Source organism: Dermacentor albipictus, chromosome 4, assembly GCF_038994185.2.
Source record: "Dermacentor albipictus isolate Rhodes 1998 colony chromosome 4, USDA_Dalb.pri_finalv2, whole genome shotgun sequence".
NCBI classification, from domain to species: Eukaryota; Metazoa; Arthropoda; class Arachnida; order Ixodida; family Ixodidae; genus Dermacentor; species Dermacentor albipictus.
Window position 1 is genome coordinate 139,050,585 of NC_091824.1, and position 118,378 is coordinate 139,168,962.

General features: G+C 47.2%; 7 protein-coding genes across 9 annotated transcripts; 3 read left to right on the forward strand and 4 right to left on the reverse strand.

The window, feature by feature from the left end:
- The first annotated feature begins 677 nt into the window (after positions 1-677).
- Positions 678-12,248, forward strand: LOC135895787 (organic cation/carnitine transporter 2-like). The gene is made up of 7 exons (XM_065423953.1): positions 678-816; positions 3,044-3,212; positions 3,721-3,847; positions 4,580-4,680; positions 7,600-7,814; positions 9,541-9,722; positions 11,654-12,248. The coding sequence occupies exons 1-7, from the start codon at positions 783-785 to the stop codon at positions 11,882-11,884; spliced, it is 1,059 nt and encodes a 352-aa protein (XP_065280025.1). The 5' UTR covers positions 678-782; the 3' UTR covers positions 11,885-12,248.
- A 793-nt stretch (positions 12,249-13,041) lies between these two features.
- On the forward strand, positions 13,042-24,413 carry LOC135895785 (uncharacterized). Its single transcript, XM_065423951.2, has 11 exons — positions 13,042-13,544; positions 14,395-14,749; positions 16,121-16,164; positions 16,568-16,650; positions 17,676-17,834; positions 18,394-18,456; positions 19,319-19,398; positions 20,269-20,348; positions 20,885-21,119; positions 22,399-22,477; positions 24,090-24,413. The coding sequence occupies exons 1-11, from the start codon at positions 13,167-13,169 to the stop codon at positions 24,286-24,288; spliced, it is 1,755 nt and encodes a 584-aa protein (XP_065280023.1). The 5' UTR covers positions 13,042-13,166; the 3' UTR covers positions 24,289-24,413.
- A 3,345-nt stretch (positions 24,414-27,758) lies between these two features.
- Positions 27,759-48,107, reverse strand: LOC135895776 (uncharacterized). Of its 2 annotated transcripts, none has more exons than XM_065423937.1 (11): positions 47,633-48,107; positions 44,213-44,594; positions 41,713-41,756; positions 40,681-40,763; positions 39,620-39,778; positions 38,358-38,420; positions 37,156-37,265; positions 34,064-34,143; positions 31,849-32,083; positions 30,159-30,225; positions 27,759-28,023 (listed from the first exon to the last, which is right to left on the reverse strand). In XM_065423937.1, the coding sequence occupies exons 1-11, from the start codon at positions 47,999-48,001 to the stop codon at positions 27,822-27,824; spliced, it is 1,794 nt and encodes a 597-aa protein (XP_065280009.1). In that variant the 5' UTR covers positions 48,002-48,107; the 3' UTR covers positions 27,759-27,821. The 2 variants fall into 2 exon arrangements, with proteins under 2 accessions (XP_065280009.1, XP_065280008.1); XM_065423936.1 differs by having other exon boundaries at positions 37,099-37,265.
- Positions 39,712-77,955, forward strand: LOC135895775 (sodium-dependent proline transporter-like). 2 transcript variants are annotated; one of them, XM_065423935.1, is made up of 4 exons: positions 39,712-39,800; positions 74,616-75,092; positions 75,995-76,612; positions 77,302-77,955. In XM_065423935.1, the coding sequence occupies exons 1-4, from the start codon at positions 39,792-39,794 to the stop codon at positions 77,878-77,880; spliced, it is 1,683 nt and encodes a 560-aa protein (XP_065280007.1). In that variant the 5' UTR covers positions 39,712-39,791; the 3' UTR covers positions 77,881-77,955. The 2 variants fall into 2 exon arrangements, with proteins under 2 accessions (XP_065280007.1, XP_065280006.1); XM_065423934.1 differs by lacking the exon at positions 39,712-39,800 and adding an exon at positions 72,133-72,555.
- LOC135895772 ((3R)-3-hydroxyacyl-CoA dehydrogenase-like) lies at positions 49,796-70,580 on the reverse strand. The gene is made up of 3 exons (XM_065423932.1): positions 70,329-70,580; positions 67,904-68,097; positions 49,796-50,442 (listed from the first exon to the last, which is right to left on the reverse strand). Exons 1-3 carry the CDS (start codon positions 70,477-70,479, stop codon positions 50,026-50,028), a joined length of 762 nt encoding a protein of 253 aa, XP_065280004.1. The 5' UTR covers positions 70,480-70,580; the 3' UTR covers positions 49,796-50,025.
- Positions 77,956-84,584: 6,629 nt separating the features above from the next.
- Positions 84,585-91,647, reverse strand: LOC135895805 ((3R)-3-hydroxyacyl-CoA dehydrogenase-like). Its single transcript, XM_065423981.1, has 3 exons — positions 91,482-91,647; positions 86,830-87,023; positions 84,585-85,001 (listed from the first exon to the last, which is right to left on the reverse strand). Exons 1-3 carry the CDS (start codon positions 91,645-91,647, stop codon positions 84,585-84,587), a joined length of 777 nt encoding a protein of 258 aa, XP_065280053.1.
- A 9,321-nt stretch (positions 91,648-100,968) lies between these two features.
- On the reverse strand, positions 100,969-106,799 carry LOC135895780 ((3R)-3-hydroxyacyl-CoA dehydrogenase-like). Its single transcript, XM_065423942.1, has 3 exons — positions 106,510-106,799; positions 102,998-103,191; positions 100,969-101,760 (listed from the first exon to the last, which is right to left on the reverse strand). The coding sequence occupies exons 1-3, from the start codon at positions 106,673-106,675 to the stop codon at positions 101,344-101,346; spliced, it is 777 nt and encodes a 258-aa protein (XP_065280014.1). The 5' UTR covers positions 106,676-106,799; the 3' UTR covers positions 100,969-101,343.
- Positions 106,800-118,378: the final 11,579 nt, after the last annotated feature.

Below are 118,378 nucleotides of genomic sequence, written 5' to 3' on the forward strand. Positions count from 1 at the left end.
GCTCACATATCTATATATAGCTGAAATGATCTTCCCAATTTACTTTTTACAATGTGATACAAGAGGTAACCGTGTATTGGAGGCAATCCAGCACTCGTGCTATTTAAAATATATATAAACTTGTCTTTCACTTTCCTTTGCATATGCTTGCATATGCGTTTTCGTAGGTTTGCAGCACAAAGCACCTTGTAGCAAAACAAAAATAAATAACAATAAGAAAAAAACATACATTGAGCTTTGTCAAATAAACAGCAATAAGGGGTCTCACATGACAGCCCGCAACCCGTACAACCCCTCATTTAAGTCACCGCTACGCGTGACATTTTCTCCGTATTGTATATACGAAGTATCATATACTGTCGATCTGATATGCGGGCTTTCAGCAAACAGGATGTCCCTTACGTTCGTGTCATCCGGACACTTTACCGAGTGTGTTGATTGTAACTTTTCGCTTCAAAGAAAAAAGGCAGGTATTGTTTCTTTCTGGGCTTTTCGAACTCTGTCGAAAATTTCAAGATTGATTGATTGGTTGATCGTTGCTGAGGACACACAAGTGACTCTCTGCAGCACGCAGCTTGTATCATGTGCAGTTGCTGTCAATGGCTTTACGTGACAAGAGCAAGTTTTTTTTTCCAACCGTGAACGTATTTCTGTGATGCAGGGTTGGTCGTGTTCCGGTGATCGCCGCTGTGAACTTGCTGTGTGGGGTAGCCGGCCTGTACACTTTCTTCACGACGGGCTTCGCGCACTTCCTCGTCAGTCGAGTATGCTTAGGTCTCGTCATGCTTACCCTCAGCATCACACCTTTCGTGCTCGGTGAGCGCTATGCCGTTTATACTGTAACTAATCGATTTTAAACGAATGTCTTAAAGGTAAAAGCTATTCTGATCCTTTGGTCTGTTTGGGAATTCAGGGTCACTCACAGTATCGCAAATACTGTCCTCGTCTTTTTTCCTTAGTTGGGGCTGTAATCGTACCCTGTTGCCATTTAGTTCAATTTGTTCGTTTGATTATAGAGGGTAAAATTCCGCCGATCTGTATTCATGGAATAAGAAATTTGGGGAAAAAATTCATGCAGAAACTCCTCTGGGAGTTGTCTAAGTATGCGCAGGCATTGTGTCACTCATCCCCACGCAGCCCGTTGTCATTATCAATGCTATGAAACTTGATCAAGCCAGTACTGACGACAGCGTAGTAGCGACACAAACTGGTGCCGATGGCGGTTCAAGGAGCATTGATGACGCAAGCAAAGTGTGGCGGCACCAGGTGCGCTGATGGCGTTCCGATTATTACAAGCCGTTATCGCTCTTTCGCGCCGTATCCATCCGCGCCGAACCATTACGCACCGTAACCGAACGTACTCAGGCGGCGGCTTCGCATGGCACCGCCGCCCGAGCCGCACCTTGAAAGCGATCTGCGATGCCGACAAACAGTGCCGACCACTCATAGCTTCGCGCGCTGTGTTCTCACCGCTTACTTAGCGCTGAAAATAGGCGCACGGGCCTGTAACTTGGAAGCGATCTGCGAAAATGGCAGAGGGAGGCGTGTGCTGAGAGCTCCGTGAGCTCTGTATTACACGGTGTTTTCGCCGCTTCGTTGGCGTTGAAGCGAGAGGAAGCGCAAAGGCGAATTCGCTCGCTGCTGCGGACGCTATCTCGAAAGCGATCGTCTTACGGGACGGACGGACGGACGGTTTTCTCATTGGGTAAGCACAGAAATGCTTAAGCATTTAAAATTATTTATTTGGCAGCTTGGTTTAAGTGAAGAGGGTAAATATTAGTTCGAGTGATTATGTTGCTAACAAATCAGTTGTAGAAATAAAACATACACGCTTTTTGGACGTGTCGGCGAGATTGGATGATAATGTACTCCGAGATCTCTGAAGCATTGTTGCAAGTTGTTGCCTTCTGGTAAACCTATATGAACATCGAGCCTTGACAACGGTGGTCTACCCACTCCCATGCATAGACGCATATGTCGAGCTCTACTTTCTCCACAGCCCATCTAATACACTTCCACACTGCTGGTTTGGCTGTCCTCTTATGAGCGTAAGCATGAACTCTATGTGCAGTAGGCGCGCCCTCTAAGCCTTGGGGTCACACTTGCCTCGGTAACGCAGTGCCGCTGAGTGTGCTGAGGTTTGTAAGGTTACGATGAACCTATCGAGGCGACGGTCACCAGGTTCCGAAAGACATTGGTTACTGGAAACATGGCGTCAACCAATTAGGAATGAACGAGGTGTTAATCCTGTGTCCGATGGAAATGTGTGTTTATGGGATCTACTTTCGCACTGGGTCATATTCTTTGAAATAAATCAATTTATGAGTGACCTGGAAAGAATCTTCAATGGATGTGTCATCAGATGATTACTTCCAAAGGCCCAACAGTCAAACAGCCTGGATCTAACCCCATCTCTTATCGTTCATTCTTATATAATCGCCCAAGATTGCCGAGCTACTCATGCTGCTATACCATTACGAGTCTTGGCGCAACGGCTACGTTCCATATGAATGTAAATGCAGCCGCTTAGTTCCACTTCTTAAAAATGGTAAATCACCATTAGATTTGCCATCGTAACGCCTCATCGCGCTGGCCAGTTGCATAGGAAAAATAACGGAAATAATTCTTTTGGCGCGCCTGGAATGGTACCTGGAAAATTACAACGTGACCCATATGGTATGGCTGTCTTCCGGTGTGGGCACTCATCCATAGATAATGTCATCATGTGTCAGACATGTCATCAAGATAATGTCAGACATATGTGACAAGTTGCGTAAAGTTGTGACTGTGCACTGTGTGACGTAAAATGTATCAGTGGGACGTTGACACTCTGTAACATCAGGTAACGCCTTCGCGGGTTGTGTTATACAGCGCCCACAGAAACAATTCTGAATTGGGTGTATTTATTTTTATTTTCATATTCTTTTTCTCTCATCTATCTCATCGCTTTCCCCCTCCCCGGTACAGGGTAGCCAACCGGAGATGTTTTCCGGTTAACCTCCCTATATTTTCTTGTCTTTCTCTCTCTCTTCATCAACCACAGTGGTGGAGTTCGTGGCCCCCAAGCGTCGTATGATGGTGCTGACCGGCTTTCAGCTGTCCTACCCGATTGTCGGCGCGGCGTTTCCATGGTTGGCCGTTCTTCTCTTTCACTGGCGTACTATGACAGTTGCCTCGGCTGCTGCGCCCCTTTTCGCCATGGTTTGTTGCCTGTAAGCTTGCACATTTCTGAATCCACGTTTTATTACAGGCTTGTTTTCGAAGAAACGCAAATGAACAGTTTAAAGAAGCGACAGCCTCAGTCGGCTACAGAAGTTTCAGGATTTGGAGCGCCAACCCTGATCTTTGCTCATAGATGCCACCTGCGAAGAGGTGCAGCGGAGTTTCATTCCGGGTACCTCTTATCTGTGGGCGGTTGTTAAATTGCATTAAACTGCGTTGTGAGAACCTGGTAATAAACTTTAGAATGTAGTTCCTTACTGCAGCTAACTTCTTTGAGATCATCTTGCGACTTTAATATAATCTTGTGAGATTGCGACAACGATGACGAGACTGAATGCACCCGACATCGTTCCGCGGACGATGATTCTCGAGTTGCTCCAGGTGAACTCAGGACTTCCACTTCATTGCGGTTTTGCTCTCATGAAGTTTGTAGAGTTTGAAGAAAACAACAAACCTATTTCACATAAGACATCCCAGCACGTCGTTTTCTTCTCGCAGATTCCTACCCGAATCCATACGCTGGCTAGTGTCCCACGGCAAACAGGATCGAGCCAAGAAAATCGTTCTCATGGTTGCCGAGGTGAATGGTAAGGTTCTGTCAGAGGAATTCCTCCAAAAATTTCAGGTACGTGAGCTCTGTCTATCCTGAGTATAGATTGTAAGTTCAGGGTTGTATGCTTTAAGAGGAATAACTTCGCTTTATTGTTATGTCCGGCACAAAACCGGCCCCTGAAGTACTTAATCGCAATCAAGTGTCTGTTGGGCCGGAAAAGTGCTGTATCATCACGCTGATATAAACAAAAGATTAACGTGCAAGAGTTCCTGCAAACTTAAGGAGCCGCAAGATATGAGACATTATTTGTCATAGGTGGGGATACGTCAGAGTTGTTTGCTCGAAGTTCCTCATCCGATGTACCATTTCTTCTAGGGGAAACCCGATGGTACCTTTGTTTCAGATTAGTCAACGTAACATTCTTATAATTTGTTTCTTTCGCAATTTCGTTGTACATACATGCATACCTGAAAACACTGAAAACTCTGTGCAACTTTCCATCTCCTAAGCAGATCGGATAGAGAAAGAGATAGAGAACAACTTTATCAGAAAAAAAAGTAGGGGGACATCGCAAAATTGACGAGACATAAGACGAAGAAAGGAAGAACGCAGTGCTGACTTGCAAGTGATTTTTAAAATTTTTTGACACGTGGCCACACATATACCTTGAGAGCCGAGTCCGTCAATTTTGCGCTGTTCCCCTACTTTCGCGCCATGAACCAACTAGCGTAAGCCACAACCTTAACAAGCTTTATCAGGTACTTTCAGATGGTCATCCGAATCGCTTACTTTGTTTGTTTGCAGTTCTCGGATTTGCAGCAAACGGAAAAGAGCAAGCATTCCGTGATGGAAATGTTGAAGACCAGCAACCTTCGCAAAAACTTCATCCTCACACTGGCCTGCTGGTGAGTAGTAACGACATCTGCGACGCGTCGACAGCTACGTCAACTGTGCGCGTGGACACAGCTGCTACGAAAAAGTGAGGGAGAGGGAGAACATTCATTATGATAGAAAAGCCGAGAGGTCGGCCTGAATCGAAGTTCTGACTCGACACGCGGCACTGGAGAAGGAAAATGGGCGTAAAATGAGAGAGACAGAAAAGTGTTGGTGACGGTAAATCCTCTGTGATTACATAGGTGACTTGTGCTCGACAGCTGGGGTTGCCAACCGTTGCAAATTTAGCTGTACAGCCACCACTTCTGAATAATTGTCCGGAGTTCCGACTTGACCTTGTATAGACGGCCAAATGTCCCGACTGCTGCTTTTTTTTCCTACTGAAAAACAATAAATAAATCAAATTTCCTTTATATAACGTGCGACAGCTCGCTTGCACACTGTTATTTTTTGGCTGCTGTTGCATTGCCATGAACGTAAACGCGATTTAGATTTTGTCGTAGTTCTAGTTCTGTTGTAAACCCTTACAGTTCGCAATGCCTGTACCTGTTTTATTGGTAGCTGGGCCATCAGGCAAGTATACTGCACCTCGTTTTAAATCGCGATACAGTAAGAATGAAAAACAATTATGAAAATTCCTTAGACGTACAGATTGCGGGCTCCTGACAATGACATGGTCGGTCGTTGCCAGCCACCTACTTCCTTTTCTCCAACCACCCTTGGTCCCACCTGTACCCACACGAGAGTTGGCAACCTTATCACCACCAGTGGCGCTGCAGCTCTTGGAGAATTCCTTGAGTTTCTTAAAACCAATTTCTTAAAAGATATCTATAAATGTAACCGGGTGGTTATACAATGAGAAAAGCAGGTTTAGGAGCCTGTAATGATTCGGTAAGGACTTAGGCAGGGGTGTCCATTGTCACCTCTGTTGTTTATGCTGTACCTACAAGGATTAGAGGCCAAAATGCTACCAAGCGGACTCGGCTTCAACCTATCATTTTTAAAGCAAGGAAACTTGGTTGAACAGTCATTACCAGGACTAATGTATGCGGATGATATGGTATTAATGGCTGAGAATACAAAAGATCTGCAGGGATTGATGGACATATGCGGTACAGAAGGAGACATATTAGGCTTGGAAGTTTAGCAAAGAAAAATCTGCAGTCATGATTTTTAATGAGAACATTTGCGACAAACATAGGACACAGGAGGCCACACTTGAGATAGTTGATACGTACAAGTATCTTGGGGTGTGAATAAATAGTGGAATTGAGTATCTGACAGAGTACGAAAAATATGTAACTACTAAAGTTAACAGAAGTGCAGCGAATATGAAGAGTAGGACACTGTGGAGCAACACTAAGTAAGAGGTGGTACGAGGGATATAGAAGGGGGTAATGGTTTCGGGCGTGACTTTTGCCAATGCCGTTCTATGTATGAGAGCAGAGACCCGGGCACAGTTGGAAACTAGGCAACGGGGTGTGGGTAGGCTCGCTCTGGGAGAACATGGCAAGACACCAAATCTTGGAGTGCAGGGGGATCTGGGATGGTCTTTTTTCGAGGGTAGAGAAACTAGTAGCAAGATAGCATTTGAGGAGCGATTGAGAAAAATGGGAGAAATGTGGTGGGCTAGGAAGGTTTTCAGTTACTTACACACGAGGAATGTTGACACAAGGTGGAGGAAGCGAACTAGAAAATTGTCAAGCAAGTACTTGCGCAGCAGTGGGCGGACAGGTAACGAATCATCTGTCAAGAAAAAGGTTAAAGAGACAGAGAAGGGTAGGTGGAAAACAGAGATGCAAACCAAATTAGCATTAGAGCCATACAGGACGTTTAAGCAAGAAATAGACAAAGAAAATATTTACGATAACTCTAAGCTCATTGTTGTTTGAGGCCAGGACGGGTGTACTGCGGACTAAAACGTGCCTTAAAACGTAAACGGACTAAAACGTAAACATCCATCCGTCCATCCGTCCGTCCGTCCCGTCCGTCCATCCATCCGTCCACCCATCCATCCATCCACCCACCCATCCATCCATCCATCCATCCATCCATCCATCCATCCATCCATCCATCCATCCATCCATCCATCCATCCATCCATCCATCCATCCATCCATCCATCCATCCATCCATCCATCCATCCATCCATCCATCCATCCATCCATCCATCCATCCGTCCATCCGTCCGTCTGTCCGTCCGTCTGTCCGTCCGTCCGTCCGTCCGTCCATCCGTCCGTCCATCCATCCATCCATCCATCCATCCATCCATCCATCCATCCATCCATCCATCCATCCATCCATCCATCCACCCACCCACCCACCCACCCACCCACCCATCCATCCATCCATCCATCCATCCACCCGTCCACCCACCCATCCATCCATCCATCCATCCATCCATCCATCCATCCATCCATCCATCCATCCATCCATCCATCCATCCATCCATCCATCCATCCATCCATCCATCCATCCATCCATCCATCCATCCATCCAATCTCCGTCGTTTATGGAGATACAGAATACCATGACTCATAAGTATACGTGCAGACTTAGCTCACACTACGTTGCAAGACTGCGGCCATGAAGGTGCATATATTTATTTGTATTTTAAGATCTTATTGTACGAAATGATCATATGTATGATTTCACGTGCATGCCATTGTGCTTCCTGCTACTCCAGGCATCTAATTTTCCTGCTATCATATACTCGTGCTACAATTTCCGTGCCGGTAAATATTCATGGCCGCGGGAACAAAATACCTTTCTACAGAACCATAAGAATTAGGCTGTATATGAAGGTCTTAAAGAGGCGTAGTTGGCACTGTGAACAAGAAAAAGGATTACACCGTTACTTACAAAACAATGAATTTTTGTTCTCCTTCCGTAAATAAAATTTTTCTCTTCTCTGTCCATCGATCATTGCAGGACCTTGGCCTGCCTGGTGTACACGGCTGGTCAACTATATGCAGCCAATGCAAGCCAAGATCCGTTCGTCATGACCACCGCCGTGAATCTGGTGGATGTCGTATCAACGGTGACAGCTCTTCCTTTGGCTGATCGCTGGGGCCGCAGGCCGGTGATGATGACCGCCTGTATTGGCGCCGCGTTGGGTTACTTCTGCGCCGTTGCAGTACCTTGGGGTATGCACCACTATTATTTTAACGCCATCCTTTCCCGAGCATCGGTTACCCTGACGACAGACATAACTTGGCGTATTGCTTTCAGTTGCGTGTCGCAGTCAGCCAGTTGTCATCCAGTCTTTGTAAAATGATTTCGGTCGTCTTGAATAAATAAATAAATAAATAAATAAATAAATAAATAAATAAATAAATAAATAAATAAATAAATAATTACTTTATTGTAAAATAAACTGCATTCATGGTGATGAACAAAAAGTGGACTGGCGTGACTGTCTAAAGCTTGCACACATCACAGCAACTAGTATATACAACAACCTACTAGGTTTAATGCGTAAGCATTACGAGCGTGCAAGCGAAAAAAAATGTCCGCCAATTACGATGCGCCCTCATGCGAAATTTGAGCGCAGCTGTATACGCGTTTTCATGTCGCGATATACTGATGCAAATAATTTGAGACCGAAATCAGTGTACCGACGAGCAGTGGGCCAATTCCGTCAGCGCCTCTACAGAGGGAGGGGGAATTTGGGAACGTCGGCATGATGAATGGCATCGGAGCCAGCTGTGGAAGAAGACGACGACGAACACGCGAGCGCGCGTTCGGGCGGTTACGCCGAGGGACGCCAACGCTCAACCCAGGAAAGGGCGCCTAAGACCTGCGCTCTAAAATGTGTATTCTGTGTACCTAGGAGAGTGTGTTGTATATATATATATATATATATATATATATATATATACAACATGGTATAAACAACAGCTGGCGGTGGTATGCCACTGAACAACACCTTGCATTGTTGCGAACGCAGAATAAATTATGGATCCGGAACCTCCAACAGATGCGACATATAGGCTAACGTATTATGCGAAGCATATTACGAGGGCTCAACCCAGCTCCTCAGGCGCGGCGGTGTCGCCTTGAATACCACGTGACACCGTGACGTCACGACAGAGAAGTGGCTTTGGCTCAACTCTTGCAAGATGGGCTGGGTGGGAATCGAACCAGGGTCTCCGGAGTGTGAGACGGAGACGCTACCACTGAGCTACGAGTACGACGCTTCAAAGCGGTACAAAAGCGCCTCTAGTGAATGCGGTGTTGCCTTAGAAACGAGCTGTTTCTAAGGCTCAGGCGTGCGTCGCTTGCTCAGGCGCACATTTCGTTGCCGCGCCGAACGCTGCGTTGCTCGACGCTCACCGCGTCCAATGCAGGGCGTCCAAGGCGAAGCAGAGTAACGCATGAGTTGTTTCTTCGTCTAGCCGAACCAAATATAGCCAAGCAACAGCAGTTCACCAAGCTAAACAGTGGTTCAACAACTAAAATAAAGGCTAGTATGCTTCGCATCCTGGGCTTAACCTTACCTAAGCCACAGTCATTTTTTATTCTTGCATTTACTGCTAAATCACCACTGAATTTTTAGTCGCATCGTCGTAAATTCTATTACGATGACAATACGTCGAAAACGCCCTATGATTATTCACTGTAAGCGTGGCCTGTCGAAGGTTATGCAGAAGTAATTCGTTCGAACTTTCCCAATTCGCGAGTGTTGAAAAACACCAGCCTTGCACCGCAGATGCACCCACATAGCTATGGGCCCAACAGTTGTTTGCTTATGTTGATGTACAAATTCATGATGAAATAAATAATGTCTAAATAAAAAAAATGTCTAGCTTTCAGCTTCATGAAAGTTCACGCTGCTCAGTGCGGACTCACAGCCAACTTGCCGTGTCGCAGACGCCGTCCTTTGCGCCACTGTGGTGTCCATGGTGGCCAGACTAGCACTGACCATGGCATACGACGTGGCGTATCTGCACGCAGCCGAGGTGTATCCGACCGTGGTGCGGTCGCAGGCCATGGCCATCAGGCAGGCATTCGGCTCGGTCGGAAGGTTCCTCAGCTCGCAGGTCATGCAGCTGGTAAGTGCGGGCACTTTGCGCGTTTGACCCTAAAAGGTCGCTCACAAGATTGGGGCATTTCAGTGATTCAAACGCGGTGCGTAGATTGCATGGTAGCGATCGTGTGCGCAAAGTATTACACTGATGTACGTCATGTAGACAAAAATTGAAACAAAAGCCCATAGGCCCTTATCGGATGAATCCCTATTCCCCGGCAGTGGAGATGACGTCAGGCCCACGGAGTTTCCGCACCACAGGCGTACCGCGTGTAGAGTAGAAATAGCCAGTAGCCGCGCTAGCAATCGGGGAATCCCTGTAAAACCCTGAGCGTGCTAAGCTTCCACAGGATATATGGTGCGCAGCAAGACAGGAAGATAGAGTGACAGAAAAGTCGACGGTCACTTTAGAACACGTCATAGAGCATGTATGCGAAGGCCTGCGCGCTCTCGAGATAGTCACTAAATTACTTGAAATTCTCATTCGAATGAGTTGTTACTTCCTATTGTTTTATCCCATCAACAGCCGTGGGTTCGGGAGCATTAATTAACCATACATTAATAAACTGTGTCCGAACTTCGCCTTAACTAACACCAAAGGTCGTGGATTGGATTCGAGTGCCTTAATTAACTGTATCATAATGAGGTGTGCCCTAATTCACTTTGCCGTAATTAACATCAAAGTCCGGGGGTTCGACTCCCACCAAGAGTCCAAAACGGTAGTGTGCCTTCTTTTGCGATTGCCGGAAATGTGGCTCTCAACGCTGAGGGCACGTGCAATATAAGCCACACAATAATATTTAACTAAAATTTTCTTTTCACGAATCTTGACGCGCTTCACTTCACGAAATGGAGCTCTGTATGGGATCGTATATTGTATAAGATCAACTGCACCAGCCAGTACAAGGCACACCGACTTATGGCTAAGGCTAAAGCTCCAAATGACCGGTTGCATATCTTAAAACAAAATAATTACCGCTTAAGTGTCCTTAAGCTAAGGAGTAAGGCATATTGACTAGAAATATTTATAAATATGTATTGGTACTTTTTTTCTTTCAAAGTTGCGTATGTAAGCGATACTTCGTGGTATATATGCGAGCCTCTGTAGCGTTTTTCTCCCATCAACGCCTAGTTCCGTATAGTACGAGTTCTTTCACCTTACAATGCGAGGTGGTGCTGAGCGCCTTGTTAAGTTTGTCGTAGCGACAAAAACTTTGGTGTGGAAAGCAGTGCACTGACAAGGACAAGGCGAAGACACAAGAATACACGGCAGTGTGTGTATTCGACACTGTGTGAGTGTGTTTGCACTGTCCCTGTGAGTGCTCTGCTTCACCACCAAAGTATGATGATTAATCACCCACTAGCTCAACTTTCCACATTACTGGGCAAACACTGCCTTCATGTTTCAGCCAGTTCTGGCAGGATTGAAAAGTATCCATGCGCTCTTTAATCATTTCGTTTGAAAACAAACTTTTTGAGAGCAAAGAGTTGATGTGCCGACAATAATGCTGCTCACTGCCATGAATTCGCGGCTCATGAGCGATGGCCGAGTTAGTTCCCAATGTTGTAGAGCTTGCCTTTATTTCAGGTTTGTATCGGAAGGCTGCGGGTCCTAAAGGCGCGCAGATTGGCCGCGTTAACCGAACGGTTTGTTGAAACAGTATTTTTTTCAAAAGCAACGAAGTATGATTACTGTTATAACGTTGAGCAAGAATTAGCTCATTCTTTTTTAAGCTTCGATAAAAGTTTATAATGCTAGTGGCTGACTGGAGCGCATTCGCAGTACGGTCTTATATATGTCCTAAGCTCGCTTCCGTATTCTCATCACGCGGGCGTGTTGCTATATACGGTTATTTTTGTCATGTTTCCGCACTCTTGCATTCATGCAGTTATTGCCTTTAAATATCTTATTTCTCACTGATTTGAGCGTTGCGTACATGCGTACTTCCCCACCAGACGTATTTTGGACGGTCCCTGCCACTCGTGGTTATGGGAACGATGTCCTTCCTGCTGGCTATGCTGACGTTTCCGCTACCGGAAACCCTGAACCAGGAACTGCCGGAAGAACTCGCGGACGGAGAGAAGCTCGTCCTCGGACAGAACACCTGCTGCTTTTCGGCGTCGGCGAAGCCCATAACTTCACCAGGTTCTCCACGTCCTCGAAGTCGAACCCACTCTGTTCTTTAGAAACAATTCAATGTAAAAAAGCTTTAATGTGATACTCGAACTGAGATGGTGTACAAATTCGGTGGTCAGCTCGATTGACCAATTAAACGTGCCACCATCTGCAGCATGTAATGACACAAAATCCTGCCTGAGTTTATGGCAGCGCTTGTCATACTAAGTCGTCTGAGGAAAAGAAAAATGTATTCAAAGCAGTCAACTTTCTGACCATCTCTGGGTACATCCCCGGTTGCACTAACTGGTTTAAGTTTTACTGGAGTAAGGGTTACACTGACCGCGTAATAAAAGTTGCACAGAAGCTTAGCCGGCGAAGTGGTGTAGTTGGCGCGGTGAACTGCTAGAGGTACATATTTAGGTATTTTTTTCTTTGAGTGATGCGAAAGCCAAGTCTAATGCCAAACCTAGTGTCACCTGTCTTAAATAAAGTTTTGTCTGTTTAATAAAGTTTCTAGTAGTTGTTTGGCTGAGCGATACTCACCGATGTTTTGGATCTGAACTCACAACGCATGTGCAAGGTAGATTTCGTATACCATAAGCAGCATTGATATATGCAAGAAGTTAGTTCTCGCTCAATGTAGGAAACTTAAGTGCCTTCGTTTATGCGTTGCCTGCTTGATCCTGCTTGCAGCAGTGACCTGCTGCAAGCAAGATCAGCTCAGAAACACTTACTTCGCAGGTAACGGCATCACCTCATTTTTGCTAAAAACAGTAAACATTTGATGCAGATATTGACATGCGTTCATTTTGCACTGCACCTGTGTAAAGGAGTTTCGAGCTCTATAGCGTCCCCAATCCTTTAGCATTACGCTTACCATCAAACTGCGCTCGAAAGCAAAGATAGTATATTAACGAAATTGGCTGTCAAGGCCATCAAGGCATTACTGAACTTTTTTAAAAATTACGGGCCTGGACTGCAGATTTTGAGCATGCCAAATTGCTTGCCATATGTTCTACATCTTCCTTCTATCGTCATCGTCACCCATCATGCACCTCTTTCTTCCCTCTTTCTTTCCCTCTTCCCCTTCCCCCAATGCCGAGTAGCTGACTAGAGGAATATACCTCAGGCCGACCTCTCGGCATTTCGTGTCATTAAACTTCTTTCTCTCTCTCTTGTGTGCTGTCAGCATCATCAGCATCATTACTTCGAACAAGTGCGAGCCATTAACAGAGGAAGAAGCAGAAGAAGCACCTTTCGCTTGCGGCTGTGGTTCCGGCCACCGTTTGGCCCAGCCGTTGACTTTCAAATCCCGGATTTTCCAGTGCCACACCTCTCGCGCAAGTCGAAATGTCCCCGGTGGTCGCGATGCTGCCGCTGATCTATCTGGTGGCCCTGAGCTCAGCCCGTGCGCCTTTACCGCGTACGCACAGGACAACGATGCCGCCTTTCACGAGGCAGTTCTCGGATCTACCAGACTACGACACCTACCGCTTCGTGGAGCGCCTGAGATCCGAGCAAGCTCGTCAACTTCGTGCGGGCGGCGGCAGAACCAATGAAACTAGCCGCAGTCTCTTGCCGTCTCGAATGCGACCGCTAAAGCCGGTCTGGTTGCTTCTTGGTAACAGAAGCGTACGACAGGACCGTGGGGCTGATAGCCGCCGTGCCGCCGATGATTCTAGTTCGGACGTTCGTGTCAAGGTGCTCCAGTTTATGCAGGATCACCAGGTATTGGAGACGAACCGCTCTCTGGGCTTGTTGGCGCTCTTACCTGCGGGCTGCTATGATTATGTGCTACATAGCTTACACGTAATCATTGACTATGTGCAAGGTCTGTAGCAATATGTTTCATCTATACTTGACGTCAGGGTGACCGGCTGAAGTTGTGTCAATCACACATTGCCCCATTTCGACATCATCGAAATGTGGCCTCGCCGGCCGGTATCGAACAGCGCAACATCAATAGCCACTGGAATGCCGCGGCGAGGTGGCGAGAAAGTAAAATGCATAGGTAAATAGAAGTATGATTGGTGAAACAGGTGGTGTCAAAGTGCGGGTGGATAGAGGGGGGGGGGGAGATGTACGTGAATGCTGTCATAAATGAGAGCTGCAGCTTAAAACTGCCAGTGTTAATACCGAAGCCTAAAACGCGAGAAAGGCATGCCCACTTATGTGCACAACAAGATTAACTACTTCTGACTGGCTAGTTCGCATTAGTTGCTTGTAGGTTAAATTTGGAGTCAGGGCAGCTTAAGAAACATCGACATGTGGCGTTTCCTTCTCGACGTCACTTTGCCTACTCTGAATCATCCAGTTCGGATTCCTTCCTACTCGGCAAAAGAGGCGCGGCCGTGGAAGAGTACAGCATTGATGAAAAGGAAACGGCCAATGACGGCAACAACATTGACGCGTTCGCCCACTGTGGCTTGATTACTAGCTTAAGCTATACACCTACCGCACATTTCAGCAATTATAGATCACGTGTATCTTGACGTTAGCGAGCATGCAAGCCTTGCCTCGTTGTTCCATAAAGCTCCTCCCTTAAAACCATTCCTCCCTTCTCCTCTGTCTCTTACAGCTCATTTTTTATGTAGCGTGCTCTTGCGTGCTGACGGGCGTAGTCGTACTGGTTACCCTCATGGTCCTCTACGGCGGCCATCGCGGCTCCGAGGCCAGGAGCGGGATGTACGGTGAGTCGTACGCTCTGCTCGACCGGCGACCGCTACTCGGCAAAAGAGGATCGGCCATCGAGGAGTACAGCGATGAGGAAGAGGAGACGGCCATTGACGGCAACAACGCACGCGGCACTGGAGCGGGACGACGACGTCCACTCGAACGCTCTGCTGGTTCTGTGCACGACATCGCCTTCGAGATCAGCACTTTATCCGAGATCGGTGTCGAAGGAAGGGCAACCGGCTGCTCGGAGCTGGAGGGTATTAGAGCGCCATTTTATTTTTGCTCTCTTATAGTCCCCTTTTGTATACAATTCAGGTGTTATAATAGTTATGCTAAGCGATAACATTGAGTTCTTTCTGGCGCCTTCGGCAATATTGCTTGAGAAAGTGTCACTTGTTTGTACGGGGAACCTTCCTGGCTAGCGAAAAGAGGCCTGCTCGGTGTGTGTTCGTTAACTTATTTTTTTATTTATTTGAGAAATACTGCCAGCCTTCAGAGAAGGCCGTAGCTTGTAGCTACGCATGTAGCTAATGCATGTAGCTTCCAGTGATTTTCCGTCCATTCCGAGTAATATCAATGTGAGTATATTTGATCTCTTGCATATTACTCGGGCTTAGAAAGGGAGAAACAACTGTAGCCGCTCCAAACTCTCTTCACACGCTCGCTTATTCCACGCTTTACCAACATTCACCTTTTTCCTTTGCTTTCCTGGGACAATCTGCACTTTATCTTACTCTGTTGCTTCTTTCGAAAGTACATGTTGCTCGAGCGAAGTGCATGTTTTAAACCGGCTTCAAAGTGCTCAACAGCTTCAGAAGATTTTTTTAGACTCGACAGTATCGCAATTTGTTGATTTTCACAGGGAATTGCTACGTCGCCGTTCTAGCGTAGAAAAACTCCGTTGACAATACATGTGCACTTTTTCACAATAGTCTGGTCTGCGAAACCTCTTTAACTGAAACGGTGCCGTTACGATGATGCGATGTAAGAAACAAAAGAAAGCGTATTTGTGAAAGTCACTTCATCCTTGCCCTGATAACATTATAGTAACCTGTACGTGGTCACCAAAAGTGTGCATATACAGGGTATTGCACGTAACTTGTGCCCAAGGATTAAAAGAAAGTGGTCAGCCGCTGCTGAATGAAACCAAGGGCATATGGTTTGCTGTCATGTGGCGCTTCCTACAGTATGTTCTTTATATTCCGCTTAATTAGTTAATTAACTGAGATGCGTCGTGCAAAATTTTTAATATTCACTTTAGGGCCAAGTACGTTTCATTTCAATTTTTTGTGGCAACGTACATGCTGCGTGGCGATTTTTTTTTTGCGTTTAAAGAAAGCCCGCGAAATATGAAATAAAACCACTTGATTGCGCTCATACGCTATCGTATTGCAGTGTTCCTCTCCACCTTGCGGGTTTCCGCAGAACTAATACGTCACACTCTATGGATACATGTTCTCACGCTGGCAATAACTCAGGATTTATTTTCTGAACAAACCTTTCTTTCTTAAACACAGAGTAAAAATCGTATTTTGTTCTTGTTAATTAAATTCATCACGAAAGCTTCGCTTCACACAGAGTGCAGCGTGTGCTCTGAACCTGCATGCACAATTTGTATTCGTTTTCAGAGCCAGCAGAAGGAGACTGCAAGAGCGAACAGGCTCTACAACGAGTAAGTATAACTTGGGTAGTACCCTGAATCGACGCAGATAATGATTTGTATTGCTATTTGAAAGCAACGATGCGACAATCTGGCGTCTTTCGGTCTTATCCTGTAGTGTGCATGCATTTGTGCCACGTGAATGCACATTTGCGTATTTGCGCCAAAGAAAGGTAACGCGACAATAAGTGCCGATAGCATAGTGACGTACAAATATCCTTGTACTGACTCTGGGATCCCTTATCCTTAATGCTTTGTACTTTGTGGTAGTTTTTTCTCGTTGACTGCAACGTGTAATGTAGAAAGTTCACTGTCCTCAGATTTCATCTAAAGTAGATGAAACTTTTGGGGCCGTGTTTAAGGGCAACATGCTGCATTTATTTCTTTCGTCGACGGCGCCGCATCTTTTGTACAGCCCATGGATGTGTTCCCTAGCCGGCTGTTGGATCTGTGCAACCAGGACGCACCCCTCACCTTTCTTGCTTTCCTGCCCAACGGGTAAGTGCAGCATGGAGGACGATGCCGAGAGAGCTTCGCTTTATTGTGTCGACATAACGGAAAACTAAAATGAAATGAGGAATTTTAGAAGGAAAGAAACCGTCGAACCTAATATGTTCTCTTCCTCTGCTTCAAGAATGCTACTGCGGGTGCCAGTAAGCTCGCAAAATTTGTCACTTTTCTTTCGCAAGCAACGCAAATTGTTTTGATTTTCTCAACATGATTTCAATTAAGTTAAACGCTCAGGCAGATTTTGATTTGCGTCATATCGGCGTTATCTTGCGAGTCCAATTTTATGGGCGCACCTCGCGAAATCACACCGTCGACGTTGATGTCGGCCTCGGCGTTGAAGGGTTGGTCCGTATGAATTTGTTCGATATATGCCAGACGTATGCTATAATATTGAAATGTCAATGTTGCTATGATCACGTTTTATGGTCTTGACTGACTTATTCATCAGAATTTTGCCAATGCAGCTGAGCGCAAATAGCAGCCTTCAAACATTTCATTTTCAGTGTCTATGCTTTTTATCCCAAATCTTTCAAAATGTTTATACAATATTGCGGCTCAAGATCTCAAAGTGATGCAATTTCCCCAATACCGGGTCCAGTGCTCTCTGTGGATACTAATATTTCACTGTGCGCTGACCAAGGAGGTTTCTCGCTGACTAATACCTAAGGTTTCCCGTCAGTCTCATCTCGAGCAGCTTGGAAGTGCTACACCTGCAACGCCACTAGCGGCGCTCATGACTCTAGCATTCTGAGACGCCTTCCTACTGCCATAAAGTAGTCACCTTGCGTGCTGCTTCGAGCCATGTTGCACCCACACACAGTTGCTACACCGTCCGAGGAGTTTAAGTGCAACGCTAAACCTCGCTATCACGGCCAATGCTTCACTCTTCCGGCCAAACCGCCATTTTTTTTTTCAAATCTGGTCCGATCGGTAAGTGCTTTTACGAGCAGAAGCATTGGCATGCTTTGAGGAAAGCGAGCTGCATGCTATCAACTCTGCCGTTTGTAACGCAGATGTCAGGATCGATCCAAGTGGCTTGCCCATGGTCACCACAGCGAGGTCTTCCATGTGGCGTCCCCGCGAAAGCGGGCAGTCCTCAAGGTGATTCCCGTGACGGGGGATTTCACAGAGCAACGGATCGACGCCATCGCAGCAGCCATCGAGTGCTGCGTGTGAGTTGGCTTCAGAAATTAAAGTTCACGTATTGCTTGGGCTCAAGTTGTAATCAGCTAGCGCAAGACAGGGGTAACTGGGGATCGCAGGGAGTGGCCTCGCTCCTGCAGTCGACTTGAATATAGGCTGCTTCTGCTGGTGCTGGTGCTGCTGCTGCTGATTATGATGACGATCATTGCTTGGGTGCATAGACATTGAATTAAATGCCCGCCTACTGCTTCAATTCCTCAATAGCAGCATGTGCCCGAGATAAATTATTTTGAACATTATGCGCTGCAGCTCTTCTTAATAAGCGATCATCCCGAGTCAGCGATCATCCCTCCGTTACAGATGTCCCTGCCGCTAATTCGTTGCCTCGCTCTCCCCCTCTCCCCCTACCAAAAAAAAAAAGAGATATTTACTGCACTGTCTTTAACAATATTAGCTATTCTTGCTTGAAGGAGCTGCACGCAAGAAAATTAAAATTGCGCACAATATTCCTTGTCGAGGACGCGCATAAAAATAGCACCTGAGACGCGCCAGTGATGATATTCTATCTTCTTTTGTTCTACTTTTCAGCAAACTTAGCATGCTGAGACATGGAGTGCGCTACAGAACGCCCAACTTTGTCGAAACGCAAAGGTTGGTGATTGATCTTCTTGTTTTGGTGTTCATGTTTCCATCAGCTAATGCAACGGATATGCTCTAACTTAGAGCCATGTGTATCTGTGTCCTATAAGGTCACCACACAACGTCTTTTTGCTCGCCCATTTATTATATCCGCGGGGGTATATTGCTGCATCAAGCACTACCTAAAAGAATGAACCTTGCCACTAGAGGCTATGCACCATAGAATCAACGTACGAATATTTAAATCTACTTGTCGACCGCAGTCACGTGGCAGATGAAGAGCTAATGACCTAGTCATGTGGCTTCGTTGAACGAAAACACAGTTCTTGCTTTTGCTAGAATTTGTATTTTCATAAGGTACATGTTCTGGGAGATCATTAATTTTCAAAGAAGAAAGGTTTCGAAATCAGTCAAAACGAATAGTTACCGTTGAGTTTAATGCCATACATCGCTAGCCATACAAGCAATGAAGGCTGTAATTTCGGGGTTGGTCATTTCGATTACGGTCGCTGTTGCACGTCTAAGCAAATGCTCCACGTCGGACCACTTGAAAGTTTGACAATGCAAAATGACTCATGAGTGCCAGAACACGTAATAAAATTCCCGCTTTCTAAATAAAATCACCTCGTACGCCAACAAGATCCAGAAGCCGCGTCAGGTGACCGAAGAACTGCGCATGTTGCTCCGTGAAGCCGGCAAGCTTTACGTAAACCCTTGAGTCGAACTGGTCACTTTCATGACGTGGCATCAGCCTTGGGAACACTATAAGCGGGTAGGAGGCTTTCCTCTCAAAAGTTGAACAAAATTCTTGCACGCGTTGCTGGACACATGACGGCATATTCGTTATCATTTATGCGATACCTATCCACCGCAGGATCGCATGCGTGTTTGACCAGTTCCCGAAGTGGCTGCTGCGTGGCGACCATGGCCTCGGATCCAGGGACTTCCAGGCAGGTGCGATCACTGACGTCTCCTCTGTCCATGTAAACTCTTGCTCGCGAGCTTATGCATTATTTTAAGTACACAGTCGTCCTACTGCTTCGCACAACCCTTAGCATCTGCCCGAGTGGGCGATTGCACATTCCATAAGGACTCGTAGGCTTGGTAACAACAACGAAAGCTACCGCTCCATAGATACTCTGCAAAGCGAAGAACTAGCCGATACGAAGCGTTGAATGAGGTCGAGTGTTTAATTATCGAGTACGGATCATTAATGCGTTTAAGGGACAGGTTCCGTGCTCTCAGACGTCACCCATAGCCTCTTGTTCCAGAAAGTTATCTGGCGCAGTAAATGCAAGCTTAGACAAATACCTTTCGTTTGTCATACAGTATATCATACGACAAATCGGCAACGTTAGTAAAAAAAAGAAAGAAAAGGAAAAATAGTTACCATGAATGCTCAACCTCCTCTCCCTCTCGAACAAGGAGATGTTAGAATGGTTAGCAGCAGCCGACTTTAGATGCTATGCTGTTTTTATACCAGTTTGGTAAGATGTTTCACGTGCAAATCGACTGCCTTTCATTATTGCCTGTTTGGTTGAGAATCGGTAAAAGCGATGAAAAAATATATTCTCGTCTGTCTGCATAGGAAATTAAGCCTTTGTTTTCACAATAACAGCCCTGAATACATGCACGGCTGCAATTACTTGTGCCTTCCTATGCGTCGGAACGCTCTATGGCATGCTAAGCTTGCGTATAGCTGTTCAAGTTCAAGTTCAAGTTTGCAAAATATGTTCAGCTAGACTTATAGCAGTGAAGATTTTGTATGCGCTGGGGCAAAGACAGCAGTCTGTTTACTAATCCAGCGATTTCTTAATTTTTCAGGCCAGAACCAATGTTTTCTGACGCGACATTTCATCGTGTTGGAGCTATGCTACGCTGGAAAACCACTCTCACGGATAACGGTGAGCTTCGTAAACATACGCCGACCTTGTGTGACGGTCCTTGACAATGGACCTTCGGCTCCGCCTTTCTCTCTCGTGTCGATGTTAAACGGCGTATAATTGTCGCAACATAAATGTTATCTTGTCACGAGGACGTTTTTATTGAGACGTGTATTGAATATAATGAATCTGGCAATGCGCAACACTACATAGCTGCACGACTTCCGTCTTGTATTAAAAAAAGAAATGCGTCATGTCCCAGCATCACCGAGGCACAAGAAATGGCCATACGAAGAAGAAAAATATTTGCTGGGCGCATTGCGCATCTACGACTACAATGAATGAGCTAATTTCCTCTTCCGTGCTGTACTGCTTATTGGACTCGAGTAGCCGGCCCTGGAAGCAGTGTTGTGCAAAGTGCAGTCACGCGAGAGCTGCAGGTGCTTGACCTGGTCGATATCTTCCTCCTCACTATGGCTTAACTTTGATGCGTTCGCTTTTATTGTTACTCGTCAATTGCAAAGCATTCAGGCGATTCCTTGCACGTCTACGCACAGCTGCGCAGTGCCGTGCAAGGCCGCAGCCTTGTGCTGCAGGCGTCGTGCTGCATGGCGGTGGCTGAGCGCGCTCTGGGGCTCCGGCACCTTGGCGCGAACCCCGACAAGCTGCTGGTGACGACGACCGATGCGGCCAGCCTCGAGTACCACCTGCCGGGCAGGTCTCCGCTGACCATCGACAGCGCAGGCCTCAGGGTGCACGTTGCCGGTTGCTTGTCCTTTGCGCTTGGACCAGGCAAGAAATTGCAACTTTGCATGTGTACTGTTTTGCGCCGATAACCGTTGTTCGAGCTCCGCTGTGCTAGAATATCTTTGCGTTTGCGATGGGCGTTGTCACCTAAGCTTGATGCTGTAGTGCTGCAGCGTATTATATTGTTATGAGCCAGTTGGTCCTGCGCAGATGTAGGTGTAGAGTATGTAGAGAGGTGGTATGTAGAGAGGTAGGTATGTAGAGAGGTAGAGGTGTAGAGGTGTCATGTGGGTGTAGAGTCTGAGGTGTAGAGTGGACAAGAGGAGGACGACGTGATGCCTATCGTCCGCCATCTTTGTTATTGCTGTCCCATTTTTAGCCTTCTTGCATATAGGGTAAATAAACTCCCCTTTCGGTAGATCACCCCGTAACAATAAATATGCTACGCTGCTTTGATACCTTGAAATGCTTATTTAATCACTGGAAACCTAATGCAGAAATCATATGTGTACAGTAGCGTTTTTAATGAGCTGAGGAGTTTCCAGGTGTGGGGCGTTCAGAAAATGATTTATATATAATTGTTATTGTTGTAATAAGCTAAATTTTAATAACATTTTTGTTTCTTCTATAAGTATACTCTTTATGATATTAAATGACGGAGAACAAATTGTTCTAAGGCATCTTCCGTGTGGCACATTAACATTGCAATTGTCGTTGTCACTGCGTCATCGTAGTAAACGCCATGTTATCCTTGCCGTTAGAAGCATAAGAATAATCCTTGCAGTCATCATCATTGCCGTCCCCCTCGTCGAAAATACACCGTGTATGCACAAGTTCGGTGACCTTAAGCAGTGTACGAGTATGTCCACTTAATTGCTTCTCCAGTCTGAGTTCATCGCTGGTCATAAAAAAAATTCCAATCCCGCACTTTATGCACATTTACTGACACCCGCGTGCTTCTGCTTCTCAGTTACACAAAGATAACCAGGGAAAATAAGGACCTGATCGAAACACCTAATCGCTTCGGCACTTCTATTTTCTTTGCTTCAAGTCCATAGGCTATTCCAAAAACTGTTGGATCTATCTGTCGGCAGACATAATAAAGGAACATTACAGTATATGGCGGTCTTCGCATAGAATTTGCCAAGCCATAACTGTCATTGAAAGTTATTTGCTGCTGGCATGTGTGAGCCTTTGCGCGTGTTTTCGTCTACGTAAATGCCTTTGTTTCTGTGTGTAAGCATAATACGAGTCTAAACCTCTATACTATAAAGGCCTACGGACCTCGAATTCCTTTCCATGTTTCAAACTGCGTTCTCTGCAGAAGCCAAAGAAGAAGACGACACGCCAACTTCGCCACCGCGCGTCAAGAGCGCTCTCAGCAACGCCCCTTCTCACCACAGGTGCGCCGTCTGACAAACCAGCGAGCTCCACACATTGTAAAATAATTTACACCCTTAAACGTGAAAAAGGGTGTAAATGTGTCTATAACTCACACCCTTGGGGTGTTGGTTATACAAGTCACACCCTAAGGGTGTGAGTTGTAGACACATTTACACCCTTTTTCGCTTTTAAGGGTGTAAATTATTTTACAGTGCAGGCAGAGGCGAGGGTGCCCTTGCATGCAATTTTTGCATGAAACAACACTGCAGGTTCAACGGATCGTGGCGATGCGCTGCCCATCGCTGTGTTCACGGTGCTCGCCGAGACCGCTTCCTAAGTTAACTTATGATAGTTCACTGTCGCCATCGCAGCAGAAAATCTGTGATAAAAAAATTGGCAGTCTCTCTCGACGGGCGAAGTACCGACTGCGATAGCAAGGTTTAGCTTCAACTCATCGGACGATGTTCTAACTATAAGCGGGTCCGACTAACGCGGACGCTATATAAGCCTTGGGTGCGCCAACATTTCTTCTTAGGAACTTTAACGCGCCATGCATGAAAGGCGTGTAACGACGTGGCACAACTTCGCTGCCCGTAAAAAAGTCACGCCATTAATATGACGTCACTTTCATGTTTGAGCACTGATATGGTTTTGTTCTTTTAATATTTAATGGTGCGAGCAGATTTAAGATAAGATCCATGCGAGGTGAATGTTATTGTATCGTGACATTTGGTTGCGGGCCGCCATTTTCAAAGATCTGTAGCATAATTTAGCCAAGAACGTAATACCTGGTTTTAAGCAACTTTGGCGGTTGAATAGTGTAGCAGCCTAAGCCTACCTTGCATATACGGCATGCATATGCTTATAACATATATACCTTAATACATGGTCAGCTTCAAGACAACGCCGACGGCGAAAGTTCGCCTCGAGTGTCCATATAATTGCTATCCCAATAAAAGGACAACTTTCATGCACAAGGAATGTTGATGTCATTTTATTGCGACAGCGATAAATATCTCTTCTATGGCTATAGGTAAGGCTATTGTAAACACCCGTAACAAATAGTACTAAAAAGATTTTGCGCCAAAACAACACACCAGATCACCAACTAGCCCAGCAGTTAACTCTTCAAATAGTACTCGCCCACACGCAGAAAATGATCACTTGAACATTTCCGCTGTTTCATGATTTTAAACGTAGCAGTTATGTTTAAACGACGGGCGCGCCAGTGTCCTCTCTGTCGCACTCACTGACAAGGAGGTCAGATACCTTGGGCCGTCACCACGTTGAATTTTGTGTGGTTTCGTGGCGGCGTTCTGCGCACGGGTGGTGTGCTAGTGTGCGACTTTGGAACTAGCGATAAACTGTTGGAAGCGAACGCTCTGTTCTCTCTTCTCTCCCCACTGTTGTCCTTGTTAAAGCATGTTTCACCAACAAGCCCAATCTTACACCTCGCTGTTTCATGTCATTCAGCGCCATTAGATAATTTCCTTCAGGTTCACTGCACAGTAGACAGCGATTATACGGCAGTGCAATGCACCTCGAATAGGTTCAATTAGCCAGTACGAAAGCAGATGAACAGAAGGACCTCGCACAGTCTTCACTTTGTTGCCTTACGCTGTGGAACTGCAGCAGCGAGGCGCAACGCTTCAGAGGCAACGTGGCGTGGCTTGGTGCCGTGGTGGACAGCGTGGTGCGCAAACTGCGTTCCGAGGTACCCGAGCACCGTGCCCGAGCAGAACGCGGTCTCGTCGAGGAGCTGTTGATGTTGCAGAGGCGCCTGCAGCAGTGCGACTCTCTCGGCGAGTTCTTCGACACGCTGAGCATCTGAAGATGGCACTGCACGCGCCCTCTTCTTGCATCACCTTATCGATCTCGTTTCATTTTGCTTTTTCTCGTTAATACCGAGTGGCCCTCGGCGTTTCATGCTGAAATAAACGAGGGCGTGAGCGTGCTCTTGCTGAAGTTCATTCGCAGAGCCTCGGGACACTGGCAACACTGGTGATCTGCACATGCTATGTCATTATATTATACTGCTGCATAAGTCGTCATCCTCCTCCTCCTCCTCCTCCTCCTCCTCCTCCTCCTCCTCCTCCTCCTCCTCCTCCTCCTCCTCCTCCTCCTCATCATCATCATCATCATCATCATCATCATCATCATCATCATCATCATCATCACCATCAGCAGCAGCAGCAGCAGCCTGGCTACGCCCACTGCAGGGCAAAGGCCTCACCCGTACTTATGTGTGTAAGGCTCGTTCATTCTCAGTGATTCAGTAGGCGTGAATAAGACGACTCAGTTTCGAAAACACTTCGAGTCGTCGCTTCTCTCGCTGTGGCATCCGAGTGGACCATGCTTTCGGAAACGTGAGGCTTTTTTTCTTCATTTTGAAGCATGATTGGTATTGATCCGCTGCGTTTTTCTTAGGACGTAGGCCGGGTAGCGTGCGTTAACTGACCTACAAAGTAGTGCCAGGGCGCGCACGTCTGTTCTGCTTAACAAAGAAAGAAATCGCAGAATCGAACCTTTTTCTTTTACGTCGTATCATAGCTATCTATAAAGCACACGTAACTCCTAATTCAATGGGTGATCGGAATAGAATGACAAGTAAAGGATAGAACACAGGAACGGAGCTCGGAGCACTGCGTCTTCGTTGGGCGGTTTATTCCGCATCAAGGACAAAGGCAAGAAGTTGACTTTAGCATGCGATAAAGAGGATGAACGCGAAAGCCTGCGCACTCACGAGACGTTCCTTAAATTACTTTGACATTCTCATTCGAATGCGTTGTTACTTTCTATTGCTTGTTTTCACATTACTTTCTCTTTGCTTGTTTTTCTATTGTTCTCTTTTTCTGCCGCCTAGACATCGCCACTGGTTCTGCGTGGGTTAGAACGTTAGAACGTTCGTGGCAAGTCCATGATGACCGTTAGCGCTTATACGTAGGTTTACTGTAATATTTTTGTTTATTTTGACACTTTAATGGAAGAGGGTAGCTACATTGGCTCGTATATGGGGTGCCTTCTACTTTCTTATAGCGCAGGCATAATGAGAGGGACTTGGGAAGGCAAATTGGACCAACACGAAGCGCTAACTTTCAACAACAGATTTATTTCCTTTTCTCGCAGGCGTACTTGTACTCCTCAAAACGTTATAGGACACGTACGTGTATACAACAAAACCGAGAAAACCACACGCAGAAACTTTTGTGGCCACACTGATCGTTTAGACGGTCGTCCGTTCAACGCGAACAGAGATATTCGCGCTTTTTTTTTTCAGTTATAAACACTAGAGCATGCGCTTGAATTTTGATGCCCTAACGCGGGAGCCGTCTATGGTTTTTGCCTTAATGCGTGCCACGCGCTCTCGTCAGCAGCACTTCGTTTACCTTTCTGTAGACGCGTGTTTTAGTGCTGAAGTCGAAATTGCGGCATTAGAAATTGATCTAGCACTTTGAAGAGGGTGAAGCCAACGTATTGGCATCTACTCGACACTGTAAATTCGGGCGTAATATCAACAGCACGTCCGCAAGGCGCCATTGATCATGTGGTCGCAAGAGGAGTGACTTCGGTAATCGTAAGCTGCTACTTGGCCTTCTTTATGTGGCACCCATCGCACCCATCGTGCCACCGTCTACCAGAATATCTCGACATAAACGCGTCAAATACGTGACTTAAACACGTCGACACGTTTATAAAGGCTGTTTCAATACAGCCAGCGTGTGCTTGTTGAATGCATCAACCCTTGCAATTCTCCCGTTTTGCACAGTTCCGGCATTATTTCGTATCTACGTGATAAGAATTCAATAAGCATTTGTTCACATGCGTTCTGCGGGCAAATGTTTTACATTGACATAAACATCTACAATGCTTGGAATCTGCGAATGTTTCATTTAGTGATGTACAATGTGCACATGCAAGCAAAACTCAGGGCAGTTAAGTCTAGCAGAACTTAATTCCCCCGCTTGTCTCTTTTTTTCTACATTATACATCGCATGTGCATGTGTTAGCACCCTTCAGTCTTTCATTCTGAGCAATTAAACTTTGCGTGGTCATTTGTTCATTTCACCTCTAACCACACACCTCACGAAGTCCTCTCAACGCTGCCTATATCATGGAAAGCAACATATACGCTGCCGTTGAGAAATGCGGGGACGTCGCGGCTCCGAGTATGCATTTCGTTCGCGCCACGCCATAAAGCAACATTGAGTGTACTTATTGGTATCCTTGGTGCACATCCATGCATCACATAGTGTGAGTGTGTTATGCTACCATCGTGGCTTGACTTGACAGCATTTTGTTCTCGAGAACTCGCGAACATATCTCGAGAACATATCGCGAAAAACAGCTGCTTATTAAACAAAGACACATACTTAGTTACCTTAAATGCGGCCTGACCCCCACAGAAATCAATCTTCCCAGCGTTAGCGCGTTGTCCTGCCGGCGATGGTGACACACAGCGAAAATAACGACTAATGTTACCTTAGTCAAGCGTAATGTTACCGCACTCAACGGTTTGAAATAAGGTGTAATCTTACTGAAATTAGACTTCCTAGAGCGGGTACAATAGAGCGAAAGAACTCCGCACAGGCAGCTTGCACGACACGCAGTTAATTGCGTCACGTGGTCATGCTGCAATTGCCAGCCTGCTAAGATAGACACGGGCCCTGCAGGCAAAGATCAACGCCAGAATAAAACAAAGAAAAATGATGTAATACAAGGGCGTCTAAATATCCGATTAAGTAAATACTTCTGAGGCAGTTGCGTAGCTGGGCGGGCGGGGGGGGGGGGGGGGGAAGCACCGGGCTTTAGCCCCCTCCCCCCCTGAAATTTTTCGCCGGCGCCCTGCTCCCTTTTATACCTGCCACGTCACCTACGTACACAGGGGCATATCCTTCGAACGCTCGCCCCAGAGAAGTGCAGGATGGAACAAGCCTTCAGGCAGAACAAGGGCTTGTTCAAGGCAATACTTGTATTATTATGCACCAAGCATGGGAAACTTAAAGGAATAATGGAAAAATAGCCCCACCCGCAATGCAACCTTAGCGCCCCACCCCCACCCCCTCCCCCTGGAAAAGAATCTTAACCACGTGCCTGTTCTGAGGCCACAAACAACGTCGCTTTTAGCTGTGGAGCATCCTCAATTAAACTGCCACGCCACTTATGCACTACAACAAATGCGTTGCAAAGGAATACAGCGTGCTTGTGTCTTGCAGCTGGGCTAGTTTCGTGCCTGCGCTGCTGCTGCTGTTGTTGCTAAGCGAACTGCGCTACGCGTAAAAGCGGCGGCGGTGGCACCAGAACTGAAAAATACAAAAACACGAAGCGTTTAATGCGGCCAACGAGGGTGGAGTGTCGTGGCGTCCTTTAGAGGCCCATTGCGGAGACGAACTCTCGCGCGCAGTTGCACTGCTGCAGCCGAGCTTGCCACGAGACCAACTCGTCGAGGACGGCGCGCTCGGCGCGGGCGCGGGTCTCCGGCACTTCCGAGCGCAGCTTCTGCAGCACGCAATCCACGACCGCGCCCAGCCACATCACGTTGCCGTAGAAGTGGGGAGCGTCGCGGTCGCTGCGTGACGTGCACAGAGGGAACGGGCGTTTTTAGGAAACCACTTTGCCGTGGTGCTGTACAAAATGTGCACACATTTATACCTTTCTCTTGTTTTTAATATGTAGACTTTTTAAACAGTCTACACACTATATGCATGAGGAGTCTCGCATAAAGTTATAGGGTTATATTTGCCAATACATAGCCCATCAGCATATCCTTACACTCTTATACAGGGTGTCCCAGCTAACTTTAGCCAGAGCTTAAAGATATGCCAATGCACTCTAAGACGGCGCGACTAAGTGCATATTGCTGGCTATTGTATGGAGTAGGTCAAACTATTTTTTTGTATTCTGCTTAATTGCATAATTAGTCAAGATTAATTAGCCAACTTCTGAAGAAACGAAGTTAGGAAAAAAATTCAAATTGGAAAGTTGTAGAGTGCTTTGCAAAACGTCCGATTAAACAGTTTGTAACTTTCTATTAGATATTAGTGTTTTTCCGGTTACCTCAGATGCCAGCGAAGTACAAAAAAATACCACATGACTTGCCAGATTGCGCATCGTGATTGCAGCGCTCCCAAACACTTCTCGTACAAACGAACATAGTATCTAGCAGGGTTTGCTGCCGCTTCAAAAGCGACAGGGCAGTGAAGCAGGCGTTGGCTGTGCGATTTACGCCACCGATGTGCTTCCCTGCTTCCCTCGCGGAGGTTCATGATAGTGATAAGCAGGCGCAGCGAGCACACCCGGCTAAATGATATGTTCGGTTGTACGCGGAGCGCTTGGGAGCGCTGAAATGACGGCGCGGAAGCGAGCATGTCACGCGCTATATTTATTTTTTGTTTTGCGGGCATCGGCATTAATCGTAAGAACACTAATGCCTAATAGATATAAAGTTGGAAACTGTTGAATCGGACGTTTCGCAAAGCGCTCTACAACTTTCTAATCGGAATTTTCTTGCCTAACTTAGTTGCTAACGAAGTGGGTAATTGGTCTTGACTAATTATGCAATGAAGCATTATACAAAAAATAGTCTGACTTACTCCATGCGACAGTCAGCAACATGCATTTGGTCGCGTCGCCTTAGAGTACATTGGCATAGTTTTGAACTCTGCCTTAAGTTATCTGGGACACCCTGTATAGCGCAAAGTAGTTGGGTTTTGCGTCACGCTGATAAGCATCCTTGTGCCTCGACCGCGTGGATACGCTTATAGGGCATCCACACGACCGAACCAACGCTCCGATTCTTCGTGATGGACGGCACATTACGTGATTACACGCCACAAATTGCTGTACGGGCATTATCCGTGACCCACACGGACAGAAAATGCTGGCTTCTTTCTCACATCCGGATTCTGGGGGCTGAGCAGTTCGGATTTAGCCTTCTCAGCCTGGCAACAAATGGTGCTCTTGTCTCTCTCTTTTTTAACTTTAACGAGACCCTTTTTTAGCGAACAAATACCCGTCCTCATTAAATTCAAACAAAACAGCAGCCGTCGCGGCTACCGTCGTTTCTTCGCTCCCTCATTCTGACGCTGTTCTCACACCAGTTTTGGTGCAAGCATGCGCGGAGAGTGCGGGTATAGAGTGTATTAGAAAATACTCGTATCCGTAGTACACTCTAGTGCGCGATATAGAGTAGTAATACTTTTACGGCTTCGTGGTCTGCTGACCTCGTTCGTCATGTGAATGCTCTTCGCAGCCGGATGGGCTCCGAAAAAAATTGGGCACGCCACCGTCCGTAGTGTGAACGCATGATAAAGACACGATCGGACGGAGATGCAATAATGTTTACAGGAGTCACGCTATACGCAATTACTTGAAATTTGACTACAGCGTCTCACGATTCATTAGCGACCATGCAACGAACGTGCTTTCTAACGTCATTCGTGAAATTATTCATATGTTTAGGACAAAAAGATCCATTGACAGCAACACGGCAAAAGTAAACGCTGGTAAATTTCCGCGTAGAACTTCCTGTACGCAATAAGGTTTTTTGTTTTTTGTTTGATCTAGTTACGCATGGCTTACGTACTGTCGCCGCTCCGTTTTACTTTTCAGGCGTCTTATGGAGGCAAAAAACACAGAAAAGCAGACACTTTGCCGCTGGTACCATATGAATCCAATGTAATTATACATGAGGTATTCCCGTACCTGCAGTCTGAACGAGGGCTGCCTGCTGCGTTATCTTTGAACGCAGAGTCGCCGTTGTCTTGGCCCTCTGCGAATGAAAAAAACATTTAGGAAAAGAAACATACAAATTTCGCTGGATTTCAATGAGTGTGAGCGCCTGTACGTCAGTGTGAAAAGAAACGTTCGAAAAACCAGAAATGAGATTCTACATTGCACGTTCTTGCAAACTAAATTAGGCAAGGCTGTCCCGCAGGCTCACGCCACACGCACACATCACTATACATTACTCGGTTCTTCTTGATAAACGCAATCGGTATTGTGTACTTTTGTGCTGAATTTCTACGAAGCCCTATTACCTAAAATGCATAAAATTGAACTATATCCGTGACGATTTTCAGCTGAATAGTATTAGGTCCTTGGCTTTCGCGCCAGTAAACCCCATATATCATCATCATGCTACAAAGGGGGGGGGGGGGGGGGGAGGGGGAGCGTAGGGTGATGACTGGCTAAATATTTGAGGTTATGTATTTTCTTCCTGGACCCGCCTTGGGCACAAAGGTGAAAATATCACCGACGAAAATCGCTCAGCTGAGGTTCCAGGCATAACAAGCTTGCGTGCTCGGCATGCTCTTCATAGTTTACGCAAAATGTTGCAGCCTTGACGTCGTGTGAAATGCACTTTTAACCCATGCTGCTCGAGCTCTGTGCTCCGATAGTGGTCCTGTCATGACAGCGGCAAACCAATTGCGCTGGTCACACAGGCTTCGTCTTAACAAGGACGAGGTAGCTGAGTGTGATGAGTTGTTTTTTTTTCGATAGCAATTATCTGGACACTCCAAGCAACTTCTCGCCGCCGCCGTCGGCGTCGCCGTCGGGATCCGCGTATATTTAGGTGTACGTGTACTATGTGCTTATCCATACCATATATGAAGGTTATATTCATAGACTATTCAATCGCTAAAGTTGCTCATACGAGGTCTTACGCTCTTGGCTAAATTATTCCTCAGAATTTTGACAATGGCAGCCCACAAACAAATGCCACGAAACACAACATTCACAGCGCAAGCTTTTATCTTAAATCTTTGAACACTATTAATAAGTGCATGCGAAAAAGAAATATATGCTCATAATCTGAAAGATGTTTTTTCGCTGGGGTGCTCTTTATGGAGAGCGCAGTGGTGCCTGTGCGATGTCATTTGAGGTGCTATCCGGGGTGTTAAGAAAGCTTTTAAGGGTGCCAGAAATTTTGGTGCACCGACGTATGTCGCGTTCACGTTAGTCGGACCCGCGTACAAGGGGGGGGGGGGGGGGAGGCACCGTCCGCGAAGTTCAAGCGCAGCGCTAAACATCGCTGTTGCACTCAATGCGGTTGCTGTCGCACTCACAGATTGCTCTCACTCAAGCATTGCTGTCGCACTCAATACAGTTGCTGTCGCAATCACACATTGCTCACACTCAAACGTTGCTGTCGCACTCAATGCAGTTGGCAAAAGTTGGCAGTTTCACCCTCCAACTTTTTTTGGGAGCCTACAAACCTACCTGTGCTCACGTGCCTTAATCTATTGAGCTTGACAAGGGCGTTTACTCCCGATTCTTTCAGTGGATGGTAGACAGAAAACCGATCTAGTGGACGACGCAACTACATTGAAACAGGCGTAGAATTTACAGTTTTGATTCGAGTAAAAGTCGTGCGCAAATTGCACAGACGTGCCTGGGTCGACAGCGAACGACAGGCAGCCGGCCAAGTGCGCCTTCAGACCAGCGCTCTCGACCGAGATGGGCGTCCTGTCCGGCAGCCGGTACTCGAGGCAGGCGGCATCGGTCACGGCCACCAGCAGCTTGTCGGCGTCCACGCCCGTGTGCCGGAAACCCAGGGCGCACTCGGCTACGGCGACGCAGCACGCGGCCTGCTGCATCAGGCTGCGGCCTTGTAACGCGCTGCGAAGCTGCCGTGGAGACAAAGGCGTGGTCACGAGGCAGAAGCGATCGTCTTGGTGGTCATGCGTTTGCGTTGGGACACCATAGTTTCTTACGAAAATTATTAGAGGGAGCTATGGTGCTAGTGTCGACGAGAACTTCGTCTTTGTAACTTCAGGGGGCTTTGCGACTGATAAATGATTCAATTGCAACAAAATGTTGTGTTATAAATGCAACAACTCTCATTGAGTGTACACGTGCAGGGCGTCCTCTTGCAAAGAAATAAATCGACTGCGCGGAAGTAAGGACAAGGACGGTAGTTAGAGACACGGACAAGCGGGTGTCCCGCGTTTCTTACTACGTCCTTGTCTTGAATTCCGCGCAGTCCATCCGTTTGCTCACGGTATGGACCAGCTCGCCCAACAAGTCCTGTAGAGTCTTCTCGCTTTCTGCCTTTAGAATCATCGAAGACTGTTTCAAAATTTAGACCAGTAAAGGCTGATAGGCCGCATTCTATGAATCCACAATAACGCCAGAAGTCACAGGCACGCAAGTTAGACAAATCCGTGTACTAACCATCAGTCGCGTGGTAGCTAACGGCCGCAGCGCCAGAACTTGTAATAGCTTTAGTAGAAAACTATCTTACGCAAAAATTTTAGCTTGATTCTAAGTGCTGTTCTAGATGATCCTTTGCTAAGGACATGTCCGCTATCATGATGGGCTGGCACCTTATCTTACCAACGCTTCTATCGTGAGCACTTTTTGCGAATGCGCATCCGTACGACAAGCGCTGCAATTGCAACACATACGTATGCACACGTGCACCCCGAAGTAATTGTGAGAAACAACCCACCGTGGTTGCTCAGTGGCTATGGTGTTGGGCTGCTGAGCACGAGGTTGCGGGATCGAATCCCGGCCACGGCGGCCGCATTTCGATGGGGGCGAAATGCGAAAGCACCCGTGTGCTTAGATTTTGGTGCACGTTAAAGAACCCCAGGTGGTCGAAATTTCCGGAGTCCTCCACTACGGCGTGCCTCATAATCAGAAAGTGGTTTTGGCACGTAAAGCGCCATAACTTAAAAACAACAAGACATAGCCCTCCTTAACCACAAGCAAACACTGTCACCAGGGAGTACAATGTAAATGCCCGTAAAAGCCCATTTTCGGAGCACAGATGGATAAAAAAAGAAAAATAGGCGGTACCTCTCTGAATGTCAATTGTTGCAGACATATGCGTAACATTCTATTCGGTAGCGGCAATGCGGAATGCGTTATGCGTGATAATGATGTTTTTGCGGGTTACGCTGATGTAGCACGGGTTATTTATTTATATACGCACGAGGCTTGGCCAGAAACGTCCAAGCCTATATGAAAAGGGAATAAATAGTAAACAGTATGGGACGCCATGATAAACACACGCCCATGAAAGACGGACGGTGACTAAAAGGCACCCAACGCGACAAGATGCGCCACTCGTGCATTAATTACACATGCACGCGACGCCATTCCCCCTCCGCTGCGTATGACGGCATTAACGTGTCGGTTATGCCGCGCCAGGCATCGAACAAGCAAACTAACCAGAACGTCCCTGAACGGTAACTGTCAAAGATATGCGTAACATTAGGTCGCGGTAGACAAGGTGCGGAATGCATATGTTCGGCAATGTAATTATTTGCATCTATGTGCTCCTATCTTTAACGCCTCCTTTTTGCGCATGGTGTATGGGGAACGGTGAAAGCGGGCAGGCTCGTACATTTTTCTTTTTTTTGGGCCCGGGCACCCATTAATATTGCGGACAATGGGCCTTTTTGTCACTGTGCTCCAGATGCCAGCTATCAACCGCGCGCACTATGGGCTCAAACTACACATTATCCCCCTGTATTGGGAAAGTGGTGATCTGGCTTCACACGGAATTTTTCTACCGATTGACCATATAATGCTACGCATTAAAAAAAGAAAAAAAAGCAGCTACCCTTTCGCAAGCACCGCTTATAGGGCTTTGCACTCACCGTTATCCGCGAGAGCGGCTTTCCTGCGTAACTTAGCTCGAACACAATGAAGTGCTGTGTTATGCAACATTGATTTGTGCCTGAAACAAGAAGGGTGCAACATATGAAGAGTAACTGAAGGTACTACAACATTTTGTCTGCATATAACCCACTACGTGGGATTTAGGCGAGAATAGTGAAAAAAAAAGGCAAAACAAAAATCATAGGGGATAGCTAGCGTAAATGACAGCAAGAGTACAGTGTTTCCCAAGAAGCACAAGTAAGAGCGTGCCGGTGGGCAAATGACCAATCAGAAGTACGAACGCAAATGAGGTTAACTGATTGGTATTGTAGTCATTTAGCATAGCATGTGATGTTAGAGCAAATCAATTTAGTATTCAATGTCACGACAATATTAAGGCCACCGACGAAGATTCGACAAGTGATGCACGTCGCCGACAGAGAAACTAGTCATTTTATTATCAATATGCTTCAAAATTGCCACGTGACGTGATTTATATATATATATAAATATATATATATATATATATATATATATATATATATATATATATATATATATATATATATATATATATATATATAGAGAGAGAGAGAGAGAGAGAGAGAGAGAGAGAATGGACAATGGCAAACTGCAAACAAAATTTATCTCCTATGCCCGGAATAACCAAGACAACTGGGACACGAATCCGCAGTTGTTTCTCAACAAATCACTGGTAGCGATCAAGGTAACATTCCTGTTTCTCGAAACCCTCTAGTACTATTCGTGACGAATCACTTGCCTTGATCACGGATCACAAGATCACAGGAAAATATTGGTCTTTCTTCAGCCTAATATAATATTTTAACTGTTTTATGCGGCACGGTTGAGATAGTCTTGCAGTGGATCCTGGTTTACGTAGCTGGATTCTAGCTATCTCTCTTTAGACTAACTGTTGGCCGTATACTTCGAAAATGTGCATAAAGTCTGATTAGAATTTGTTACGTGCGTATATGAGGGTATATACCGCCGCTTCTTGGCATGCAATATATATATTAGTTGCTTTATAACACTTATGTTATGCACCGGCTGAACCTTTACGCCTCAGTAAGACATTTCTGTTTCTACTCTTGACGTTGTTATTGTCAAACTCTTTCCTGCAACAAAGCAAAATAGTGTGCAGTAAACACTTCCTGTAACCAAGCAGAAGGGGGAGCCATACTTCATTAGAATGGTTTCTCTCCCTTTCAGCCGCCGACTCGGAAGAGAAGACGGTTTGGTGCATTGCCTGGTAAACGAATGCAAGAGAGAGTTTTGAACTGTTCCATCAAACGAGTTACAATGTATAATATCTAACGCTGCGCGCCAGCGGATTAGGTCCTAATTGGCATGAAATTATCAGTAAAGTTTCAATCTTAAGGGAAAAAAAGCTGGTATATCCATTTAAGAAAGTTCTCACGTTGTTAAAACGGGATTGTAATATGCACGTGTTTGTGTGAACTTCTAGTGCAATGACGATTACTTCATTCCATTCTTTATACAGGCTGTCCCAGTTAAGAGGAAGCTTTAGCTCTGGTGCTCCTATCCAAATACACGTAAAAGCAGAATTCATTTTTCTCGTCAACCACCGCACCAAATTTGAAAAGGTTTGTTGCATTTAAAAGAAAAGCCTAAAATCTAGTGACTGTTGGTTCAGGATTTTTTATTTAGGCTATCAATTTTTTATTAAAAATTGAATATTTTCAGAAAACTAAACTATCGAGTTTACAACTCCGTAACTCAGCAACGCAAACTGATAATACAATTCCGTGAATTGCATATAATAGTACATCTAAAGTGTACAAAACTGATATGTTACACATGAATGTCCAAAAATTTAGTAATATGAAAATATAGCTTTTGCAGAACCCTTGTAAACAACGTAACAAATTCACGTAAGATATAAAATGATGTATCGAATTTGTCCGCTTTCAATGATCTAATGGATCCCGTTTACAGAACCGAGATATCTGTTTTTTATGAAGAGCTATGAATCTGTAAACTTCATGCTTCTATTTTTTTGAAACTTTCGAATTTTTGAAAATCTTTTTAACAAAATTCAGGACCTAAATAGAAATTCCGTGACCAACAGTCACTAGAATTTAACTTGATCTCTCAAATGCAACAAATTTCATTAAAATCGGTCCTGGGGTTATCTCAGAAAAATGTTTTTTGCGTTTTTACATGTATTTGAATAGGCCGCGTTGGAGTTGGGCCCGAGCTAAAGCTTCCTCTTAACTTTAGCCAGGGTTTCAAAATAGGCGAAAGCCACGTAGCTGGACACAACCAAGGTAATGTTGTTTGCCGTCGCTTGGAGATACTCAGATTATTTTTTATCTTCTACCTAATTGCATAATTAGTTATAATTAATTATTCAGCTTCTCTAATATTATATTTAAATGAGAAGTGTCAATGAGAAAATTGTAGAGCAACCTGAAAAACTTCCGATACAGCTTTCTGTTGCTCAACACGGGCTACATAGAAGTGTTTTTCGGAGCGTAAAAAAAGCCGGCGAATACACGCAAAGTGCCTCAAGCGGCCAGTCGCGCGGCAATTTTGCGTGCATTTGCGGGCTTCTTTCACGCTCGGAAAAAAACATTATGTAGCACGTACTGAGCAACAGAAAGCTGTGTCAGGAGTTTTTCATGTCGTTTTACAATATTTTCATTGGCACTGTTCATGTAATTATAACATTTAAGTTGATTAAATAAGTAATACTAATTATCTAATTAGGCGGAATGAAAAAAAAAATTTAGTATCTCCAAGCGACGGCAAACAACATTACCTTTGTTCCGCCCAGCTACGTGGCATCAGCTTATTTTTAAACTCTGGCTAAGCTTAGCTGGGACACCCTGTATAGTTACAACTCGTTGCACTATAACGAAGCTTGACTGCAATCTTATTTAGAATTTCGTACCATTCCGTTGGATTATGCACGATTTCTCGAAAAAATAAAACGTGTACGAGGGAACATAGTATTTTATCTCTAGTCAAGGAAAGTCCCTAGCATGTGTACCCTTCCATCGGCGGAAGGCCGCGAGCAAATCGGAGGCGTCGGGGCTGCCGCCCGTACCGGCCATCTGGGAGGCGAGGCTTTCGGCCAGGGACTCGCTCGAGGAGTCGAGGCCCCTGCTGCCGCTGCGCAGAAGCCACTCCGGGAACTGGTCGAACACGCACGCGATCCTGCGCACGCGCGCAGCACGCGCACGCTGCAGCAAAGCCACTGCAAATATTCCACGAGGTTGAAAGCTAAGCTTGAGTTCGCGAGGTCCTTCAAAAGGCGAAGCGCCAGCGAGCTGCATGCGATATCTGTGGTCGCCTCTTAGGAAATCTAACCGCTGTCATTGTACGTGAGTGAAGCAACACGTATATATATATATACGCTGCTAAATACTGGGCCTAGTTTCCGGCTCGCCATGCGCACTTACTACTTCTGTAGCCACGTACGGGAAACTGCAGTAATCTAGCGCTGTTACTGACATCTGTGCCATGTCTGCGTTGCGCCTGCAGAATATTCAGGAGCACCGTATAGGCGATTTCAACAATTTCCCATAGCGCTCCCAAAGCTACAAGGTGATGCGTAACGACTCTGCACCAGCTGCGTTTTGGGTCAGCGTTGCAGGGGCGACCGTGCCAAAAGATGCCTGCATGTCTCCAGCTATGACATGGTCATTCATAGAAACTATGTCAGATAGATATCAGTGCCCCGAATAAACAGTGTTTAGGCTTATTTTATTTATAGAGATGAGAGACCGGGCTAGAACCAAGAAAGAAAATGCATGTGTTTTCTACATCTGCGGAAAGGCAAGCAAAGCGGGGCTCCGCTTGTCATTTTTACAAATCTGTTTTATGAAAAAAAAAAGATAGGCTATTTCCGTGATGTCGAACAAGAAAAGAAAAGTCCAGTTCTGTTGGTGCTTCGACAGTAGAATGGTGTCATTCATACCTGAGCGAAATGAAAGAATGTAAGAGCCTTTTTATAACATGGCACTTCCAGTTCAATGCATCTGCGATTAGTTATCTTCAAGTAGATCTCGAACCGATTTGTAGCATCGCCGCCGATAGCGTCGCCAATACTTGATGTCTAGAATTTCTTTCCTTGCGAACATTTTATCAAAAGTGGGCACCTCACTAAAGGGTCGGGACAATTATCAACCAACGGAACTATCGAGAATATGCATGCGCCACAGGCCAGGTTCCTCCATTTAATAATTTGGCTGAATTTAAGTGGCTGATGGCTCTTTGGCAAAGAGAAAATCAGCAAGATGTTCTAACCGTTCAACCTCGATGAAGTTTGGAGTTCCGTAGTGGGTGCCATGCTTCAACGTAGTCAGTTTGCTGGAAAGCAAGACGGAGACACATGTCAGCAACGAGCAGCGAAGGCAACCTCATAAAATGACGTGTTACATAGACCTGCAGTTTGACGCCCACGCACCAGCAAGAACCTTCCTTGGGCAAATGCTTAGATGACTCGCACATGAGAGCACAAGACTTCCAGAGCAGCTTACCATTGCGGAAGGGAAAGGATTATAGGAGAGAGTGTCATGTGGCAGCTTTGAAGCAGCTTATTCATTAAAAAAAACTATCAAGGAAAGTCGCGTGGGAAATGGGGCCTCGTCACGTGATAGGCAAGCCGTAGTTTATAGCCGCAGAGCACGCAGAGAGTATGGGAGAGAAGGTTGCGGGGGCCCATCGGGACGAGGGCGTTACTAAAAGCAACCACAGACCAAACAATGCATTGAAGATCTGGCAAACTTGGAGGGCCTACTTCCCAAGAGCCAACTCGCAGCGAGGCCCCGAAGGAAGTCGAGGCAGCTTTAGAGGATGTAGCCTTGTCGAGGCTAGGCGGCCTCCCGTCCTTGCTCCTCCGTATTTCGTTTTCTTTCCACCATGATGCTTACGTGCCTAAATCTGCTGCATAACCCTGGTGACTCAATCACAGGGCGCAAGCATACAACCGAGTAACAGCTACAGGTGAGGTCCTCGCGGTGATCGAAGGTCGATATTCTTTTTTTTCAGAAACTAACGCCATTGTTTATGCACAGATTCTTTCAAATTTAAATATTCGTCCTATGATCGTGGTCTCGAAATGCTACCCAAATGTATTTCTACTTCAGCGCCTGTTAGAAAAATGGAAAGAAATAGTGCAGCAATGGTGGCTTAGAAAGCATTTGAAGCTATGACACAAAAAGAACGTCATTCTCTTTCCCACCAAATGCTTTAAGGACGCTCACCCTTAACGGGAATATTTATTCACTTATAATCGAAGTGCATAATCTGCATTTACATGAACGCACCTGTGGGCATTACAAACTGAATCCCCTGCTCTTTCTCACCGATATAATCACGGCTTTAGTTAACTTCGCGCTACGCCGCACCAAAACACGCCTGTTTCAATAAATAAATAAATAAATAAATAAATAAATAAATAAATAAATAAATAAATAAATAAATAAATTGTTAGTTATTTTCTTTGAAAAACGGCAAAACTCGAAACCCAGGTATACGTTGGCAGCACGTGACTCCCGATAACTCACAGGCAGCACTGAATGGCGGAGGCGATGGTGTCAACCTGCTGCTGGTTGAAGTCTCCCGTGACGGGAACCACTTTGAGCACGGTCCGCCTGAGCAGGGAGGCCACCTGGAAGACTTCGCTGTGGCGGCCATGGGCGATCCACTTGGAACGGTGCTGACTCCTGGGAAAATCAGATGAACAGGGTGTGGCTAAACGGGTTCCGTTCCTCTCGTGTTTCACGGACACTAAAGAGAGAGAGAGAGAGAGAGAGAGAGAGAGAGAGAGAGAGGTAGAGAGAGAGAGAGAGAGAGAGAGAGAGAGAGAGAGAGAGAGAGAGAGAGAGAGAAAGATTCAGTGGCGATTTAGCGGTAAATGCGAGATAAATGCGCCAGGCATTACTGCGCACCTCGTTGAGGTTGAGGTGCCGCATCCATGATAAACTGCGTTGACCATGTTGCAAAGCGTTCAGGAGCTCATTCAACACAAATCCTGCCCCTCTGAAGAGTGAAGTGCAGCTGATGGTCCGAAGCAGACCTCCGCCAGTTGCACTAGGGTGTGTGTGTGTGTGTGTGTGCGTGTGCGTGTGCGCGTGCGCGTGCGCGTGTGTGCGCGTGCGTGTGCATGCACGCGCGCGTGCCTCTACCCCGTGACCGGCTGCCCACACTTTACACACATTCAAAAATTGCGTTGGCGCAGCACCAATAAACCGCATCACCAATGACACATCGCATTCCAATGAACTCGCTTCTGGCGAGTCAGAAAGGTAGCGGCACTCGGCATACAGGCAAGGCGACAAAGACTGCGAGTAGAGCATTGCGTTCCTGACTGCGTAATGCGCACCGCCAACTAGTCCCCGACCCGACAGCGTTGACACTCAACTTGCCGTATAGTGGTCGGCCTAAATCGACCCACACTGTGCGGACGGGTTGGCTGATTGATGTGGTTTCAACGTCTCGAAGCAACGCAAGGATTACGGACGCGAATTAGCGCATAATTCCTAATTAATTTGGGCAGCACGTAATTCTTTATCGTGCGCCCGAGACTCGATATATTAGCGCTTCCAGACAGCGGCTGTGGTCATACCCGTTCGGCAGGAATGCGAGGAAAGTGAGCGGCGCGTCCTGGTTGCATAGTTCCAGCAGTCGGCTCGGGAACACCTCGATGGGCTGCCGGCACATGCGTGGCGTGAAATGCGATAAAGGTGCACATCAACGAATGCTCGCCAAACAGAACTGCACCATATTTATAGCCAGACAGACAAAGGCAATTCTTAATAAGTGCGTTTATCAGACATCGCATTCCTGTATTCCTTGAACTGGATTACTCCAAGAGGTGGACATTAATTGCACGATAAATTTAAATAAACATTTGACTAGCTCGCAGAGTTTCACTAGTGAACTTCGACGTCATTTCTTGAAATTTGTGGTAGTTCAAGAACTTTCTGCACAATTTGCAATATGGGCGCTAAAAGTGATAATGTCTTACGTTAAATAGTGAAATGTTGCTAATTACTCAATTTATATCGTTTTATTGTGCATGTAATGTTCGCATCATCGAATAATCCAGCTGTAGAAGTAAGAATGCGTTATAGATTACATGTGGGTATTAAAATTCCGCTGAAGTAAAACACTTCGTATGTGCGAGTTTGTTAGCTGCGATTTTCACTTGTTTTCATGACTAAGCCTTTTGGCAATGTCGGCAGGTTGGTAAACATCGTTTAACCATAACACAAAGAAATCTCCTGCAAGCATGTCAACGTGACCTTCTGGGCAGCGGCTTAGGCAGACCTGAGTTTATTTTTATACTTGTACACAGGCTGTACGTTAAAAAAAAAAACTTACAATGCGCCTTAGATGCCTCCTTGTTGAAATCTCTAGCATCAATAAGCCCACATCTGCAGGCAACCCATGAAAGTTGACGGCAAACGCGATATTCAGGCGATATAGGCTTCATCGATCGCTAAGACGATGTTTAGCTTTTACTACAGCAGAAACTCTTGTAACATGAGTAAGGGGAGAAAGATGTAGCTCTTAATATAGTTACCTGCAGTTCTCCTATACAATAAACTAAATGCGAAACGCTAAGCATGCGTATGATGTGTTTTTCTCCGCTTACCCGCTTGACACCTTGTTTGCTCTTTATTATGACTTGGGGAGGGTCTGGAAACAGGATGAGATAAGTTGAGGCTACTGTGAACACTGGAAATAGGAAAGAACTCACCCATACACCCCTTCAAAAACTAAGCCTGTATTTACACACACACAAAAAGAAAAGAACTTATTCTAGAACTGTTCGTAAGAGATAATTTAGGCTACTCTTAATGCTGGACATGTTAGCGCAGATGGCTAGCCAATGACAATGATCCCTTACGAACGGAAAGCTTAGTGAATTGGGCCCCAGCTGCTCTCTCTCTCTCTCTCTCTCTTTGAGCATGTAGATTTAGTATTAGAGAAGCCATAGTAAGTCTTCTGTTATCCTGATAGGTTTTCTTTTAAGGCTTTCAGGCAAGTGACAACAAGCCAGGTAGTCGGGAGTCACGATGCCAACGTTGCCTGTACATTTCCTGTCAATGTCGAAAAGGCACAGGTCAGGATCTGTCTACGGTGAGGTCCCAGAACTATATCCCATGCTATGTGTAAACGGAAGGCGCAGTGTGGCACACAAAAGCTGATGAAAAGAAACGTATAAACTACTTACATACTCTGAAGAGGAGTAAATATAGCATACGTTGGAGTACGAGGACAATACCACAGGCCATATTTTCGGCTTTTCGTGCTTGAAGTACACAAGCCAGTGCTAGCCTGTTACGTTGGTAAGGTACTCCGGCACCGCCACAGCGGAAGGCTGTTGCAGACATCAGCGGCAACTTTTTTTTCCTTTATTGATATTTTTTGACAGTTCGCGCTGTTGCACCGACGGTCGGGCGCAAAAGTATGAGTGCCATAAAAGTCGGAGAAAGCTAAATTATTTTGTGGTTTGTTCGTAAAGGCTAGGTACCTTCAATGGCACTGGCCTCAATAACATGAGTGCAACATACTATGCGATTTGTTTGAATGTGTGTCTCTAGGTTGAGACAAAAAAAAAAAACCTTTTTTTTATGCAGCCTGTATGCCACACTAATGGATAAATATCCAGTTAACCTTCAACTTGCTCAGTCTCAAAAGATTCCTGTGCGCATTATAAAAGCCGGCATCTCCTCAGAACTACCAGCATCATGACCTGTACACATAAATACGTATTACCAAATGGCTTGCTGAAATAGTTTCACGAGAAAGCTGGCCTCAGAATTAAAATATGCCTTTATCCCACTGTTACCTTGTTTCTTTTCGACTTAACGAGCTTAAAGCCTGTGTCACTCACGATACATTCAACAGGGGCTTTCATGAAATGCATAATGTTATGACGCACTGGACTAATTGACATTGAGAGCAAGCGAAGAGCTATCGATTTTATTGTAGTAAAAACAGTCTTTAGAAAAGCAACTTCACTATTCACGTGATGACGTTTACTTTCAGCTGAATTCGCGTTACAAAGCCCAATTAAGCTAGAATTACTTAAAGGATGCTTTGCCACTCCAATGTATAAGAATATATCTACTCATACAGTTAATATAATGACCTCTCAGTACACTCAATGCGTTACCGAACCGCCTATGACTGTGCAAACCTCTCGTACAGGGCAAGAACCCTCGCTTTCATCCCTCCTTCTCTTGTCCAACGTACAAAGAGTACCGCAAAACCACAGAGCTGAGAGGCAGCTTCGGTTCCACTTTTTGAACCAATTACGTTAGTGTGTATTCCTTAAGTGACATTCAGAACACTGACTCTATATATATACTGTAGAGGAAGGTCCATCTTTTACGTGAAAGATGTTTCTGCTGCCCTTTTACTAGAAAATGGAAGGGTCAGGGGCTACTTTCCGGTCCACAATTTACTTTGGCCATGTCTACTCTTATTGGTTTAGTCAACTAACGTGCGTGAATTGAACATGTTTAAAGAGGAAAGAAACCACGACTTTGGACGGGACGTAAGACGAAGGAGTGGACAGGACGAGATGTGGATCTGTGGACGAGCAAATGTGGCTTCTGCGCTAGCCTCATCGCTTCAACTACTTGCCGAGCAAGAACTTATGGCTATTTTCTTCGTGTTGGCGTTTGCCCACCCGACATCGCAGAGACATCTTCAGAGAGGTCTTCAGATATCTTCAGAGAGAATTCGCGGTTATTTTCCCCTTTAAACATGTCGGACCAACTGGCCCAAAGTTCCCCTCTCTTGCAATTTCATCAAGGCGATCCCCCCACCTCTTAACTGCCCCACTACCCTACCCCATGCCTCATCCACCCTTACCGAGCGATGGGAGACCTTGCTAACCAGCACCGCCCTGGAAGACCAGCTCGTCCTGATCTCCAGGGGCCAGGCGGCTAGGGAAGCATATGGGTCCCGTGAAGAGGGAACCACTTCCATCGACGGCGTCTAAGAAGATGTCTAGCTCGGCTCAATAAAGTTGTTTCTCTCTCTCTCTCTCTCTTGAACGTGAATTGACTAGTGACTTCCAGTCTACTACCCCTGCTCTAGCGCACACTGATCTGCACGCATTTGTAATGGTCGACACGTACCGCCCGGTAGCGACCATCTCGCCGACCACGGCCCCTCGCTGATCTCAGATGGGGCGTACCCGACAGAGCGGGCTCTGTGTTCACCGAGTTCGCGTTGGGGCGCAGTGCTGGTGTCCACCTCCTCCTCGTTTTTGTGAACAGCCACATACTCTTCCTCGTCGTCATCATCGGAGCTGTCGAGTAACCTTTGCGTCACTGAGCTCTGGTCGACCAGCAAGGGACGCCGGTCCATGAGCGGGTACGATTCGGCAAATCGCCTCCACGAAGCGCTTGACGTTGACCGGTCCGAGCTCAAGTAGCGTCGGCCACCGTACACCGTGACCACCGTGAACGCAAGCACCAGAAGCATCAGCGCAAACGAGCAGGCTATGTAGATGAGCACCTGCGAACCATCATTGTGCATGGTGGTTGAATTGATCCGAATGTTATGAATACAAAGCTGCCGAAGGTCAACAGTGAAGCGACAAGGAATCCTATGGAAATTGAACAATATTTTTTTCGCGGACTTTTCAATATCCTGCCAATTCTCGAAGTCGGAAGTTAATCAACGTTAAGCATGAACTCGTCATTACGCAACATTACGTAGGTATGGACTGTTCGTCCTGCAGTTACCAGTTTTACTCTTGGTGGCTTAGTATTTCGGGCAGCAAATCTTCAATGAGATGTGCACCAAGAAGTGAATAAGCACATACTAGGACACTGAAAGCACCATTCAAGTAAATTTTGCCTGCTTTGTGTACAGCGGATTAATATTGACCATATACCCAAGCAGTCAGCTGCTCTTAACAGCTACACAACTATTTCGAATCAGCAGCGCACAAACAAAACAAAAACAAGCAGAATATTTCCAGCTCACAAACAAAACAATGAAGGTAGTGTCGATGAGGCTGTGGACCTAACACTGACATTTGAGCTCTGCGCCACAATTATTTGTGCATCAGCAGGACCTCGTGTAGGGCGAGAAAAAAATTAGCCATCAGTATGCATGACGTTTTGCCTACATTTACAGTAGCGTTATTTGTAGCTTACAGGACAAGCAATCCAATCCAATCGGCCAATGTGAAAACCTAATAGTGTTCACGTAAAACCTACGAGGAAATGCTGCTGATTTATGGAATGACACATTGCGTCTTGGAATTTATTATTGTGAGGTATTACGTTTCGGCCCCTGAAGATACGCACGATCTCATTTTTAAACATTGTTATAACGCGCCTGCTAGCGTGAGGCCTACGAGGTAGACATCAATGTCTTAGAATTTACTGGATAAACAAATTACGTGGTGTTGCGCAGAACGAACGAGTTAACGGCATGCTTTGTAAAAGGTAATTTATCAATTTATCATCATAATCTTAACTGAAACTGAGGAATGATTACAAACAGCTTCGCCATCGAGGACGAATCTTAACTAAAACATCGGATCCACTTAACTGATATACATAAGCAGGGTCATGTAGAGAAGATATCCGTAGAGAAACGTGGGTTCAAATAGGCAACGAGCCATTATCTCCAGCAGAACTAAAAACGAAGCCACCATGGTACTGCAACCACTCCACTGCACACACGAGGCGTTAAGGGGTCGCACTGTTCCCATGCAACAGCGCCTGTAGGCATAATGTTGCAGTACCATGCTTAATGGGTATGCACGGTGCCCCAATTGAAATGGGCCATGCTTTAAGAACAGTTGCTCTATCTAGGGAGGATAACCATACTGCAGTATTGTCAAAGCGGAAATCGTCATCCTCATTAGAGTAGCACGAAGCTACAAAGAAAACCCGCACGAATTTCTCGGGAAGGATGCTTCGCGGTTGAATAAAAAGATCGTCGTGGTCCTGGGGGACGGAGCTACAAAAATTCTGCCATGACACTTCCTCCAGCTTGCCGATTTCCGCAGAACTGATTTGCAATATATAGTAGTATTGTTCGCTGTTCCTTTCCTCAATTTGAAGTATGATCTTTCTTTTTAATACTTGGTCCGGGTTAGAAAGGACATCTAGTATTAATTAATTGTGCAATGAGAGATCAAGCAGACATCGCAACGACACAGATATCGCACTTGAGGAACTTTTGCTCCTTCACTGCTGTATGTTTCAATGAAAAGTTATGGAGGCTGAGGTTCTCTATACTAGTTCTCCAGTATACGTATCGGAAAGCTTACTTAACAAAGGGCGAAACAAATTCTTGGGCGTTACGCGCCGAAACCACAATCCTATAATGAGCTACGCCGTAGTGTGGGACTTCGAAATAATTTTGACCTCCTAGAGTTTTAACTTGCATTGAATGCATGACACACGCGTTCTTTTTTTTTCTTGTGTATTTCGCCCCCATCGAAATGCGGCTGCTACGACCGAGAATTGAACCTGCAACCTCGTGCTTAACGGCTCAACACCATGTCCACTAAGCCACAACGCTGGGCCTCAACAAAAGCGCAAGTGATGCATCACAGAGGCGCTAAGAACTATGACAAAAGCAAGACATGACGGACAAGCTGAGGCGTTGTAGAGTTGTACCTATCGCTGCCAATGAAGCTGCAGCAAGTGAACTCTACAAGTGGCGGCACAATAATGGGCAAACGCGTCGTTGTGAATTAAAGCCACCATTGTGTCGTTAACAAAACTGTGATGCGACGGTGTACGCTCGCGTTGTCCTTATGGGTACGATGGTTTTTATTGTAGTTGCGCTTCAATTTCGGTGTCAGCGTCATAATTAGACTCGTTGAAATAGAGTATGCGCAAAAGCAACTTGAGAGGTTGGCCTAGCTAAAGGCTTTGCATACTTCCTGCGCCTGAATGAGCGTGCTCTATCCCCGTTGGCCACCTGCCTGTTCACATCATCTCTCTCGGCCAGGACAGGCGCAGCGCTCACCGAAGACGTGCTGGCTAAGTGGCGCGCGCACGCCTCTTCACGGAAGACGCGAGATAATCAGAGGCAACGCCTGGATGGCGAGGAGGATGGAGACAGAGGCGAACGTGATGTCGCGGTCAGTGACTGGCAGCACGTGCGACATCGGTGCTCGTGCAACAGTCAGGCACCTATTGTGGGACTGTCCCGGTCTCGCGATAGTAAGAGAGAAACACAAGAGACGCGGCATTACTACACTGGAGACATGGACCGCGCCACCCTCTCGGGCCGACGGCCAGAGAACTATCAGCTCTTTATGTGAGTTGGTGCGCAAGGTTCGCTTGACCAGTAGGTTATGAACCTGTAGATATTTAAAAATATTTCCTTTGTTTATTTTATGATCCCTGCTTGTGTCACCGAGCCATGCTTTTCAATAAAGTTCATTCTCTCTCTCCGCGGCGCCTTTGCGCCGTGGTCGTTTTCTCTCAAGCTGTCTCGGCCCGCTGCTTGGCCAGGTATGTCTAAAGCAATAAAATGACGATTTTGAGTCATTATTGGAGGAAAAAGAAAGACTTATGTACCTGGAACGTGTGGAAAAACTCGCGCATAATGTCCAGGCCACGCATGCCTGTAGTTTGGTCTGTGGCGCTGGCAGCGTCGTCGGCCGTCAAAGGGTGGTCGCCATTGAGCACAACCTTGCTGGACTTGGGCAGCTGACTCCTGGGAAGCAGGCTCAAGAGGCCGCTCGTTTTGCCACTTTCGGCAGCGCTGAGTTTGTTGGCCGGCTGCTCCAGTTCTGCGTCCGCCGGGAGGCCATCACTTACGTTGTACGGGGAATGCGAATCACGGCTTGAGAGCCCTGGCGTTATCTGGTCCGTCCGTAATGCAGGTGCTGTAGCGGAGCCCAAGACTGCCAGCAACACAAGTTGCAACCATGGTGCAGAAGACATTATCTTCTCAGGAAGCAGAAATTCCAGCAGTAAGTTTCAAGCGTTAGCGACGAACTGGAGCGTCGATCGACGGCATGTACAAGCTGGCGCGTGCACAGCACCTCTATCTTCCTCTTCGTCAAATTCGCACGTGGGATGTTCATTGGGCCGAAGGTCCCTACTTCAAGACAGTCGCATGGGTAGGAGCGGAAGACAAATGGTTAGAATTTATTGCTGTTCATAACGTTCCAAAATGTTTTCTCATACACTGATCATATGCGATATGCGAGCGTTGTGCAAGGGAGAAGGAGAAGGAACGCTTGGCTTAGAATACCTACCATATAGCTCTGCAATATGACAAAAAAAAAATGCAGCCCTGGTCAAATGCGCAGTGGAGCCAGTGGCAAAGGCGAGGCGTAAGCGTTTATCTCTGAAGTACTAGCTGTGTACGGGGCGTGAACTGCGGGGCATGCAACTAAATGTTAGAATGGCAACGTGCGTTGCCTGCAACGTTTGAAGTTGACTCCGAGAAATCAGCACAGAGGCTGACGCATAGGGAAGCGAACTGAACACGCAGCGCTACAAATAAAGCAGGGCATGCTTGGATATATACGCAGAGACCCAAAGGCAGTCACCACTGCCTTTATTTCGCCGGTCACGCAAAGAAATTTTGCTTAAATGCTGGAAGCTTCGTTCATTTCCATTATACAAGGCACTGTAAATTTTCGCGCGTCGTGGACGATTGAGAACACGTCAGTAAGAATAGCTGACTGGGCTGGTTGATTCGCGACGAAAGAATGCATTCTTCTAGACGCGCGACAATTGACGCAGGCAGGTGCGAACATTATGTTGTTGGCAGTCGTCAATTAAGAAAATTATGTAATTCTTAAAGGCTACGGTTTCTTTGCCGATTCGTCCCTCTTTGCGGATGCTTTGGCTGATGTTTTGCAGAGCGCACAACAATATGGGTCACTGGGTATGGGCCACTAGCTACGTGCCCAAATGGACATCTTGCGCTACTGGGCCTGTGAGACTAGGTATGCGCCAGTGTCACACAAGGGAAAGGGGCCAGTTGATTTTTCATTGACTTTATTTCCATCTATTTTTGTTTTTTTTTTCATTCACTGAAAGACTACATATAAATTCCCCTATGTTGTCCTTGGTGTCATTGTTTGTTGGCATGTAATGATTTGACTAATTAGGCCCCTCGGTTTTCTTTTTTCTCGTGCATTACATAGCGATGGGTCTCCAATCCGGCAGCTTTGATGCCTTCAGCTAGCGTGCGTGGGTTTATTGACCAGTTGCCTTCAGCAAAAAAGTTCACGTACTACATGACGCCTCAAGAAAAGCGGATGTTCCACATCCGCTTTTCTCGGGCATTTATTTTTGTCTACTAGAGCTAAAGCTGGGAGTGTTAGATAGGATGTCGAACATCCTATCTGCCGCAGGCGTCACGTAGTACGTGAACGTTTTGCGTTAAGCTAACTGATTAATAAACTCACACATCCTAGCTGAAGGCATCAAAGCTGCTGGATTCGAGACCATCACTATGTAATGAACGAGAAAAAAAGGAAACCGAGGCGCCCAATTATTACTAGTCAAATTATAAGAGGTCAATGAACAATGACACCAAGAGGAGCATAAAAAAATGTGTAGTTATATAGAAATCTATAGCATAATTAACTATGACCGACGGCAGGATTTGAACACAGAAAGTTTTTGTGGCAAACTAGAGGTTATCGCTAAGATAATTCTTTTCTCTTCCTTTCTCTTTCCCACTACACTCGATGTCAATAATAAAATCAGTCGGTCAGTCAATCAATGGAAATTTATTACATCATTAAAAAACTTACACTAAGAAAGTGACTTGAAATAATATTTTATAATTCTTTACCTGCTTCCTTTCTAAAACTACAGTGCATGACAACCTTTATATTTTGCTCTTAGTTCTGTTTTAATGGCCACTACCGGAGACGGATGTTCTGCAGTGAACTGCGTATACAAGCTGATAACATTCACTTCACTGATGTGGAATTATCGTAGGTTCACATGCTGAATCCTCCGGTCACTTCTAGTGCGGCGCCCGTCACAAATGAGCTGGCGGTGGGCGAGCACAGAAATTTGATGGCTTCGGCGATCTCCTCCGGCTGGGCTGCCCTCTTAAGGGGCGTCAGGGATATCGCAATGTCTCTGTGTCTTTCAACTACTGGAGCCGTCATGGGCGCGTCCGTCCAACCGGGAAGCACCACGTTGCAGCGGATGCCGTGTCTGGCCAGCTCTTGAGCCGCCGACTTCGTCAGAGCCACGATTCCGGCTTTGGAAGCGGCGTACGCGCTGCAAAGATAGCCACCGCTTTTGGCTGAGATGCTGCCCACGTTCACGATAGCAGCGCCTCCTTCGGGCAACGCCTTCTCGGAGCGTATCATCTCCCAACCGGCGGCTCTGCTGATCAGGAATGTACCCTGCGTGAACAGTGCATGCAGAATACATTGAAATGTTATGTGCTGCTTACGTAACCCTGTAAACACAGATGTAGCGCCGACACAAAACTCAGGTCGGCTCGGCGATCTGTCACTAATAGACAAGACATCGGGTGATCGTTTAGACGATGACCACGCGCGCTGTCTTCTAACGCACACTAAATTCTAGGCTTTCCCAATTTTAGCTCATGGCAGATTTAGCTCTTTGAGACAATTGAAATGCGCATTGGCGCTTAGAAACAAGTGAACGCCACCTAAAAGCGGTTCTATAAATCATCTCGGCTCGCGAACATAGCCTGAGTAACCACGACGCCACAGTAAGATCAAGGCTTTAGGTATCACGGGTGGCTGTACGGATATTAGACCATCCCGCTTGAAACGGAGTAGTGGTAATGGCATCTAGCTTTTTATTTTTATATTTATTTTGTGTTATTATTGGTTCCAAATACACATCGTTCTTGATAGCAAAACATCGAACCTGATAGACATTTGTTGCCCAGAAATGTATCCTTTGTGCTCCCTGCTTTTGCGCCACCAATACTCAAGTGGTCTTTTACTATTCTCCACCACAATTTAATTAACCTTTCGTTTATTATCCTTAAATACCAAGGCCTCGGGTCGGTTACCGCATCCTCATTGTCATCTGGGTGTATACTGCAACATGATAACAAAATATGTGTCGTGGTTTCTTCACTATTTACACACGCTATGCCACTATAGGGTCGTCATCGGCAATTTTTATCCTATAACTACGTGTTCAGATATACTAATCTATCTTCAAACAGTAATGCGCTGCTGTTTGAATTATCGTGAAATAATTATCTATTCATTTCATTTTTCACTGTTTGGTACATCTCCATCGCCGGCTTATTCTCCAACGCGCCTCTCCAGTATGCTTTTTCTGCCACTCTAACTTTACGTTTAACCACCTTTTCTTTGTCACTACCTACACCGTTAACGCAATATTTACTATTCAGCTCACTGGTTATTTTTCTCTCCAATGTAAGTCGACGTTCTTACTGCATATATGTACCTAAAACCTTAGCCGAAGCCGCCCACCTATTTTTCTTCATATTACTCAGTCGTTTTTCGAAGCTGATATTGCTCTGGGCCTCACGTACAGTACGGTCCACTGTTAAAGGAAACACTGTCATGTGCGGCTGTCATTTTGTTGGCATAGCAGCTGCATGTTCACGCTGAAGCTACGTCAATGTACTGCACCGGTGTGTAGAAAGCTTCACGCGCCGCCAACCGGAAGTGATCTACTGCAAAGCGGGGTAATTGTACACTTGGTAGAGGGCAATATTCATATGGGATTGACACTCCTGTGTTCGCTTTAACAGTGGGCCGCACTGTACAATGAAATACGCCTAGGACACCTTTATTTGTATTTTATCATCTGTAGTTTTTCCGCGTACACCTAAGTCAAGCTTTCGAACTGCTCTTCGGAACAGTTTTGGGACTGTCTGGTTCTTGCCTGTCGTTATAGTTCCTGATGTACGCTCTCATTGATATGGCTCTGTGAGTATGTTGTTGGACAGAACTATATCCGAGCACTGTATCCGCCGTGCAGTGTATACCAAATGTCTAAAAAATCCGAGGACCCCGAAGAACTTATTGTGAGTTGTGAATGCGAAAGCATTAATGCCCTGTTCAACGTGGCGGAGCGGTCCTTCGAGTTGGGAACCCCTCGCGGTCAAGAAGGCGCGTTGAGGCGCCTGGTCAATTTTGATTTGGCCTTACCAAAGCGCAGTTAGAACGCAGGCGAGAGCTCACGCGCACAAGGAACGCGCTGATAACACAGGTTTGCGAGAGCGAGGATGACGTGGCGTCGCGGTCATACCCTCTCCCCTCATACAACACCTGTCGCGTCAACAATGTTGCAGGGGGCCTTTTCACTCGCTCTGCCCCGACAAGGCGCGCTCGTGACCATGGTGGCGCAGCCAATGTCAATGGGGTTTTAGGGGCCGTTTCTCTTCTACAGACGATATACGCTGGCTTTTTCGCTCAATGGGCTGTTGGGTGCTTTCGCATCAAAAGGAACTTGCAGTGTCTTGCATGGCCAGTCACAGTACCAGCAGGACTAAACAGGCAAACGCGCTCTGCCTAGCCGGCAGGGACGATTTCTACAAGTGAGCCGCTCAGGAAGCGGTCGCCGAAGCATAAATTACGCACGCGCTGCGTATACGTCACGTGGCGATCATGGAGCACACGACACGTCGAGTTTAGGTCACTACGTGCCGGAGAATAAAAAAAAGCGCACAGTGCAAGGCAGAAAAACTAAAAACAGGTCTTCCGACTTTTGCGACAGGAAACAAGTACTGTTTCCTGGTATTGCATGCTCCTTATGGCAGAAAGGGATGCTGTATTTCTGAGTTATGGCGGTGGCCCTTGTCATACCTGCAGGACCTGCAAGCAACGCGTGCACACACGCACACGCACACACGCACACGCACACACGCGCACACGCACGCACACACACACACACACGCACGCACACACACACGCACGCACGTACGCACACACACACACGCACGCACGCACGTACGTACACACGAACGCACACACGCACGCACGCACACACACGCACACACACACGCCCGCACACGAAAAGAACAGCAAAAAATAAAGGTACGGCAGGCAAAGCTCGAGCGCGGCATTTCCTGATGAGTGTATGGTATCAACGCCCCCTTTAAATGGCACAGTGATTGACACCGACAAGCCCGTAATCATAGGCGCCGACTGCGAGGGGGTTCCGGGGCCCTGGCCCCATCCGCAGTTTTCCAGGGAGGGGGGCGAGGGGGCTGCCCCTATTAGGCGATGCTGAAGCCCACCTCCCCCCACCCCTAAAGTGTCATTACCAGAGTTCTGTTACCCACATCATTTGAGGTTCCCTACCTTTTCACTTAAAATTTTATTGTGGCTAAAAGCTTACTGCATCATTGTCGGTGCGATGTGCACAGGTTTTAATTCATACTATCGCTTTATTTCTGCAAATCCTGACAATGAGAAGACAAGCGTACTAGAAGCACCAGCGGCGGATACCTCCTCCGCATTTTTTCAGGTCAACATTTTTAAAAATTTTCACTGTGAATACCATACACAAACACTAACCCTTTGAGGGTCGAATCCGTCAATGTACGGAGCCGCGAACAGGTCCGAAAATGGTCGGTGCCGTATATTTACGGCGCCCTCTGTACGTTTAAAACGCGCGCTAATTTCCTAACCTTTTCTTGCCTGGCATGTGCTGCCACTATGTGGGAATACAGGGAATTTTTTTCTCGCGTCTCTCTTTCGGTTTTCGTTGTATCGTTCTTTTTTTGCTCCCGAGCGTCTGCTACCACTTGCGCATTGGCGCCCTCGCGGGCGCGCGGCGGTTAGTCTTGGTTTTGTTCCGCATGCGGTTTCGGCTTCTTTCGCTCGCAAAACTGATGGCTATCTCGATCTTATCACTCAAAGGGTGACCGCCTGTTACTCGCTCATTTGTTACTCACAGGGGTCCGCATACGAAGGATGCCACCGTGCATGCGTTTCCTTTTTATGCGAAGCATATTACGAGGGCTCAACCCAGCTCCTCAGGCGCGGCGGTGACCATGAAATCACGTGACACCGTGACGTCACGACAGAGGAGAAGTGGCTTTGGCTCAACTCTTGCAAGACGGGCTGGGTGGGAATCGAACCAGGGTCTCCGGAGTGTGGGACGGAGACGCTACCACTGAGCCACGAGTACAACGCTTCAAAGCGGTACAAAAGCGCCTCTAGTGAATGCGGTGTTGCCTTAGAAACGCGCTGTTTCTAAGGCGTGCGTCTCTTGCTCAGGCGCACATTTCGTTGCCGCGCCGAACGCTGCTTTGCTCGACGCTCACCGCGTCCAATGCGGGGCGCGTAGTCGCTGCCCTGTAGCCCATTGTCTTACACCCGTTGGCGGGTCGACGGGAACGCTGTCGCGTTCCACTCTTGAAGGCGAAGAAGTAATGCATGAGTTGTTTCTTCGTCTAGCCGAACCAAATATAGCCAAGCAACAGCAGTTCACCAGGCTAAACAGTGGTTCAACAACTAAAATAAAGGCTAGTATGCTTCGCATCCTGGGCTTAACCTTACCTAAGCCACAGCCATTTTTTTTGGCACTTTATTCACAACTTTCCTCCCACGGCTGCTCAGGGAAGCAGTACCCAGAGGAGGTGCCACGTATGCGCCAACACCACTCGGCAGCAAAAATATCGCAAGGACACGAGGTACATATGAGCTGAGTGCAACAAACCGCTCTGTGTGGAGCCATGCTTCAAGGACTACCACACGGTGAAGAAATTTTAGTGCAAGACGAACATTTGAGACTTGCGAAAAATTTTCGTGTGCGCATTCTTCTTGAAAATTTTTCTCGTGTGGACATTGTATATAACAATGCGCCAATTTTTTTTAATTCTTATAACTTTATTTGCTATTTTTTGTTGTTTTTCATGAATAAACAGTACATATATGCCAATGGAAAACATTTTTTCTCACTATACGGTCACCCTAGAAAAATTACGGTAAATTTTTTTCGCAATAGGTCCCTCTGGAGAATTTAAATGTGCAATAAAAAAAATGGCTGTGGCTTAGGTAAGGTTAAGCCCAGGATGCGAAGCATACTAGCCTTTATTTTAGTTGTTGAACCACTGTTTAGCCTGGTGAACTGCTGTTGCTTGGCTATATTTGGTTCGGCTAGACGAAGAAACAACTCATGCATTACTTCTTCGCCTTCAAGAGTGGAACGCGACAGCGTTCCCGTCGACCCGCCAAGGGGTGTAAGACAATGGGCTACAGGGCAGCGACTACGCGCCCCGCATTGGACGCGGTGAGCGTCGAGCAAAGCAGCGTTCGGCGCGGCAACGAAATGTGCGCCTGAGCAAGAGACGCACGCCTTAGAAACAGCGCGTTTCTAAGGCAACACCGCATTCACTAGAGGCGCTTTTGTACCGCTTTGAAGCGTTGTACTCGTGGCTCAGTGGTAGCGTCTCCGTCCCACACTCCGGAGACCCTGGTTCGATTCCCACCCAGCCCGTCTTGCAAGAGTTGAGCCAAAGCCACTTCTCCTCTGTCGTGACGTCACGGTGTCACGTGATTTCATGGTCACCGCCGCGCCTGAGGAGCTGGGTTGAGCCCTCGTAATATGCTTCGCATAAAAAATCGACCCTGGGTGGTCGCATATGGCGAAAAAAAATCGACCCTCAAAGGGTTAAATTGCTTTGCGGGCTTTTCTTATATGAAAAAAAAAACTGTAAACCTCCGTGACCTCATTTTGTAGTCTTTTATCAACAACGTGTGAAATGCACGTGAATGATATGTCGCTCAGTATTGCTTCTCTGTGCAGTAGGCAGTGCTAACGACTTATGCAAAAAAAAAACTCTGCTATTATTTTACGACATTTATTAGGGATGGAAACATTGTCACTTCCATATATATAGTTCTATCAGTAACTGAACTGTGGGCAAGCCGGATTCCCTCGAAATCAAAATCAATAGCAGTCATGCGCAGGAGCGCTTATCCTCGGCTTCGGTATGCTCGGACTCGCTTATACTCGGAAGAGCGAGGCCGCAGTTTCGCAGGACAGGCGAATCAGTATTAGTGATAGCGCAGGATAAGACAATTACACGAAGGAAAATTGTTGCTGTATAAATGCGCGCAAGGGCTGCACTCTTGTAGTGCCACACGCCCAACTTGACAGCCAATATCAAACAGATATCCAACCGAGGAGCAATCGCGTTCGATGCGCTTATTTCGCTCACGCTCAACAGGGAATTTTCGCACGCAGCGCACTTTCGCGCGTCTCTACTGTTGTCGGGTACAGCTTGAGGACACAGTTTCCTACAATACGCTAGAGGGAATGCTGGCGCTGCAATTGTTTAGCCACCTTGGGGATGATGGGAAGTACGTGGATTTGTCTCACATTCGTGCTGGTGGATTCCGACGTTCCTCTGGATTCGTTCATTACGCTTTGTGTGCCTTCATTGTCGTAAATTTCAGAACAATAGATGCTTTTCTAGTGCAGAAGACGCTGCAAACACGCACAATAGCTACGAACTACAACGTTTCAGCCTGTCGAGGTGGCCACTCTAAACGCGCGAAGCGTCTCAACGCGCTGACTTGGATGGATGGATGGATGGATGAAAAACTTTATGAGGGTCCTTTAGGGCGCGCTCTAGCGCGCAGTGGGCCGCTCCCACGTCGGCACAGAGAGACCAAGCCTCTCCGCCGCGTCGCGGGCCCGTTGGACAGCCCATAACTGTTCTTCGAGGTCGAAGCTGTGTAGGACTGCATCCCAGCGTGAAGAAGTGTTGCTTTCATCGCCGCCTAATGCGGGACATCGCCAGGGCATGTGAGGTAAGTTCGCTAAGTCATTGCATAGTGCACATGCATTTGTTGTCTGAATTTCGGGGTACATCTTGTGAAGAAGTAGGGGGTTTGGGTATGTTTCCGTCAGTCCCCGTCTACCCGCGAGAAATTCGTAAGAATGTTCCACTTGTCGATGGATTTGTCCGTGGCGTGATGGTTTCAATATCGGGCGTCTGTGCTAGAGGTCCTGTGCTCGAATCCTGCCCTCGGACAATTTTAATACTGTTTATTCTTTACTTATTTCGCAGTGCAATGTTGAAAATGACGAGTTCGCAAAGTCGGGAAGCGGTCTGAAGCTAGATGAATGAAGTTTTGGCATATACACATACTTCCCGCAATGCCCATGCAGGCTCAACCGCTCTCATTGCTGCTCCCGTAGACACTAGCGCCAGAGTTTCCTGTAGCAATTATTATATGAAACTGTATGCTTAAAAAGGCAGGAGAAACCCCGCCCAGATGACCCTTAAGCACGGCAGCCGATTGCCTCCGAGACTAAAGAAATAGCTCCGCTGACGCGACTCGGCCCAGTTCGAAGCGCGGTCTGCTATGTTCTACGCTAGGCGTGCGGGGGGAGAGCGCACGCGAAGGGACCAGCTATCTTGGATTGCAAGCTCGAACCCGGCACATATTACCTCCAAAATAAAGCGCGTGTCCCGCGTTATGTAGTACTCTTCACGCTCACGGACAGCCAAGCGAAGTCACTACAAACTAGGAGAAAACGCGCTCTTAACTGTCTGATTTGGTGTAACTGGCCAAATCTGACTCGGAGTAACTGAATGGTTTGGAAAATTGTCCGCTGTCGTTCTAATGGAGGGGTGCAACTTCATGGGCGCTGCGTGGCCATAGGTCTTGATAGAAGAAAGAAGTTGGGAGCTATCGCATAGCTCTGACCCGTTCTGTACCAGGGCGCCAGTTTTCCAGAGAGTGACCCTAGAGTAAGGCATACATGAGGTATTCAGTTGGCAAAAGCTGTCAGGTGCTAATACTAGGCGAGGAGGCAGTGAGGGAAGCTTCAGGGAAGTAAGGAAAACTTCAAGAAAACCACCTGGCTTGGAAAACAACGCAACACATTATACAAAGGAACGAAAATAGGGTACATAACAACGCAAGCAGGGTGAGGCCTTTTGGTTACGGAAAGACGTTTGGTTGCACTATTTTATGAAACTCCTTAGTCATTTCTGTTCATTTTTCTTATTAATTTTGCTTTGTCATATGCTTTATCAAGTGCTCAATAACTCAATCGACGTGGTTCCTACTTGCTCCCGTGACGTTTCGCGCTTTTGAGATATCACTGTGTCTTCTTATTCATAGATTTATTTGTTAATACGGTTGCTTATTTGTGTGGTTGATACTTTATTGCCGTATAATCCTTTATTCCGCCACTGGGAAATAAACGAAACCAATGGCACAAGGCATGATTTGACAAGTAATTAAAATATTGCGTTATGTAGTCGCATTGCTTCATTCTAATAATTCTATCAGAAGTCGTGTTCAAAAATCGTAGTATTGTGTCATTTTTAGATACGTTACGTCTTATCTTCTCAGATGACCTTCGTCAGGAAAATATTTATTGATTGCATCTATGAGCATTAAAACTTTCAGAGGGTATTACATGGCTTTTATCTTAATATACGCACAAAACGCATATATCTTCCTAACGTTCGCTTGTCGTGTGGCTCATCTAAGAGACGCCAGTTTCTTGGCGGTGTGAGGGGATAAGGATGTGAAATTGAACAGTCTCCTATTATGAGGTCCTGTAACTACACACATTTAAGGCCGCCATTTCAGTGAACAAGTCTTCGAGGTCACGTGGAGTCTCTTCAAGGGCAGCTGTTATTAATGGTAAGGTATTAAAGGTAAAGGTCACGCATATATATATATATATATATTGCCACGACCTCGACACAGCTGACAGCCACACGGTGCAATTCGGTGCCACATGCTAGGCATGTTGGGTGGCTCGCAGAAGAAGAGAACGACGAAGGTGCCAGGACAGCGATCAATAAAGAGATCTCTAGCGTCGACCGAAGTCCTTTGTGGCTTTGTCTGTGACAAACTGGTGGAGGTGCTGGGTACGCGTCTATGTACTCTGACCCCCAGGAACTGGAAGTGGACAACCTACGCAAAAGCCGACGGCTTCAAAGACTGCCTCCGGAATACGGCCTGCAAGATCTGCCGAGGATGTCCACCACAACCGCAAGCCAGACACAGGAGACGTACGGTACGGGACAGCCTCCTGCGTCGCTGGTTCTCCACACCCCACGCTGGCCGCGGCCGTTCCATGGTGAGCCTTTTGAGGACGTGGAAGACTGGCTTGACGACTTTGATCGTGTGGCTGACGTCAATTATTGGGACGAGCAGAAAAAGTTACGGAACGTGTACTTCGCCCTAGAGGACTCTGCCCGAACATGGTTCGCTAACCACGAGCCATCCATTACCACCTGGCAAGAATTTCAGCAGCAGATATGCGATACGTACAGCAGCCCCGCAAGAAAAGAACGAGCAGAGCAAGCCCTTCAGAACAGGGTTCAAAGGCCGAACGAAAGCGTCGCCATGTTCGTCGAGGACATGTCGCGGCTTTTCAAGCGTGCTGACCCTGGCATGACAGAAGCGAAGAAAGTACGCCTGCTGATGCGTGCAGTGAAAGAACAGCTGTTTGCTGGACTGATGCGAAGGCCTCCAGGTACAGTAGCTGAGTTCGTCAGTGAGGCTACGACAATGGAGCGAGCCCTTCAGCAACGTTCCTCAGCCTACGATCGCCAAATCAGCCTGGGATCAGCGTCTTCTCTCTCGTTGCCCTATGACACCAATGCGCTTCGAGAGCTTGTGCGTAGTGTCGTGCGTGAGGAGCTCGATCGACTACAGGGAGCAAGATTTCAACCGACCGTAACGTCCCTCACAGATATCGTCCGCGAAGAAGTCCGCCAGGCGGCACAGCCATTCGTGCAAACCAGGCCTGAAGCCGCCCCCGTACTGACTTATGCACAAGCAGTGAGGCTACCATCGCAACCCGGGAACCACCGTAACCCGCCTTCTTCTGAAGAACCGCTGTGCCACTTCCAGGGCCAAGCTTCACGTACAAATATATACGGGTCCACGAGCCCCCGAATCAATACGCGAAAGTCAGACGTGTGGCGCACACCGGACTATCAGCCACTCTGCTTCCACTGTGGCGAAGCGGGCCACTTGTACCGTGCCTGCTACTACCGAAGAATAGGACTCCAGGGCTATCACCCCGGCGCTCGTCGCCCACGTGAGGGAGAGCGCCCGAGAGAAATCCAGCAATATCTGGCCAGTCAACCTTCGTTGCCGTACGCGCAGTTTCCACCGGTTGAACAGTCCCTGCCAACGACCCGATCTCCGTCTCCGCAGAGGCGCCAGTCACGATCACCACCTCCTCGACGATCGGCGTCACCTAGCCGCTACACTACGTTCTCCGCTTCCGTGGGCAACCGGGCCACGAGCCCAAGTCGGGGAAACTAAGAACAGCGACCTCTGGGGGTGGGGCCGCTGTCCAACGCACTTCGAAAGATCCTCCGCTGCGACCCCCCGACGACGGCGTCGACGACGACGGCGTCGACGACGACGACGATAACGATGACGACAACGACGACTGCGTACCTTCGACACCTTCCTGCGAAAACCGTGAACCTGTTTCAGCCGACATACTTGTTTCTGTAGATAACCACCCGGTAACCGCTCTTGTCGATACTGGTGCCGATTATTCTGTCATAAGCGGACAACTGGTTACTACACTTCGCAAGGTGACGACACCATGGCCAGGACTTAAACTCCGTACAGCCGGCGGTCATGTTCTCACGCCGATCGGCAAATGCACTGCGAGGATACAAATTCGTGAGGCCACATTTGTCGGTTCATTTATTATACTGGCAGAGTGCTCCAGGCAGGTCATACTCGGCATGGACTTTCTTCGGGAGTACGGCGCAATCATCAACCTTCGCGAGTTACTTGTCACTTTTTCCAGCGAACACGCAACTCATTCGGGCGACTACCACCCACAGTCCACGGTGTTACGCGTTTCGGGTGACTGTACTACTTTACCACCCAGGAGTACTGCGTTGATCACCGTAGAAACAGACGATGATCCCCCCCGTCTCGGAATCGCTGAAGGCAATCTGTCAGTCTTGTTGGCGCGACAGGTTTGCGTAGCCCGCGGCATCTTGCAGCTGTCGTCACGGACTGCTCAGATTTTAGTGACCAATTTCAGTCGTGAATACCAGCACTTCGCCCCACGAACTGCCATTGCCTATTTGGAGCAGTCAGTGACTTTCCCGCTTGTTTAACTGTAGGACACACTGATGAAGATTCTAACTGTGACGTACCAGCCAACAACAATATTGATGTGAATTCTAAATTATCAGTTGAACAACAGGCTAGCATTTGGAGCCTTTTACAGTCTTTTGCGGACTGTTTCGCTTCAACATCGAAGGTCAACCAAACGCCTATTGCGAAACACAGAATTATTACACATCCCAATGACAGACCTGTGCGCCAACGTGCCTACCGTGTTTCTCGTAAAGAGCAAGACGCCATTCGAAATCAAGTCCAACAAATGCTTACCGACGATATCATACAGCCCACCAAGCACCATACAGTGCACCAAGCGATATATTCGCTTGGTGCACGGCCGGGAAGCTGTCACAACGTTGGACGCAATGCTCTTACCCACCTACTGCTCTAATGTTGTCACTGATGCTGCCAAATTTGCTCGATGCGCCGAAGAGGCGCGCCAGCTCGCACGAATGCGTATCCGCTACCAACAACAAAATGACGCCGACCGCTACAATCTTCGTCACCGCGACGTCACTTATCAACCCGGTGACAGAGTATGGGTGTGGACACCGATCCGCCAGCGTGGTCGGTCGGAGAAGCTTTTGCGCCGCTACTTTGGACCTTACAGGATCGTTCAACGACTCGGCGACGTCACATACGAAGTGATTCCTGAAGAAGGCACCACGCACCGTCCCCGACGCCCACCCCTGTCCGATGTCGTTCACGTCTCTCGACTGAAGTTATACAACAGCCGCTGAACGCAAAGCTCCGCACCTCTCTCACCATCTGCGTCTCTCTTAACAGTATCCCCGTGGCAATCTCCAGTGCATCAATGTTCCGCATCGAGACGATGCTCCTAGGGAGGGGGGTAATGCCACGACCTCGACACAGCTGACAGCCACACGGTGCAATTCGGTGCCACATGCTAGGCATGTTGGGTGGCTCGCAGAAGAAGAGAACGACGAAGGTGCCAGGACAGCGATCAATAAAGAGATCTCTAGCGTCGACCGAAGTCCTTTGTGGCTTTGTCTGTGACAATATATATATATATATATATATATATATATATATATATATATATATATATATATATATATATATATATATATAGTCACATAATCAGAAGCCAACAAACACTGACACCAAGTACAACATAGGGGAAATTGCATGTGCTTAATAAATGAAATAAAGTAGTGATAAATTAATGGAAATTAAAGTGGATGAAAAAACAACTTGCCGCAGGTGGGAACCGAACCCACAACCTTCGCATGTCGCGTGCGATGCTCTACCAGTTGAGCTACCACGGCGGCGTTTCCCCATCCACTTTCTTGGGTATATATGTGTACTAGTAGAACCCTGGGAGTGTTAGCCAGCGCCCCCACTCACAGACCTTGGCGGCGGACGTGGAACGTCTTTTTTGCCGCAGGCGTCACGAGAACGTGATCTTTTCGGGTGAAGGCAACTGGTCAATAAACCCACATATGCTACCTGAAGGCATCAATGTTGCCGGATTCGAGACCCTCGTTATGTAATAAACGAGAAGAAAGGGGGTTAACCGAGGGACCCGATATTTATTAGTCATATAATCAGAAGCCAACAAACACTGACACCAAGTACAACATAGGGGAAATTGCATGTGCTTAATAAATGAAATAAAGTAGTGATAAATTAATGGAAATTAAAGTGGATGAAAAAACAACTTGCCGCAGGTGGGAACCGAACCCACAACCTTCGCATGTCGCGTGCGATGCTCTACCAGTTGAGCTACCACGGCGGCGTTTCCCCATCCACTTTCTTGGGTATATATGTGTACTAGTAGAACCCTGGGAGTGTTAGCCAGCGCCCCCAACATTGATGCCTTCAGGTAGCATATGTGGGTTTATTGACCAGTTGCCTTCACCCGAAAAGATCACGTTCTCGTGACGCCTGCGGCAAAAAAGACGTTCCACGTCCGCCGCAAAGGTCTGTGAGTGGGGGCGCTGGCTAACACTCCCAGGGTTCTACTAGTACACATATATACCCAAGAAAGTGGATGGGGAAACGCCGCCGTGGTAGCTCAACTGGTAGAGCATCGCACGCGACATGCGAAGGTTGTGGGTTCGGTTCCCACCTGCGGCAAGTTGTTTTTTCATCCACTTTAATTTCCATTAATTTATCACTACTTTATTTCATTTATTAAGCACATGCAATTTCCCCTATGTTGTACTTGGTGTCAGTGTTTGTTGGCTTCTGATTATATGACTAATAAATATCGGGTCCCTCGGTTAACCCCCTTTCTTCTCGTTTATATGTATATATATATATATATATATATGTAACTCGCCGTGGTTGCTCAGTGGCTATGGTGTTAGGCTGCTGAGCACGAGGTCGCGGGATTGAATCCCGGCCACGGCGGCCGCATTTCGATGGGGGCGAAATGCGAAAACACTCATGCACCTAGATTTAGGTGCACGTTAGAGAACCCCAGGTGGTCGAAATTTCCGGAGTCCTCCACTACGGCGTGCCTCACGGTCAGAAAGTGGTTGTGGCATGTAAAACCCCATAATATATATATATATATATATATATATATATATATATATATGTATATATAGTGATGTTTATGGGTGAGGTTCAGAAACTTGGTCGGGCCCCAGCGCCACCCCCTCCCCCACCCCCGGAAAAATGAAAACTTTCCGCCTATGCCCGTCATACAGTTGCCCGTGGCGGCCCCTGGTGGAAACGAAATAATTAGCACATTGGGATGGATATTTCAATGGCTCATAGTTCCTTCTAACCTTAAGCACTTCGTTTGTTGCTGCTAGAACTTTGAGGTATTTAAAAGTGGCAGTGGCGTTTCACATTGTGAACGTGGCTGAGGCGCAAGCGTATGGGCGCTATTGCGCACGTGACGTTATGGCCCTCGGTGGGCCTAGACGCCTACACTGTCCGCATCGCAGATCGTATGCAAGACAGGGCTCGCGCGGCCGCACCATGCGCAGCAGCCGCCGGAGTAGAAATACGCCGGAATATTCGCTTACTAACTAATATGACTAGCACGGTGTTATCTCGCACAGGCGAACATGAACACTTCACACTCTATGTCCGCGGACACTCACTCCCAAAACGCTGGCTAGACAAATCCCGGCTGCAGCATGCAGCGAGTGAAATGATGCTCCAACGCAAACTGAGGGGTCAGAACGCAGCGCACGCAAAGCTACGAGCCGTCGGCCGACATAAACTTTAGCCCCAAAGCAGATCGCTGTATAGATAAAGCCCGTGCGACCGCGTGCCGCTGAAGTACTGCGCCTCGTTTCCCTCGCCTCCCCAGGTGCCACGCGCGCGACGGAATACAGCGCGCTTCCTCCCATGCGCGCGCGAGGTTTAGCCGCCAACGTCGTCTCGCCGTTACACGCTTTCACTCGCACACACATTGTGCGGCGCGCAAGGACGATGTTATACCAGTACGTCTGTATCGCAAGCAATACCTGTAGCAGCTGCCAGAGGAGGTCAACCCGGTGCGCCTCTGCCTACCTTTGTCCTCCGCGACGCTTCCTTTCGTTTGTCCTTGCCCCACTTCGCTAGGCAGCATGATAGCAAGAGCTTAATGCCGCAACCCACGGCCCCGTTCCAAAAGGGACGTTCACAACATCCAAACATCCATCCTCGCGCTACTTCGTATACTTTTCCCGGCACGCGATTTTCTTCACCTCCAGCGCCTTCCTCGTTCGCTTGCTTCGCGGCTTCAAACATATACTCTCCAATTCGAAGAGCTGGCCAGTTACTCTTGCGGGTAAAACACTCACATGTGTTAGGAAAGCGACAAATAACTTAAAGGGGTACCATTTTTGGCAAGTTGGTATGTCATAATCGGCAAGAGCTATAGCGCTCAGCAAAGAACAAGTACACAACGGGCAGACGACGAAAAGCGTCCACTTCCAACTGAGATTTATTATGCCAGAACACGGAAATAAGCGGACGAACGAATAACACGTGATTAACAAGAGATAAAGCTAAGAAAGTCGCAGTTTCACCCGAAAGCTGAAGCATCGATTGCTATCGCAAATTAATGAACAGCTATACGAAGTAAGCATAGTAGTTTTATCGACCTTAAAACATATTGTAAACATAAATATACTAAGTAAATTAACAAGCATGGTGTAACGCGCGAACAAGCAAACATAAACACATCTCACTCGATGACCGCGGAAACTCGCTGTCAGAACTCTGGTGGGAACTAGCGCGGCAGCAGCAGCGAGCGAATTGACCATCGTGCTGCGTCTCGCATAAACTCGAACTAAGCTACGAAAATACAGCGCATGGGCGGACTCTGTCTCCGTCGCGGATGGCATTTAAGATACAGCGGCCCGGAGTAGGACGCCCCCCCCCCCCCCCTTCCCCTTGAGCCTTGCGCGCAACGAAAGAACGCGCACTTCCTCTCCGCTTTCCTCGCTTGTGTGCGCGAGATTGAGCCGCGGTCGCCGACTCACCCTCGCATGCTTTCACTCGCACATACAGCATACCGCCATGATTTTATCGCCCTTGGAATTTATGTGGAACCTCACGGTGACGGCGCGGCAGAAATACGCCTAGTGTCTATATAATTGCTATCGCAATAAAACAAGCAAAAGCCGTACTATCACTAGGTGCGCGCGTCGGCAACTCCCAGAAAGCTGATTTTTTTTGCCAGAAAGAGACACAGACGACTTGCTCACAGATAAGCCATGCTCGCGTGTCATCTGAGCAGCTTCAACGATGATGCGAGTGCAGTTGTCCGAGTGTTTATACAATACTCGCATGTGTTCAAAACTCTCGTGAGCAAAAGTACACGGACCACAGGGTCGCGGATAAAACTAAAGTTCTTTGTAATTGACATGCATAAACTGAAATTGACGAGTCCACAAGAAAGTTCACAATGTCAAGTTTGGACTGCAGTCCTCAATTTCAAGATGTATTCACAGGCAGAGGAAAAAGAAACGGCTTTATCTAGCAATCCCTGGTCCCTATACTTTTGCTCACGGGTGTACATTTGCGTGAGCTGCATTGTTGTGTAAAAAAACCATCTTTGCCATTGATCACATTATTCGCGTTTTTTCGTAGGCGGGCGTTCAGACATCTCCCGGTCTTACTCAAGTAAAATGCGCCGCATGACAGAGGTACATTACAAACCAACCCCGCGCAGACTCCACAAAGCTCGTCTTGTGCTTACCATTGCAAATATCCCGTGGTTTCTTTAGAAGACTGGTTAGTTTTACGACGTTAACTAATTTTAAACGGGCATAAAACTCCTCCCGACTGCCAGCTTGTCGTCCGATCTTTTTCAACCGGTGGGAAACGCTCGCTTATCTGTGAGCAACCGGTCTGCGTCTCTTTTTGGCAAAGAAGTCAGCTTTCTTAGAGGTGCTTACGCGCGCACCTAGGGATAGTATGGCCTTTGCTTGTTTTTTATTAGCTTCATCTCTTGTTAATCACGTGCTTTTCGTTCATCTACTTATTTCCGGGGTCCAGAACAATAAAGGTCAGTGAGAAGTTAGCTAAAGTTGCACGTTGTGCTTGTTGGCATATCACGATGGAGGCAAAATGCGTAGCGTCTCATATACAAGACCAAATAATAATAATATTTGGGGTTTTACGTGCCAAAACCACTTTCTGATTATGAGGCACGCCGTAGTGGAGGACTCCGGAAATTTTGACCACCTGGGGTTCTTTAACGTGCACCTAAATCTAAGCACACGGGTGTTTTCGCATTTCGCCCCCATCGAATATACAAGACCAAAGAACGTTGAAAGTTAGAGCCATACGTGTGCGTCGTCAGTGTTCTTTTGTCCTGTTTCTAATGCGCTAAGCCTTTTGCATCCATCACGGAAGTTAGCGCTTGTCGTCCTCTGTCACATTGTGTGCTCGTCCTTTGCTTAGCGCTATGGCTTTCGTCGATTACAACAAATAGCGGAAAGTTTAGAGACATTGTTGGGACCAAACCATGCTTCGCTAGGCCGATTACCAAAGTGCCCTGGATCTGCATTATCTTTTTCTTTCTAAGTTATCAACGTGATAAATAGCAACACTTATGGCAATGATGTTCAATGAAGGGATATGAGTATAGTCATGCAACAATAGATACCTTTACTTAAGCTTCTTAATTTCTGTCGAAATAACAGGAAATGAAAGAAGCTAACTACATGCAGGAATGCCTGGGCCGCAAAAGTAGCTACATGAGAAATGGACGAAGCTTTTCGATTAGACACCTTAGTAATGTGGTAAACGATGGGCGCGCGCGACTGATATCGCCTGCTCGAAGCACCGCTGCATAAGGTGGATGAAGTTTGATGCATTTTTCTGGCCACACAATATGTGGCAAGTGTACACGGTTGGTACTCTTTAGTGAATGTGGAAGAAAGAAGTAGTTCTTTGAATTGGTACTTCTTCAGAATATACTCACGGGCCTTTATGCCGCACTTCAGTAGCAATAATGCAATTGCATTATCAGTATCGACCCACGCGCTCTTTTGACTACACTGCCTCAGGGATCGGCTTGATTTGCAAACCATGATGAAGCCTTTTTTTTGATTGCATATATCACGCAATGTTCGCCTTTTGGCAGTGATCAGGATCGGTATATTGACGGAAGAAGTTACACTTCTTCCGCAGTCGGCCCGCTTTCTTTCGTGTCGACCCGATCAAGGAAGGCCTGTAGGTATCCTCTGTAAAGCTATCGCATTAAATCTTCGAGCTTTGTGACCCGAGAACAAACGAGCAAGTTATGCGCTTTCGCGGCACGGCCTAAGCCCTGTCACCTTACCTTCAAGTTGACTCTGATGACGTTGTCGAAGAGTTCGTCAGAGGTGTCGACGAGAGGCGCCATCGGGAGAATGCCGGCGCAGTTGACGACTATGCTGAGCGGCTGAGAATACGAGTCCCTGATGCACTTGAATAGATGCTCCACCGATGACGTGTCGCCGACATCCACGTAGATCGCTTGGTGCTTGGCGTCGCCTGCGTTGTCGAAGCCGACATAGTGAGATGTGCCTTCCGTGCGAGCCTGTTACAAGCTATTCTGCCGGTTTGTCCCGTTTTAGAGGTCCAGTACTACAAATCCTGTGCTCCCACTTTTTGTCGTAGGAAAGCTGCGAATGCATTCAACGACCGTGCATAGCATATTTTGTTGGCTAAATCATTATTGTTCAACCGGGGACAAGATCTAACGAGACTCAGTGGCGGAGGTGCCGTTGATAACTCCGAATACGCGTTACGACTGACCCCGTATTTACGTCGATAGCACTGCAGCGACGATTGTATGTTAGCCGTGTGAGGTTTAGCGTAGGGATGTCAATAGAGTTCTAGAAGCTTTCTGCGTGGCAAGAATGGTTCACAGTTTGCCAGCGTCTTGAATGTTCAGACTGAGCGCTGCCCCAGCGTTGTCAGATCACCTGCTATTCTATATTTGCGAGCGATTTAAAAAAAATATTTTATTCATTGAATGACATCCACTGTACAACGTTCCATGGTCTTACAGAGACAGAGTGCTGGAATCGGAAAGAAAAGCTAAAATATTCGGTGCGTGTATGCTGCATTCGCATTCTTAAAAAGTGCACTGTAAACCGTTCCTGAGGGAAAACCACTTATTTTAATTTCGATGATTCGCCCTTCTGCATAAACCTTTTTATCTATCATTTTTTTAAATCTTTGATCATATGCTTGGCGCATCCGGGGTGGGGGGTGAGGGGGGTGTTTGTCCTAGTTCTATAAATTGCCTTCTTGCAATGAAGACAAACATCGTTAGCCATCGCATGTGTTGTTTCATTCCCTGCCCTCGCCTTACGCGCTGTTCCCGCTTCCAAGTGGAACGCCAACTAGCCCAACGTCGATTCCTTATGCGTATATGTTGCAATAAACCACACTGGAGCACATCTGGCAATGCGTCGTCGACTGGTTCACTTGCTAGTACCTCCAGCTGATGTGTTCTGATTCTCTACTCAAGACTCGTTCCGCTTCCATTCGAGAGGCGTGCGTGCACCTCCATCTATCCTCCATAGCGTGGTATACAAGGCCTAGCGGCCAGGAGAAACGTGCCGGTGTTTCGTTTTTTTTATGAAATCAAAAGCTCAGGAACAAGGAAGCGCGAAGCCTGAACGGAAAGTAGATAATTACGCATACGACCAGCTCTTCTGAAATCAATATTCCCACTTATTTTCGCATCGTTAAAGAACGGAAATGAAATCACTCAGTTGACAGCGCTCAGAGTGCTCAATAAGGGGCCTAAAAAGTTATTAGTATCCTTGATGCACAGGCAGGCAATTATGTCCGGCACACATAGTTCTAGAATTGAGGTGCCCGCTGACTCAATTTTTTGTCCAGAATGCTTGTCCGAGAAAATGCGGCTTGTAGCTTTCTATGTGCGCGCACGTGTCTTGTGCGCGTGCATGTGGATGCGTGTGTGCATCTGGGTGGGTGTGCGCATGCGCGCGCTTGTGTGCGCGCTATCACGCACCTCACTTCAGGCTCAGTCTGAACATATCTTCTGGCGAGCGCTTCTATACTGGCGCATTGTGCTGTTTTGTTGTCGCTCGAGCGACCGACTCCTTCACCCTGCCGATTCCAGCGCGCTCAAACGAGCGACAGATCGTCGCCGGAGGACCCGAATCGCGCAGCTGGTGTAGACGGCATTTCCTGTGCTGTAGCTAGGTGCACGTTGACCTCAAAAAGCAGTACAATTTAATCATATTGTTTTATTCAATATTTATCGGGGACAATGACATGAATATGCTCGCTTTGCGGATAAGAACTGCAGACATGGAAAATTCCTCTGTTCGCTTTTCATACTAGTAAACGGTCGCACTCATTGTTTACACGTTTAATGTCCAAGAGCGTAGGACACTAGTGAAGCGACCACTTTTGCGGACAAATAAAAAGCGTAATTTTGACCATCGCACAATGCAAAGGGAACGAACATGCGTTCTCTAATGGTAAAAGCGCTAGTTAACACACCTGCATTCTCACGATTTATGTGACCCATCATTAAGCATACGAAGTAATTAAGTTGTGAAGGAAAGAAAAACGTGGAAGGTGTCCCGAACTTTTTGGCGCTCTTAAGATCTCCCGCTGCAATATCTTCGCCCAGCATATAGGCAAATTGGGCACATTCCTGTTTTCCCGAAATGTTAGTATACCGCCCTCAGACGTGCCAAGAACATCAGGACAGCCCTAATTGCATAAACAACACTGACCTGGCAGGGACTCGGCCACTTGGCGTGCAGCCTCGAGCTGCTTGTCGGCGACCACCATGGTCACGCCTTCGGCAGCCAGAATTCGGCAGACGGTTGCACCGATGCCACTTGCGCCACCCGTCACCAGTGCGAGGCGTCCGCTGAAAGACATGATTTTTTTTTTTGCCGCACGAGAAATGTTAACCGCTGAACGCCAAGCGCTGTCCTGTCCCGTTGGCGCTGCCACACTCACTGAGAGCGCCGTATATACGTCACTATCCAAGAGGAAACAGAGCACGCTGTCGCAGCTGCCTCCGAAGCAGCGGCGGCGCTCACGTCAAGTTGCGGTACGCAGAAGTTTTGGCGGTTGGTTCAACTCTGGCAAGCTCGACATGTGCTTGCCAGAGTTATAGTTGCTAAGTTAGAGTTAAGAGTTATTTTTCTTTTTTTTTTGAAGGTCAATTCGGGTCCTAGAACATAACACCAAAAATGCGCATATCGCATGTTAAACAGTTCTTCATTTTTATTTTTGGCGTTTACGCATGCAGTAAAATAATGGGTAAATATCGTGCAGATGGTATCCTCGCGATTCAATTCTGGGCGTTTCTTATAATAATTATGCTCTGTGACAATGACGTACAAAAGCAGCAATGTACTATTGATTTGACCTTCGCGTGCTTCTAGAAAACTGAGGAATGGGACACGCCCAACTGAACTGGTTTGCTAGCATACAGGACACTTCGCCAAAAAACTTTGCACCACAGGGAGTAATGTTATGGTGATGGCAGAACGTTATGTTGATCGAAACGTCATATCAAATCCCCAAAAGAAGGATCACGAAAGACAGCCATGTATAGTGAAAATGTGTGATTTCGGAGGTGAGAACTGACCTTTTTATTCACCTGCTCCGACGTAGAAACAAATGACAAGTAACAAAGCATATTCACGACGTTCCTGGCAAGGACGGACCTCACATGCCCAACCAACATGGTTCAACATCATTATGGCATGTGGGCAACGCATCCTCGTGAGTCGGTTTTTCTTCATTTGTTTGAACACGCCAGTGAAAACGAAACCAATTCAGTGATTACATTCCTTGTCGTCCCTAATCGATCTACTCATAACTACGGCACTTTGCAAGTACCCTGATGATAAATCGATCACTAAATGGCGGGTGTCTACTGAAGAGCTCTCCTCCTCGAAGCCTGAAGAACAGCTCAATCTGATCGACAGAGCTAGCAAGATGGCGAAGGCCACAGGGCCCCTGGACTGAGGGCTCCACCTTCGCCGGGATACCGCCTTTGTGGAAATGAATTTTTTCCCCTAATTAGTTAATTAATTTATTATTCATTCATTCATTCATTCATTCAGTCTATTACATTGACTTCTACAACAATAGAGCGTTGCGAAATCTTAATTTTCAAAGATCAGAGATATTGGGGAAAAAATGTGCTTTATCTGACCACAAACATTACAATAACGACATTGTCGCGCGGCACACTTAACTAAAGAATTTTTCATTCTTTACATTTTACTGAAAACCAAATCAAAGAACCAGCCAACCAGCGTGCAACGTGCGTATTTTTCATGTTAGGTTACGGAAGCCTGTGACATTATTAGTGCGACGTGCATTCTTGATTCCTTTATTTTTAAGTAATTTGTTTTTTACGTGAAATAATAGTATCAATAATTTCTAGCAGTCGTATTCTCACTGCTACTAATAATACTGCCCACCCTCTCTCACGTCCTATTGTTCTACCAACTTGACGAATCCCCCGATGTGGGTGTGTGCCAGTCTCTGGGATCATTACGATGCACTGAGGCCAGGGTGACGACAACGACGAAGAACACACGTGAGCGCGCACCACTCGCTCTCGTGCTCCACGTGCACGACCTTCTGGAAGCCATTTGAACGACCGGGCCACGCCTCGTCTCGGCGCACTCCTTTAGCCTGTGGCAGCAAGCCTTTCCATCCCGATCCCTCGCCGAGGTCAGCATGAGCGTCATCAAGGAGAAGTGGTCGACCAACCTGGAGTTCATCTGCTCCTGCATCGGCTACTCCGTGGGGCTGGGCAACCTGTGGCGGTTCCCGTACGTGGCGTACAAGAACGGCGGTTCTGCCTTTCTCATTCCCTACATCGTCATCAACGTGCTCATCGGCCGGCCGATCTACTACGTGGAGCTCCTCCTAGGTCAGTTCAGCGGTCAAGGACCCCTGGGCGCTTTCCGCATGTCGCCCATGTTCCAGGTGAGCGTCTCTTCGAGCGCGAAGTGCCCGTTCCGGAGAAATTTCTCGCAGAACGCAGCCCAGTTTCGGCCGCAGAAGCTGCCCATCTTTGGCAATAAAAAACAAAAAGAACGCAGACCAACGAGCAACTTCGTATTATCAGGATCGGCACACACACACCCTTCTTTGAGTAGACTGTCTCGTGGATCAGCCTTCTTTATCTTGCGTCGACACGAACAACGAAGAGCGGTTAATGTCATGTACAATGCTATTGTATTAGAAAAAGTTAAGCTATTTCATTTGCAGCTGAGGCTGCTGAGCGCTACTGGAAGAATGAAAGTATTCACAAAGAGGTGTACAAGCGGCGCACAGTTGGTTATATAAGGGTCCTGCATATTTCACTTAACGTGCTCGAAGAAAGATTTTGCGCTTACCGCTGCATTGTTCTTGCTCAAATTTTACGGAAGGCGCGCATCTTGGAGTCTACGTCATTCAGTGTAACCCTTACCGCAGTTACTTGCCTGGTTGATTTAAATAAACCGCAAATTTGGCTTCTCCTATGTGGATGCGAGCTGCTGCCGCGATGGCGCAAGCATAAGCTTGTGTCCTCGTCGTGGCAGCAACTCGCTTCCCCATAAGCGAAGGCAAATTTTCACTTAAGAAACAAAATAACGCAGGCAATTAACTGTGGCAAGTGTGGGCTGCAATGCAGTAAATTCGATCCTACTGCAAAAAAAAAGAAGAAAGCGGCAGAGACAAGACTGCTTGCGTGTGGGAATGCGAAAGCATTACACCGTTTGTCAACCTCGGAAGGTAATAAACGCGCTCATGAACGCACACACTAGGCAAACTTTTAGTCAGTCAGGACCATGTCGCCGCGGTGGCATCGGAGAAGCGTGCTCATTTCGCACCCAGGAGGCCCAGGTTCAATTCGCACCAAGACCGACATGCATCAAATTTTCTTTTCAAAGCCACTTTGTTTACCGGGACCTCCCATGAGAAATTCGGCGTCAATCCTAGAATCCGGCGTCAATCTTGACATGTTTTGTGCTCTTTCCGCCATCGGCCCTTTTTGGTATACCATCTATCGGTTTCGCGGACGCCGACAGATTTTCGCGCAAAGGGGCACATAATGCGCTTGCATTAAAATTTTTGCCAGAACAGTGCAGTGGTAAGCGCAAAATCTTTTTTTTTTGAACACGCCAAGCGATATATATTGGACCCTGTATTTGTTGCGTGGTCGGATTGGGCTGCATTAGTGCCGTTATTTCTATGGAAGGGCCACCGTGGGCAGGGCCGAGGTGCCGCCATCGGCATTGTGACACTGCCACTTGGGGCGTCCTATAGTTGGCGTCGAAACTGAACTGTATACAACAATAGTCCCAGTCTGCTCGACTCGCGGGGTTCAGAGCTGTTCTTGCTCGTCACGAAGGTCCTCCGCCGGGCGGTGTTACTAAATTCTCTCCGTTATGTACTTTGCCGTTCATGCAGCGTTGTCATGAAACATCGCTAAACCAGCGGCCTCTCTGCAGCTTAAGAAATCAAAAATGGAAACGGACAACCAGATATCTCTCCAGCACACATATGATCGGGACCGATAGCCACGGGTGCATTTAGAAGCCGAGAAGTAACCCCCGGTCACAGGGGCATTTCGCAATTGAATCGTATCGGGATCGAAGTTCTCGATCACGATTGGCCCCCTTCCACAGCTTGCTCTAAGTAACCAATCACTATTAAAAACTCTATTCCGATCAGGATATATCGCGATCAAAACTACCGCCTCTGAATGAGGTAAAAGACGTATAGAAGTGTTTTGATTAGTTCGTGCGTTTGTGAACGTTATTAATTGTTTCAATCGCCTCGAGGCGCCAGTAAACGAGAGCATGAAGGGGTCATGAGTTCGATATCTCCGTCTTTAAACGCCTAAGCATGTTGGTCCACCTGGTACTGGCATTCAAGACCATTAAACGGTGATGTAAACCCATGCGTCGCATAATATCGCTTCCCACAATGCGTAAGATCTGCATAGTTTTTTTCCCATTTTGCTTAATTTTGCTTTTTTTCCTTCTCGCACGCCGCAGGGCAATGCATTCGGCATGATGTGGGGCGCCTTCGTGACCACCATCTACTACCAGATGATAATCACGTACGCCGTGCTCTACTTCTACCACTCGTTCAAGAGCCCGCTGCCGTGGACAGACTGCTACGAATGGTGGGGCGTTCCCCTGGAGGGATGCTTCGCGCGCCGCACGATGAACCGCGTGTGTGCCAACATCCGCAAGAGCGTCGTCATGGCGGGCCTCAACGACACAGAGGCAGAGTCGCCCGTCGTGGTCACCTACGAGGGCAGCAGTGTGCTGCTGTCGCAGAGCGAGTACAACAGCCGCTTCGCCGGCTGCATAGACGCCAACGCCTCGTCGGTCGACATGTTCTACAACCGAGTGGTTCTCAACGCGTCGTCTTCCTTCGAGAAGGTCGGCTTCGTGCAGCCCAATCTGGTCATCTGTTACGCCATCTGCTGGGTCATCATATTCCTCATCATATTCAAAGGAATAAAGGTCAGTGGTGGGGTTCACGTGTCATGCGGTAGGCCTAAAGCGATGCTCTACCCGGCGGCAGGCGTGCGCTGCAGGCCGTCGGACTGCAGCATGTGCGTTTCACCTAGAAACAACAACAACAGAAAAAACACGATGAAGTGTATTGTCGTCTAGGTTGTTTTGAGCCTTTGTTTAAAGGAATAGGTGGTCATTCGCGCGCATTGACAGCGAGTAAGGCCGGCACGCGATAGGAGGTTAGATACATCAATATAGCTCTAAAAAGTTTCATGCCTACATTTTGTTGCGCGTTGTCCTTTTAGACCGTTAGTCAGGCATTATCCTGCTCGCAAGGATTTCGAGGAAGTTTTTCGTGCATGTAAAGATGAACTCATTCTTTTTTGTCGAAATTAAATATTACATCACCTATTTTCTTATTTTGTGAGTGCTAAATGTGTTAAAGTGTTAAATACAGTATGAGTGTCAAAACGTGTTAAGGTTCGTCGTAGCAACACCAAGCTCACGTACCTTGACGCCAGGACATTAAAGCTGGAGCCGGAGCCCAATCTTGTGTCAGACGAGGGACAGAAAGGGCAACCCCAACAATTAAAAGCTGGTATGTTCTGGTATCGAAAGCGGTACATGTGTTCCCACTTTTGCTATGCGTACATATCTGCATGAACAAGATAGCTTGCACGTGACGTTACGGGCGCAGCTTGCCACCGCAACGGTTTACCAATATGGTGGCTAAGGTGGCGTCCGTGTAATCCATCTATAAGCGCTGAAACAGTGCCTTGCCGTGGTCCTGTTGAGAACAGACGCCTTCAATACGTGAGGTTTGCACGTTTACGTTGCAGTCTCACGTTGTACGTGAGACTGCACGTTTGCCTGTAATAACACTTTCTCTCTCTGACCCATCGTTGCAGGTGGTTGGTAAGGTGGTCCTGGTGACCGCCACGGTCCCGTACGTTATTCTGACCGTCATGCTTATTCGTGGCATCACGCTGCCCGGAGCCAGCATCGGCCTGCGGTACCTCCTCGTGCCCCAGTGGGACACGTTGTTGAGCCCGGACGTGTGGCGTGCGGCCACTGAGCAGACCTTCTACTCGCTAAGCATTGGCACTGGGGGTCTTCTGGTGTACGGCGGCTACCAGCCGTTCCGCAACGACATGTCGTCCAGCGTCGCCTTCATCTGCTTCGTCGATTTTCTGACCAGCGCGTTCGCCTCCCTGGTGGTGTTCTCGGTCCTGGGAAACATGGCGCACACTCTGGACATTCCCATCGCGGACGTGGTCGCCGCGGGGCCGGGCCTCGCGTTCATCACCTACCCCGAGGCCCTGTCCCTGATCCCGTTTCCCAACCTGTGGGCGGTGCTGTTCTTCGCCATGCTCTTCTTTCTGGGCATCGACTCGCAGATGGGCAACTGCGAGTTCCTCACCAATTCCATCCAAGAGCTATTCCCCTTCTTCGCGAAGAATCGCACCGCGACCGCCTTCATGTACTGCTCGTTCTGCTTCCTCATCGGATTGTCCCTCACCACGCAGGTGGGGCTTATTCTTTTTTATTATTTTTTTGGGGGGAGGGGGTTGTATTATTGCCAACACCGCGTGGACGGGACTGAGATTATGGGAATACACGACACGGGGTATGATGTTTTTTTGAGGTTTGTTGCTGACGGGCGAAAGATGTAGCCATTGAAAACCAAGCCAAGCTCATTGAGCCAATGAGCCAAGCCAAGCTCATTGCACAATGCACACCGTACCAAAAAGCCCTGCTAACCACCATATGTGGGGTTATTTATTTCTGGTCATTTGGAACTTCTTGCAGCATGAAACGACGAGTGATGAGACGAGAAGATTACGAACTCGTGTGCAGCCTTCTTGTTTTATCTCACGTTTTTCGTGCTCCAAGACGTTCAAAACGAATCGAGCGGGCCAGTCTCTCAGAAATGATTGCTTGAAGTAATTTGTTACAATTCACCCTCCAGTTTGATGCTTCGCTTAGTTACTTTGTAATTTGCAAAACTACATAATGATCTCAACGCTACCATAATTGAAGACGCTTAACACCAGTTTGCTCAGAAATGAATTTAACTGACTCGCGTGAACGCTAAAATTACGCTGTAGGGGTTCCAGATTAAGTTTTTTTGCCTTAACATATCTGCGCGGAAATTAGCCCGCAAACATCGACTGTTCTTAGCCTATCTCCCTGCTGGTCCACTGCGAACGCGCAGGCTGGCCTGTACGTCCTAACGATCCTGGACAACTACTTGGGCGCCCTGATCGTTCTCTTCACCTGCCTGGGCGAAGCCATCATCGTGGCGTGGATATACGGCATGAACCGCTTCTGCTTCGACGTTACCTTCATGACGGGTAGCTGTCCCAGCTACTTCGTGGTCATTGCATTCAAGTACTGTGCGCCCGTGGTCCTGGGCAGTTTTCTGGTCTACAGTTTGTACGAATTCCCGCGAAGCAGCGTTGGCGATTACATCCTTCCTCTGTGGGCTGACTTGTTCGGCTGGGCGTTGGCGGTGGTGGGGCTCGCACCGCTCGTCATCATTGCCGTGGTCAAACTGGCGCAGTGCGGATTCAGCTGGCGCCGAGCTGCTTGCCCCGACACTGACTGGGGTCCTAGTGAAACCAAGTACCGGCTCCTCTACCGCGAGCGGCTGATTGAGGTGGGCCTCGCCGAGCTCCAATACCACAAGATGTCGGCGACCACCTCCACTTCACCCAACATGGAACGACGGCCACCGTCTCGGGAAATCGGTAGCGAGAAACGCGTCCACCCGCGGTCCAAAGGGCTGATGTGAATTCTTTGACCCTCAGCGCACAAAAGTTGAAGCAGCGTCGTTAAGATGGGAATAAATGCGCATGAGCACGACTTAGATATCGCCTACTTATTTACCCTGTGATAGTACTATTGAATGATTTTGCCTGCTAGGTGTGGCGTGTTTACGTACAAACACATGTTGATGCATGTAATATCGCGTATCGAGCGATAAGCTTATTAAGAAACGTGAGCAAAATGTCTTGCGATACCAAAAATTTATTCTTCGGATACTAATCTCTGAGTGAACCAACCTAAAATATTTTCACTGTACTGTTTACAGCTTTTATGGTGCTACAAAAAATGATTGAGGCACTCGCTGCGGTGAGGGGGCCCTTGATAGTAGTTTGTACCCTATTCTGATGGGCTCTCTCACCCTAGAGTTGGTAAATTTAGGGGGCCCCTCTTTACAGCGAGGCTGTATATGCCTATAGGCGAAATGTTCTTGGTCCGACCACAGAGCCATTATTTATGGGGGTATGATTCATTGCATTCGTATTACGTGACGGACGGACAAAGTTCTCGTTGGGTAGGCATAGAAACGCTGACGCATTTAAAGCACATACGTATTATTACAGGGAAGGAACACAGAGGGGAACGGGGTTAAGACAATATCATGATGATCTAAGAAATACCTTTAAAGCAGAGCTGTATGTGCCTAGGCGACACGGTCGCAGTCCGACCACGGAAACCCTCCGGTGGAAATTGCAGGGCGCTGTTGGCTACGCCGATAGTTACGTCATTCCCCCCCCGCTCCCCCCTCCCCCCCCCTAGCAAAGGTATGTCGCACCATTGCCTGAGCCGAAAGGGTCGCTTCTCGTGAGGGGCCATTCTAGGACTCGGGCCTGCCAGATCATAACTGAGCAGAGTCTCAATAAAGTTGTTACCACCACCCACCCGCACCATTGAATACGCCGATAGTGACGTCGTTTCTCTCTCGCAGCAGAGCGCGCGCGCAAAAGTCTCTCTCTGACTTCGCAATACATGACGGTCACACATCGTTCGTTCTCCCGAGGAGCCGCTAGCCTACGAGCAACAGCACCGAGAGCAGGAGAGATCTCGTCGGCGTCACGCCAACGCCTCGGAAGGAGATCAGGCCCGCGATGCGGACTCTCATACTCTTATTAAAGGCAAACATTTTGCTCTGTTGAGAAGCATTATGACTATTTTCCACAAGAAACGCTGAGCCTTACGTTGCCGTTCGCAGAAACATTCATTTCCCGCATTGTCATGCAAATTGCATATACGGTGCGGCGTCACGGCTTTGTGCAGCCGGCGAGACTGCGCCGGCCGCTTATCTTCGTTACTATCTTCTGGTTCCTGGTTGGTCAATGAAGTCATCAATTCTAAGCCACTGACATAAAATAATTCGCGATAATCTAGCTCTTCAATTAAGTCGCCACAGGAATTATTAGGTTTCTACGGCAGTCGCCTGCTCCTAGCAGCAGGGTCCGGAAGCCTATAGCATTACGTTAAAGACAGTAGACAGCTTTAATAGAGCGTTGCTTACGCTCCGCTCCGCACGCAGTTCGCGCACACCGGTGGCTGTATAGAATGCATTGATTTCGCTTATCTAACAAGCGCGTCTCTCATGCTATCTTCGGCTGGTCGCTTCCATCCCCCGAAGCAGAGTCGGGCAGATCCGGCGTTCCCCGAGCTCAGAGGTAGAGGACGAGCGCGCAAGCCAAACGTGCGAGTCGCTCTCGGAGGAGGCAATGGCAGATGCTAAACCACGTGACTACTACCAACGTCCGATGTTTCGCTTATCGAAAGCTTCCGGCGCTGCTGGGAAAACTGGCGGACGCGCCGGCGGGACGGGCGTTCGTCGCAGTGGCCTAGGTTGCCTAGGTTACGGTGGGCCGTCGCCAACAGCAGCGACGCGGCTCTGCGATGACGTTTCAATTTCGACGACTGCTCCGACGACAGGGCTCGGAGCGCCTCAGAGCGCTCGAAGGTGGAGGAGAGCAATCGAGAAGAACCAGCCGAACGCTGGGCGGGCACCCTCTTTCAACCAGCCGAAGACAACGCCGCTCGCGAGAGCGCTCCAGAGCGCTCAGAAACGACCAGTCGAAGATGGCATCAGAGTCGCCAGTGACGTGCTCTCAGCTTGGCTATGAAACGATAAATATAGCAACTAGACACACCCTGACGTTCTTCTGAATCGGGTTCCTAGCGGACCGTGGACAGCGTTCTACGTCCCGCTGCCGCTTTGAGCGTTGTGCGCATGCGCATCAGTGTTCTCGGTGGCGTTCTGCTAAGTGACTGTGGAAATTGTTACGATACGCCGTTCTCAGCGGAGCGAACTGTAAGTGCTCTGCTACAACTGTCGAGTATGTCTTTGCACTCATTCTAGATTTTAAGGCCTGCGTAGCAATAATGTATTCTGTATTTAATTGTATTCGTCACTAAGCGCGCTCTCGTTAGAGAACGCCCTGGCAGAACGCCGGCCCACGCCGGTGGGACATATAAAGAATATGAAACTATATCAGCGACCCACCGTATAGGAAAACAGTATGACCACCGGGGCGCCATCCATTATAAAAATAGCGCTGAATATCTGATCTGGAAATAAAACTGCCGAGGATTTCTTCGGAAACGGGGAAGCCTGCAGCAGTTCCTTTTAGGAAAAGAAGCCGCATATGTCATAGCCCTGCAGGTGCCTATGGGACCGGCAAAATTTATCATCATCATCATCATCATCATCGTCATCATCCTAGCTACGCCCACTGCAGGGCAAATGCCTCTGCCATACTTCTCCAACTACCCCAGTCATGTGCTAATTGTGGCCATGTTGTCCCTACAAACTTCTTAATCTCATCCGCCCACCTAACGTTCTGCCGCCCCCTGCTACGCTTCGCTTCTCTTGGAATCCAGTCCGTGACCCTTAATGACCATCGGTTATCTTCCCTCCTCATTACATGTCCGGCCCATGCCCATTTCTTTTTCTTGATTTCAACTAAGATGTCATTAACTTGCGTTTGTTCCCTCACCTGATCTGCTCTTTTCTTATCCCTTAACGTTACACCCATCATGCTTCTTTCCATAGCTCGATGCGTACGTCGTCCTCAATTTAGGTAGAACCCTTTTCGTAAGCCTCCAGGTTTCTGCCCCGTAGGTGAGTACTGGTAAGACACAGCTATCATACACTTTTCTCTTGAGGGATAATGGCAACCTGCTGTACATAATCTGAGAATGCCTGCTAAACGCACCCCAGCCCATTCTTATTCTTCTTATCATTTCAGTCTCATGATCCGGATCCGCTGTCACTACCTGCCCTAAGTAGAACTATTCCCTTTCCACTTCCAGTGCCTCGCTACCTATCGTAAACTGCTGTTCTCTTCCGAGACTGTTAAACGCTACTTTAGTTTTCTGCAGATTAATTTTAGACCCACCTTTCTGCTTTGCCTCTCCAGGTCAGTGAGTATGCATTGCAATTGGTCCCCTGAGTTATTAAGCAAGGCAATATCATCAGCGAATCGCAAGTTACTAAGGTATTCTCCATTAACTCTTATCCCCAATTCTTCCCAATCCAGGTCTCTGAATACCTCCTGTAAACACGCTATGAATAGCATTGGAGAGATCATATCTCCCTGTCTAACGCCTTTCTATGTTGGGATTTTGTTGCTTTCTTTATGGAGGACTACGGTGGCTGTGGAGCCGCCATAGATAGCTCTCAGTACTTTTACATATGGCTTGTCTACACCCTGATTCCGTCTACACACTGAGAAACACGGCTTATTAAACCTTTGCCCACACGTGTCACAGACACGTCATGGCACATCATGTGAAACGTGCACTTCATTTGCACTCAAGATAATGATTGCACGTGGGAAAAGCTCAAGTTCTTTTTGTGTTAGTAACAAGGGCGGCGTGTTTCGCATGGTGTGCGATGACGTCCCTGTGACACGTGTGGGCAAAGGTATAAGAAGCCGTGTTTGTTGCAAATAAACGTTGTTAAAACTCAGCGCTTGCGGTGTCGTCTTCTCGTCTCGTGTCCCGTCTACGTTTTGCGTTGTTAGCGCCAGGACGGAAAACCAACAAGCCCAAGCTGCTATTCTAGCTGCTAATCAGGTAGGTCAGGAAATGAGAGCTTCTGTTTCATTTTCGTTTCTATGGAAGTGTTTGAGATGTAAGTGATAACTGGTGTTGATTTTGTTGCGTTTGTTATTGATAGGAACGCGAAAATATGAGACGATGAAAAACAAAACTACGGCCGGAACAATGCTGTCTTTTTTAATTATTTATATGTTCAAACAATGCGCTATGTTCCTTTAGCACTTGTCTGCCGACGTCCGAATTTTTCATGCTCTTTCTATTAATAAACCAGTACCAACTTGTTCAAATTATTGTGCTGCTTGTCGTGCAACAAGTAAGAGATCACCATGCCAGCTCTACTAACAAAATAAGGAGGCTGCATCAGTTCCCGTGATGTTTATTGGCAACAAATAAAACACCGTTTCTACAAACAGAAATGACATGGCACAGTACATTTCTATAGATGCTGACTGACTGAATTGTTTTGGATTAAGTTAAACCATGTTTCATTCCTTTGACAGTAGATGTCGCTGCATTTGGGCATTGTATAAACAAGGAAAAAAAAAACAAGGACGCCTAAGCTTCGCCTTTAAAAGTGGAACGCGATAGCATTCTAAGATCCCTAACTGCTTCTCACGCTTCCTGGCAAGTTCAGCTTTTGTATCCGTAATGTCTACCGGGACACGCTGGCGGCGAACGCTTTGCAAGAAGGTGAGCCTTGTGGTAGAAACGCGGCCTCTTGCCTGGATCGATCTCCTGTTAGTGTTTCGCACTTTTGATATTTCAGTCTGAGAAGATCTACAATAAGAGATATGCGCTGTGTGTATTTCCTTTTCCATTACATTTGTTTGTGGGCTGGCATTCTCGAAATTCCGAAGAATAACTATGTAAAGAATGAGACAAGGTATGAGCAACTTTGGCGATAGAAGAGTGACTGGGTAAGCGCGGTTTCGAATTTGGTTCGGAACGATTTTTACCGATGCGCCGCTTGACATAGGAACGTGGGACGCCGACACCGGATTTTCTCGAAGCCCTTAAAAGGACGTTTTAGCTCGGGTTCACCTATCTAAATACACGTAAAAGGAGAATTAGTTTTTCTCGGTAACCATTGCACCAAATTTGACGAGAGAGTTGTTGAATTTAAAAGAAAGACTTAAAATATAGTGACTGTTGGTCACAAATTTTTTATTTAGGTCGTCAATTTTTTATTAAAGATATGCTAAAATCGCAAATCTTCAGAAAACGGCACTATCAAGTTTACAGCTCTGTAACTCTTCAATGAAAAATGATATCACAATTCTGTGAATTGCAACTAATAGTACATCTAAGGCGGACAAAATCGATATGTTACACATGAATCTACAAAATAAATAATATGTAAATAAATGTTTTGCAGAACCCTTGTACACAACGTAAGGAATTCACATATGTAGATTGACACATCGAAGTTGTCCGCTTTAAATTATGAATACAATTTGCAGAACCGCGATAGCTGTTCTTGATGCAGGGCTATTATTTTGTAAACTTCGTGTTTCTATTTTGTGCGGACTTGTGAGTTTTTGAAAATTATTCCTACAAAAACTTGGGGCTATATCAAACCTTCGCTTCAACACTCACTAGAATTTAAGTTCCTCTTTAAAATGCAACACATTTCGTTAAAATCGGTCCAGGGGTTATCTCAGAAAAGCGTTTCTGCGTTTTACATGTATTTGAATAGGCCGCGTCGGAGTTGAGCCCGAGCTAAAGCTTCCTCTTAACGCTTTCGCGTTAAAAAGCGACAAGACAGAGCACACATTAAAACCAAGTTTATTACTCAGATGTCGGGAATTGCCTATATGGCTGTAAGAAGAAACAATAAAGGAAGTATGCAAAAGGGATTTGTCTACCACATTTTATTGTCGTGTGGCCGCTGATACATCGGCCAGTCATTGTGACGCATTAACGACCGCCTAAGAGAGCACGCCAATCTGGTGCTCAGGTCTGTAGGCAGCCACCTAGCAGGTCACTGTCGAAGTACAAGCACACCCAGAGCTTTAATGATTGCCAAGTTGTGGCCAAATACAGTGACAAAGCACACGTGAACTTGATAAGGCCTACATTACTCGCGATGAAGGTGAAAATAAATGCGTGAGTTCGCCGTCCATTAGCCTGTTAAATGATGAGTATCTCAAGCGATGATGCCTGTTCTTGCACATGCCCCTACATAATTATTTCACCCCTATTATCCCCCCACCCCCCCATTCCGCTTGTACATATGTACCCGCCATCTGAGTAATAAACTTGGTTGTTAGTGTGCACTCCGTCCTACCGCCTTTTTCCTTTCTTACAACAAATGGCACACCAAAAAGGCTGTTGTTTCCTTGTTTAAACAATGTTTCACCAACCAGTCCAAGCCGCCCCCCCCCCCCCCCCCCCCTGTTCATTTGGGCAGTAGCAGAGGAACTGAAGTGAACCATACGTTTGCACTCTCGATATTCTTCTTATACATGATTACGACCATGCCTGTCTCTTCTCCATGATGAAGATTAAGCAGACATTATCGGAAATTCAGTACGGACAAGCGACGAGAGAGAAAACCAGCCGAGATAGAGAACTAAACAGTCACGTGAATTTTACCTGAGCACGCGCTCAGTGCGGCACGACCAAGAGGAATCACATGGCGAAACCTCCAGTGACCTCGAGCGTTGTGCCGGTAACAAAGGAACTAGCAGTCGATGAACAGAGGAATTTGACGGCCTGTGCTATCTCCAACGGTTGAGCGATCCTCTTGAGTGGTATCCTGTCAACGGCCATGGCCAAGATGCTTTCGCCAGCGCTGGCTGACATAGGCGTGTCTGTCGTGCCGGGCAGCACGGCGTTGCAACGAATACCGTGGGACGCTAATTCTTGCGCCGCGGACTTGGTGAGAGCCACGACCCCGGCCTTGGAGGCGGCGTACGCAGAGTTGTGTAACCAGCCGCAGTTGGCCATGACGCTGGCCACGTTCATGATGGCCCCTCCGCCTTCGGGCAGCGGTATGCCGGAGCGCAGCATGTCGCGGCTGGCTCCCCGATTCACCAGAAAGGTGCCCTATAGAAAGGCGAGAAACACGATGTCTTTGTGCCGTTACGGTTCTTCTTGGCTCTTGATTTTCGGGATTTTCATAAGTTCGATGGAGCCACATAAAGTCGTGAGAAGCTGACTACACCGGGAGCCAAACTTCTCATAAAGCTATTCGTTGCTGTGAGGAAGAACGAGAAAACATTAGCGCGCATCACGGTTCCTCTGTCATCTCATTTTCCGAAGCTCCAGTCTGTTATGCGCAAAAAAGACAGACTTATCTAAATGAAACAACAACTCCACGACTTGCTGCCGTTGAGCAAGTACAAGCAATTCAGTGCTAAGAGAAAGGCGGTGGAAACATTATACAGGTTCTCGTCTGGAGGCGTTTTTCTGTTAGCAGTAACAGAAAACACTAGCTCTTAAGTTGACAACAGTGGAGGGGGCTGCTCATTTCGAATCAGTAGTGTGGGTTTCGCATAATAATGTCGCCAGGGTATGGACATTTGTTTGAGCCGTCATTTTTTCATTTCAGTGAGCGGTTGGAAAAGGATCACAATATTACAATAGTGACTTTATTTTTTACCTAGATGTCTCCTGGACGTTCGTTCAAAGTCTGTACATAACTTGTATCATCCCTGACAGACATCTGAATCATTCAGGAAAGTATCAAAGGAGAGGGTGACCTAAGTATAAGTATGATTTATGTGAACCTTTGCCGGCGCTTCAGACAAGCGAAACGATTTATTTCATTCGATTTTATCGTGAAAATGCGCGTATCAGTTGTTCAAGGATCGGATGGTGTTCGGTGACATCAAGTGTGCCACTAATAAAGCAAAGGAAGTGCTGGAGGAAAGACACCAAAGGAAACTAAAAAAATAACAAAACGAACAAGCACTGGGGCGTGAGGTGCACTGCCATAATCTCACCCCTTTTGGGTATTTCTTCGCGTTTCGTTCACTTATTTTTTGTTCTCGTTATCTGGATTTTTTTCTTGCTTTTCTGTTAAGCCATGTCTCAACCGCCCGAGCCGAAAACCTCCTTGCTTGCTTTCTTTTTCGGAAAATCCTGGAAATTCATCTTCATTTGAAAGCCTGTAACGTTAATTGCATCACTACTAGTTAGTGTGGTATTTGAGATAGCATCGGGATAACTAGGAGATGTCTTGAAAACGTTATCAAGCTTGCAGCGTATGTTTCCGTGCGTCGTTACGAAATTAAAAGGTCGTATGCATCTTTCCTCAAGATGATTGGCTTTCTTTATTGCAAGTTATTTCTAGAGAAAGATAATTCTTTGAGCTGAGTGTTCAGCAATGCAACCTTTAATATCCTGCAAGTTGGTCATTTATGTAGCCTTGCATTTATGCAAAAGGACAAAATAAGCCCAGCACAAGGCCCTCGATCTGCTTCAGATTCAGATACGGGGATTTTAGGTATACTGACCGCTTCACCTGGACTCATATCGATTGCAACTGGAACTCACTGAAACAACTGTAGTGCCTCGGGATTAGCAATAGCCTTCATCAGCTGTGACTGTTCTGTGACGCTTTGGGTGGTCCACATGCTTTTGAAAGACATTCCCCAAACCCCTTTCCCAGCGTGGAGTAGCAGGCTAGAGGCACTTCACTCAGGCCGACCTCACCACCTTTCTGCCATTAAACATTATCTCTCTCTCTCTCTCTCTCTCTCTCTTGCGCCCGCCTAGCGCCGATGTTGCAGCGAAAATGCAAACATTTGTTTCTATCTACAACTGCGTTTCACCGTAGTTTGTGGCACACTGGAGCCAGTGCATGAAGAGCAGAAGGCGATGGATTCAGCTCATTTAACTAATCAGATATCACAACTATCAGATATCTCACCCTAAGGTTCACCCTGATGACTTCGTCGAACAGTTCGTCGCTGCAGTCGGGGAGAGGCGCCGATAAGCAGATGCCGGCGCAGTTGACGACTATACTCAGCGGTTGCGAGAACTTGCTCCTGATGTCCGCGAACAGGTGCTCCACCGAGGACGAGTTGCCGACGTCTGCGTACATTGCGTGATGCTCGGCCTCGCCTGTGGAACGCAGCTGAGGTTAGGCATATGTGGAAGAGAACTGATCACAAGCTTCAGAGCGAGAATAAGTGAAAATTCGCGCGTTCCTTTGGTTCCAAAGACGGTGCGCCGAGAAAAATCAGCGAGGCGTGATGCGTGGAGTATAAAGCATTGTGAAAACAGAAATGACCACCGTCAACCGCTGTGTCGCCAGTCTCTACCCTCTCCCACTACCAACTTTAAGTTTCGTGCTGATACCCCATCCCCCTCTCCCGTATTTTCAAGGGCGAATCTATTCCCTCACACGTCAAGGTTGGCCACTTTAGACACCCCGTGCGACCATTTATCCTAAAACGACTCCAATGCCACAATAATTGCACGAGGCTGGGGCACGAGAGCGCTGTTTGCGAGAACACGAGAGTTTAACCGCGCTGCGCAAAGCCCCACGCTGCGGACTACTGTGTAGCCACAGTTATTAAATGCCTCAATTGCATTGAGTCCCATGATGCTACCTCAAAGAACTGCCCCCAAATGAAGAAGCGAAGGGATGTCTTGAAGCAGACGGAACTTACTATTTTCGTCATGAAAAACGAAAGCAATAATTAAACACCTAAAAACTTTGCTACCAACAAATAATACGAGAAGCGAACTTAACGTGTGTCGTCAAACCTACTCTACATCAGCAGTGAAAACACTCCGATGAGGCCGCATATTCTCATTGGTATATTACGAGTTGTAGGTGCCAACGTATAAGACGAGGACAGGGGTTTGGGCATTCTTACAGGAGTCATGCTCGTAGTTCTCGCACTAAAACAGAACACTGGAAATTGTCCATGAATTAAGGATGACTGCAGCAGCTAGCTTAAGCTTACTTATCTAAATCCTCACCCGACCTCAATACACGCTGCTCATGGAGAAGAATTGCCAAGAGATTCAGGACTGTCTACCTGGCAACATCGAAAAGCTAATTAACGCCGCTGCTCAAGAGGCCACCAGAGCTTCTAGGCCTATTCCTATGTTTTCTCATTTCGAAGCAGAATTGGAGCGGCTTCGAGCAATCCGCCGTCGCGCGGAACGAAGGTACAGGCGCACCAAGTCCATCTACGACCTAAGGGAGGCGAGACGAATACAGAAGAAGATCCAGCGTCGGATCAACTCCCTGCAGTCTCTCAGATGGAAAACCTTCTGCGATTCCCTTGATCCGCATAAACCCCTGTCACATATCTGGAGAACGGTGCGTGGTCTTCGAACGTCACCGCAACAACGCCACCCCTTCAAATGTCTGGCTCTCTACCAAGGTCGCCGAGAGATCGACGTAGCGGAGGACTTCTGTGTCAAGGTTGCTGGTCTGCCGCCATCGTTCGTTACACGTGATCCCGGTGATGTTCCAATCTCGCGGGATTCACGTATGGACAATCCGTTTACCATCGAGGAATTGCAGGCGGCGTTGGCAGCGTGCAGACGTTCCTCATCGCCTGGGCCTGACGGGGTGACATACGCAGCTCTCGGACACCTCGGTCAAACAGCCCGGCATGCTCTTCTAGGCGTGTACAATAATTCATGGCGTGAAGGACTGGTTCCTGCTGCATGGAAGTCCAGCCGCCTTGTGCCTCTGCTCAAACCAGGTAAATCACCCCTAGACGTGGCGTCTTATCGTCCCATTGCTCTGGCCAGTTGTCTCGGAAAGGTGATGGAGAGGATGGTGCTGACGCGGCTAGAGTGGTATCTAGAACACTACCGGTTATACCCTGACGCTATGGCAGGCTTTCGACGCGGACGCTCTTCTATAGACAACGTCATCGACCTTGTCACGTCTGTTCAGCACGAAAAAAGCCTAAGGAGGCTGTCAGCGGCAATGTTCCTGGATGTTAAAGGCGCTTATGATAACGTAACCCATCGAGCCATCCTAGACGCTCTGGGCAATGTCGGCCTAGGCGGCCTTGTTTTTCGGTGGATACTCAGCTTCTTGAAGGACAGGTCTTTCTTTGTGCAAACAGAGGATGGTGCGTCATCACAACACAACACCTGCCGTGGCGTACCACAAGGTGGAGTCTTGAGCCCCACTCTATTTAACCTCGTGCTCATCGACCTGGTTCACATCCTTCCGCAGTCCGTCCATGTGTCGATCTATGCAGACGATATATGCATTTGGTCATCAGGAGCGACGCGTCCCCAGGTGCGCGCCAGACTTCAAAAAGCGGCCACACTAACATCAGGCTATCTTCGAGCGCGAGGCCTGGAGGTGTGCTCCGAGAAGTGCTCTATGGTCGCTTTCACGCGCAAAGCAATGAAACCGTACGTTGTCAAAATTAATGGACATCCAATTGCCTACGAGAAGACGCACCGCTTTCTAGGGGTGATAATAGATCGAGACCTCTCCTGGAGTCCTCATGTCTCGTACCTAAAAAGGAAATTACTCATGATGACTCACGTGCTCAGATTTCTCGCAGGAAAGTCGTGGGGTGCGTCTGTGAGTGCGATGCTCCAACTCTATAATGCACTGTTCCTCGGTTTCCTGCGCTATAGCTTACCTGTACTGGGTGGGACCAGTAAGACCAACCTCCGTGCCCTCCAGTCTGTACAAGCTCAAGCTCTGCGAATTTGCCTTGGACTTCCCAGATGTGCATCCACGGCAGCAACAATAGCCATCGCGCACGACCACCCCATCGATACGTATCTTCAAGTCGACGCTTTAAGGATGCATATCAGACACTTCGCGCGACTTCCATCGCATCATCTCGCCTCCCTTCCTGCCACTCGACCTCGTTCAGCGTTTAGCAGGATTATTGCCGCCAACCACGGAACTTTACCATCAAACTTCACGCCTGCAGCACGACCATCTCTACCGCTGTGGTGCCTTCATCCACTCCAGGCTCTTCTTCATATTCCCGGTATCAAAAAGAAAACGGAGATGTCATCTTTTGCCCTCAAACAAACCGTGCTTTCATTCCTTCATGAGAAACACAAAGAACGCATCCACGTTTACACGGATGGTTCTGTCTGCTCTAATAGCTCAGCTGGAGCAGTGGTTATTCCCGCAAAGTCTGTCACCCTCAAGTTCAAGACGTCTCACGTAACATCATCGACGGCTGCAGAACTCGCAGCTATCCGTGCTGCTTTAGAGTTTATTAGTGACAAATCGTCACAGTCATGGTCCCTCTTATGTGACTCGAAGGCAGCTCTCCAGTGTCTGATGTCCCCTTTCAACCACGGACCAAATATGCAACTAGTGGCAGACATCCGACTACTCCACCATCAAGCAATCAACAAAGGGCACAACGTCATCTACCAGTGGATACCGGGTCACTGCGGAATTGCGGGCAATCATCATGCGGATGACGCCGCCCGATCGGCCCACGACGGTGCCCGCGTTGTACCACTACCACTGTCACGAACAGACGCAGCCACAAGTCTTCGCTCTCTCGCCCGCGAGCTTACGCAGAATCTGTGGAACACCAGTGAGTTCACGAACGAACGTCTCCACAGACTGGATCCATGTCTGCAACTCCGGCTACCACCAGGGTTACCACGAGCGGAAGCAACACTTCTGTGCCGCCTGTGGCTCGGCGTCGCTTTCACGAACTCCTATTCATTCCGTATTGGAATGGCCGACAGCCCTACTTGCGGAACCTGCGACTGCGAGGAGACGATTCAGCACCTCCTTTGTGACTGTCCCAGCTACAAAGTGCCAAGAACAGTGCTCGTAACCGCGCTCGAAAAACTGGACAATCGCCCCTTTACAGAGGAGAAGGCTCTAGGACACTGGTCCAGACGGGCTTCGGCACTCAAGGCCTTAAAGGCTTTGCTGAAGTATCTAAGGACTTGCGAATTGTGCGATCGCCTTTGAGTGTTGTATCGTGTAGTATCGCGGTACTGCGTGAATTTCCTTAATTTTTTTTTCTCCTCTTCTTCTTCTTTCTCCTTTTACTCCCTTTACCCCTTTCCCCAGCACAGGGTAGCCAGCCAGTACTTACACTGGCTAACCTCCCTGTCTTTCCTCCTCTTTCTCTCTCTCTCTCTCTCTCCTCACCCGAATTTTCTCATATTTACTGTGGCCAAGAAATCCGCAGGAGGTCTCTTCTTTAGCGCTTTGTTCGGGAATCTTTTCGTTCGTAACAACTATTTGTCATTCACACCGCCTTACCTAGTACTGCTACCGAGAATGGCTGGTCGGCGTTCTCTGAAGCCGTTCGAGAGCGCGAATTCCTTTTTAAACATGTATACCTGCTTTCTTAACGTGGACAGCATCGCTTTCTTATTCATAACAAAAGAAAACAAAACAAAACTGAATGTGGCATCCTTAGGAGACTCGAAGCGTCGGTGCTTGCCTTCTATCTTCGCGCAATCGTCGCGGCCTTCTTTACATTCGACTCTGTTTCACCGCGAAGTCACGAGATTTCAGGAAATGCCTTCATATTGTCCAGCAGCGTAAGCATGAGACGGGCTCGAAATATTGGCTAGACATTAACTCCGACTCACCTGGCAAAGACTGGGCCACTCTCCTAGCGCCCTCCAACTGCTTGTCGACAATCACCACAGTGGCACCTTCGGCAGCCAGAGCACGGCAGACCGCTTCGCCAATGCCGCTAGCGCCCCCCGTCACCAAAGCCAGGCGACCATTGAAAGACGTGACTGCTGAAGTCATAGTGGCCTAACTGGGTTGGGCAAAGAATTGACGAGTTTACGGCGCCGACTTCTCGTCTCCCACAGCCTGTCAGAGGAATTACTGAGATTTTAACGGAAACAGGCAAGCATGATATCTGTGGCGGCAAATTCGGTAACAGCTGCCAATAACGGGACAGAAGAGGCTTTGTGGTGGCTTTAGTGGAACGATAAATAATAGGCGGAAGGACGCTGCACGTGTGCGCATGCGTTCTGTCGCAATGACACACATGAACTGTGCACTCCGTGGAGAACGTCGACCTAAAATTTCACAGAGTGGCTTTCGTTGGTGGTTGTGCGGGTATGCAAGATAATAACTTGGCTAATGGCATTTCACTGCATATATTACTGGTTGTAAATCACACTTGATGGACCCCGTTTCCTCTGCAAAAGTGGCCTTTCAGTCATACTTCTTTTTTTTTCTGCTTGGGAAAGAAACAAGGCACTGAACTCCCTTTTTATGGCATCGATGAGCGGAAGTCTATAAAGTGTAGTTTTTTTTCCTTTATGAGGCCGATCATTAAGAGAAAACCTAATTCTTTGAAAAGTAAGAAAAAAAAGACGGAGCCAAGGTACTTGTTGGAATTTACGTTAAGCTAAGTTTCATTGAATCGTTTCAGTTAAATGTCATGAAAACATTTCCGCCGAGAGAGAGAGAGAGAGTAAACGTTTATTGTAATAGAGACTGTTTGGTTATGGTGGGTGGAGCCCCTCCTCCAGGGCCCCACTGGTTACAGCGGCTCGCCGGGCCTGGTCAAGGGTCGCCAGTTGGCTTCCCAATTCCACTTCCGCGAGTCGCGCCTCCCACGACCAGTTATGTAGAGTGTTGTCTAGCAGCGGCGAGGTGGCAGCCGCCGGACGTGACGCGCACTGGAATGTTATGTGTTCCAATGTCGGTGTTCCTTCGCACCACGGGCATGTGTTGCTGTAGTTATCTGGGTACATTTTGTGTAGCCTGTATAAATGTGGGAAAGTGTTTCTTTGCAGGCGGCGCCAGTCCCGTGCTTGCCTCCTGTCTAGGTCTGGGTGAGGAAGGGCTTTGTTTCGCCTACTTAGCCGTTGATAACTCGAGGATTTCTCTTGCCGCACCGGGTGTCGAGGTGTTCTCCCGGGCGGTGTGGCCCGCGGCTGAACCCATCTCTCGATGAATGTCGACGTTAATGTGTAGCGAAGGGTTCAATTCATATTACCTGGTACGGCTTGCAACGTCTGTCGTGGAAAGAGGAATTGGAACGCTGCGTTCTTCTTCTCGTAACGCTGAGGCCGCTTTCTCTGCGTGATCATTTCTACTGATTCCGCTACGGTCAGATACTTACCACTGGAAAATAATTTTGTGGCCTTCTTGTTTGAGGTACGTTCATTGAACAGTGACACATACCCAGTGATTGAAGATGGTGTGCAACAGGGTCACGGAGCTCCGCGCCATCGGTGGGAACGATCGCTCCCGCCCGAGGTCAGAAGCAGGATGAAGGTAAGCCCCACACCGATACACACAAGTCATGAACGCCACGTAGGCCGTTACAAGGCTCGCGTCGACAGAGAGCGCCGACAATTCAAGGGTGACCCGGATGTAACGTACGTGGACGTGGCGGTGTACCCCGAAGGGGGCCTCTTCGGGTAGCCGCAGTGAGCGGGAAAGACACGTCCTTGAACCTTGCGGCGTCTGTCAAGGCAGAAACCACAGCTGTGGCTGAGGCCACGGCTGCGCCTGAAGTAATGAAGCAACAAGACAGGCTGAGCAGGAAGGGTCACCTCGTTACCCAGCAAATCACAAATATTCACTGGGCGTACCACAAAAGAACAAGTACCCAAGACATTTAACGACGTCTAGTTCACATCTATAGATCACAGTTCACATCACGTCTAGTTCCACTCGTACCTGGCAGTCACGGGTCATCTAAAGGACGTCGGATGTCTTTGGGATTTGAACACCTTTTGCACATCCAAAGCTTCCGCGCATTGATCGTACATTGTGCGTTGTTACTAGATGAACGCACCATGCCGCAAAAATACATGCAAATTACCTCTAATGTCTAACAATGAGATCCTGGGGAAGAAAAAATCGCGCTCTTGCCTGTTCCAGCACTGTGGCCGGGATTTACTTTGTTTTTTTCCCATCATGTGCATGTTCGCAATCCTACGAGAGGGAGAATGTGTTCTTGACTTGCGAAATATCCATCTGTTCATTTTGAAAGACTCAAGTTGAAGTAATAAAGCCAACAATCTCCGTTATGACAGCGTTTTTTTTGTAACGTTGTTATTAACCCTTTGTAGGACAGTGGGACACATACGTCCCACATAGTGCTCCACTCTAAAGGGCTCGTACGAAGCAGAAGGAAACCGGAATCATTCTTGTGATGTGCTACCACCTATTGAGAGGTTTCAGTACTTCTTTTAAATATAGTTTCAGCAGCCTCCACTAGATGAGGCAGTGAGTCCAGAACTTGAAACTTCGTTCTTTTTTTCTGATGCATTGGAAGTTTTCGACTATATGCGATCCGGCAGAAAAGAAAATCAACATGCCTGGTAAGTAATTCCTTTTTTCTGCATTCAGAGAAACAACCCTGGATTAAAATCAGCTCTTGTTTCTGAGATTTGAGCTTACATATAATGAGATAAATGCAAATTTTCAATACCATGCTGAAAAAAGTTGCACATTTTGCTAAGCCTAATGGCAGAATTTTGAGCGGTAATTTTCGAATTATTTGATCTAGAACTTGTCGTTGCTTTCTAATGCACGCAAGCGATTTCTATCACAAGAAGAAGCTCTCGAGCTCTATTTTAGCATATCGGACGATCCGGACTCCAATGATTCGGATGGGGAAAGCACAGACGAGAATGTCATTCCCGAGCTTGCGCCTCATTGTACAGATGAGGATGCCAGTGCAGATGAAATGGCTGCGTCAACGAGCAGACAGGCAAAACGCAAGGCAACCTATACAAAAAAGAAAACAAAGAGGCGGAAAAGATCGCTAGACCTGTGCGACAACATCGTGGAAAATGAGGAAGAAACGCCGGGCACATGGGGTTGTGACGAGCCAGACCATGTTCTGCAAGTCCCAAAAACATGGGATCCTGAGATGTCACAAAAGTTGCCATCCAAACCGATTGAAGCTTTTTCACTCTACTTCGACGACGAAGTAATGCAGCTCCTTGTAGAGGAAACAAACCGCTTTGCAGAACAGAAAAACCGGCGAAAATGGAAAACGATCACGTTAGATGAGCTTCGGGCTTTCTTCGGCATTCTGATTCTCATGAGTGTAAACCCGAGACATCAGCTGTACCTTTACTGGAGCAGCGATAACTTTTTCAATGCACCAGAAATCTCAAAAGTCATGTCGTTCAAGCGATTCCAATCCATCATGAATTGCCTGCATTTGAGTGACAACACGAAAGAAAAAAAAAGAGGCGAAGATGGATATGACCGGCTGGCAAGAGTACGCCCTCTCATCGATGCTCTGAACAAACGTTATAATTTAATTTTATAATACAGTCACCTAGCCTGCTTGAATTAATCAAGTATTCCACACATGTCTGTCGTTATATATATATACTCTCCATAATCTTTTTTTTTCTTCATGACTTCGATTCCAGTGGGAACAGGGTATTTCTTTTTATTCCCGGTGATAGCTGCTACGGACAACGGTGGCGCAGGCGGCGGTGGACACCATCTCCAACCGAAACAGCTATTGTAACGAGCCCATAACAGCTTACGCTGAAAAACAAGACCTTTCGCTGACTACATGTACACAGACGGTCGCTGTTTTTCCTGCCTGTGGCAAACACATGACAGAAGAAGTTCCTGTCGCAGCAATTATTCTGTATATGTTTAGCTGAACGTAATCAGTCTGTCCACTTATCTTGAATGAAGCCTTACTTTAAATTGCAGGATGCTTCATCCATGTCATATGGTTGAAAAGAAATACGAAAACAAAAACGACTGCGTGCACTGATATAAATGAAGCGTGCATCTTGCGATGCAGGCTTGTTCGCTCTAGTTTAGCGAAATCATACTTTTGGCTCATAGCTGGGTGAAGGCTTTCATAGCCAAGCTTTAATTTAGGTATAGATATGTGTTCTCATTTTCAAACAGTGATCAGAACAAAACAAAAGAAACATTCCCTCGAAAGTCGTATGAATTTGTTGCGTTTCTTTGTTATACTTGAATGAATTGTGTGAAGCGTGCCAAAACCACGATTATACTATTAGGGACGCCGTAGTGGGGCACTCCGGATTAATTTTGATCACAAGCGGATCTTTAACGTGCCCCCCATACGCGGGACACGACCGTTTTTGCATTTCGCCCCCATCGAAATGCGGCCGCCGCAGCCGGGATTTCATTCCGCGACCTCGCCCTTAGCAGTGCAACATCGTAGCCGCTAAGTCACCGTGGCGGGTGAATTAAGTCAGGGAATACACCGAAGTCCCCCTCCTCGATAAACTCCCTCATCAACAGGTCTGTGTTTATATAGGTATATCTGAGGGCCCCGTAAGGCATTACATGGGGAACGGGTAAAAGAGAGGAGGGAAGGGAAGGGGGAACAAACAAGACTCAGTTAAAAATATGTTTGCATTACCGAAGAGGAGAAACAACTCTGCCGTTGATATTGCCTGCTCGATCGTGAAGATCGATATATAATCGATGCTCCAAGCAGGTATCTTGTCCAAAGCGTCATCTAAAGAGGAGTCTTCGGCATTATAAAGGCTCACCCGCAGGTTATCCCTGATGACGTCATAGAATAGCTCGTCAGTACACTTGACCATTGTAGCCGGGCGCAGTATTCCGGTGGAGTTCACGACTACGCTCAATGACTCTGAGAACGTGTCCCTGATACTGTTAAATAACTGCTGCACGGACAAACATTCACCGCCATTCACGTACATGGCTCGATGCCTGAAGTCGCCTGCACAGACGCCCCAGAAAGTGCCTCGTAAGAACTGTCAAAACCCAGAAATTTCGAAGCGCGCCTGTAGAAGTTGCTGTTGGCGATGCAGTAAGAATGGCAAACTTACGTTCACAAACGCCTGCCTGTTTACGTACGTGTTAAAAGATTTGCTGTGAAGGTTAAAGCCTCTGAACGGTATTATATTTCAACTTCGCAGAGGCGGTTCAGATGTGCTGTAACATAACGTTTTTATTACTTACAAGTAGACAAAAGAAAAGCACTCGGTAATGTGGTATCAAACTACTGGCGTGAGAGTAAAGCACCCATAATGTGAATCGTGTTAAGCGGAACGTCTGCTGAGGTCGCTAAATGTGCTGCACAATGGCTTCGAACACAGCGCATCGCTGGCATACGAGGAAACAGGGTTGCTATAGGCGTTGCAGTTTCCTGATGAACATCTGATGGCAGAAAAATACGAAATGCCCTGTATTTGTTTTGAAGCGCTTTCAGTAAGGCTGCAGCTAGCTATCCATACACAGAGCAAACTAGCTGGCGCGTAAGTTCCGTCCATTTGGAACCATCGCCTAAATGCCCCCACACAAAAGAACACCTAAGTACACAATGTTGCCTTTGTCCTCTGTTCTTGTCGTCATTTGTGGTGCTTGAAGAGGCCACTTAAAGGGCTCGCCGAGTATTTATTATTCCTGAGCTTCGACTCTCGTTCATATGCGTTGTATAACATAGGTAATAATGTCAGGTCAGGGAGCGCAACCAGGCTGACCCTATAGCTATAGTTAGAACTAAAAGGTGTGATGCGCAATAACGTAAAAGGCTAAAAGTATTACGTCGCCATTTTACGAGGTAATGGAGACCGCTTGCGGAAACCTACCGACCAAAAGCGCTAGCACGCAGTGCAGGACAAGGAGGATTCGCACAAGTGAGAATGCATTTACCGTAGCAGCATCTCGACCACCTTTCTCGGCAAAGGGAAATACGCTGTAGGAAATAGGAGAGTGTAGAGGAAACGCCATAGGCTATCACAATGAGAGGTGCGCGAAAATTAAAGCAGTGCTAAAGCCCGTGTGACATCTAAGTTGTATCTTGCAAACCTTTTAAGTGCTATGATGGACAGTACACAATAGAAACAGGACAAGGCGTTTACTCGCAAGTGAAAGATTTATTGAAAGGGCGCGCAAGTATATCGGGTGTCCCCGCTAACTTTGACCAAGATTAAAAAAAAACAAACCAAGAGCTCTAGAGAAATCGTACCGACTGCATAGTAGTGGCAGTAGTGTGTACTTACAGCCAGTATTTTTTCATCGCGGAATATTAAATAATTGATTTTAATAAGCGAACTTATCAATTGTTGCTTGAATCGCAAACATGTCAACTACAAAGTTGTAGGGTACCTTGAATAACCTCCGAATCAAGCATTTGTTTCACGCTGAAGTGTGTCTGGTTGTTTTTTTCCAATAAAAAACAAAGGCCCACGAAATACGCGACATATGAAATAGATGCGCGTTCGCGCGCCGCCACTCAAGCGCCTCCAAGCAACCTTTGAAAGAAATACAGCTGCATTGGTTTTTCGCCGCATCGTACAAGGCTTATCAATGTGTCAGCGGCGTGTTCTCGTGATGCTGCGACCATCACGTAGCGTGAAGCCCTGTATCGAGCTGCCGCCGCTAGTAAAGCCGTGTATCCGTGGCTATTCGCTCGGGAAGGCTTGAGTAGCGGCGCGCAAGCGCGTACCTATTTCATATTCTGCATGTTTCGCGTGCTTTTGTTTTTTTTCTCGGAAAAACTAACGAAGCAAGGCTAAGCACGAAACAAATGCTTGATTCGGAGGTTGTTTGAGGTGTCCTACAACATTGTAATTGATATGTTTGCCATTCGAGCAATAATTAAGAAGTTCACTAATTAAAAACAATTAATCAATTAATACTTCGTGATAAAAAACATACTGGATGTAAGTACACAGGACTACGGCTACTATGCAGTCGGTTCGATTACTCTAGAGCTCTTGGTTTCTTTCTTTTTTTAATCTTGGTCCAAGTTAACTGGGACACCCGGTATATGTAAAAAAAAAAAGGGGGTGAACGCGCATGCGTTCGCCAGAATTCGTTCCCAGCCGATATGCCTTGCAAGCACGCTGGCTAAAATTCGTAAATTACGATATCTACCATAAAGTAATCAACTCAAAATTCTTAGTGAGATATTGTGAATTGGCCAATTATGCATTTCGATTTACTGTGCAAGTAGTGTCTGGCTTTTCGAAAGAACTCAGTTCAAGGATCAGAATTGTCCTATCTACCCCCTGTCAAGTATATTTTTAATTTATTTTGTAGACTCTAAAAAAATTCTTCGCAGATGTGCACGCCAATCTCAGCAACTTGTACATCAAAGATAGCGAAGGCGTACAAGCGAGTTCTTGCATTCATCGGAAGTTCTAGGAGCCTGTTTGCTGACTGCCTATAGTTAGGACTGATTACCGACGCTACCGGCACGTTTTCAACGACGCCCTCGTAGCGCGGCCGCTTCCCAAGTAACGCAAAATGTTGCGGAAATGTCTGATGGTGCACAAATGTTGGTGCATAACGTTGCTTACACGCTGCTAATGTCCTCTTTTTTGATCAACAAACACCATTGGGCGGTAACCCTATGGCAGCCTTGAGCAGCACATTCACAACATTGATACGACATCAGTGCAACGGCTGCTTTCAAAGGTGAACTTTATTGAACCTTGTATACCATGGTTACAATCCGCATGCTCATAATTCCTTCTGACGTTTCATTAAGGTTATCGATGACACTATCACATATAGCATCATCAGTCATATTGGTCCGTAGCAGACACGTCACAAATTTATTATTTTTGCCAATGCATTTCAACCATATGCGTTGACATACAGCATTAAACGAGTATAAAAAAATTGCATTGCGGCCTTTGCAAATCAAATTTATCTTTTTTTATTTTTATTCTAATCATTTTTTTCTCTCTGTATGCGCTTGTTTCTACTTGGGCATTACGGTATCATCAGTATTTCAAGTTTAGCTTCCCTTATTCTAAAAAATCCTGTGTGTCCGCGTTTTGGAAAGGGCGCTACGCAGTGTTCCTGTAGTTCGTTTGACAGAAACTTCTATATCAAAAGTCAAATTTTTTTGTCATGGCCAGGAGCGCTGCTCTTTTGGACTTTTTAGTTACTCCTCCTTTTCCAAATGACAAGCATTATGATTGGAATAAGTAGCAGCTAGAAAAATCCATTTACGTAAGCATTAAAGTCGGAGTTCGTTACATCATCCTCCGTGCTATTTGGCTGCGCCGTCAGCTTTAGCAGCCGTAAGCCGTACAAACTCTTAGCTGACCCCCAAATCCGAGCCGCTAAAAGGTGATGTGGAAGCAAGACTAACGGCTTACAGGCTAAGAACAAAATTCCTCAAGGAAGTTGTCGATTCAAGTGCGGCACGCGCAAGGTAACTTTTGTTTTATAATCAATGACAGTTACGTTTCAAAGCAAAATTTTGGGACTTCGACACAGGTTTAGTTGCTGACTGTTCATTAATTTACATTTGATACTGAACATGCCGCCGCCCGCCGGCCTAACAAATAAGAAATATAGTAACGAATATCCAGTAGAAATACCTAGTGACACAAGTTGGTTTTAGAGAGACTCATTGCAGAGCGGTACATACTCACTATAACACGCCCAGTGACCCCAAGTTGGTGCGGCAGTTGGTTTTGAAGCCAGTTCCTTCAGCACAGCAAGCCTACTGCAAAGGTTGTCGAAGCGGGAAAATTTTCTGAAAACTCATTTTTCTTGCGACTTCCGAACTCAGTTTCGAGTTCAGGCCCACTGAGGCAGTGACGTGCACGGAAAGTGCGCCTTAATATTTGGGCAGGTACGTTGACCGACATTACCTTTTGTTTGTTCGTTTGCTTGTCGCCGATTCCATGCTCTGAGAACTAGTTAGGTCAGGAGTACACGACATAGGGCACCATGTTTCAACTTGGACGATTTTCGTTTGTTTGTTTGTTTGTTTGTTTGTGCTATCGGTGAGACACACATGTGTAGCTGGCTCCTTCCTTGTATTTAGCTCACCAATAGTTGGCATCGCAGAGAACGGTGCAAAGATAAAGCTGTATGTGCTATCTTCTTACCTCAAGGTACAAAACATTGAGATTACTCCCGTTCTCCTAAACAGAAACAGTCATTATTTTTAGAAGGCATGGATTTCTATCCCAGGAAAAGTAGGCATCGTCGTAATTCCGGGCATATAAATAAACTTCCAAGACCCTTCGCGTACCACCTAGTCCGCTTCAACGGTCCCTCAGTTTCTATCCAGCATGGTTAGTTCGCACCAATATGCAATGTGTGCGAACAATTCCACACTGCGCGCGTCCAAAGCAAGAACGTCATAACTTTGAGGCGCCACTTGTTTATTTTATTGAATAGCACAAGCGATAATGAAAAAGTCGTTACGGTGGGTCACTGCATGCGTTCAGTAGAGTGAATTCCAAAGAACTCAGACAAGAATTGGTGGTTGTCGATGGAGGTGGCTTGAGTCAGCCACTCGGAGCAATGGAATGAGTTGAGTGTAGGGATGGGGAAGAGGGTATGTTTGGAGGACACTTCTGTGAGGTATGTTCAGCACTAGGATAAGCGCCACAGAAGTGCAAGTGCGGGATGTGGTGACAGTGGCGAACCCCATAAGCGGTGGATACGCGTGGAAGTATAGTGAGAGTGCCCGTCTGTACTTGTATAGGAAAGCCTACAGGTCACGCGGAAGGAGCGAATTCACATGCAGAAGCCTCCGGTGACTTCAAGAGCTGCGCCGTTGACATAGGAACTGGCAGTCGGTGAGCAGAGGAACTTGATAGCCTCCGCGATCTCACGGGGCTCAGCAGGCCTCTTGATAGGCATCAGTGCCAGCGCCTGAGCTTTGACAGCTTCGTCGCTGCTTGCTGCCAGGGGAGTGTCCGTCCAGCCCGGCAGCACTGCGTTGCAGCGGATGCCGTGCCCCGCCAGCTCCTGCGCCGCCGACTTGGTGAGGGCCACGATGCCGGCTTTGGAGGCGGAGTACACGGCGGACGACCAGAAGCCGCTTTTGGCCTCGATGCTGGATACGTTAACGATGGCCGCACCACCATCGGGCAATGGTATGCCAGATCGGAGCATGTCACGGCTAGCTGCACGATTCACCAGGAAGGTGCCCTGCAAGCAGAGGCAACACCGCGGACCGCTAGTTTGACGCAGCATTCTGTGATACCCTTGCTGTGACGTCTCAAAACGGTTCAGTTAATCAGCCGGCGCTTGTTATAAACTGACTGTGCTCAGCGAGTCGATCACGTCAAGCTCAAGCAAGGCGCCTTCTTTTTTCCTTGACAAGAGACGCGCTTCCGCATGCCGTATTCACTTCTGTAATTTCAGCTTGCTACGTGTAACGCGAATAACACTTTTTTAGAAGACGCCTATTTGGTCGCCATTGCTCGCGAGAAAGCGTACACGTATGAACATACCGCATGTGCGGTTTAATGGCTCGCATAAGCTCAGCAGCCACTTCTAGGAGACGTTAGTGCAGTCTTCAGTCGGTCACTGTTCCACACTATACGACTGTGATTCCCACTCTACTGCACACCAACTTATATTTCTGGATAAGATCATTAGTCCCCTGAGAAATGAAGTGATAGCATCCAGGAACCCAAACGCCGCTTGAAACATTCGATTAAAGCTCTTGCTCTACATGTGCGTTTGGGTCACTGGTTTGCCGGTGTGATAAGTGTCTAGCCTTCGGGAATCGCATGTTTCCTCAGAAGTAGCATGCGTACGCCTGGACGCACGATGTGCAGTTCAAGTTATGCTGCCAGACCTCTAGATGTGAGTGGTCCTTTTTCCGAAAACACATGTCGCTAACCGCACGGCTCTAATGGTTTGAAAGCACACTTACATATGCTTGAAGCTACAGGTTCTCACACCTTGTTTCGAATATGTCACTCTCGTAGCAATAACCTCAATTTGACATATTTTCTCATTCGCGCGTCGGAAATAACGATAGAGAGAAATAATGCATACAAAGTCAGGGAGGTTAAGCAGAGGTAGTTCTGGTTGGCTACCCTGCATGGAGGGAAGGGTTAAGGGGGATAAAAAGAGGAAGAAGTTACGAAGCAGTAAGGCGTGGAGTCTGAGTTAATATTCAACCGTAAAATTTGCATTTACTGAAGACACTGTCAAACTACATTTATAAATTTCACCTAGGTAAGTATGTCAGTATGTGCACCTTGATTATATGTTTGTAAAGAGTCGCTATTGAACGAACATCAGTGGATCAGATACGTTGTATTCCCTAGTTATGCACTTCCTGGATGACTAAGAATTAGTAGGGTGTTCAAACTGGTTACCTCTTGCTGCTGCATTATCACTGACATAAGATGTGTAACTCTTGCCCTCGCACCTTGAGGTTTACCCTGATGACGTCATCGAAGGTCTCGTCCGTACAATCGACGAGGGAACACTTGCGCAGAATTCCCGCCGAGTTGACGACTATGCTGAGCGGCTCCGAGAATGCGTGCCTGATGTCCCTGAAGAGCTGCTCCACGGACGAAGCATCGCCAACGTCCACATAAATGGCCCGATGCTTGGCGTCACCTGCGCAGCAGCCGGGGAACGCTTCCTGTCGTTTAGCGTAACGACTGAGCTCTGTATCTTAGCAAGGCACATATCTACAGTATGTAACAGCAATACTGACTCCCACATACTATTCTATTACGCTCTTCCGCTTAACTCGACACTCCACCTAGAATCAATGAAATGTAAAGGACTTTGCGAGAAAGTGGATCACATACTTCTTCATTTGATATATGCCCGTTTAATTCTGATGTGTGAAATCCAAAATGTGACAGTGACACACCTATTATGGACGTGCCCAGGACTTCATCTAAGCCGTCTCCGCCACCTCCGGGCAACAGGCCTTCGGCCTGGTCGCCCACCCGACCTTGAACGTTGGATTCATGGACTACATCATCGTTCACTCCTCGATTTTTTGCACGAGTCGAATCTGTTCGTGAATTTTTAACATCTTTTGCATTATGCCTAAGGGCATGCTTTCAAATTAAAAAAAAATTCTGATGTGTCTGGTGTAGACGTCAGACCACCAACGTAGCGTCGCGGCTTTCACGTCGCCATTTCAGACATTGCGTCATCTGGTATGCGATAAGGTAGTTGTATAGGTAGAGAGGGTCGTATATGGTTGACGCATGACGGTGTAAGTATGCGTGCAGCTGTTGCTGGGTGCGCCATGAGGCAGGTCTCTGGAATGTGAAGCGCACCTGTTTTCTTACAACGGCGCCACCCGTGGTGACACAGTAGTAGACTTACACCAAGAATATAACGCCACAGCTGCCTTTTGCACGCGACTTTGCAGTTCTTTTTCTTGTGTTTTTTTAATGAAATAGCATTAAATGCGTACCCTCACACTGACATCAATTAGAAATTCGTAGCTATCCGCCTGACGAAAAAAAAAAATGGGTGCAAATCTCGAAGGCAGTGCAATCTAACACAGCGTCCGAAAGCGCTCGTTGTCACGAGGGAAGAATGCGAGAAACAGGCACGTGACGCATGCGCCGTACGTTTCAAAGAGCGAATTTCGCTCTATGATGCATCCGTGCAATTGTATAGCCTAATGCTTAAAGCTTAAAGCATTAAGCTTAACCGGTACCACTGTATTGGATCCCACCATCGGTCACGCGTTTTTCATGTTTACAGCGTTATAGGCGGACTTCGCTCACTTTGAAGGTGTCTTAACGAAAAAATTCGAGGTGTGTCCGTACGCGATCGGGTCACAGTGCATGCGAAGTCGCAAAAGGGATACGAGGTATAGAAACGTCACTTTGACAAATAACTGTGCAAGATCGCCCGTGGCGAACGCGTGCGCAGCTGTCGAGACGTCACAATCTAAGTATGATATCACAGACCTAAAGAGTTAACGGTGCTAATTAATAATAATATTTTTTAAAATACCAACCGCATGTACAGCACAACTTGATGGCCCGCCTTTCTTTCTCTATCTGTCTCTCTGGCCCCTTCCGTCTGTATGGCGTCTCAGATTGATATTCGAAATCTCTGTGGATCGGGACTAGTAGATGCGTGCACGCGTGATTGTTGGGAACCAAAGAATGTAATATCCTTGAATTTTTCCAAAGTATTTGATTCGGTGCTTCATGACAAGCTAATCCTTAAGGTCAGAAGCGGAAGTTCTTGTTCGCTGGATTGCAGCTTATTCGTATGACCGCATACACTTCGTAAGTATGGACATGCATTAACTGTCTTCCATTTACATCTGGGGTGCCTCAAGGAAGCGTATTGCGACATTTACTATTTCTGCTGTAAATTAATTAAATTGTGTCCAAATCCGACCGTTCCACCATGATTGTGCCTTGTACAAAGAAGTTGGTTTAGAAATGACCGAGACGACATCAGCATTAGTGCAAATAATATTGCCAAATGGTGCATTCATTGTGGCATGAAACTTTACACAGAGAAAAGCGTGTTCCTTTCCGTTACTCGAAAGAAAGAGCATTTTGCATATACGTATAAGGTGTGTTCCTTGCAACTCCAACAAGTTACTGACTACGAATATTTAGGAGTGACACAGACCAGTGGCATGGCCATAATTTCTTTTCGAGGTGGAAGCACGTGCCCGGTGTGCGTCCCCTTCCCCCTGACAAATTGTGTTTTTTTAGGACATAAGCTTAAGTAGGTACCCACTAACGTTAAACTACTCCGATACTACTCACTAACCTAACCACTCTAATTAATCTAAACTCGAATAGGCGTGTATCGTTTGGAGCCCTTACACCAACATAAGCAATGATAAATTAAAAAAAGGATGCAAAGAAGGGCCATGAGGCTTATAGTTGACAAATTTTCTGTTTACGGCTCTCACAGTGAATTATAATGCAATGCAATGAAATACAGACCCGTACTCGGAAGCACGAAGAAAATAATTGAGATTATTTTTTCTTCATACGTTTATTATTAAGAACTAACAATTGAATTCTCAGCTTTTGTGTCACCCTCAACGATCAAACATACACTAAACCACCATGATAATGCAGTAAAACGTTACTTTGCACGAACACAAGCGCACTTAGATCTTTTTTCCCATGTTCAATATATGACTGGAATTGCTTCCCGCAGATATATTCCTAAAATTACTGTTCATTGTTTATTCGTTTACTGTGTGTTATTTGTCCTATTATGATGCCCATCCTGGTTATACCTTGAATCCACAGTATGTGTTGTATTTGAAAGAAGTAAATACAAAAACTTGCGGTTTCCGTGCACTGGGTGGTGATCAAATTTTACAAGTGAGAGCCAAGACATCAAGTTTCCTCCCATGTCCGTTTGGTATTTCGCTGCTGCTGATATCACTCGACACACCTTCCATATTTGTATACTTGATTTCGATAAATCTCGGTCCGATTTCGGCATTCCTGTGAGTTTGCCTCCAACAGATATCAAAATGTTTCCTGCCTTTGCGTAATTTTTTTTTATTGCGATGAAGGCTTGCCCTTAAGGCATGATTCTTGGAGCGTATATGTGTATTATATGTGTTCTGTGAGGCCTGTGTTGTGTATGAATTGAAGCAGTGTTTTGTGAAATCTGTTGTCATGTATCCAGCGGTCATAGCTGTCATAGTCATAGTCATGGTCATAGTCGCCACTTTTCACTTCTTTCGATGAAATGGTCTCTTCTTCTTTTTTCTTTCACTTCTGTTGCTAAAACGACGCTCTCTCTCTTTCTCTCTCTAATTCTACCCATTACACTTGGCCAACACAGCAGAGGGGTATAAGAGACAAGGGGAGTCTAGGCTTGGAAGCGGTATCACAGCACGATACAAAGAAACGTTTCACGTCGACGAAGTTCAACAAGCAACGTTATTGGTACGGAAGCTTCAAAACTCACCTGGCAGTGACTCTGCGACCTCCTTCGCTGCATCGAACTGCTTGTCGGCCACCACCACAATGGCACCTTCTGCGGCGAGCGCCCCGCAGACAGCCTTGCCGATGCCGCTGGCGCCTCCCGTAACCAGGGCCAGCCTTCCGGTGAACACCGAAACTACCGCAGTCATCTTCCCCTCGGATCGCAGTTAGCGAACAGCGATCTCTCTTATTGTAGCTTCTAGATTGGGCGCGAGTAGCACGCGGGGACACTGCAAGGCACGAGGATCGCAGCTGTCGCAATGAGTCACCAATGAGGCGCTGGCGCTGCGATGCGGAAAATGTGGAATCAGGCTGTGCGGAAATCACACGCGCGCCAAATATGCAGAGCTTTGACAAGCCCGCCGTTTCGCTCACGCGACTGCCTCGCAGAGTTGGCAGCATGCCCGCGTAGCCGTGTGGAAAAAGAAAGAAAGAAAGAGAGAGAGAGAGAGAAATAAATAAATAAAGAAAGAAAGAAAGAAAGAAAGAAAGAAAGAAAGAAAGAAAGAAAGAAAGAAGCTCGTTTTCTAGGAATTTCGCTCAGTACTGGGAAACGTACGCATCCGAGGCTCAAAGTGCAGATGGTCGTCTTGCAGCCACAGCACATGTCCAGCTGCACACTGCCTCCTCACCCACCGCTCTCTGAATGTAGAGGGGGGGGGGGGTTAGCTGCCGGCTTCAGAGATCAAACTGTGCAACTTTACAGCTTTGAAGAGCGCGCTGCTGGGCTAGTTGGTTCGTACCCGCAGTTTTAAAGAGACACTAAGGAGGAAGACGAAATCAGTTTAGACTGATAACATGAGATGAAAACTCTGTTTTCGTTAATTTCGCGGCAAGATGTAGCTCACTAGAAGACAAAACAAACACCAAACTTATATTTCATGAATTTATTTCCGAAAGCCCAGCGCCAGTACGTCCGTGTGACGCCACTAATTTCAAGATACTTTCTTGTATACGTGCCATTGAGGCGCAAGAAAACTTCTGGAAGCTCGCTAAGTTCAATCTTTGGTTCTGGTTCTTTTGTTGAAAAATGGACAACGCAGTCCGTGTGGTTTTTTTTTTTCGGAAGAAAAATACCTATGCCCGAAAAGACGCGGTCAAAAGTCATCACGTCACCGGGACCGGGTGCAGGAATCTCAAGGTGGCGTCGCCACCCGTATTACTTTTGCGTCTGTTCCGATTTACCGAACCTTCTCTCGCGGTGAAAGTGCGCTTTGCGGTATTGTGAAAAAGTAATTAACTAATACAATTCAACTTCTTCTTGTCTCGAGCGTGCCTCAAAGCACGCTCACACTTTGCTCGGAGACGTAAGAGAGACAGAAAGTCACGGGTAACGCTTGTTGCCCTTCGTCTGCCTCTCATACGAGAGGAGGCTGAACCAAGCCCACTCAAGAGACGACGACGTCAACGTCGCCACAGTCAACCTCGTCTCCCGTGGCACCAACCCCGCCCCCAGTAGCTCCAACTAAGGTGCCGCGGAATCCATCGAATGTATCTCCATCTGTACTATTATACGTCGTTGCGGAAAATGTGTGCAAGAACAAGTTTTGGATGGACCGGCCGCACATTCAGTGGCCGAGAAAGCAACGGTAGCAGTCTGAATACTGGGTCCGTCACGTGGTCGTCACGTAGCCGGTGAGCCCCGGTGAAATGACCTTGGGAACGCTTTGTAAACGGTTTCCACCGGTGGCGCGGCCCAATTACAACCGAGCTACCAACCGTGGACAGTTTTTAAGAGGTAGTGCTATAGGGTGGTTTTCGCTATACCTATTCATGCGCAATACAGGGATTTTTTCTTTGCGGAACCACCGAGTAAGCGCAGATAAAATTGGTTGCTTTAAAGAATTCAATATGTGGCGATTGATGCAAGCGCAATTTTAGTTTAGACCTTCCGGTGTTTCACAGAAATTGAGAAAGTTCAATACATTTGAAAGAAGAAAAAAAAAAGTAGCAAGCCTCACAATTCAAGCTCCGCGCCAAAAATAGGTATCGCGAATTTCTAAAGTGTATCTAAAGCAGAATCTCGGTTGTATTTAACGAAGATAACAGGATAAGCTGTAGTGCCCCCTCTTTGTTCTAACACACGGAGGCAAAATTCTTGGGACGGAGTGATAGGTGGAAAATGGCTATCTCGAGCTCCTAACCAAACACGAAGTGGACAAGTGACCACCGAATGATTATCCTGCAGCCGTCGGGACAGTCTGGAGGAGTAGGGCTATTTCCTGTAATTATTCGGGCGTAGTCGTACTGGTACCATCATCGCGATTTCTGCCTTTGTCACTCCTACACCTGAGATCACTTAATAGGATGTCTAAAATGAACAATTCCAGCATTTTAAATTATAAATGTTCTACTATTCACACTGGCTTTTCCTTATATACGAGCATTTCTAATAGCACGGTCGTTCTATGGCACCACTCCTGACGAAGACAAACGAGACATGTTACTGGTTCAAATTATTAACTTAATTTTGCTATCCTTTGCGTAAAATGGCGTCTAATCTTCGTTAACATATTTTGTACAGTCAGTATTTATTGCTTATTTTTATCCACTAATTGCTTTGCGCTCTTTTGCATTCTATGAGCATTATTTTATGCAGGGTAATCATTTTCAGGTTTTATGGAATTTTTAAACCTCACCTGTGTTAGATAACACAATTCTTGTCCTTCAGCTGGTTTATTCAAAAGGTAGGCATTACTAGCAAGAGAAATCGAAACGCATATTGAACTAATTAACGAGAATTCACTAGTTAACTTCCGAATTGTTTACTTTGCAGCCCAATAATCGTAGCCGCTAAGCCTGCAGGACGCATCCACTTGGAATGAATTTCCAGGATGACATCAGTTTCGATATATTATTTCCCAAAGTGTGGGACGAAATGCATGGGCCTTACAATTACTTTTTCGCTTCAACGCACAAAAGAGCATTTTGTTTAAAAAAAGTAAGCAGAACAGTTCATTTTGTGCGGCAAGTTTGATGGCGCATACATATGTCCAAACTGCCGTCATGCTAGAAATTCATTCCAAGTGAATACGCCTCGCTAACTCACCGGCTACAACTCGCAAATTAAAATATGTGCCGTAAAGTTATTTATTCAGAAGGTAGTTACCCTTTTTGTTAATTAGTCGAATAGGTACTTCGAGTTCTCGGGCTAGTAATGGCGGCCTATCTGAATAATCCAGCTCAAGGACTAGAATTATGTTATCTGCAACAAGCCATTTAAAAAAATTCGGTAAAACCTAAAGAATGCCACCCCGCATGTGCTTCTTGCAGTGCATTCTTCATTTCATCCTATCGACCGGCTTCTACGGGCTGTATTATCCTCTCTCATACTATTACGTACCGTCTGAAACCCGTCGTGACGCGTACGTAATATCGTGGACAAATGAAGCGCGAACAGCGGAGCGCGTGGCCGATAGTGCAATCAGAGTGACCTGCTGGCCGTGCTCAGTTCAGACTGTGAGTGCGAGACTACGTGTACCACTGCGATATGTTCAACGGCAGTTTCCTGTGCGCTAGTTTTATCATACTGCCGCACCGGCGCGCCGCTGACATTACCGTCAAGGCAGCTCTTCGGGTTACGCGGTGTTGCCTAAAGGCAGCCTGCACTCGCGAGACAAGCGTTTGCTTTGCTTGCTATCAAACGTGGCTTTTTATTTATGTATTTATTTTTGCCACCATCGTCTCCTCGCTATCAGCGGTGCTTTAACTGCTGGAAGGCGGCACTCCTCGTGCCGCTCAGTCGTATCGTTATAGATGTTCGCGTCGATAATACAAGCATTCCAGTGACATTCTCTTTTCAAAAATTATTGAAAGACCAGTGCCGAACAATTTCGCGTTATTAACCTCGTCTTTTTTATTGACCAGCGACACTATGAAACCTGCGAAGTGTGGTAGAAGATGCTGATCTGGCGTACATTCCCGCTACAAGATATATAGCAGGCGAAAAGTAACAACTAAGGAAACGCCTTTATTTGCAAAAGAAGACTCTCTCACGACTTTTATAAAATAAAAAGTCGTGAACTTGTGGCACAACTAATTCGCGCATATTTAAGAGCGTTCCGTTGCAGATGTAGAATTGTTGAGAGGGCTATAATCTTTTGTGAAATCTCCTCGGGCATCAGCGACGGCCATCATTCTTCGGGGCAAGCTTTCGAAGAGCCGCCTAGCAACATCAAAGCTCCGTAAGCGCTCCCACTCTTCCTGAACAGCTCTCCACAGTGCATCCTGCGAGCCCCTCTGTAGCGATCGGTGGGAGAGTGCCTTTCTCATAGTGCCCTAGATATTCTCATAAAGGTTGGAACCTTGAACGGGCCTGAGGTAGATCTGTCGCCGAGCTCAACGACACGTCTGTCGGCAACTTGACAAATTGGGCACTAAATGCTGGAGAGGATTTGTACTTCCCTTGATCCTCGCAAACCACTCTGTAAAATATGGCAGGTAATGCGCAGCTTACGATATCCTTTCCCCGGTGTAGGGTAGCCAACCGGGCCCAGTCCTGGTTATACTCCCTACCTTTCATTTATCCTTTGCTCTCTCTCTGTCTCCCCTCAGGTAAAGTACCCATTCCGGGCTCTGGCAGTGGTACAATGTAGAAGCGAGGTGGAGGTTGCAGAGGACTGCTGCAAAATGATTGTGGCTGTAGCATCTGGTCCACATTCAACAACCGACCGACAAGCCCCACCATCCGCATACGACTGTCTTAACATCATGTTCGCAATGCAAGAACTAGACGCTGCACTGACTTCATCTCGAAGATCATCAGAGGCTGGAACAGATGACATCACGTACGCTGCGCTGCGTTTTCTGGGGGAAGACGTACGCACTGTTCTCCCCTCCCTCTTCTATGGATCATGAAGCTCAGGCACTATGCCGGACAAATGGAAACCAGACATGATGACGGGTTTTAGCAAAGGAAGATCATACAATGAAAGCGTGATTGACTTGGTGTCAACCGTCGAACGAGATAAGAAGCGTCGACTCTTGTCAGGAGCACTATTTTTGGACGTCAAAGGTGCGTGTGACAATGTGTTGCATGAGGCCATTCTTGACTCACTTGAAGAGCTAGGAATTAGAGGTAGGATGTTTTAATTGTTAATGAACTACCTTACAGGCCGGACCATATTTATGACGACGACAGGTGGGGAGACCAGCCGTCATCAAATCAGCCGTGGCGTTCCTCAAGGAGGCGTACTCAGCCCTATGCTGTTCAATATAACCCTTAGTGGACTCGCCGATATAGTGCCAGAGACTACAACCATGCGCCTATACGCTGACGATATCTGCATATGGGCTTCTGGTGTTTGGGGGCCTCAACTTCGTGCAAGACTGCAACGTGCAGTGTCGGTCACCTCGAAGTATTTGCAGAAACGAGGTCTACAATTGGCACCTGCGAAGTGTGCGGCCCTTGCTTTTACCTGCAAGGCGATGCACTACTACAAGATTACGATTAACAGCGCAGGCATACCGTACGTAACGCACCACAGATTTCTAGGAGTGATGACTGACCGAACCTTGTCCTGGTCGAAGCAAGATCCGATGCTTAAGTCCAAATTAAGCAGCTTCATACACATGCTTAAATATATAGCAGGCATGAAGTGGGGCCCGCCAGAGAGATAGTTGCTCCAGCTATATGAATTCCTTTTCGTAGGCTACTTGCGATATAGTTTACCGATTATTACAAACATTCGCCCCTCCTGCCTACGTACACTGTAGGGCTTACAAGTTCAGGCACTGAGAACATGTCTGGGTCGGCCACTCTGCACATCGACAAAGGGCGTGATTGGGGAAGCACGTGTACCTCCTATAGACACTTATTTCTCATGCGAACCTTTAAGGGTATATCTTCGACCATTGACCCGCCATGAACGTCATCCTCTATCGACTATTCGCATTCTACGTTTAGACAGCACTTTCTCGGAATCTCGCATCATTAGAGCATCCTTCCTTCAGGCTTTACTACGTAACGTAGCGTGGACTTTGTCAACACCTGTGGTGAATCTATCAATTCTAGAAGTCAGGAAAAAATCACGTATACCTTCATGTGGACTTAAACAACTTACTTTAACCCATATATCTCAAGAATATGTCGCTTCAATGCATATATTTGCTGACGAGTCGGTGTCAACAACCACTTCAACCGCGGCATTCGTAATACCGAATATGAATGTCAGAAAGCGCTTCCATCTCGACCACCAAACTACATCAACGGCCACAAAGAATGTTGCCATTCGGGAGGCAATTCGTTATATATCGATGGAGTCGCATCAGATATGGACTATACTTTGCGATTCCAAGCCAGCACTTCAGATGATCGATTCTGCCCTTAGATGAGGACCTTACTATGCCCTTGCTCAAGAGATGATCGAATCACACGATGTCGCCTTAAGAGCTGGCCACTGCACAAGGTTTCAGTGGATTCTGGGACACTGTGTCTTACATGGAAATAAGCTCGCCGACACGGAGGCACAAAGATGGCCCACATTAATGCCACGCCAGTGTCCATCCCATTTTCACGACCAGACACTAATGCCCTCGTGTACAGACTTCTGCGCGATAATACTGCAGTATATTGGGCCTCTCCAGGCCATCGTCATCACTGCCTTCACAAACTCGATCCAGAGATGAAAACACGGACACCACCGAACATGAAAGGGTGCAATGCAAACTTGCTGCACAGATTACGACTAGGCGTGGCCTTCACCCGGCGCTACCTACATCTCATCGGCCGGGCGGACATATATTATTTGGGAGCTCAAAGAGAAATATAGAAGAATGGTGCTCCAGCCAGGGCCGGGCGGACAGTCCGAATCGTGAGGAATGTGGTATTTCTGAGACGACAGAACACCTCTTGTGTATCTGTCCTCGATTTGATGTACAGGAAAAATCGCTGACAGATATCTTGACAAAATTTGTTGTTGGACCACAAACTGAAAAGATTATTTTGGGACTTTCGCCTGATCCTAGTCATCAGCCTGATAGTCTTAAGGCTCTCAACAAATTTTTGTATGAGAGCGAACTAGACAGGAGATTTTGAAAAGTCTTGGAGAGTGCAAGATTTTCCCTACCATCTTCACCCTCATAATCAACATCTCTATTCTTTCTATCTACACCTTTTCCCCTTCCCCCAACGCCGAGTAGCAGGTCAGAACATTGATTCAGGCCGACCTCTCAGCTTTTCTATCATAATAAATACCTCACTTTCATGAGCAGGCCAATCAAGGATTCTCACACCCAGTTCTTTTGTCCATTTCCTTACTGATCGGGCCATGTGTATTGGGCTGCGATCAAGTTGCAGGTAAAATAAGACATCTGAGAATAGGCCTTCAAGAGCGTGCGGAACGATATCGTCCTCAATGACCCTGTGATACACTTAGGCGGTGAACTGGCCTTCTAGGTAGATGAGTGGACCTAGGCCTTGGAAGAGGCTCCCCAGACGCTGACAGCACGCCGGCCTACTGACAACACGCTGGAGGTTACGTGGCTCGAACCTGCGAAAGAAAATTGTTAGGTGCATTGGGTAACGTTGGCAGATGCCTTGCAATTGGAAACACCTGATACGGAAAAATCGCACCCTATTTTAATAATGAGGGGAGATTCGCCTGTTTATTTCGACATAGAAAGTAGCTGGAACTATTTTACGAAATGATTAAGTGTTTGAAGTAAATAGGGTATTTTCTCAACGCATAAGATAACAATTATATCTGGTGTCTTTTGTTCTCCATACGCGCTGGCGCTGGCCCCATCACGTAGAAAATGTGGATTCATCTGTGAACATGACGTAACTCGAACACGTCGTGGTTACTCAGTGGCTATGGTGTGGGGCTGCTGAGCAAGAGGTCATTGGATCGAATCTCAGCCACGACGGCCGCATTTCGATAGAGGCGAAATGCGAAAACACCCATGTACTTAGATTTAGAAACACGTTAAAGAATTCCAGGTGGTCGAAATTTCCGGAGTCCTCCACTACGGCGTGCCTCTTAATAAGAAAGTGATTTTGGTACATAAAACCCCATAATTCAACGTAACTGCAGTTCACAGCCGTCCATGACAAATGGTCTTCAGCAAATAAAAGCCATGCGCGCCTGTTGGCCTCCGAGAGCAGAAATTTTTGTGCAGGCAACCTGTTTCGGGGTTTGCTTCGTGCAACCATCTTCGCACGGTTTTCGAGCTAGCGCCCACACTAAGTTCGTCCACTATTTCCCTCGATGTGAAAAATGAGGCTTCGGCTGCGCATGCCACGATTTGAAGATCCTGGTCCTCTGTCGTAGTTCGACGTCTGTGTCCACGAGGTAGATTTACAAGCCGTCCCTTGTCACGGTACGCCTGGAGAATTCGATTAATAGTCGACAAGTGGCGGCCTGTAATGCTGGCAATGTCACGCTGCGGCACATTGTACCGGTAAAGAGCAATCACCTGATGTCTGTCTTCTGTCGACACATCAGGCATGGCTAAGTTCTAATGACCTTAGGAACACTGGTTCCTGCAGTTATATACAATAGCGCCGAGACGGCAACACCACCCCGTTAAGATGTGCCTCTTGTGCGAGCGGCGTTTTTAACGATACAAATGAGTTGCATGAGCAGTGCTGCCTTCAAGCAGTAAATCACCAGGGATAGCGAGGAGACGATGGCGGCAAAAATAAATACGTAAATAAAAAGCCACGTTTGATAGCGAGCAAAGCAAACGCTCGTCTCGCACGTGCGGGGCTGCCTTTAGGCAACACCGCGTGGCCCGAACAGCTGCCTTGACGGCAATGTTAACGGCGCGCCGGTGCCGTGGTATGATAAAACTAGCGCACAGGAAACTGGGGTTGAACTGTGGCAGTGGTACACGTGCTCTCGCACTCACAGCCCGAATTGAGCATGGCCAGCAGGTCACGCTGATCGCACTATCGGCCTCATTTGTCCACGATAGTACATAAACGTAAATGCAGAAAAAACTCGCAGTTTCGCACGAAAAGTGAAACATCGATTGCAATAGAAAATTAGTAGACAGCTATACGAAGTAAAGATAGTAGATTTATTGGCTGTATACACTAGTAAACATTTGCTGGCTAAATTAACAGGCACGGTGTCACGCGAGCACAGGTAAACATGAACATATCTCACTCGATGAATGCGGAAACTCGCTGTCGAAACAGTGAGGAACAGTGAGCGAGGAAGCGCAGCAGCGGCAGCGAACGAATTGACCTGAGCTGCGTCTCCCTTCGTCGCGAACTAACCGTGGAAAGCAATCTACCAGAAAACCTACCAGACCTAACCTAACTTTCTGGCAGAAGCAATCTACCAGAAAGAAAACTACCAGCAATCGGTTCACTTTCTCCACATCTCAGGTCGCTTTCAAAATTTGGTCGCCCACGCGCTGCGCCGTTCGTAGCAGCCGCCGGAGTAGAACGGGCCCCCGCCCCGTCGCTGCCCCCCCACCCCCACTCCTGTGCCTCGCGCGCGACGGAAGACGGTGTGCTTCCTCCCCGCTTTGCTCTTTCGCGTGCGAGATTGAGCCGTGATCGTCGGCGGACCTTCACAAGCTTTCACTCGCGCATACAGCATACGCTGCGCGGCGGCGGTATTATCACCTTTGGACTTTATGCGCAACATCACGATGATGGCGAATCCGACTGCAAAATGCCCCTGGGGTGTCCGTATAGTTGCTCTTGCAATAAAAGGAACGTAGTATGTAGTACTCACAATCGTTGGTGCCGTTGGACAAGACAATATACACAACGTTACACTTTGGTTTGCGACGAGCGAGAGCGGCGAGTGATGAAAGATGGTGACCCTCCGACGCTCCCATTTCTTCAGGGCCGGTGATAAGATTGGAGTGGCACTTCGGTCGATGAACGCTGCGAATGGAACCGGTTTTATGCGCGCTTCCAGATATCGCCCATGCGTCCACGTCGCCCATTGTCATTGCTTTATTATCTCTTTGTATTGTTTTCGCTGCAGAGGCTGCGCTACTGTTTTATGATGATATGATTACAGCTTCGTCAAATTCTGTGTTACCATCGTGCAAACTCATCCATCCATAACCGCTGTTTCGCTCACCTCCCGCTATAGCTCTTTAGCATGGTCCTGTTGCGCTTCTCCTGTTTCCTTCATTTGTGGGCGATTGTCCGATTGGCCCAGCACTCTGCACATCACTTGTATCTTGCGCTGACAGACATAGATAATGTGTGCGAGCGTCTAATTACAGCTACATGTGTCGCACGTGGGGCTGTTGGCCATTCCAATAAGAGAGACATAAGAGTATGTAAACGCGATGCCTTGCCACAGACGCTACAACGTGGTCGGTTCACCTAGCGTGAGGGAGGGAGGGAAAACTTTCGAGTCTTTCGAGAGTTTCGTGGTTATGAGGTCTCCGTCGTCTTCATCTTCTTGGCGCTGGCGACTGGAGACTTCTCTTCAGCAAGGGTGGGCCCCTATTCCAGGGCTCCACTGAGTCGCGCTGCATCGCTCGCGTGCTGCACTAGGGCCCTTTGGGCCGTGAGCTCGCTGCTGGTGAGCCGACTCTCCTATTGCTCCGCACTCGGGTGTTCTTGTTTGTGGAATGCTTTGTTGCGTTCGCACTCCCAGGTGATGTGGTAAAGTGTAGGTTTGGCACCGCACCAAGGGCAGGTGGCCCTGTATTGTGTCGGAAACATCTTATTGAGCACGTGTAAGTTGGGGAAGGAGTTTGTCTGTAGTCTGCGCCAGCTGGTCGCTTCCTCCTTTGAGAGGTCTTTGTGTGGTGGCGGATATCTAATTCTAGCTCCTCTATGTAAGTTCAGAGTCTCTGCGTATCCCCCCTCGCAAGCCTGTAGGTGGGTCTCCGGGGCATTCGACCACCCAGCTCGGAACGCTTCACCTCGAGCTAGGCTGTCTGCCCTTTCGTTCCCCACTATGCCTACGTGACCCGGGATCCAGATTAGTTTGTGTCGGGGCTTTTCCTTCTCGGCGGAGGTGGCTCCGCTGAGTATTCTGAGGGCAGTTTTGCTGATTCTGCCTCTCGTGTAGTTTCTGCACACCTCTTTTGAGTCCGTCAGTATGTTGAGAGATCGGCCTGTTCTATAACCTTCCGCTGCCGCCAGCGCTACGGCAATCTCCTCGGCTTCCGCTGTGCCAGCGACCTTTGCTGTGGCATACGTGATCGGGTTTCCTTCCCTATTAACCACTACCGTCGCGGCTACGCGTTCTCTTCCGTGTGGATATACGGCGGCGTCCGTGTATACTGTATTGTCTAGCTGGGCTAGCGTTCTCTCAACATATTCGGCCCTAGCTTTTCGCCTGTTTTCGTGTAAGTTGGGATCCATATTTTTTGGCAGTGGTCCCACATTAATGGTTTTTCTGAGGTGGTCCGGTACGTCCGCGTATCTGTCTGCCAGTCCGCTCGTATCCCGACCCAACCTCCTCAGGAGCGCTCGTCCCGTAGGGTTGCCTCTGAGTCTCGCGGTTTGCGTACCCAGCAGAGCCTCGGCGAGCTCGCTGAAGGTGTTGCTGATGCCCAGCTGGAGCAACTTCTCGTTCGATGTGTTTCTCGGTAGACACAGAGCCGTCTTGTACGCCTTCCTGAGGATGGTGTCTGCTTGCTCTCTTTCTGCCTTGGTCGTCACGTGGTACGGCAGGGAGTACGTGACTCGGCTGACAATTAGGCTGTTGACTAGCTTCAGAGTGTCTTCTTCTTTCATTCCGTATCTCTTTTGGGACACCCTATTGATCATGCGGCCCACCTGTTCCGCCGCCTTGCTCAGCAAGCTAATGGTGTGGCTACACTTCCGACTGCCTTGTAGCCACATGCCCAGGATCCTAATCATGTTCTTCTCCGGGATGTTGTGTCCCTCGAGGGTCACCTCCAGGGTCGCTTGCGTTGGGTGC

Coding starts and splice junctions, on each gene's coding strand:
- LOC135895787 (XM_065423953.1), top strand. CDS start 783: ATGCTTACCCTCAGCATCACACCTTTCGTGCTCG. Junction 817..3,043: donor CATCACACCTTTCGTGCTCG/GTGAGCGCTATG, acceptor CATCAACCACAG/TGGTGGAGTTCGTGGCCCCC. Junction 3,848..4,579: donor AATTCCTCCAAAAATTTCAG/GTACGTGAGCTC, acceptor GTTTGTTTGCAG/TTCTCGGATTTGCAGCAAAC.
- LOC135895785 (XM_065423951.2), top strand. CDS start 13,167: ATGTCCCCGGTGGTCGCGATGCTGCCGCTGATCTATCTGGTGGCCCTG. Junction 20,349..20,884: donor AACCACTCTCACGGATAACG/GTGAGCTTCGTA, acceptor GTCTACGCACAG/CTGCGCAGTGCCGTGCAAGG. Junction 21,120..22,398: donor GTCCTTTGCGCTTGGACCAG/GCAAGAAATTGC, acceptor CGTTCTCTGCAG/AAGCCAAAGAAGAAGACGAC.
- LOC135895776 (XM_065423936.1), bottom strand. CDS start 48,001: ATGTCTTCTGCACCATGGTTGCAACTTGTGTTGCTGGCAGTCTTGGGC. Junction 39,779..40,680: donor CTCGCATTCCTGCCGAACGG/GTATGACCACAG, acceptor TGATTTTCCCAG/GAGTCAGCACCGTTCCAAGT. Junction 38,421..39,619: donor TCCGCCATTCAGTGCTGCCT/GTGAGTTATCGG, acceptor CTTGCTTTCCAG/CAAACTGACTACGTTGAAGC.
- LOC135895772 (XM_065423932.1), bottom strand. CDS start 70,479: ATGTCTTTCAGCGGACGCCTCGCACTGGTGACGGGTGGCGCAAGTGGC. Junction 68,098..70,328: donor AGTGGCCGAGTCCCTGCCAG/GTCAGTGTTGTT, acceptor TCGACAACGCAG/GCGACGCCAAGCACCAAGCG. Junction 50,443..67,903: donor TCATCAGAGTCAACTTGAAG/GTAAGGTGACAG, acceptor CTGTTCACGCAG/GGTACATTCCTGATCAGCAG.
- LOC135895775 (XM_065423934.1), top strand. CDS start 72,304: ATGAGCGTCATCAAGGAGAAGTGGTCGACCAACCTGGAGTTCATCTGC. Junction 75,093..75,994: donor TCATATTCAAAGGAATAAAG/GTCAGTGGTGGG, acceptor CCATCGTTGCAG/GTGGTTGGTAAGGTGGTCCT. Junction 76,613..77,301: donor GATTGTCCCTCACCACGCAG/GTGGGGCTTATT, acceptor GCGAACGCGCAG/GCTGGCCTGTACGTCCTAAC.
- LOC135895805 (XM_065423981.1), bottom strand. CDS start 91,647: ATGACTTCAGCAGTCACGTCTTTCAATGGTCGCCTGGCTTTGGTGACG. Junction 87,024..91,481: donor AGTGGCCCAGTCTTTGCCAG/GTGAGTCGGAGT, acceptor TGCGTTCCACAG/GCGAGGCCGAGCATCACGCA. Junction 85,002..86,829: donor TCATCAGGGTGAACCTTAGG/GTGAGATATCTG, acceptor GCCTTTCTATAG/GGCACCTTTCTGGTGAATCG.
- LOC135895780 (XM_065423942.1), bottom strand. CDS start 106,675: ATGACTGCGGTAGTTTCGGTGTTCACCGGAAGGCTGGCCCTGGTTACG. Junction 103,192..106,509: donor GGTCGCAGAGTCACTGCCAG/GTGAGTTTTGAA, acceptor GCTGCTGCGCAG/GTGACGCCAAGCATCGGGCC. Junction 101,761..102,997: donor TCATCAGGGTAAACCTCAAG/GTGCGAGGGCAA, acceptor CTCTGCTTGCAG/GGCACCTTCCTGGTGAATCG.